Consider the following 123754-nt stretch of genomic DNA (forward strand, 5'->3'; position numbering starts at 1 on the left):
ACCAATTAATCTTTCCCACACGGGATCTCTGGTAAAACTAAATAGATGGCAACTTCTTGGTGAGTTCAATGTTAGAGAAAGTGAATATCTATCTGCAGTGTGACCTCTGTACTGCTGGTAAACACAGTTTCTAGTCAGCAGCCAATGGAAAGCCCCTGAGCGAGAGCGCTGTGTGTGGTTCAGCCCAGAGATCGGCCTTCCTCCCACTGAGAGAGCGTGCAAGAGAGAATAAGAAACCGAGAGTGAGGCCAAGAGTGCAAACACCACCCACGCCCCAAGGGTTCGTCTAAACAGGAGTTGGCCACTCAGCCCCTCGAACCTGTTCCGCAATCTATAAGCTGATTTGTAGCTAAACTCCAATTACCCGCCCTTACCTCAGAGCATCCCTTGATACCCTGACCTAACAAATATCTATCCACCTCAGTCTTGAAAAATTGAATGGATCAGCATCCACAGCCTTTTATTGGAGGAAGTTCCAGATTTCCACTACCCTTTGGGTGAAAAACTGCCTCCAGATTTCACTCCTAAATGGCCTGGCTCTAATTTTAAGATGATGCCCTTGTTCTAGATTCCCCACCAGAGGAAGTAGTTTCTCGGTATCCATACTATTATTATTTTTAAAAATCTCAATCAGATCACCCAACTATCTAAAGTCAAGGGAATAGAGACCAAGTTTATGGCATCGGTCCTCATAATTTAACTCCTTTAAGGCCCTTGTATAATTCTGGTCAATCTGTGCTGCACCCCCTCCAGAGCCAATATATCCTTCCTGAGGTGCAGTGCCCAAAACTGAACACAGTCCCCAGATGGGGAATGACCAAGGCTCTATGTAGTTGAAGCATCCTTTCCTCCTTTATATTTCAGCCCCTTTGGGATAAAGGCCAACATCCGATTAGCCTTTTTGATAATTTTTTGTACCTGTGAGCTTGTTTTTAGTGAAATGTGGACATGAACATTCAAATCCCTTTGCTTTTCCACAGTTTCTCATCCGTTTTGCTATTTTTGGATCTCAGTGGATGACCTCACACTTTCCTACATTGAATTCCAGCTGCCACAGTTTTGCCCACTCACTTAACCTATCTAAGTCCCTCAGTAACATTTTGAAATGGCACACACACTCACCGATACCGGCTGGGATGAATTGATAAAATACGTTAAGAATACAAGTTCTTTCTAAGTCTGGTGGGGATCGCCAGCCAGGCTATCAGGAGAGAGAAACTCCCTTCTCTTTTCGAATAGCCACAAAATCTTTAACATCCATATAGATGTTAAAGACAAGACCTCAGCGGAAGACTGAAGGCGAGACAGACAGATAGTCAGAAAGGAAGGGTGTTCACTAATACGGACAAAAGGTACGGAAAACAGGATTAAAAGATCTCCTGTGATCTAATTATACATGTGTGTCAGCCTGGCTCAAGGCAACCCACTATTGCCTCTGGGTCAGAAGGTTGTGGGGTCAGCCCCACGTCAGAACTTGGAATCACATAGTCTAAGCTGACGCTCCAATACAGTGCTGGTGGTGGTAGTGGGGAAGGCTGTTGCATTGTCGGAGGTGCCGTCCTTCAGGCGAGACATTAAACTGAGGTTCTGTCTGCCTGTCGGTGTTAAAGATCCTGTGGCTCTATTTAAAAAGAGAAGAGAGTTTCTCTCTCCCGGTGCCCTGGCCAACAATCCCCAAGTAAAATTGGTCACTCAATCCATGGCTGTTTGTGGGACATTGCTGTGCGCAAAACTGGCTGTTGCATTTCGTCCACAAAATACAGTCACTACACTTCACAGTATATCCTGTGAAGTGCTTTGAGACGTCTCAATGACATGATAAGGTGCTATGTTAAATGCAAGGGTTACTATAAAGTTTCAATTCTCTTATTTTGTGTTTAATATTTCACAAAACAGAATTATAACATTGTCTGCAAAACCAGGATCGAATTGAGAAACGAAGTGCGAGGAAGTGCATTCTCACTAAAGGATATATTAACCAGGGAAATGTGATGTAACATTGTTACAATTCATGATGAATTCTTACAATTAATGATTAATTTTGATCAAGTTATTATTAAAATACAGTACAATGATCATATTAAACAGGGAAACGACCCAAGGTGTAGGCAACAGGTAAAATAATCCCGAATTAATCTGATTTCCTTCCTGCCTCCAGTTCTCTCCCTTCCTCACATATCTCTTCCGTTTCGGGAGGTTGTGGGTGAGCCCTCCGCCTGAAGGACGGCACCTCCAACAAGGCACACACACACATACATCGGGGGTTTTGAGCTCACAGTGCTGTGGGGAGCACTGCCTTGTTGGAGGTGCCGTCCTTTGGGTGAGATGTTAAACCAAGGTCCTGCCTGCCTGATCAGGCGGACGTTAAAGATCCTATGGCTCTATTCGAAAAGAGTGTCCTTCCTGGCTGACAACCCCCACCTCAGATAAAATTGCTCACTTTACAGCTGATTGTGGGACATTGCTGCAACAGAAATATTTGCACAACTACCGAAGTTCTGTGTTTCCCAGAAAGCAGGAAGAGGCCTTTCAGCCCATCGAGCCTGTTCTATCAGTTTATTTGTTTGATTGTGAAGGCACCCCTTAGTAAAGGTCACTGAACTTGACCGAGCCTTCAGCTCCCCTCTCGACTCTCTTCCCCCTCCTCGCTCCCTCCCTTCCCTCCCCTTACCCTGACCATTTCCCCCTCCTCGCTCCCTCCCTTCCCTCCCTCACCCTGACCATTTCCCCCCTCCTCGCTCCCTCCCTTCCCTCCCCTTCACCCTGACCATTTCCCCCTCCTCGCTCCCTCCCTTCCCTCCCCTCACCCTGACCATTTCCCCCCTGCTCGGGTCATGACCCAACTGTGCAGCGCCTTGGGACGTCCTCCTGACGTGAAAGGCGCTTTATAAATGGAATCTTGTTGTTGTTGTTGTTGTTGACCCGACACCTTATCACGTCTCACGCTTCACTGGAAAGTGCAGGGACTGTATTTGTTGGCAAACACAGCAGTCAATTTGCACACAGCAACACCCCACAGTCACTCCACTTTACAGGATATCCGTGAAGTGCTTTGAGACGCCTCTACAAACTGTTGGAAGCGCTGCATCAATTGCGAAGGTTATTTGTAAAAGTAAATTCTGTCTTCCAAATACCATCATTAATAAAGATCTTTACAACACGGGGGGGGGGGAGGAGAGGGCAGTATTCATAACAGTCCTGTGCATTGCCATAGTCTGAGTGATGTGACTGACAGCAGTGGCCCTGTAGGGGTTAACATCCACAAAGAGTCCCTCCTATTTAAAGCGAGAAGATCCTGATCAGCCCCCGACCAAGGCTCTGCCTCTCTCCGCAGCCTCCAACACTGTACTGACATGGACTTTAACAAATCCCTGGGTATTATCCCTGTGTGTGGGGGATGTGTGTGTGTGGGGGGGGATGTGTGTGTGGGGTGGGGTGTGGGGTGTGGGGGGTGGGGTGGGGGGGTGGGTGGGGTTGGTTGTGTGGGTGGGGGGTGTGTGTGTGGGGTGGGGGTGTGTGTGGTGGGTGGGGGTAAGCTTGGATGTTTTAAGTCTTCTCCAATCCCCCCCCCCCCCCCTGCGAAGATCAGAAAGATGAGCTGACCACCTCCTCCTAAAGCCATTGGATCCAAGCAAGATGGTCACATCTCCCTCACTAATAATCCTGTGGGTGCAACAGGAGCAGAAACCTATTGGCACAGGAAGTTGGGGTCAATTTTGTAATGTTTACAACAACAAACAACAAAATTACATTTGTAAAGAGCCTTTCAAATCGGGAGGCGTCCCAAGGAGTTTAATGGATCTCTTTTTAAGAAATTCAAACGGGCAGGGGGAAATATTTCCAGTACCTAAAGAGCATCACAAGTTATTCCAACTCACAAACTCCCTCTTCTTGCTCCCCCCAACTCACTTTGAAAATAGGTGGGAGCAGTGGTCTGCGTTTCTTAATTAAGAGGAGAGTATATAAGCAATGCCAGGCAGGTTGTCAATTGTCCTCGTGTAAAACCATCTAAACAAGTGCTGATAGATATCTACATATAAAACACTGAAGAAACATTCACAATTTCAAGTAAATATATTCACAGCATACAGACTCATTTTCTTCCCAAAAGGCATATCGTGTGTATGTTGGGGGTGGGATATTTATTTGAAAGATTTTTGTTGAGTGATATAACAAAGCGAAAGCCTACAACACTATTGAGCTAGTGACATGGAAGGCTACACGTGTGTTAATTTGCTTGATAAAGTGCTCAAGGTTTCAGTAATATACTAAAGGTTTGTAACTAAAACGTCCAATACTTTTGCTAAATACATTCAGCGCGTCTGGGAGCAAATCTTTCTGCTCCCCCCCCCCACCCCCCCTCCCAAAACACTATAAAAGATGAACCCGGTCAGCAGCTAAACCCCATGGCAGATCTCCTGTACCCCCCCACCCCAGAACGTGCACTGGGATGGGGAGTGAGGTTAAAGTGCAGAGTGGTGGAGAGTTCCCGGTGCCAGATTCCAGCATTCCCTTTGTTCACATCCACTGTCAGCCCCCAAGCCCTACCCCACCACCTCATTCTTACCACTCACTCTCTTTCCCCATTCTCTTCATTTCCCTCTTTCTTTTTATTCATTCTCTTTCTTCCCCCATCATTCTTTTTCTCTCCCCCCACCCCCTTAATTCTGTCCCCCTTTCACTTTCTCCCTCTCTCTCCTTCCTCCACATGGTATAATATTAACAATGATAATGACAAAATTAATAAAAAAAATTGCAAAAGGAAAAAAACTTCCCTAACGAAAATATTTATTATATATATATATATATGAACAAAATTTGGAAATGAACCAGAGTTCAAAGCTGGCACTTGTTTTTTTTGTGTTTTTTGGTGTATTTTGGAATTGTTCTTCAGAGGGAGTGAAAATCACTCCGTCTTCACCAGGATGTCAGCTCATTCACTACACGCCAAGTCGTTTAACAAAATCTCCCCCCCGACCCACACACCCTTCTGCTTCCCCACCACCAAAATCGCCACCCCGTTGTCAACCTTGGCCATCGGCCAATTCCACCACCTGCAGAACATCACTGAGTCCAGCCGGTCAGTCAGAACTTCTCCGAAACCCACAGCGTTGGCAAAAAAAAGCACAAAAGCCCGAGAAGCCGGGCGAGCAGGTGAACGAGGGGTTAATCCCAACAAAACTACAAGAAACACAAACTAGCACAACAGGCAGCAGGGGCTGAATGCCAGGAAATAAGGTGCTTTTTCCATCGTCCTCTCCTCCCCAGTCCACTGCCCACTGGATTTACGTGCCGGAGCCCAGAGGCCAGCCCGCTCTCTCAGGGGGCTTTCCGGCCCCCACACTGGCCAGGACTTTTGCCACAAACTCTGACGTCTGCCCAGCGACCGAAGACCCTGCAAAAGAACGTGAAACAGGTTGGGTGAGCGAGGCTGAGCGAGTGGATGACACGCAGAACAGTGATTCACATTTATACAGCATTCTTGTCCACAGCATGAATGTGAGCATCAAAAGGGAGAGAAACCAAGAGAGAGTGCTAGAGAGAGAGAGGGGCTGTAAAAGAGAAAACGAGAGGGAGTGCTAGAGAACAGGAGAGAAAGAATGCTAGAGAGAAAACGAGAGAGTGCTAGAGAGAAGAGAGTGCTAGAGAAAGTGCTAAAGAGAGAAGAGAGTGAGTGCTAGAAAGAAAAGAGAGTGCTAAAGAGAGAAGAGTGCGAGAAAGAGAAGAGTGCTAGAAAGAGAAAAAACAAGAGAGCGAGTGAGTGGTAGAGAAAACAAGAATGAGACAGAGTGCTAGAGAGAGTGAAAAGAGAGAGAAAGTGCTACAGAGAACATGAGCAAGAGAGAGACAGTGTTAAAATTAAAGAGAAAGCAAGTGAGAGACTGAGTGCTCGAAAGAGAATATGAGACAGCTGGGACAAGAGACACCCCCGCACCCCCACAGTTTATGAATGAGCAGAGGCGGGGCTGGTGCTTACCCAGGGTGTCTACCAGCTGAGCCAGTCTCTGGGTGGAGCTCGGATGCTCCAGCTCCTCTCCCCCACTCTGCACTCGCCGCATGATCTGCTGCTTAATGGCCACGATAACTTGTAACAGATGATCTTGGGGAAAGAAACCAGGGGAAGAAAAAACAATTAAAATCAAATCAAAATAACCCACCTGTCAGAAGTGGTGTCCTTGGGACAAGACGTTATACCAAATCTGTGACTGTGTCCAGACAGACGTTAGAGATCTCACAAGGAATCTTTAAGAATCGGTTGCGAGGCCTTTCTCGCCCTCTGCCTGGAATTGAACTCAGGTCTCTCACTTGCAAAGCGAGTGCTCTAACCACTGAGCTACAGGACTCCACGGCTTCTATTGAAATCCTATTGAAAAATGGGCTTTCAATAGGATTAAGGATTCAGCACTCAGCAGTGTTGAGAAATTAAATAATCCTTGCATTTGATATCGTGCTTTTTCACGTCTTCTAGACGTCTCAAAGCGCTTCACAGAATAGACTAAAGTGAATTCACTATATTTGTGGGCAAAATGAGGCAGCCAATTTGCGCACAGCAGTGTCCCACAAACAGTCATGGATTGAAGTGACCAATTTTTTTTGGATTATTAACAGGCGTGTGGAGTAAGGAAACTTGCCCAAGGTTTCGCCCTGCTGGGAATCGAACCCAGGTCTCTCGCTTGTGAGACGAATGCTCTAACTACTGAGCTACAGGACTCCAAAACAAAACACATTATCCCCCAACCGCCCCCACTTTGGGTTCAAACTCTGGGCCGTCCATCGCTTTGGGACATCCCGGCATGAAGGCACTCTATATGTAATATTTGTTGCAATTGTTAGTGAAATGTCTAAACACCTTCGGAGGGAGCTACTGTCCTGTTAGATACTTTCACTCGTTACCTCCTAACTCCCTCCAGCTGCGAGTTGTGATAAGCTAAGCCTCCGAGCTGGGTCACCACATAGTGAGACGATTACCAACTGCCCCGCTTTGCAGGCAGGGAGGAGAACAGCTCTGCCCGACAGAACAGGTATAGTTGCTCTCGCTCACTCTCCCCCCATTTGCTGACTCTTCCCTCCACCCACCGCCCACTCACTTGCACTCCCACTCTTTTTGTACTCCCTTTCTACCATTCTGTTTTTCTTCTTTTTTTCTATTTTTTTCCCCTGATTCTCTCTCCCCCTCCCCAGCAAACAGGAGTCTGTGAATCAGCCTGAGTTGCAGTATCGGTGCTGGATGGCATAGCCAATTGATGTGGCAGTGTTAGTGCGGCTCAGCAAGAGATGTCGACAGCTAAGCAGCCAGTGACTCAGCGTTTCCTCTGCCTGAGGCAGGAACATCAGCATTGCCTGTCATGCACCCCCACACCAGCCCATAGTAACCCTGCTCCCCCCCAGCCGATAACAGTGACACCTCTACATGGTCTGATATTAACAGTGAGCACCTCTACGTGGTCTGATATTAACAGTGAGCACCTCTATATGGTCTGATATTAACAGTGAGCACCTCTATATGGTCTGATATTAACAGTGAGCACCTCTATATGGTCTGATATTAACAGTGAACACCTCTATATGGTCTGATATTAACACTGACACCTCTCTATAGTCTGATATTAACAGTGACACCTCTACATAGACAGATATTAGCAGTGCCAACATAGTCAGATGTTAGCGGGAGGCCAGAGGATTTAAAGGGCTTGCAAGCTCTCAATTCAGAAAGGTTGGGAGACTGCTGGATTCAAGTGGTTTGCAAGCTGCCAATTCAGGGGTAGATTGCATGAGCTGTGCTAAGGTGGAAGGTTTGAAAATGTCCAATTTATTTGTATTTGCTGCTTGTCCCCTCCCCTCCCCCTACAGCAACCACCACCAACCCCCGCCTCCCCCCCACCCTCCCAAAAGAGAGAGAGATGGGAATGAGTCCAGTGCATTTGAGCGAAAAACAATGTGAGGACGCAGGGAAAGTGCACTTTGTTCACCAGCGCAGGAAGAGCGTCACATTGGCATTGACACACAGAGGCAGGTCTTAAAGGGGAACTGTTATTTGGAAATCCCCAGGTGGACCCCAGAGTGTCAAGGATTGAAGAACAATAATCCTTTCATATGAAACAATGGCTTTCACGTCAGGAGGATGTCTCATAGCGCTTTGCAGGATTTTGTGTGTCAGTCTAGCACACTGGTAGCACTCTCTCTTGCCTCAGAGTCAGAAGGTTGTGGGTTCAAGACTCACTTCGGGACTTGGAATCACATAGAGCTGATGCTCCAATGTATTGCTGGGGGGCTGTTACATTGTCGGATGTATCCTCTCGGGTTGAGGCATTAAACCGAGGTCCCGTCTGCTGGTTCAGGTGGACGTTAAAGATCCAATGGGGCTATTTGAAAAGAGAAGGGTGTTTCTCCCCGTGTCAATGACTGTTTGTCGGATACTGCTATGCGCAACTGGCTGCCACATTTCGCCCCCAAAATACACAGTCAGTATATCCTGCAAAGACATCTCAACGAAGTGATAAGGCACTATATCAAATGCAAGGATTATTATTATATTTTTATGTATTGTATCACGATAAATTGCAAAAATGGGATTGAGAAAGTTAATCCCAAAACAATACTGTCAGACACACAGAGGTAGCAGTGAGAAGGGCAGAGGTCCAGGGATTTGTGAAGGAGATTTATCAGCTCACTCTGCACAAGACTCACCAATTCAGCTCCCCCCCCCCCCCCCCCCCGGCTCCAGTCATGGGAATTTCCAGAATTCCATCAGGGAAAACGAAATCAAAACACAGACATACTGACGGAGCGGGGGAGGTGATGTAACCAAAGGAGGGAATCAGCATTAGTCCATGGTCAGCCGGTCAACACAGGTTTAAAACTTCCTCTCTGCGCCCTTCGGTCATCTTTAGCCTCCCTCCCCCTCTCGACGCCCATCTCCCAGCTCGGCCTGTGGGACATCCTCCCAAGGTGAAAAGCATTGTGTAAAGTTTGTATTCTACTGTAGATTCAGGAACTCTGTTTCAAAAGCCAGTTTGACATCTTTGCCAAACCCACCTGCTGGGAGGAGAAGTAAACAAGGAGCGGAGTGCATGGGAGGATGGGTGTAACCGCCTGTCCTCGCTCGCTCACTATGTGTGTGCGTGTGAATAAGTGAGTGTGAGTGCATGTGCAAGTGAGTATGTGAATGTGCCTCAGCCTCGCCATAGAGACTCACTGTGATACTTTATAATATATTATTATAATAATCCTTACATTTGATATTATCCCTTATCACATTAGGAGGATGTTTCAAAGCGCTTCACAGTATTTACTGTAAAGTACAATGACTGTTTTTAGGCAAACTCAGCAGCCAGTTTGCGCGCAGCAATGTTCCCACAAACAGCCATGAAGTGAACGAGCCATTTCATTTGGGGGATTGTTGCCAGGACCGAGAGAAAGAAACTCCCTTCTCTTTTCAAATAGCGCCATACAATCTTTAATGTCCACCTGAACAAGCAGATGGGAACTCAGTTTAACATCTCATCCAACGGATGGCACTTCTGACATTGCAGTATTGGAGCATCAGCTTAGACTGAGAGAGTCCCATTCTCAAAGTCCCATTCGCAGGACTCCAACCAACCTCATGACTCTGAGAGGGCGAGTGACTGAGCCCCGGGTTGAGACGCTCTATAAACCAGGAGGAAAAGTACAGGAGAAAAAATACACCAATTAATCTTTCCCACACGGGATCTCTGGTAAAACTAAATAGATGGCAACTTCTTGGTGAGTTCAATGTTAGAGAAAGTGAATATCTATCTGCAGTGTGACCTCTGTACTGCTGGTAAACACAGTTTCTAGTCAGCAGCCAATGGAAAGCCCCTGAGCGAGAGCGCTGTGTGTGGTTCAGCCCAGAGATCGGCCTTCCTCCCACTGAGAGAGCGTGCAAGAGAGAATAAGAAACAGAGAGTGAGGCCAAGAGTGCAAACACCACCCACGCCCCAAGGGTTCGTCTAAACCAACAGGAGTTGGCCACTCAGCCCCTCGAACCTGTTCCGCCAATCTATAAGGCTGATTTGTAGCTAAACTCCAATTACCCGCCCTTACCTCAGAGCATCCCTTGATACCCTGACCTAACAAATATCTATCCACCTCAGTCTTGAAAAATTGAATGGATCAGCATCCACAGCCTTTTATTGGAGGAAGTTCCAGATTTCCACTACCCTTTGGGTGAAAAACTGCCTCCAGATTTCACTCCTAAATGGCCTGGCTCTAATTTTAAGATGATGCCCTTGTTCTAGATTCCCCACCAGAGGAAGTAGTTTCTCGGTATCCATACTATTATTATTTTTAAAAATCTCAATCAGATCACCCAACTATCTAAAGTCAAGGGAATAGAGACCAAGTTTATGGCATCGGTCCTCATAATTTAACTCCTTTAAGGCCCTTGTATAATTCTGGTCAATCTGTGCTGCACCCCCTCCAGAGCCAATATATCCTTCCTGAGGTGCAGTGCCCAAAACTGAACACAGTCCCCAGATGGGGAATGACCAAGGCTCTATGTAGTTGAAGCATCCTTTCCTCCTTTATATTTCAGCCCCTTTGGGATAAATGCCAACATCCGATTAGCCTTTTTGATAACTTTTTGTACCTGTGAGCTTGTTTTTAGTGAAATGTGGACATGAACACCCAAATCCCTTTGCTTTTCCACAGTTTCTCATCCGTTTTGCTATTTTTGGATCTCAGTGGATGACCTCACACTTTCCTACAATGAATTCCAGCTGCCACAGTTTTGCCCACTCACTTAACCTATCTAAGTCCCTCAGTAACATTTTGAAATGGCACACACACTCACCGATACCGGCTGGGATGAATTGATAAAATACGTTAAGAATACAAGTTCTTTCTAAGTCTGGTGGGGATCGCCAGCCAGGCTATCAGGAGAGAGAAACTCCCTTCTCTTTTCGAATAGCCACAAAATCTTTAACATCCATATAGATGTTAAAGACAGGACCTCAGCGGAAGACTGAAGGCGATACAGACAGATCGTCAGAAAGGAAGGGTGTTCACTAATATGGACAAAAGGTACGGAAAACAGGATTAAAAGATCTCCTGTGATCTAATTATACATGTGTGTCAGCCTGGCTCAAGGCAACCCACTATTGCCTCTGGGTCAGAAGGTTGTGGGGTCAGCCCCACGTCAGAACTTGGAATCACATAGTCTAAGCTGACGCTCCAATACAGTGCTGGTGGTGGTGGTGGTGGTGGGGAAGGCTGTTGCATTGTCGGAGGTGCCGTCCTTCAGGCGAGACATTAAACTGAGGTTCTGTCTGCCTGTCGGTGTTAAAGATCCTGTGGCTCTATTTAAAAAGAGAAGAGAGTTTCTCTCTCCCGGTGCCCTGGCCAACAATCCCCAAGTAAAATTGGTCACTCAATCCATGGCTGTTTGTGGGACATTGCTGTGCGCAAACTGGCTGTTGCATTTCGTCCACAAAATACAGTCACTACACTTCACAGTATATCCTGTGAAGTGCTTTGAGACGTCTCAATGACATGATAAGGTGCTATGTTAAATGCAAGGGTTACTATAAAGTTTCAATTCTCTTATTTTGTGTTTAATATTTCACAAAACAGAATTATAACATTGTCTTGCAAAACCAGGATCGAATTGAGAAACGAAGTGCGAGGAAGTGCATTCTCACTAAAGGATATATTAACCAGGGAAATGTGATGTAACATTGTTACAATTCATGATGAATTCTTACAATTAATGATTAATTTTGATCAAGTTATTATTAAAATACAGTACAATGATCATATTAAACAGGGAAACGACCCAAGGTGTAGGCAACAGGTAAAATAATCCCGAATTAATCTGATTTCCTTCCTGCCTCCAGTTCTCTCCCTTCCTCACATATCTCTTCCGTTTCGGGAGGTTGTGGGTGAGCCCTCCCGCCTGAAGGACGGCACCTCCAACAAGGCACACACACACATACATCGGGGGTTTTGAGCTCACAGTGCTGTGGGGAGCACTGCCTTGTTGGAGGTGCCGTCCTTTGGGTGAGATGTTAAACCAAGGTCCTGCCTGCCTGATCAGGCGGACGTTAAAGATCCTATGGCTCTATTCGAAAAGAGTGTCCTTCCTGGCTGACAACCCCCACCTCAGATAAAATTGCTCACTTTACAGCTGATTGTGGGACATTGCTGCAACAGAAATATTTGTCACAACTACAGAAGTTCTGTGTTTCCCAGAAAGCAGGAAGAGGCCTTTCAGCCCATCGAGCCTGTTCTATCAGTTTATTTGTTTGATTGTGAAGGCACCCCTTAGTAAAGGTCACTGAACTTGACCGAGCCTTCAGCTCCCCTCTCGACTCTCTTCCCCCTCCTCGCTCCCTCCCTTCCCTCCCCTTACCCTGACCATTTCCCCCTCCTCGCTCCCTCCCTTCCCTCCCTCACCCTGACCATTTCCCCTCCTCGCTCCTCCCTTCCTCCCCTCACCCTGACCATTTCCCCCCTCCTCGCTCCCTCCCTTCCCTCCCTCACCCTGACACATTTCCCCCTCCTCGCTCCCCCCTTCCTCCCCTTACCCTGACCATTTCCCCCCTCCTCGCTCCCTCCCTTCCCTCCCCTCACCCTGACCATTTCCCCCCTGCTCGGGTCATGACCCAACTGTGCAGCGCCTTGGGACGTCCTCCTGACGTGAAAGGCGCTTTATAAATGGAATCTTGTTGTTGTTGTTGTTGTTGACCCGACACCTTATCACGTCTCACGCTTCACTGGAAAGTGCAGGGACTGTATTTGTTGGCAAACACAGCAGTCAATTTGCACACAGCAACACCCCACAGTCACTCCACTTTACAGGATATCCCGTGAAGTGCTTTGAGACGCCTCTACAAACTGTTGGAAGCGCTGCATCAATTGCGAAGGTTATTTGTAAAAGTAAATTCTGTCTTCCAAATACCATCATTAATAAAGATCTTTACAACACGGGGGGGAGGGGGGAGGAGAGGGCAGTATTCATACACAGTCCTGTGCATTGCCATAGTCTGAGTGATGTGACTGACAGCAGTGGCCCTGTAGGGGTTAACATCCACAAAGAGTCCCTCCTATTTAAAGCGAGAAGATCCTGATCAGCCCCCGACCAAGGCTCTGCCTCTCTCCGCAGCCTCCAACACTGTACTGACATGGACTTTAACAAATCCCTGGGTATTATCCCTGTGTGTGGGGGATGTGTGTGTGTGGGGGGGGATGTGTGTGTGGGGGGGGGGGTGGGGGGGGGGGGGGGGGGGGGGGGGGGGGGGGGTGTGTGTGTGGGGGGGTGGGGTGGGGGGGATTCTGTACGCTTTCCCAATTTGATGCTAGTTTTGCAAAAGACACGACTGATTCTAGTTAAGAGGTCAAACTGGAGAGAGAGAGACTGACAACGACCGTGAGACACACACAGACAGAGACTGACACATACAGACAAACTGACACTCACACAGACTGATAGAGAGACAGACAAGAGTCACACACACACATAAATAGAGACAGACAGACAAACTAACAGACACACACACAGAACGACTAACAGAGAAACACACACACACAGCCTGACAGAGAGAGACACACACACAGACAGCCTGACAGAGACACACATACACACACACACACAGACAGCCTGACAGAGACACACATACACACACACACAGACAGCCTGACAGAGACACACATACACACACACACAGACAGCCTGACAGAGACACACATACACACACAGACAGCCTGACAGAGACACACACAGACAGCCTGACAGAGAGAGAGACACACACACACACACACAGACAGCCTGACAGAGACACACACACACACAGCCTGACAGAGACAGCCTGACAGAGAGAGAGACACACACACACACAGAGACAGCCTGACAGACACACACACACACACACACAGACAGCCTGACAGAGACACACACACACACACAGACAGCCTGACAGAGACACACATACACACACAGACAGCCTGACAGAGACACACATACACACACAGACAGCCTGACAGAGACACACACACACACACAGACAGCCTGACAGAGACACACACACACACACAGCCTGACAGAGACACACACACACACAGACAGCCTGACAGACACACATACACACACAGACAGCCTGACAGAGACACACATACACACACACACAGACAGCCTGACAGAGACACACATACACACACAGACAGCCTGACAGAGACACACATACACACACAGACAGCCTGACAGAGACACACATACACACACAGACAGCCTGACAGAGACACACACACACACACACACAGACAGCCTGACAGAGACACACATACACACACAGACAGCCTGACAGAGACACACACACACACACACAGACAGCCTGACAGAGACACACATACACACACAGACAGCCTGACAGAGACACACACACACACACACAGACAGCCTGACAGACACACATACACACACAGACAGCCTGACAGAGACACACATACACACACACACAGACAGCCTGACAGAGAGAGAGAGACTGACAGAGACAGACACACACAGACCAGAGAGAGAGACAGATATATATATAGAGAGAGAGAGAGCATTGGGACAGTTACACAACAAATCCGGATCTTTCCAAAAAACACGGGTTGTTGTTTTTCTGTCCCTATATATAAAAAAGCGACAACTCCTGAAATGAAAGTAAAACTGATGTTGTATCTTCTCTCTGTTTACCTCACACTGACAACCCCCACACCCCCTCCACATCCCCCCCCAACACACACACACACCCCCACACCCCCACACACCCCCTCCACACACACACCCCCACCCCACACACACCCCCACACACACACACAGCCCCCACACCCCCCACACACACACACCCCCACCACACACCCACACCCCCCTCCACATCCCCCCCCCACACACAGCCCCCACACCCCCTCCACATCCCCCCACACCCCCCCCCACACACACAGCCCCCACACCCCCCCACACACACACAGCCACACAGCCCCCACACCCCCCCCACACACAGCCCCCCCCCCACACACACCCCCACTACCCACACACACCCCCCACACACACACCCCCACCTCCCCCACACACACCCCCCCACACACACACACCCCACACCCCCCCTCCACATCCCCCCCCACCCCCACACACCCCCACACCCTCCCCCCACACACAGCCCCCACACCCCCCTCCACATCCCCCCCACACACCCACACCCCACACCCCCCACACACACAGCCCCCACACACACCCACACCCCCCCCCACACACACCCACACACCCCCACACACAGCCCCCACACACACACACACCTCCCACACACAGCCCCCACACACACCACACCGCCCCCCCACACACACCCACACCCCCCCCATACACACACCCCCCCACACACACACCCCCCACACAGACACACACACCCCCCACACAGACACACAGCGCTCTCGAGTTTGACTGAAATCGACATGAAATGGACACTGTATTGAGAACAGCTGAAGGTGTAACAAACTCACCTCTCCCCCCTCTCCCCCCGCACCGCCCTCTCCCCTCGGGCCGCCGCCTCCCGGTGCTGTGCTGTGCGGTGTTGCGGTGCTGTGTTTTGGTGCTGTGTTTGTTTGGGTTTGGGGGAGAGACTCAGTCATATGATCCGCTCTCATCACATCACATGTCTCTCTCTCGACAATCGCAGCCTTAAAGCAGTCAATACACACACACACACACAGGCAACACACACACACACACAGGGAATACACACACACACAGGCAACACACACACACACACACAGGCAACACACACACACACACAGGGAATACACACACACACAGGCAACACACACACACAGGGAATACACACACACACACAGGCAACACACACACACAGGGAATACACACACACACACACAGGCAACACACACACAGGGAATACACACACACACACAGGGAATACACACACACACACACAGGGAATACACACACACACACACAGGCAACACACACACACAGGGAATACACACACACACACACAGGGAATACACACACACACAGGCAACACACACACACAGGGAATACACACACACACACACAGGCAACACACACACACAGGGAATACACACACACACACACAGGGAATACACACACACACACAGGCAACACACACACACAGGGAATACACACACACACACACACAGGGAATACACACACACACACAGGCAACACACACACACAGGGAATACACACACACACAGGCAACACACACACACAGGGAATACACACACACAGGCAACACACACACACAGGGAATACACACACACACACAGGCAACACACACACACAGGGAATACACACACACACACACAGGGAATACACACACACACACAGGCAACACACACACACACAGGGAATACACACACACACAGGCGATACACACACACACACACAGGCAACACACACACACACACAGGGAATACACGCACACACACACAGGGAATACACACACACAGGGAATACACACACACAGGCAATACACACACACACACAGGGAATACACACACACACAGGCAATACACACACACACACAGGGAATACACACACACACAGGCAATACACACACACACACAGGGAATACACACACACACAGGCAATACACACACACACACAGGGAATACACACACACGGGGAATATACACACACACACACAGGGAATACACACACACACAGGGAATACACACACACACACAGGGAATACACACACACACACAGGCAATACACACACACACACAGGCAATACACACACACACACAGGGAATACACACACACACAGGGAATACACACACACACACAGGCAATACACACACACACACACAGGGAATACACACACACACAGGGAATATACACACACACACAAGGAATACACACACACACAGGGAATACACACACACACACAGGGAATACACACACACACAGGCGATACACACACACACACAGGGAATACACACACACAGGCAATACACACACACACACACACACACAGGGAATACACACACACAGGCGATACACACACACACACAGGCAATACACACACACACGGAATACACACACACACAGGCAATACACACACACACACAGGGAATACACACACACACACACAGGGAATACACACACACAGGCGATACACACACACACAGGGAATACACACACACACAGGCAATACACACACACACACACAGGGAATACACACACACAGGGAATACACACACACACACAGGCGATACACACGCAACACACACAGGGAATACACACACACACAGGCAACACACACACACAGGGAATACACACACACACACAGGCAATACACACACACACACAGGCAATCACACACACACACACAGGGAATACACACACACACACAGGGAATACACACACACACAGGCAACACACACACACAGGGAATACACACACACACACAGGCAATACACACACACACAGGGAATACACACACACACAGGCAATACACACACACACAGGCGATACACACACACACAGGGAATACACACACACAAGGAATACACACACAGGCAATACACACACACACACAGGCGATACACACACACACACAGGCGATACACACACAGGGAATACACACACACACACAGGCGATACACACACACAGGCAATACACACACACACACAGGCAATACACACACACACACAAGCAATACACATACACACAGGCAATACACACACAGTCTACACACACACACAGGCAATACACACACACACACAGGCGATACACACACACAGGCAATACACACACACACACACAGTCTACACACACACACAGGCAATACAGACACACACACAGGCAATACACACACACACAGGCAATACACACACACACAGGCAATACACACACACACAGGGAATACACACACACACAGGCAATACACACACACACACACACACAGGCAATACACACACACATACAGGGAATACACACACACAGGCAATACACACACACGGGCAATACACACACACAGGGAATACACACACACACACAGGCAATACACACACACAGGCAATACACACACACACACACAGGGAATACACACACACACACAGGCAATACATACACACAGGCAATACACACACACACACAGGCAATACACCCACACACACAGGCAATACACACACACACAGGCATACACACACACAGGCCATACATACACACACACAGGCAATACACACTACGCCCACACACGCACAGGCAATACACACTACACCATATACACACACACACAGGCAATGCACACACATACACAGGCAATACACACAGGCAATAAACAAACACACAGGCAATAACACACACACACACAGGCAAGAAGCAAACACAGGCAATACACACACAGGCAATACACACACACACAGGCAATATACACACACACAGGCAATACACACACAGGCAATACACACACAGGCAATAAACAATACACACACACAGGCAATACACACACACAGGCAATACACACACACACACAGGCAATACACACAGGCAAGACACACACACATAGGCAATGAACACACGCACACAGGCAATACACACACACAGGCAATAAGCAAATACACACACAGGCATTAAACACACACACACAAGCAATACACACACACACAGGCAATACACACTACACACACACACACACCACACACACAGGCAATGCACACTATGCCCCCCCCCACACACACACAGAGGCAATACACACTACACCATACACACACAGGCAATACAGACTACACCATACACACACACACATACACACACACAGGCAATACACACACACACACAGGCAATACACACAGGCAAGACACACACACACATAGGCAATAAACACACGCACACAGGCAATACACACACACAGGCAATAAGCAAATACACACACAGGCATTAAACACACACACACATGCAATACACTCACCCACACACACACAGGCAATATATACACACACAGGCAATACACACACACACACACAGGCAATAAACAATACACACACAGGCAATACACACACAGGCAATACACACAAACACAGGCAATACACACACAGGCAATACACACACACAGGCAATAAGCAAATACACACACAGGCATTAAACACACATACACAAGCAATACACACACACACAGGCAATACACACACACACAGGCAATACACACTACACACACACACACCACACACACAGGCAATACACACTACACCCACACACACAGGCATTACACATGTGTGCAATACGCACACAGACAAACACGCACACACACAGGCAATACACACTACGCCCACACACACACACACAGAGGCAATACACACTACACCATACACACACAGGCAATACAGACTACACCATACACACACACATACACATACACAGGCAATACACACACACACACACAGGCATTACACACTACACCATACACACACGCACACAGGCAACACACACTACACCATACACACACACACAGGCAATACACACACACAGGCCATATACACACACACACAAACAGACAATACACACTACACCCACACACACACACAGGCAATACACACTAACCCCCCCCCCCCCCCACACACACACACACATAGGCAATACACCCACATACACAGGGAATACATACACACAGGCAATACACACACACACAGGCAATACATACACACAGGCCATACACACACACACAGGCAATAAACACTACACCATACACACACACAGGCAATAAACAAACACACAGGCAATACACACACACACAGGCAATAAGCAAACACACAGGCAATACACACACACACACACACAGGCAATACACACACACACAGAGGCAATATACACACACACAGGCAATACACACACAGGCAATGCACCCACACACACAGGCAATAAACAATACACACACAGGCAATACACACACAGGCAATACACACACACAGACAATACACACACACACACAGGCAATACACACACACAGGCAATAAACACACGCACACAGGCAATACACGCACACAGGCAATAAGCAAATACACACACAGGCATTAAACACACACACACAAGCAATACACACACACACACAGGCAATACACTCACCCCCACACACACAGGCAATACACATACACACAAGCAATACACCCACACACAGGCAATAAACAACACACACACAAGCAACACACACAGGCAATACACACACAGGCAATACACACACACACACAGGCAATAAACACACACAGGCAATAAACACACACACAGGCAATAAACACACACAGGCAATAAACACACAGGCATTAAACACACACACACGGGCAATACACACACAGGCAATAAACAAACACACACAGGCAATAAACACACACATACACACAGGCAATAAACAACACACACATCGGCAATAAACAACACACACACAGGCAATAAACAACACACACGCAGGCAATAAACAACACAGGCAATAACCACACACAGGCAATAATCAACACACACACAGGCAATAAATACCACACACACACAGGCAATAAACAACATACACAGGCAATAAACAACACAGGCAATACACACACACAGGCAATACACACACACACACAGGCAATAAACAATACACAGGCAATAAACAACGCACACAGGCAATAAACAACACACACAGGCAATAAACAACACACACAGGCAATAAACAACGCACACAAGCAATAAACAACACACAGGCAATAAACAACACACACACACAGACAATAACACACAGGCAATAAACACACATACACAGGCAATAAACAACACACAGGCAATAAACAACATAGCACACTCTGAACAGGCAATAAGCAACAGGACAGACAATAAACAACACAGCACACACTGGACAGCAACAAACAACACACATAAGGACAAGGTGCACAATACAGCATACACACACAGGACAGGCAATAAACACACAGAAACACATAATAAGTAACACACACCCAGGACAGGCAATAAAGAACACAACACACATACAGTCCAGGCAACGTACAGCACACACACACACAGACAGGACAGGCAATTCAAAGAACACACACACCGGATAATTCAATCTTCCTCCTGATATCTTCCCCTTCCCCACTGTGTGTGCACAGTCATTACGTTTCACAGTAACCAGCTGTTTGCGGGACATCGCTGTGTGTACATTGGCTGCCATGTGCATTTGCCTACGAGGTACACAGTCACTACACTTGGTGGCACATCACATCAAATGCTTAGGTGTATGGACAACGTGATAAGGTGCTGTACCAAATGCAGGTATTATTATTCTGAATATTATTAAATCCTCGTGAAATGCTTTGAGACATTTCAAAATGACTTTAGAATGTGAGATTTCCATTCCCTTTGGGCTTCTGTGTTCCGGGGATCATGAGGGCAGAATGTCTCTGTGGAGAGAGAGCGCGTGCGCTCCGCCCCAGACACAGGGAAAATTCTGGGTGGACTTGAAACTCAAGTCTGGTTTGGGGACGGGTTTCCACGTGAGCCAGACACCCACTGACTAATAAAATATTGCACCGTTGCTCCCATAAGGAAGTAGAGTCTCATAGCATATTGGGTTACAGCACTCGCCTCGCAAGCGAGAGGACCCGGGTTCAACTCCTGGGCAGGACAAAACCTTAGGCAAGTTTCCATACTCCATTCGCCTCTGTTTACCCAGCACCAAGTAGGAACCCGGCTCTTAATTGATTGGCGGATCGCTTTCCGGGGGTAATAAACCACTCTAAAAAATTAATAATAGTAATTTGGTTGCTCAGTCCATGACCGTGGGACATTGCTATGCGCAATTTGCTGCTGCGTTTCACCCACAATTAATCCACTTTACAATATATTCTGTGAAGCGCTTTGCAAGGATTGTTATTATTATTCTGACATGAGTTTTCTAGAGTAGTTTTGCAGAGTCTCTGTACAGCGAGGCTTGACGGTAACTGTATTCCTGGAGGCTGACCGGTGAGTTGCAGTTAGACTAACTACACAATGATTTTAAGGATCACAGGCTTGACTGAACCTTGTAACACACAATCCCAGGCAAATGTACAGAGAGAGTCGCCGTTGTGTAATGGAATATATTTTGGCAGCTTTTAGTTTCCAGGTTACAGGACGTCACTGAACTTGAAATGTAAACACGGCTCTTGCCGCGTGTCCCTTGGCACCAGATCCTTAAAGATGCAGTCCAGGAAATAGATATGAATTTAAGATATAATTGCATTTGGTATAGTGCCCTATTACGTCTTTGAGACGTCTCAAAGCGCTTCACAAGATATACTGTAAAGTGAATTGACTGCTTATTTTGTGGGCGAACTGCCAAATGTGTACATTGGTGTCTTACAGTCATGGATTGAGTGACCAAATTATTATTTTTTTAAGGATTATTACGCATAAGGGATTATGATCCTCCAATCGACTAACAACCAGGTTCCTATTTAAAGCTGAACAGGCGTGAAGTAAGGAAGCCAGTGCTCTAACCTCCACTATAGGACACCATATATTTAATAGTTATTTCCTTTTAACAGAAATGTTAGTGGGGATTATGTGATACCAGAGAGTGTTTGATACATAAGCGATAAAATTTTAATTAATATATTAATTTATTTAAACACAAGATTAAAGATACAGCAGCGAGAGAGTCCGCATTTCATTCCAACAATCTATCTTTGGAATTTCCTTGTGTAGGTGGGAAATCTCAGCTTGGTTTGGTTAGTCTTAAGCATGGTGATGGGTTCTGTATGCGTCAAACACCCGGCTGACCGAAATAAAATTCCTCATACATCGCAGGGGAGGGGGGAACCGGGACCGAAACTAAAATAAAAGGCAAACTCACAGACCACAAATGAATAAGCACACAATAAATTTAAGCCTAACACATGTTCCGTTTTATTTCCACACCTAGGCAAACAGTGTCCTAAAAAAATCACAGGGAGAGAAACATGGCGACTGTACAACAAACACATGATTATGTTACAGGTAATAACACACATTTAGCAGAGGCCCGCGGCTGAGAGTGAGTCTTTTCTACGTTTCCTTATCGCCTTCCACAGAGAGACCAGAAAGTGAGGCAGCTGCTTCCTGATAATTTATTTGTCTTCAGAGATTAATGCTCACCTGAGCCTTAATCTCTGAGAGTTAGAGAGGTCCAAACAAGGTGGGGTCCCCCCCTCACCTCCTAAATAAATAATTTGGTCAGACACCTGAGAAATAATTCTTGCATTTGATATAGTGCCTTATCACGTCATTAAGACGTCTCAAAGTGAATATATTGTAGACTGCCTATTTTGTGGGTGAAACAGCAGCCAATTGTGCACAGCAGCGTCCCACAAACAGCGGTGGAATGAGTGACCAGATTATTGGGGTTTGGAGGTGTTGCAGAGGAGTTGGGGGAAGCACAGAGCAGACCTGTGTCTGCTGAGCAAAGCGGGTGGGCAGAGGGGGGTACAGTGAGGGCGTGGGTGACAGGTGTGAGGAGTTTGGAGAGGGTGAGAGTGTCGTGTGTAAGGAATTTGGTGAGCACAATAGGGTTGGGTGCAGCTGCCGATGAACCCAAAGATTTAGCTGAAGGCGTTCGGACTGTACTTCCCAGTCTCTGCCCTGCAACGGTTGCTCACCTACCCCAGAACCTGTCCCTCTCGTCTTGCCACCTCTGCCCGAGTAATATTCCCAAACCCACTTTTGCCCTATGTCACTGTGTAAAGTTCTCCTCTGAGACATCTCCAGATTATCTTGTTGCTCCTTGTGCATTTATTTGTGGGGTGCAGTGGGAGGGGGGAGGGGTTGGTACAGTTTCGGAGGAAACCGCAATGGATGGCTTCCGATGTTTGTGTTTAAAGACAGGAAAGAGGAAATGAAAAAAAGGTGATCTACTGCGAACGTTGATGTGTCTCACATTCTAACCTGTGTGGATTTGGCCATTGATCAAATAAAAACACATTCACCCAAGACTTAAGTAAGTGAGCGAGCTGACAGTCTCAGAGGTGAGCTGCAGTTAACCTCACTCCAATGTTAACAGAGTAACAGAGAAACTATTTCCTCTGGTGGACGGGGGAATCCAGAACAAGAGGGCACTGTCTCACAATGAGGGATTGGCCACTTTGGAGTGAAATCAGGAAGCACTTTTTCACACAAAAGATAGTGGGAAACTGGAACTCTCTCACTCCCCCAAAAGGCTGTGGATTATGGCTGATAGATATTTGTCAGGTCAGGGTATCGAGGGGATATGGGGAAAGTTGGTAAATGGAGTTGAGGTACTGACCAGCCATGATCTTATAGGATGGCAGAACAGGCTCGAGGGACTGAATGGCCAATTCCTATTCCTACGTTCCTATAACCTTGTGTGTTTGTGAGTGGCTAAAGCAACCGCTGCTGCCCCCCCCCATGACACTCTCTTGTGGATGTTCCAGTCACTCACTCACTGCTGTCTCCTGAACCAAAGAGCAACAACGGTAAGTGGGAAACCGACACCGAGCCAGAAACTTTGTCTGAAGTGATCAGTGGCCGTTAATATTTCCTGAAATATTGTCTCTGTTTATTGTGAGTGACTGTATATTTATAGCACGCGCGTGTGTGTGTGTGTGGGGGGGGGGGGGGGTGGGCGGGGGGATGGAGAGTGGGATAACACATTTGTGCGGAGTGGATCAGCTGGCCTGGGATACACAAACATCTCAGAAGATTTAGAAGGATGATACTATACAGAAGCTTGATTCCCAGGCAGGGCAATACCTTAGGCAAGTTTCCTCATTCCACATATTTCTGTTTACCTAGCAATAAGTAGGAACCCGGTTGTTACTCAATTTGTGAATCACTTTCAGGGCTAACAATCCCTGACTGTTTGTGGGACGCTGCTGGGTCTAATCGGCCGTCGCATTTCGCTAACAAAATATGCAGTCAATTCACTTTACAGTACATCCTATGAAGCGCTTTGAGACGTCTCGAAGACGTGATAAAGCGCTGTATCAAATGCGAGGATTTTTATTATGAGCAGACAGTCGGGCTTTGACTCAGGAGGGAAGAGATCAAATAGGTTCTTCATCTGAACCAGTCTCACTTGTGAGCTCTATGGTCAGTACCGCAGGTAGAGGACAGGGGGCGCTCTGATGGCACTACACAGCAGTGACATTTCATTAAAAAGCTCTGCATTGTCAAACCAAACCAAACCAATATCAGTCAGTCAGTGAGTGACGTGCTGCAAATTAACACCAAGAGCCCAGAGGCTGCTTTTAACCTTGATCTTACACTTCATAACATCCCATCAATCTCTTCTAGCCTGGAAAACACTCCCTGGAAGTGAATTACTTCCCCACCCATTCCCCCTGAAAAATAATAATAAATTGGTCACTCACTCCACGACTGTCCGTGCACAATTGACTGCTGTGTTTCACCCACAAAATACACAGTGAATTCATTTTACAGTATATTCTGTTAATCGCTTTGAAACGTCTCGACGTGAAAGGCGCTATACAAATGTAATCTTGTTGTATCAAATGCAAGGATTATTATTATTCTCTTGTATTAGATTCCAGCCTGAAACTCACTCCTGGGGGCTCTGTTATTCTATATATAACCCACCCCCCCCCAACCTTTGTAGTAATGATAATAATGCCAGCATTTGATGTAGAGCTTTATCGCATCGTTGAGAGGTCTCAAAGCACAGAATACACTGTGAAGTTGTGTATTTTATGGGCGAAATACATCCTGTATCAGATTCCAGCCTGTAACTCACTCTCAGTGGTGCATTACTCTATATACAACCCTCCTCTCCCCCTCCCCCCAACCCACCGGATTAGATTCCAGACATGGACTCTCAGGTGATGTCTATTCTAAATATAACTGTGAAAGTGCACTGTTCTAAACCAGACACTCATTGTTTGCAGACTGAAGGGAGTCTGATCGCTGGATAGCCACGACTTTCTCTTCTCTTCCACCTGCTGTAATCTCGGACTCGTGACCACACCCTGTCAGGTCTCTGGCTGCCGGGATGCTATGTAATCACCACCCAATGCCACTCCACTCTAAGGTCTCGTTCTCTGGCTGGGATGTGAAGCGTGTCCGAGGCGAAGCTAAAACAAGATTCTATCAAGTACTGTACAAGTGTTTGAGAGCGAAGGACCCAGAGACCTGCAGGAGAGAGACCCAGAAAGACAAGTAAAGCATGACTTGACTGCGGATTCTGCAGGCAATTTGCATACAGCGATGTCCCCTCACACGGGGTTGCGTCTCAGAGCGCTTGACAGTAGCAAAGCACGACTGTAAGTGGCTGTAAGCACCGTCGAAGAGGAAGGTCTTCAGGCACAACCTGAAGATGGGGAAAACGGGCAAAGCAGAGGGATTGAAGGACAGTGTTCCCGAGTTTCGGGACGTAGTGGCTGAAAGCGCAGCCACCGTTGGCGGACTGGAGAGCACGAGGGACAAGCAGGAGGCTGGAGCCAGTTGAGCAACTGGTCAATTGTATCCGTGGGGATTGTTGGCCAGGACATCAAGGGAGAAAGGACTTCAAGTGCCATCTGAAGATGGGTAAGGATAGGGCAAGGCGGAGGGATTGAGACCGGGAGTTTCGGGATTCAGTGGCTGAAAGCATAATAATACAAGTTCCAGAGGTTGTTTTGCGATTGTGCCAGGGGAGAGAGAGAGAGAGAGAGAGAGAGAGAGAGAGCGCTTTCCGATTCCAACCAATTCCAGTTCTTGCCTCGAGCCCCCAACCCCCCCCCCACGCCAGGCTAGTACCTCGTCCTGTTCCGCTCACTCTCTACTCCCAGTGGTAGCGGAGATACCAGATGGTCTCGTTCTTCAGCTGCGGCCCAAAGAGTGGGTTGACCTGAGCCAGTATTGCGATCAGCCAGCTGAGAGACACAGTGTTTACATTATTACAACAACAGCATTACATTTCACAGCGCTTTTTATGTTGGAAGGACGTCCCAAGGCGCTGGACAGTGAAGGGTTTGCACCTGAGCTGGGGGTTGGAATCAAGAGGGCTAACCCCACACTACGGGACTCCACTTACTGAAGATTATGGGATTTAAAGATAGATAGAGGCGGCTAGTGGGGTGGGGTGGGTGGGGGTGTGACGGATTGAGGCAGGGAATTCAAAAGGTTAGAGATGTATTGGCTGAAGCCATGGCCGCCAATGGTAGTGAGGAGGGGTTAGGGTTGGGGGACAAGAGCAGGTCTGCGTCTGCTAAGCAAAGGGGTTGCGCAGAGGAGTGGGGTACAAGCAGAATTAAAAAATCTTTTTATCTCTTAGCCACATGCAGGGCGGACAAATAATAATAATAATCCTTGCATTTAATATAGTGACTTTGAGACGTCTCCAAGCGCTTCACAGAATATACTGTAAAGTGTAGTGATTGTGCATTTTGTGGGCGAAATGCGGCAGCCGATTGCGCACAGCGGCGTCCCACAGACAGTCACGAATTCAAATGAACAATTTTATTTGGTGGATTGTTGGCCAGGAAATCAGGAGAGAAACTTAGAGAGGAATAGTGCTTTGGGATCTTTAACGTCCATCTGGGACCTCGGTTTAACGTCTCATACAAAGGACGGCACTGAATTTAGTTAGCAGCAGCCAATTGTGTATAGCAGTGTCTCACAAACAGTCGTGGATTGAGTTCCTCTCTCCACAAAATACTGTCTAAGGTCAGCACCGCCCTCTTGCCCCACACAGTTAAATACTGATCCCAGTGGCTTGGATTGGATATTAATACTTAATTCCCATCGAGCATCTAACTCGAGCAGAAAGATAATTTAACCCTTTGCTGATCACCCCAAACCAAGTAGATAGCACAGGTCTCCTCAAACTCAGCTTTTCTCAGGGTCACCGATAGTGAAACTCCTCCCTCCCTCCACTGCTCCCTCCCTCCACTGCTCCCTCCCTCCACTGCTCCCTCCCTCCACTGCTCCCTCCCTCAGCATCCGAAGCTCCAACCACTACTCCCTAATGCCTCCTGTTTCTCCGTACTTGGTTCAATGTTGTTGGTTTCCGAGGTTAACATAGGCCTCCGCGCCCCCACGCACCCCGAACCCCCGTCATCAGTGATCAAACTTTCAGCCAACTATAACTTGCATTTACATAGCGCACTTCACACAGGGTAACCTCTCGGACTGCTGGAATACAGCTCCAACCTCTGGGATTTCCTGACTCTACCCCTGCCCCCCAACCCCCATATCTTTAAATCATATCTTAATATATATCTCTTCACTTTTGGCCCCTTCTTACTTGCTCAGCGTCCAATCCAACACCCACACAACAGCAGCAGCAGCAAATGATATTTACACAGCGCCTTTCACAGCGGGAGGACGTCCCAAGGCCCTGGACAGTCAAGGATTTGTACCTGAGCTGGGGGTTGGAATCAGGAGAGATGGAGGGACCTAAGGCACGGTCGTAAAGGGTCTTGAGATGGGCCTTGAAAGATGCGAGGGAGAGGAGAAGGGATGTGTGATGTAATTCCAGAGGGTGGGGGCTGAAGGCCCGACCGTCGATGGTGGGGCGGGGGAACATGGAACAGGCCGGAGCCCGTTTAGCAGATAAAATGACAACACTTTGAGACGTCATCATATGAGAATGGCGCTTATATAAGTTTTTATTCGACTACGCCAACTCCCTGCTTGTCGGCCTTTCCAACTCTTCCCTCCTCAAGCTACAGGTCATCCAGAACTCTGCAGCTCGTGTTCTCTCCTGTACCAGGCTCTGACCCCAACACCACCGCCCGGCTCCACTGGCTCCTCATCCCCCATCCTCGTCTTCAAAGCCCTCCATGGTCTTGCTCCTTCTTACCTCTGCGTACTGCTGACCCCATATCAAACTTTCCGCTCCCTCCGCTCAGCAGGCTGTGGCCTGTTCCACGTCCTCTGCCCGGCCCACCCCACCATCGGTCAGGCCTTCAGCCTGTCTACCCCCACCCTTTGGAACTCCATCCCACATTCCCTTCACCTCACTCCCTCCCTCGCCTCCTTCAAGGCGCTCTCAAAAACCTTCTCTTTAACCGAGCCTTTGGCCATCCTCCCACCCTCCACGATCCCCGTTTTAAATAATCACAATCACGGCATTTGATACAGCGCCTTTCACAACTCGAGGACATCTCAGAGTGAGCGCTTCACGGGGTTTACAGTACATCGTACTGTTTTTTTTTGTCGGCAAACGAAAATTATTCGGGCAATGTGGGAGTTAAAGAACCCGCGATGCTGTTGGACACAGAGACCTCAGCTGGTGACCTAAAAAAGAGTCTAATAAGATGAAATGTGTCGGTACTTACAACAGGTAACAGCAGACAGCCGTTGTCACAATCATGGTGATGGCCACACTGCAAAGCAAAGATCAGGTCAGTCTATCTCAGCCGAAGATAACCAAAGGAAGTATTAACGGAGCGGCTACAAAACAAAATGTCTTCACAAGATCGGTTTGGTTGAAGTAGGCACTTCAGCCCTTCCAATCTCATTCTCCATCCCCCCTCTCCCGCCCCGGGCCTGTCGCAGCTTCAAGCTGCTTTTATAAACAAATCCACGGTCCAGAAAAATCAGCCACCCCGTCCCCCCCCCCTCCCCACGTCACATCTGGTCACATCATAAAAAGCATCGTCACTCTTGCATTCGACACAGCAGCGCCTTATCACGTCGTCGAGACGTTTCAAGGCCCTTCGCAGAATACGCTGTAAAGCATAGCGGCTGCGGGTCTGCCCACCGCAGCGCCCCACGAGCAGTGAGACACGCAATGCCATTTGGTCCCTTCGTGCAATCCATAAACCCGGCGAGTGCCAAACCACCGCCGCACCGCACTGCACCGCACTGCACTGCTCCGCACCGCTCCGCTCCGCACTGCACCGCTCTGCACCGCTCCGCTCCGCACTGCACCGCTCTGCACCGCACCGCTCTGCACCGCTCCGCACCGCCCGCCTCTCGCTCACGCTGAGCTCAGCAAAGAGGGCGGCGTGGCTCGTGCCTTTTGGACTCGTCCTTCGGGGCGGGGAGCGGGGAGCGGGGGGCGGGGGGGCAGGTCTCAGGAGGAGGGGGGGGGTGAGGTGGGGTGGGGGGAGGGGGGGGCAGGTCTCAGGAGGGGGGGGGTGGGGTGGGGGGGCGGGTCTCAGGAGGAGGGGGGGGGTGAGGTGGGGTGGGGGGTGGGGGGCAGGTCTCGGGGGAGGGGGGGTGAGGTGGGGTGGGGGGGTGGGGGGGCAGGTCTCAGGAGGAGGGGGGGGAGGTGGGGTGGGGGGCTGGGGGGCAGGTCTCAGGAGGGGGGGGGGGGTGAGGTGGGGTGGGGGGGCAGGTCTCAGGAGGAGGGGGGGGTGAGGTGGGGTGGGGGGGTGGGGGGGCAGGTCTCAGGAGGAGGGGGGGGGGGGTGAGGTGGGGTGGGGGGGGGTGGGGGGGCAGGTCTCAGGAGGAGGGGGGGGTGAGGTGGGGTGGGGGGTGGGGGGGCAGGTCTCAGGAGGGGGGGGGGGTGAGGTGAGGTGGGGTGGGGGGGCAGGTCTCAGGAGGGGGGGGGGTGAGGTGGGGTGGGGGGTGGGGGGCAGGTCTCAGGAGGAGGGGGGGGTGAGGTGGGGTGGGGGGGCAGGTCTCAGGAGGGGGGGGGATGGAACGGTTCCGCAGCTGGAGATGCCCTGAGCATTCAACAGTGCAGTCAATTCCTGCCATTGCTTTGGTGCTGCATCAAATGCAAAGATCATCATCATCATCATCATCATCATTATTATTATTATTTTGCATTATTATAAGGCAGGACACGGGGGAGGGGGGGAGGGGGGAGGGGAGGAGGGGAGGGGGGGGAGGGGAGGGGGGGGAGGGGAGGGGGGAGGGGGGGGGGGGAGGGGGGGGGGAGGGGAGGGGGGGAGGGGGGACATAAGCACATAACACACACACCCACCCTCTGTTTGGGCCCTTGGGCACAAACCAGGGCACGGCGATGCCCACCAGTCCCCAGAAGATGGTGAAGCAGACCAGGGGGATACTGAGCGAGTGGGCGGTCATCGCGGCTCCTCCGACACCAGCACCTACACCGCCACCAGCACCGGCACCGGCGGCTGACGTCACTCCCAGACCAGCCCCCGCCCACGCCACCGCCTCCCATTGGCCAACCGCCGCGGCCCCAGCTTCGCCATTGGTCCACCCCCAACGCCAATCATCGCCGCCCCGCCCCCGCCGGCCGTGTCACCTGCCCTGATTGGCTCCTTCACCACACGCCCCTTTCGCCGCTTCCAACTCCGGGATCCGTCCCTCAGTCACTTCAGCCGCCGCCGCCGCCGCCGCCCCCTGTTCCCGGGCCCCACCCCCTGTTCCCGGGGCCGCCCCCTGTTCCCGGGCCCCACCCCCTGTTCCCGGGGCCGCCCCCTGTTCCCGGGCCCCACCCCCTGTTCCCGGGGCCGCCCCCCGTTGTCGCTTAATGCTGTTAAATTACAACTGTTTGGTCATCCTCACCCCGGAGCGGGTGGGCCCTGTCCGTCTTGCAGCCTTCCATTGGCCGAGCCGCGCGTCCATCAGCAGAGCCCGCCTCCCCCTTCCCGAATGGCTGCGCCTGATTGGTCCATTCCCTCCCGCTGGTTCGCTATTGGCCTGTGCACCCGCCACTCAATCCAGGAAAGGTCCCGCCCCCTTCCCTGCTCAACAACAACGACAACAGCTGACATTTGTGCAGAGCCTTTCACGTCGGGGAGACGTGCCATTTGACAGGGCTTATCTTTTATGTATTATTAGTATATAATATGGAGCTCCGGTAGCTCAGTGGTTGGAACGCTCGCCTCGCAACAACAACAACAACAACAACAACGAGATTACATCTGTGTAGCGAGAGGTCCGGGGTTTGATTGCCCCCTCGGGCACGTTTCCTTACCCCACTCGCCTGATAATAATCCCTCCAGAAAAACACACAATAATAAATTGGTCGCTTCAATCCACGGCTGTTTGTGGGACGCTGCTATATACGCAATTGGCTGCTGCGTTTGGCCCACAAAATATACCGTCCATTCACTTTACGCTATATTCTGTGAAGCGCTTTGAGACGTCCAGAAAACGCCTATACCGAATGCAATTATATACTATTAGACCACTTGATGGCAATTTATAATAGTAATATTTGCATTTGGTATGGAGCCTTATTATTGCCGTTGAGACGGGTCAATAACACATGACGGAGAGGGGAACAGAACAACAACAACAATAAAATTATCTTTGTATCGCCCCTTTCACGGTGGGAGGATGTCACAAGGCACTGGACAGTCAGAATTTGGACCCGAACTGGGGGTTGGGGAGGGTGGAGGGCAGGGTGATCAAAAGCACAATCGAAGAGGAGGGTGTTGAGATGGGTCTTAAAGGAGGCAAATGAGGGGGCGAGGAAGAGGGACTCCGAGATGGAGTTCCAGACGGTGGGGGCAGAGAGGCACCCACCAATAGTAGGGCAAGCGAGGCGGGGGACGTGAAGCAGGCCAGAACCTGCTGAGCGGAGGGAGCAGGCGGGATGGCAGGGGTTTAGGAGGTCGCAGAGGTAGGGGGGAGCAAGATCATGGAGGGCTTTGAAGGTGAGGACCAGAATCTTGAACTGTATCCTCCGTGTGATGAGAAGCCAGTCGAGTCGGGCCAGGATGGGGATGAGCCTGGTGCAGGAAAGGACTTAGGCTGCAGAGTTGGTTCTGGATGATCTGCGGCCTATGGAGGGAGGAGTTGGGGAGGCCGACAAGCAGGGAGTTTGCATAGTCAAACCTTGATGTAATGAATGCACATATGAGGGTTTCAGCGGCCTGCGGTGTGAGATTGTGGCGGAGCCGGGCGATGTTGGGGAGGTGGGGGAAGGCAGAGTAGGTCATGGCACAGATGTGGGGCAGAGAGGATAGTTGAGGATCAAACATGACGCCAAAGTTCTGGACTGACTGAACAGAAAGGTGTGGGAGGGAGTAAAGGAATGGAGGGAGACTGGTGTGGAGTATAAAGATCGGCACGGGCTGGTTGGGCTGAGTGGTCTGTCTCTGCGGTGTACAGTTTTTGTAAACAACTTGCATTTATATAGTGCCCTTCGCACAGGGTAGCGCCTCAAAGCGCTTCACAGTGTTTTCCTGTAAAATGGAACGACTGTATTTTGTAGGCGAACGCTGCAGTCAATTTGCACACAGCAATGTCCTGCAAACAGCCATGAAGTGAGTGATCAATTTTTGGGGGGAGGGATTGACGGCCAAGATGGCAGGAGAAACTTCCTTCTATTTTCGAATATGGCCGCAGGATCTAAATGCAAAATAGGGCAAAAAGAGAGTGAGCGTGGGAAGCTGAGAGTTAAAAAAACATGATCCACACACCAAGGGGTGTTCCATGTATTAGCATTGGTTTGGGGAGGAGTCAAAACTGCCAAAACATTTTTCTCCCCTTGCTGTTGACGGGTAAAATCAGACTGTGTTTTCCTCACCGCGAGAAGGAAATTACCACCACAGGAATGATTCAATCCTCCGCAATCCGCAGGTCACATCTGACTTCTGTTACAAATGGTGTCAAGGTCTGGAGAAACCTGCCTTCAAATGCCTCGTTCCACAGATGCGGGAGGTCTAATGCAGCTGCTCTGGGATCTCAGTACGACGCTTTGATTATAGGAGGAGGTAACTGCCAAAGCGTAACTCAGGTTACCATAAATTAGCTCCAGAATACATGAAGCTCAACTAAGTTTCAAAAGTACCAACAAAAATGCAACTTGTGTATTTTAAGCTATGATTTTTTAAAAATATTTTGCTTTAGAATTCTTCCTGGAAAGAAATTGCAGGTTTCTCTGCCCTCCCAACTTCCTTCCCCCATGTCCTTGCTAACTGACTAAGAGTCCATCATGTAATATTGGGTGCAAATTCTTAACTGTCTAACGCCTTCGGATGTCCTCCTGACGTGAAAGCCGCTATCGTTGTGTTTGTGGGACATGGCTGTAAGCAAATTGATTTAAGGGCTCTGAGATGGTACCCTGCGTGAGTTCTGTTATATAAATGCACATTGTTGTTGTTGTTTGTACACTCATTTATGCCAGTAAAGTCCCACCAACAGGATTGAAGGATTTAATCTGGGGGGAATTGTCGTCTAAGACACTGGGAGAAACTCTCTTATATTTTTCTAACAGCGACAAATACATCGTTAAAAAAAAACACCCTAACAAACATAGCCAGGACCTCAGTTTAATGTTTGATCCACAGGTTAGTATCTCTGGCAATGCAGCACTTTCCTCCATTAATGGAAATGCAGCTTCAGTTTACACTGTGAGCTCAAAGTCCCAACATGGGGCTTGAACCTAACAATCTACTGACTAAGAGGTGAGAGGCTTCTGATTGAGACAGGTTAACACCCCCTTCCCCTCTTTGCAATTTGGTTCTCATGGTTTTGCTGCTATCAGTCATGGGTTACATGGGTCATAGGGACAGGAGTAGGCCAATCAGCCCCTTGAGCCTGTTCTGTCAATCTATCAGATTATGGCTGATCTGTACCTCAACTCCAAATACCTGCCTTTACCCCATATCCCCTGATAATCAGCCCAGCTCAAACAGCCCGGGGTGTCTCGAGTTTAGCCCCGAGTCTAATTATCGCAACCTCTCCCCCCACATTAATTACTGTCTATAACACTAAAATAGTACAATGCTTTGTCAGGGAATAATAATGCATGCACATGGTTGCGACCGGTCAGGCTGGGCTGTGACCCCCCCACCGCTGGCAACACTCAGACATGAATAATGGCCCCTTGGGTGATTTGTGTGTGTTTGTGTGTGTGGGGGTGGAGGGCCTGGAGTGGGGACAGGGGACAACAAGGGAGAGGAGACTGCTAGTGGAGAGAAGAGCAGAAAAAAGACTTAGATATCCTCAAACACACACACAGATCGGTTTCATGACTATTCTGTCTTGTGATCTGCTAGAAAATAATATGTAGGGATACAGCATATAATTTGGGTCACGACATGTCAAGCGCCTGCCAGGATGGTGGAAGATTGACCTTTGTCTTCTTCCGCCAGCAAATTCTTATGTTCTTATGATTACATTGAGGATTGGTTATTTTCCATTTAAGTGACAGTAAAGGTAATGTATTTTTCTTTCTTTCTTCCCCAGGACACAATGGACTTGTAGCAGTAAGTATTTACTTCCCTGGAGAGTTTAGAAGGTTGAGGGGTGATCTGATTGAGGTGCTTAACATAGTAAAGGGATTTGTTCGGGGAGCTATGGAGAAATTATTTTTTTCTTGTGGGAGAATCCAGGACAAGTGGGCATCACCTTAAAATTAGAGCTAACCCATTTAGGAGTGAAATCAGGAGACAGTTTTTCACACAAAGGCTGGTGTAAATCTGGGACCCTCTCACCCAAAAGGCTGTGGATCCATTCACATCATCAAGACTGAGATGGATAGATATTTGTTAGGTCAAGGTATCAAGGGATACGGAGCAAAAATTGGAGTTGAGGTTTAGGTCTGCCATGATTAATAGAATGCCATTAATAAAATGGCAGAACAGGCTCGAGGGGCTACTCCTGGTCCTATGTTCCCATGAAGCCGCTTCGTAAATCGTTTGTGGGGAGTTTTCGGGCATAATAATAAAATAATAATAATTAATAACCCTCGCATTTGATATAGTATTTTAGCACATCATTGAGACATCTCAAAGGCTTCTTTCTGCATAAAATAATTTTTATATAAATTATAAAAATAACAGAACTGATTACAATGTAAGAAATAAGGAACTAGAGATGATCAGGAAATATATTGATTTATAATTGCATAGGGATCTACATGGCAGTATAAATCAGAGCCTTTATAATCATCAGTGCAACTGGGACTGTTAATAAGGCTATTCTGAAACGGCTTGACAAAATATCCAGTGAACAAAATATCAACCTCCCGTAAAAAGTAGCTATTTTAGGAAGTTCAAATACATTAAGAAAAGTAACATCCATTCATATGTAACATGGCAGTGTTAATTGGTCTGGATGCCCATCACTAAAACCATTTAGAACGAGTAGAAACTACCTCTATAGTGATTTAAACTCCAATAACACAATAATACTCTTATGCTATTAATGGCAGCGCCTTATCACAGTATCGAAATGTCTCAGAGCCCTTCACAGGATTTACTGCTGAGCGCAGTGGTTTATCGAATGCAAGGATTTATATTACCTGAACAGGCACAGGCAGAGCTCGATTTAACTTCTCGGATGAAGGACGAGGCCAGTGGTATATAGTGGGGCTCCCCCCAGCGCTGTGCTGGAGGGTCAGGTTGGACTGTGTGAGTTGCACGTTGGGGCTCGAATCCACAATTCTCTGACTCAGAGGCTGGCCGGCCAGGGTAGCGTGTGTGAGGGATGAGCAGGAGCCGGGCATGATGCTCTCTCGCTCGTTACCCTCGCCAGGCCGCCTACCTACAGAGATCTGGTGTGAAGACAGCTGTGCTGGAGCGTCGGCACTTGATCGGTGGAGCCGCTGTCACTGAGGAGCTAATCCCAGGTAGGGACTCGGACAGAGAGCGAGAGAGCGAGAGAGTGTGTAAGAGAGAGAGAGAGAGTGAGCCAGTGTGTGAGAGGGAGTGGGAGAATGTGTGAGAGTGAGTGAGAGAGAGAGAGAGAGAGAGAGAATGCGTGAGAGAGTGTGTGTGTAAGAGAGCGTGTGTGAGAGAGAGAAGATGAGAGAGAGTGAGAGAGAGAGAGTGTGCGTGTGAGAGAGAACAAAAGAGAGAACGAGTGAGAGTGTGTGAGAGAGAGTGAGAAGGAGAGGGAGTGAGAAAGAGAGAGAGAGAGAGCGAGAGAGAGCATTCAATCCCATTGGCCTCAAGGAGTTAAATATTATCTGTTGTTGTTTACCCGCCGGGTGTCTGACACGTGTGGAACCCATCACCGTTGCTTAAGACTCTCCAAACCATACTGAAAATTCCATACATCCCACCAACACATGGAAATCCCAGAGAGAGATTGTTGGAATGGAATACACTCTCTCTCGCTCGCTCTCCCTCTCTCCCTGGAGATAAACACCCAGTTTCCCAAATTCCAGAGAGTATTAGGCACAGGTTGGCAAGAGCCAAGGCTTAGGGACCCCAAAGTGTGCATTGGGTCAACTGCTGGAGTGTAACCAGCTAAACCCACACAGCTTGCCATTGATATCACTGTCTGACCAGCTTTCCCACTGCTTGTCCAGCGAGGACCACCCTACCCTTTAGGGCTGCTGCAGGGTTCACAGGAGCTGAGGGGGAGGATTCCCTGTCCCCAGTGACTGGTCTGTCTTTCCAAGTTCTGACGCTGAGCCAGGCCGGGCTGTACAGTCATCAGCAGTGAGTGCCCTGGAATAATGCGGATCTGCCTGGCTCAGGAACGAGCCTAGAGACTGTCACAGAGGGCTCGATTCTGACATTCTGTTGTCAAATATGTCACCTTGGAGCCAGTTCAGCTCCAAAGAGACCACGCTTATTATCCCAAGGAGGATATCTCTCCATCGTTACCAGCTGAGGAGAAACACAAAGAAAACAACACCAACTTGCATGCATAGCACCAGCCATGGTAGGGTCTCGATGTGAAAGGCGCCATATTGGAGGCCCGGAGTCCTGTAGTGTAGTGGTTAGAGCTCTCGCCTCACAAGCGAGAGGATACGAGTTCAATTCCTGGACTGGGCGAAACCTTAGACAAGTTTCCTTACTGCACACACCTCTGTTTATCAAGCAGTAGCTATCCTTTCCTGGGGTAATAATCCCTCCCTCAAAATAATAATGTGGTCACTCAATCCATAACCGTTTGTGGGACACTGCTGTGTGTAATTGGCTGTCCTGTTTTGCCCACCAAAATATACAGTCAATCCAGTTTACAATACATTCTGTGAAGCGCTATCTTAACGATGTGATAAGGCGCTATATCAAATAGAATGATTATTATAATTTGTTGTTGTTGCTGCAGACAGGGTGTGAAGCCAAGAGCTGGGGGTGAGTCAGTGAGTGACTGACCGTGCGTTTATTCTACAGGTTTCAAATTCTCGAGAGCCTCCTACGTGCTCAGTTTGCTGAGGCCGCGGATTTACCAGGACCTGGAGCTGAAGGTGAGTGAGATGTGAGTGAGAGTCGCGCTTTCTCTCCTTTATTTTGAACTTCCACAGGGGGATGGCCCGTTGATGGTCCTTTGATGGGGTTTGAACCCAATGGCCATCATTGACATGTTACTGTAGACAGTGAGTGGCAATGGGTGGGGGCACTGAAGAGTGGTTGGGCTTTCAGTCTCTCTGCCCCACCCTCTGGAACTCCATCCGGGGCCCCTCCACCTCACCCCCTCACTCACCCTTTCAAGGCCAATCTCAAGATCTTCCTCTTTGACCGTGCCTTTGCCTTTCCTCCAATCCAACACCCAGTTCAAGTGCAAACCCTTAACTGTCCAGCACCTTGGGACATCCTTTCAGTGTGAACGGCACTGGATAAATGCAATTTGTTTTTGTTGGTATTGTTGTATAAAAAAACTCATACATAACTCATACTCTGCAATAAGTCTTGTTAAATGTATCATCCCATCTGCTACGACTTATACTGGTTTACTGTATATAAATCTAATTTGTTCTCGTTGTTGCTATAAATAATTGTTTCCTCCTTTGTACGAGCTCAGAAGCATGGGCTGAAGGTGCACCTGCGAGACCCCTCCTCCTTCACGCCGCTGCTAGAGGATGGGGTGGGGGGTAAGCCCCCTCGCTCGCTCCTCCTCGGCACCAACACCAGTGAGAACCAGCGGCAGATTAGCCAATTCTCAGCCAAAGACGCCCAGGTAATGAGGAGAGGAGACCTGCTGAGCAGGGAAATCCGCTGGCAAGGTCCAAAAGTAGCCTTCTCGAGTTTAGTCACTTACACAGTCACTACACCTCTTTATAAAGTGTGAGTCCCATTGAGTAGCAGATAGCACTCTCGCCTCGCAAGCTAGAGAACTCGAGTTCGATCCCGAACAGGGCAAAACCTTAGGCAAGTTTCCTTACTCCACACGCCTCTGTTTAGCGAGGCACTTTCCAGGGGTAATAATCCCTCATAAAAAAATTCAGTCGCTCAATCCACGACTGTTTGTGGGGACTCAGTCGATTCACTTTGCAGTATTCTTCTGTGAAGCGCTTTGATGTGCTCTCCGGTATCTTGTTATTATTGTTGTGTTACTGTCCGGACTCAGTCTTGTGAATGAGCCCCGTAATCGCAAAGGGGAAAGTGTGAACCAGGGAGCGTGTGAGTGTGAGTCAATGAGTCTGAGTCAATGAGTGTGCATCAGTGAGTATATAAGTATGAGTCAGTGAGTGTATGAGAGTGAGTAAGTGAGTATGTGTGAGTCAGCGAGTGTGAGTTAGTGAGTGTGAGAGTCAGTGAGTATGAGTCAGTAACTGTGTGTATGAGTCAGTGATTGTGTATGTGAGTGTGCGTGAGTGTGTGTATGAGTCAGTGAGCGTGAGAGTCAGTGAGTGTGAATCAGTGAGTGTGAGTCAGTGAGTTAATGAGTGTGAGTCAGTGAATCAGTGACCATGTGAGTCAGTGAGTGTATGACAGAGAATCAGAGCGTGAGTGCGAATCAGTGAGTGTGTGTAAGTGAGTGTGCATCAGTGAGTGCGAGTCAGTGAATGTGAGTCAGTGAGTGTGAGTAAATGAGTGTGTGAGTGTAAGTAGGTGAGTGGGAGTCAGTGCGTGTGTGAGTGTGAGTAAGTGAGTGGGAGTCAGTGTGAGTCAGTGAGTGTGTTGAGGTCTGGCTGACCTGTTTGTGTATCAGACGTATGACCAGTACGAGGCTGTGATGAGCCACTTTGCGAGGGCTGTGGAGCCCCTGTTAGACGCGGTGCCTGTGGACATCCCATCACTGACCAGCCGCTCACTCAGACGCCGCCTTCAGACTCTGCGCACACTCAGACCACTGGTGCAGACAGGTAGCCATTACCCTGATTTACTACTCAAACCTGGGACATGTTCGGGAATGGGGGGGGGGAGTTGATGATCAAAGCCAACATTTGTATGGTGGGAGGTGCCATCCTTCTGATGAGACGTTCAACCGAGGTCCCGTTTGCCTGTTCAGATGGATGTTAAAGATCTCGCGGTGCTGTTCAAAAAGGGAAGAGAATTTCTCTCTGCTGTGTCCTGATCAACAACCCCCCCCCATCCCACAGATGAAATCGGGGTGGTCACTTCAAAGTTGTTTGCGGGGACTCAACTGTGCACAAATTGGCTGTCGCGTTCGCCTACAGAACACACACGGTCACAATACTGTAAATCCTGAGAAGCGCTTTGAGGCATCCTCCCAGGGAGAATGGCACTGTGTCAAATGCAGGAATTAAAATTGTTATATATTATACACACAGTCACTACATGTGAAGCGCTTTGATATTATAAGCACTGGATCAAAGGCGAGGCTGATTAATACATTACGTTTGTCTTTCTGCAGGTCTGAGACTAGGGAAGCACATTCCACAGTTCTATGAGCTGTTGACAGCCCCAATGGCAAAAGTAAGTGAGGGATTTCGCTGCCTATTGCCCCGTTTTAACATTCAATGATTTCTGAAATTTGAGATTTTGTCAAAACGTAGTGTGTCAGCCTCGCGGAGTGGTAGCGCTCGCTCTCTCTCTTTCCCTCTCTCTCTCGCCTCTGAGTCAGAAGGTTGTGCGTTCAATCCCCACGTCGGGACATGGAATCACATAGTCTAAGCTGACGCTCCAATGCAGTGCTGGGGGGGAGTGTGGCATTGTCGGAGGTGCCGTCCTTCGGATGAACTGAGGCCACTGTTTCAGGTGGATGTTAAAAGATCCCGTGACGATATTCGGAAAGAGATGAGAGTTTCTCTCTCCATGTATCCTGGCCAACAATCCCCCAAATAAAATTGGTCATTCACTTCATAGCAGTGTTTCGCCCACAAAACGCAGTCACTCCACTTTACAGTATATCCTGGGAAGCACTTTGAGACGTCTTAACGACTTGGTAAGGCGCTAGCTATATCAAATACAAGGATTATTATTATTATTAGTCCCTTGGTTGTGAAACTAGAAACTAGTATGATATAAGACAGATGGAAACACATCTAACAGGGAGTTCAGGGGGAACTTTAGGAGGGTAGTGAGAATGTGGAGCTCACTGCCAGAGACTGTGAGCCAAGCAAAATAGTATCAATATATTTTAAGAGGAAACATGATGGATTCATGAGGGGACGGGGATAGGATGCTCAACGGAGTAATAACAAAGCGTGAGATGGTGGGGTTACACTGTGACAGGTGAGGGGACCCCCTGCACAGCGTTGCAGTGCGCAGCGCGCTCACCTCGCAGTAATAGTTGTCAGTCGATTGGCGGATCGCTTTCCGGGGGTAATAATCCCTTCAAAAAGAGATAAATAAATAATAATAATTCGGTCACTCGCTTAACTGTTTGTGGGACATTGTTGTGTGCAAGCTGGCTGTCGCACAAATTACATCATCACGCCACTTTACAATACATTCTGTGAAGCGCTTTGAGACAACAACAACAGGTTGCATATATATATTGCGCTCCTCACATAGGGCAGCATCCCAGAGATGACGCGATAAGGCGCAATACAAATTCAAGGATTATTATTATTATTATCTCGACAATATCACTATCAACTTGTGGTTGATTTATTCACAGATCCTGGACCGCTGGTTTGAGTCGGAGCCGCTGAAAGCCACATTAGCCACGGATGCGGTGGTGGGGGCAATGCTGAGCCCCCGGACTCCCGGCAGTGGGTAGGGCAGGGATGGGTATAGGGCCAAAGGATTGGAGGGGGTGGGTGGGGGGTTGTCAGGTCAGGATTTGGCCGACTTGGCTCTACCCCTCTGCCTCCTCTCCTCCTGAAATGGCTGTGATTGGCAGTCGGTAAGGTCGGTGGGTGGGTGGGCTGAGGGTGATATCCGGCCTTTTGGCAGTCAATCTTTGGTCAGGGTCAGAGAACGGAATGAGGACAATCCACAACTGTTTGTGGGACACCTGCAGTTCACAAACTGGCTGCCCCATTTTTCCCACGATATACATAGTCACTACACTTTACATTATATCCCGTGAAGCGCTTTTGAGACAGCTCAACCACATGAAAATGCACTATATCAAATGAAAGGCTTATTATTATTATCCCTGCATGGTTTGCTCGCTCGCGGCTCGTTTGCTCTCCCTCTCTCCTCCCCTTGTTTTCCTCTTTTCGAGGGCCATGTGTATATTTCCGCCACAAGATATACAGCCAATTCACTTTAGCGCTTTTGAAGACGTCTCAAAGACGTGATAAGGTGCTATATCAAATGCAAGAATTATTATTATTATTATTTATTATGTGACGGGCGCTGTGTAAACACACCTTGTGTCCTTGACAATGTTCTCTATCTCCCCTCCTCGCAGGTATGTGCTGCTTCACCATGTGATGGGGGAACTGGAGGGAGTGAAGGGGGTGTGGGGTTATGTAGAAGGAGGAATGGGGGCGCTGTCCAAATCCATCGCCAGTGCAGCCTCATCCCACGGAGCAGCCATCTTCACAGACAAGGTACCTGGGTTTTGGTGAGCAGCCAGCAGCTTGCCAATCGGGGGCCCATTGCCAGGGGTTCATTCTGAGTGGGGGAGCTGATCCGTGAGTCAACCACACCACTGCAGCATAGGGCCTGGGAGCAATCGGCATTGGGAACGAATGACATTAGGATCAAGGTTGGGATTTGGAAACAGGATGCAAATGGATAGGGATTGGATCACAATTAGGAAGATAGGAACATGGGAGCAAGAAAGAGTTGGCCATTCAGCCCTTTGAGCCTGTTCCACCATTCCACTATTGGATCATGGCTAATCTGTACCTCAAACTCATTTATATGCTTTAAGGGATTGGGATTGGATTTGGTGGTGGGTGGGAAGAGGAGTGACAGTGGGGAGGTGGGGGGAACAGGGTCAACACTGGTTGAAGCAGAATCCAGGAGAGATTCAAAAATAAAATTGGAGAAATGTTTGAATAATAAAAAATTACATTCACACAGCACTTTTCATGTCAGGAGGACATCTCAAGGCGTTGGACAGTCAAGGAATTGGAGAGGAGTGAGATGGAACAGAGAGCTCTGTCAGAGACGATAGGCCACATGTCCCTCTATGTGCTGTAACTCTCTATGATTCTAAGCCAATGTCTCTCTTTATCTCTCTTTGTCAGCCGGTCAGCCAGATTGTGGTAGACAGCACTGGGGCAGCTAATGGAGTGGTGCTGAAGGATGGCACCGAGATTAGGAGCAAAGTAGTCTTGTCCAATGCCACCCCTCACGTGACTTTCCTCCAGCTGACTCCACAGGTGAGGCTGTGTAGCCAGGTCTATTTACACCAATTGTGCAGAATAAATGTCAGCTCAGTGTTAACACATGGCTTACACTGCGCATAATAGATCCCACTGGCTAGGGAAATCCTTGGTTGGTTGGGTTGGTGGGGTTGGTTGGTTATTTGGTTGGTTGGGTATTTGGTTGATTGGTTTTGGTTGGTTAATTGGATTTGTTGGTTAGATTGGTTGGGTTGGTTGATGGGGTTGAGTTGGTTGGTTTGTTAGGTTGGAATATTTGGGGTGGGTTGGTTGTTTGATTGGTTGGCGTGTTGGTTTGGGTTATTTGGGATGGGTTTGGTTGGATTAGTTGGTTGGTTGAGTTGGTTGGGTTGGTTGGTTGGTTGATAGGTTGGTTGATTGGTTGAAGTTGGGTTGAGTTAGTTGATTGGTTAAATTAGTTGGATTAGTTGGGGTGGTCAGCTGATGCTGCCTCACTAATGGCTTGCTCCCTGTCTCTGCGTGTGTGTTTTAGCTGCCGCCCTGACCTGAGCTGCTCCCTCTGAAAATTTTCCTGCTCCCACCCCCACAATCCGCTACTCCCACTCTGTCCTTCTATCCCACCGCCCTCCTCGCCTTCTCTCTCCTGGACCCCACGATTACATCCCTCTGCTCCAGCTTAGGCATCCTCCATTGTGGCTCCCGGTGTTGGTTGTTCCAGAACAGCCACCCCAACTGTCCCATCACTCACTCTCTCTTAGCCTCTGAAAGGCAAACACCCCTTCCCCTCCCTCATCCATACCCTCTCCAAATCTCCCTAGCTCCTCAAACTCCATATAATTTTTTCCGCATGACCCCAAAACCTCTCTATACCACTCATTTCCTCCCTCCCTGTCAAACAAACCTATCCGCATTTTCCTCCAAAATGTTCGCTCCCTCTCCAATAAAGCCTTGACTATCCATGAACTTATCCTGGATGGGCTTACAGAAACCTGGCTCCCCCCGGTGACCCTGTCTCCTTCGTTGAAGCCTCCCCTCCTGGCTACATTTTTCACCACACACCCTGCGTGTGTTGTGGGGTGGCCTACATCACAGAGACAGCACTTGTCAAAGTCTCAAACAACATTCTCTCTATGTGACCTGGGCTCCCTTTGTCTCCTCGTCCTTCTGGATCTCTCTGCGCATTCAACATAGTCAAACACAACGTCCTCCTCCACTACCTCTCCTCCCTCAACTACCTTAATACCTTAACCAAGTTTCCATTTCATCTCTGCAAATGATTTCTCCTCCGACCTCCGCCCCGGTCATCTATTGGGTACCCCAGGGTTCCATCCTTGGCACCCTCCTTTTCCTTGTCTATATGCTCCGTCTGGGCGATGTCATCCGCAGACATGGGGTAAACATTCATATGTATGAGAATGACACACAAATCTACTTTTCCTCCTCCAGTACCAACTCCAGGACCACCGATGTTCTATCAGCTTGACTGGCAGACATCAGGGCTTGAATGAGTGTAAACTTCCTGCAACTGAACATGGACCATACGGAAGCCATACTCCTTGGCTCCTGTCAACGTCTTCAATCCTCCGGATCTAAACTCCTCAACCTTCGTGGGCTCTCCTTCAGACTCACCAAACCAGCGCGCAACTTAGGCGTCTGGTTCGACCCCCAGCTGTCCTTCCTCCCCCACATCTGGTCTCTGGTCAGGACCACCTTCTTCCACCTCCACCACATTGCCTCCGGACCAAACTCTGTACCCACATCTCACCCGTTCTGGCCAGGCTCCACTGGTTCCCCATCACAATGGATTGACTTCAAGATCCTCACACTCATGTTCAAATCCACTCACTCCATGGCACCTCCCTACCTCTCTGACCTCCTCACTCCCCATTCCACCACCCGGCACCTCAACCCGACTGACACCAGCCTGTTCCTCGTACCCTCCGCCCCACCATCCGAGGTCGCGCTTTCAGACACTACGCTCTAAAACTCTGGAAAACTCTCTCTCAATCCCCTCAATCCCTCCACATTTCACTCTCTCTATCTCTTTTCAAGTCCCACCTGAAAATCTTCCTCTTTGACCATGCTTAAGACCAGCTCCCCCCACCAGTATCAAGCTCTCCCACTGAGACATTACCATGCGTGGAGGGTGCTATATAAGTGCAAGTTGGTAGTTGGTTGAGTTGGTTGGTGGGTTGCGTGGATTTGGTTGGGTTAGTTGGGTTGGATTGGTTGGTTGGGTTGGATGGGTTGGGTCAGTTGGATTGAGTTGGTTGGTTGGGTTGGTCGGGTTGGTTTAGTTGTGTGGGTTGTGCTATTATTAAATAATGTTGTTAATTCATGCTCAAAACAGCACTGTTTGCCAGAAGACTTCATTAAGGACATTTCATCGATTGACTACACTTCTCCGGTCACCAAAATTAATGGTAGGTGATTGCTTCCAGCAGAATATCTTGTTATGTCTCAGTTACCGAGTTCTGTGTATGATATTAATCAGTGCACTGATCTCTGACAATCCTTTAACCCCTATCCCCTCTCGTCTCTCCATTGAGCTCTCTATAGATTGTCTCGTAGACTTCAAAGTCCTGTAGTGTAGTGGTTATAGCGCTCACTTTGCAAGTCAGAGGGCCCAGGTTCGATTCAAGGGCGGGGTAAAGCCGTAGGCAAGTTTCCTTTATTCCACATGCCTTTTTTTACCTCGCAATAAGTAATAATCCAGTTGTCAGTCGATTGGCGCTTTCCAGGGATAATAATTCCAGTTTTTTAAAAAGATTGGTCACTCAATCCAGACTGTTTGTGGGACACTACTTTGTGCATTTGGCTGCCATGTTTCATACAAAAAATATACAGTCAATTCACTTTACAGTATATCCTGTGAAAAGCTTTGAGATATTTCAATAGCGGGATAAGGCATGATATCAAATGCAACGATTATTATTGCTAACGCAAACAAAGGGTTTGCCACTACTGTACTTGAACCAGCCATTAGGTGGTACAAGCAAGCTCGTCTCAGTCTCTCGCACTCTCACCTCTGCGTCAGAGTGGTTCAAGCCCACCCTATGTTAGCACTTTGAGCTCAGAGTCCAGCAGAGGGACGAGGGTGGGGGGAGGCACTGCACTTTTCATATCATCTCCTACAGCAATGTGCAACGTATCAGGAGCAGAGGCCGGAGAGCGAGGGGCGCAGCTGAGACACAGCGAGGGGAGCAGTCAGCCATCAGGAGCAGAGGCCGGAGAGCGAGGAGAGCAGTCAGCCATTCAGGAGCAGAGACAGGAGAGCGAGTGCGAGGGGAGCAGTCAGTCATCAGGAGCCGAGGTCGGAGAGTGAGAGTGAGGGGAGCAGTCAGCCATCAGGAGCAGATACGCGAGAGCGAGGGGAGCAGTCAGTCAGTCAGGAGCAGAGGCCGGAGAGCAAGAGCGAGGAGAGCAGTCATCAGGAGCAGAGGCCGGAGAGCGAGAGCAGGGAGAGCAGTCAGCTATCAGGAGCCAAGGCCGGAGAGCGAAAATGGATGAGGGCAAGCTCGCTAGGAACATTAAGACAGATTGTAAGAGTTTTTATAAATACATTAAGAGGAATAGGTTATCAAAAGTAAATGTGGGTCCATTACAGGCAGAAACAGGAGGCATAATAAGGATAAGGATATAGCCGAGTCCCTAAATAAATACTTTGCTTCTGTCTTCACGTTAGAAGACACAAGAAGTTTACCAGAAATAGAGATGACCCAAGGGCTAATGATAGGCAGCAACTCAGGGAAATTTACATTAGCAAAGATTTGGTGCGAGGGAAATTGTTGGCATTAAAAAGTGACAAGTCCCCTGGACCTGATGGTCTGCATCCGAGGGTTTTAAAAGAGGTAACTCATGAGATAGCGGAGGCCTTGTGTTTGATCTTCCAAAATTCTTTGGATTCTGGAACGGTTCCCATTGATTGGAAGATCGCAAACGTCACACCACTATTTAAGAGGGTGGGAGAGAAAAGATGGGGCGCTATAGACTAGTCAGTGTGACATCGGTGGTAGAGAAAATTGTAGAATATTTAATTAAGGATGTGGTAGTGGGATACATAGAGGATCACAATATGATTAGACAGAGTCAACGTGGCTTTACCAAAGAAGTCATGCTTAACAAATCTTTTAGATTTTTTGGGGGGACATATCAAGTAGATTGATAGGGGGAAATCAGTGGATGTAGCGTATTTAGATTTCCAAAAGGCATTCGATAAGGTGCTGTATAAAAGGTTGATCCACAAGATTAGGGCCCATGGAATTATAATAATATAATAATAATCCTTGTATTTGATATAGCGCTTTTCATGTCTTCTAGGCGTCTCAAAGCACTTCACAGAATATGCTGTAAAGTGATTTGACTGTATATTTGTGGGCGAACACGGCAGCCAATTGCGCACAGCAATGTCCCACAAACAGTCCTGGATTGAAAATGACCAATTTATTATTGTTTTGGAGGGATTATTATTAGGGGTGTGGAGTAAGGAAACTTGCCCAAGGTTTCGCCCTCTGCCTGGAATTGAACCCAGGTGTCTCGCTTGCAATTAAGGTGAATATATTAGCATGGATTGAAGAATTGCTAACAGGAAGAAAAGAAAGAGCAGGGCTTAGCGGGTCCTTCTCAGATTGGCGGGATGTGACTAGTGGAGTGCCACAAGGATCAGTGCTTGGGCCTCAACTATTTACAATCTACATCAACGATCTAGATGAAGACATCAAACTTAATATATCCAAATTCGCGGATGACACTAAACTAGGAGGGAGAGTAAACACCGAGGATGACATTAAAAAAATGCAACGAGATATAGATAGGCTCAGTGAGTGGGCAAATAGGTGGCAGATGAAGTATAATGTAGGGAAGTGTAAGGTCATCCACCTCGGTGGCAAAAACAGTAGAGCAGGTTATTTTTTAGAGGGGAGAGACTAGATAGTGTTGGCGTTCAGAGGGACTTGGGTGTCCTTGTACACCAGTCACAAAAAGTTAGTTTGCAGGTACAGCAAACAGTTAGGAAGGTTAACTGTATGTTGGCATTTGTTACAAAAGGGTTAGAATATAAGAGTAGGGAAGTGTTGCTGCAATTGTATAGGGTGAGACCGCACCGAGAGTATTGTGTGCAGTTTTGGTCTCCTTATTTAAGAAAGGATGTACTCGCCTTGGAGGGGGTACAACGTAGATTCACGAGGTTGGTACCAGGAATGAGGGGGATGAGTTATGAGGATAGGTTTAGCAATTTAGGCCTATATTCTCTAGAATATAGAAGAATGAGAGGTGATCTTATAGAAACCTATAAGATTATTAAGAGGCACGGAAGAATAGATAGTGGGAGACTTTTTCTCCTTCTTGGAGAAACAATAACCAGGGGTCACAGTCTTAAAATTCGGAGTAGACCCTTTCGCACTGAGTTGAGGAAAAACTTCTTCACTCAGAGGGCAGTGAATTTATGGAATTCTCTACCCCAAAGGGCTGTAGATGCTCAGTCCTTGAACATATTCCAGACTGAGATTGATAGATTTCTTGTGGATAAAGGGATATGGGGATAACGCGGGCAGGTGGAGTTAGAATAGATCAGCCATCTTATTGAATGGCGGGGCAGGCTAGAGGGGTCGAATGGCCTAATTTTTATGTTCTTATGTGCTATTCCTCTGTCTCCCACCAGTTGCCGTGGATCGTTTGCCAAACTTCACGGCGTTGGCTGACAAGGGAGCCAACATGGCATGTTGCCTGTCAGGCACCATCCATCTGAACACCGAGGACATGGCCTCTATCCACCAGGCATACCAGGATGCCAGCGCAGGCCGGACTTCCCACAGGTACAGAGCGAGCGGGCACGGAGCACACAGCGAGCGGGCACAGAGCACACAGCGAGTAGGCACGGAGCACACAGCGAGCGGGCACGGAGCACACAGCTCATATACACAGTATACATCAGCACTGCAGTGTCAGTCTCAGTGATAGTTGTTGGTTTGACAGAAAGTCCCCTTTGTCGCTGACAGACCGCTGATTGAGATGTGTATCCCCTCGGTGCTGGACACCACCCTCGCCCCAACTGGCTGCCACATCATCTCCATGTTCACACAGTACACCCCGTACTGGCTGCCGGGAGGAAAAGAGTGGGACGATGAGGAGAGACAGGCTTATGCTGACAGAGGTATATGACTAAAGAGACTCCTTACCTCATTTTCTCTCTATCTCTCTCGCTTTTGTTCTTTTCCTACCTCTCTTAACCTCCCTGAGCCAGAGGTAAACAGGGGTTCCTTGGAGCTGAACTGGCTCCAAAGTGACACGTTTGCCAACAGAAATCGGAATCGAGCCAGTCCTCAGTGACGGTCTCTAGTCCGGTTCCTGAGCCAGGCGGGTCTGCAGTCTTCCAGGGCACTCACTGCTGATGACAAAACAGCCCGGCCTGGCTCATCGGTAGGACTTGGAAGGATAGACCAGCAGGGAATCCTTCCCCTCAGCTTCCGTTAACCCTGCAGCCAAAGCCCGAATGGGTAGGGAGGTCCTAGCTGGACAAGCAGCGGGAAAGTTTGTCAGACAGCGATATCAATGGCAAGCTGTGTGATTTTAGCTGGTTAGACTCCAGCAGTTACTCAAATGCACACTCTGGGGTCCCCAAACCTTGACTTTTGCCAACCTGCGCTTAACACTTTCCAAAATTAGGTAAACAGGATGTGTCCCTCTGGGGAGGGGGGGTGGGGGGGGGGGTTGGGGGTGAGAGAGAGAGGGAGAGCGCATTCTATTCCAGCAATCTATCTCTGGGATTTCCAAGTGTAGGTGGGATGAATGGAAATCTCAGCTTGGGTTGGATACTCTTAAACATGGTGATGGGTTTCCGCATGTGTCACACACCCGACTGGGCAACAAAGATGTCAGATCCCTTTACTAGAGGGAAAATTCATCCATCAGTAAACCATCAATAACGTCCTTCACAGCAGCGAGCTACATTTGCCTATGGAAAGGACTAATTTGCATTTTTATAAGCACTCTTCTATCAGAGCACTTCTCAGTAATTACTGTGGTCAGGTGGAGGCAAATGTCATTGTACACATAACAATGCATAAACAGCTGTGAGGTGAATGGCTGTTTTATCTGTTGAAGTGCTAGCCAGGACATCAAGAGACAGAAACGCCCTTCTCTTTCCAATGGTAGACGCAAGATCTTCAACTTTTGCCTGAACAGGGCACAGATGGGACCTTGGGTTAATTTCCCCGCCCCCGCACTGCTCTGGAGCATCAGTCTGGACTGTGAGTTTAAAGTACCGCAAACTGGGAAGGGGGTGGGGTCTCGAACCCATGACTATCTGACCACAAGCATAAAGCATGATGGAATGCTCTCAGCCACTATGCCCCAAAGCTTTGAAATTAAATCTCTCTGCTTTGCCCCCTCCTTCTCTTGTAGATCATGACTGAAGACCTTCCTCTTCGACCATGCTTACAATCACTCACTCACTCACACACTCTCACTCTCACTCACTCTCTCACTCACTCACTCACTCACTCACTCTCAACGGTTCATCGTCAAGCTCCGTCACTGTCAGGCGTTCTGAGACAGTAACCTGCATGAAGGTTGCTATATAAATGCAAGACATTGTGGTTGACGTTCCACCACTGGCTGATACTTTCCTGCTCTGACTGATGTCTATCTCCTTTGATCTCCCAGTGTTTGACTGCATAGAGCAGTACGCTCCAGGCTTCAAGGCCTCTGTGGTTGGGCGAGACATCTTGACACCCCCAGACCTGGAGAAGGTGTTTGGATTGACTGGTGGGGTCAGTATCATCACTGTCTTCCTCCTTCATCATCAAATACTCAAATCTTCAACTGCCTCACTTAAAATCATAATTACAGAAGGAGGCCATTTGACTCATTGTGCCTCTTTGAAAGAGCTACCCAACTAGTCCCACTCCCCTGCTCTTACCACATACTCTGCAATTTTTTTCCTTTTCAAGTACCTATCCAATTTCTCTTTTGAAAGCTACTATCGAATCTGCTTCTGTCACTCTTTTCGGCAGTGCATTCCAGACTGTAACAACTCGCCGAGTAGAAATATTTCTCCTCGTCTGGTCTCTCCTCTGGTTCTTTTGCCACTTGGTAGCACTCTCATGCCAGGTCAGAAGGGTGTAAGAAGGTCCAGTATCTACTGATTCTGTTTGCTTTGAACTTTCTCACCAATTTCTCCCAAGAAAATTTTCTCCACTAATGTAATATTCCTGTCACAATGTAACCTAACGAATTACACTGTGATTCTAACATCCGCCTCAGTGCAGCGCTGAGGTATTGCCACTGTAGGCACAGGGACATTGGAGATCAGTGAGAGAGGAAATGATAAGAGGGGTTAAGACTCTAAAAGGATTCGATAAGATGGATGTTGATTGGCTGTTTCCACTTGTTAGTGAGATGAGAGAGTATAAATGTAAGATAGCCAGTTTACGTGGGGGGAATAGACTGAGGAATAGAGGGGTGTAGGAGAGGGGAATAGAGGGGTGTAGGAGAGGGGAATAGAGGGGTGTAGGAGAGGGGAATAGAGGGGTGTAGGAGAAGGGAATAGAGGGGTGTGGGAGAAGGGAATAGAGGGGTGTAGGAGAGAGGAAATGGAGTGTGGAGTATAAACACTGGGATTGAATAGTTGGATTGAATGGCCTGTTTCCATGCTGTATCACTCTATACAGTATAGCTCTACGTATATCTATGTAGCTCTATGTAACTATGATTCTGCGTCCCTTTGCGACTTTATGTAACATAGTACTCTTATCAAAAACCCTTAAGTCTGGTCTGTTTGCGCTCACTCCCACACCGCGCCAGGCTGTGCCCAGTGAGGGGACAATGGCAGCGAATGACTGTTTACTATTTCTGATAGAACATCTTCCACGGAGCAATGTCACTGGATCAGCTGTACTTTACTCGCCCGTCGCCCTCTCATGCTGACTACCGCTCCCCCGTCAGAGGGCTCTACTTGTGTGGCAGTGGGGCTCATCCAGGTAAGGGCACAGGAGGAGGCCATTCAGCCCATCAAGCCTGTTTCTCCAATCGATAAGCCTTACACTTGGTACAGCACATTTCACATTGGGAAGACGTCAAAGCGCTTCACAAGATTCACTGTAAAGTGACTGTCCTTTGTAGGTAAATAGTTTGCTTACAGCAGTGTCCCACAAACAGCCATGGAGCGAGTGACCAATTTTATTTGGGGGATTGTCGACCAGGACCTTCTGACTCAGAGGCCAGAGATGCAGAATCCCTCCCCCCGCCCCCCACCCTTCAGCTATTCCAAGGTAACATTGAGTTTTCTTCCTGATGTGTATTCTCCCAATTCCAAATTATCCTGTAAATCCACGACTGTTTGTGGGGACACTTCTGTGCTCAATTGGCTGTCCCGTTTCACCCACCAAATATACAGTCACGCACTTTACAGTATATTCTTTGAAGCGTTTTGAGACATCTAGAACATGTGATAAGGCTCTATATCAAATGCAAGGATTATTATTAATGTAATTTGTAGTTATTACTGAAGATGTTATAAGGCACTATATAAAATGCAAGGATTATTATTGTTGTTCCGTAACATCTCCCAACTCCATCATTACCTCACCCCTCAGGCCGCTGAAACTCTTGTTCATGCCTTCATCACCTCCAGGCTCGACAATGCAGACTCCCTGCTTGTCGGCCTTCCCAACTCCTCCCTCCACAGCTGCAGATAATCCAGAACTCTGCAGCCCGTGTCCTCTCCCGCACCAAACTCCGTGACCCCGTCTCCACCACTCTCACCCGACTCCATTGGCTCCCTATCCTTCAAAGGATCCAGTTCAAGAAACTGGTCCTAACCTACAAAGCCCTCAATGGCCTCGCCCCACCCTACCTCTGCGACCTCCTACCCCTACCAACTCACCCATTCCCCCCACTCAACCTCCTCTTCCACCACGTCATTGGACACCCCCCTTCCCCTCCCTTCCCCCTCGCTGACCCCAGCTCGGGTCTGAAATGCTGTCACTGTCCAGCGCCTTGGGACGTCCTGCCGACGTGAAAGCCGCTATACAAATGTAATCTTGTTGTTATGTATGTATTTTCCGCACAGATTGATTTGTGTTGTGTCTGATCTCTCGCCAGGTGGAGGTGTGATGGGGTCAGCGGGATATAACTCAGCTCTTGTCGTCTTGTCAGACCTGAAGAGGTCTTAATCCCCTCCCCATCCATGCAGACGAGGATAGCTCAGGCCACGCCGACAGCACAGAATATCCCAACCAATGATTCCAGATAAGAACAATTGCCCAGCGATCAACCTTGGTGCTTTTCTCTCCTTGGAGCACAGCCATTTAGCTGCCTCCAACGCATGCCATACAGAACTCTGTCAGTGTCCCCTTGGGTAGTGGTTAGTGCACTCACCTCGCAAGTGAGAGGATCCGGGTTCAATTCCCGGGCGGGGCAAAACGTTATGCAAGTTTCTTTTCTGTTTCCTCTCCACACTTCTCTGTTTACCTAGCAGTAAGTAGGAACCCGCTTGCTAGTGGACTGGAGGATCGCTTGCCAGGATAACAATCCATTAAAATAAAAACTGGGTCACTCAAACCACGACTGTTTGGAGGACACTGTGGGCAATTGGATCCCTGTTTCACCCAAAAATATACAGTCAATTCACTTTACAGTATATCCTGTGAAGTGCTTTGAGCCATCTCAGCGACATGATGAGATGCTCTATCAAATATGAGAATTATTATTATTAAACCATATTTCTGGGCCTACGTTCTCAATCATTTAGTATCTTATAATAATACCTCAATAAAATCCCCTGTGAAATATGTTTCCAAGGCAACCATTAGAATCTAACCCACTTCCCCCCACCGCAGCCTTTATTGATATGAGTCACAAGATCCCAACAGCAGTTTGGGAAACAAGATTAACAGCAAATAAATCCATGATTTATTTATTTTTCTGATCAACACAATAAAGTTCTATTGATCTCCAGCAGGCAGCGTAAGAAAGACAACCTTCGGATGAGGCATTAAACCAATTCTCTATCACAGTTGTGTGTCTATCTGGTGAAATGATAGCACTCTCGCCTCTCAGTCAGGAGGTTGTAGGTTCAAGCCCCACGTAGGGACTAGGAATCATATAGTCTAAGATTGCAATGCTGGGAAGATATTTCTTGAATCTTATTTTAAAATAAAATGTTGAAACCAGCTTTTGTTTGTTTTTTTCCCTCCTGTTAACCCTGCAGCGAAACCCCTAATGGGTAGGGTGGTCCTAGCTGGACAGCAGCGGGAAGCTTGCCAGGCTTGAATACCTTGAATGTAGTGCACATTATTCCCACAAACCCATCAGGATGAGAGACAGCAAAGAATGTGCCTTTTGCTGCTGTCCCAACGAGAAGTTCACAAAGGTGGAATCCTGTAGCACAGTGGTTAGAGACCTCACAAGCAAGAGGACCCCGATTCATTTCTTGAGCAGGGCAAAACCGTAGGCAACTTTCATTACACCACACGCTTCTGTAAGTAGAAACTCCTTTAATAGTCGATTGGCAGCTCGCTTTCCGGGGGTAATAATCCCTTCAAAAAAAAAAACATATAATTATTTGGTCACTCAATCCACCACTGTTTGTGGGACACTACTGTACCCAATTAGTTGCCGCGTTTCGCCCACAAAATATGCACACTGGTATTCTGTGAAGCTCTTTGAGACATGATAAGGCGCGATACATAGGATTATTATTAAAGAAGCACATATTTAGGTACAAATATTTCCTTGATGTCATTTGACCAGAAATGAATGAATGAATGAATGAATGAGCGCCCTGTGAACCAAACTGAGACTTATGCCAGGACTTTGCGATTCCTCGTTTATCTTGTTGTGGTCAAGAGGGAGGGAGCGGGCAGCTTGGAGAAGTTTTAAAAGGTCACAGAGGCAGGGAGGAGCAAAACTCTGGAGGCTTTAACGTGAGGACAAGTATTTTGAAATTGAGATAAAATAAGCCATGCACTTTATGGGCACTTTAGCTGCTACGATCTCCCACGAAACACACAGTCACTACACTTTACAGAACTTACCTGTGGTGTTGTTTTGATGTTGATGACGCGTCATATTGTGAAGAGAGAAAGGCAAAGGATTGAGTATCCGTCACACTTTGTGGTGTGTAAAAAGGTGATATGAAAAATAATTTGGAAAAAAATATTTGTGGATAATTCTTGCGTTTCATCAGCTGCTGAATGGCTATGAATATTGTTAGTTTTGTAATAATGGTGCATTTTGGGGAGGCTGTGAAAATTAATACTGACTGTTATTATTGGCTTGCTTTGTGTGGATTAATATAAATATATATATTAATTTGATATTAGTATATTTTATAGTATATCCTGTGAAGCACTTTGAGACACGATAAGGCGCTATAACAGTGCAAGGATTATTATTATAATATTGATAGTATTGTAAGAAGGGTTGCATTTTATGGAGGCTGTGAATATTAATACTCTATATCGTTATTGTTTTGCTTTGTGTGGATTGATGATAATATTGTTAGCATTGTTGGCTGTGAATATTGTTAATATTGGGTTTCATTGTTGTAAATATTGTTAAGATGTTATTATGATTGTTGCATAGTGTGATATTCTTGATACTGATGTTACTTCAGTGTTGGTAAATGTTAATGACTTGTTACATATGTTGATATGTTAACATGATTTGTATACAAATGTTAATGTGATGGTGTTATGTTGTGTGGGAATGATTCATATAATAATATTAGTCACTTAATGTGTGTGTAATGTGCATATTAGTACTAATGAATATTAATGTGTTGGGTGGTGTATACAGTAATATGTGCGTCAGTTGCGAGCTCTCTGGCCTCTGAGTCAGAAAATTGTGGGTTCAAGCCCCACGTCGGGACTTGGAATCACACGGTCTAAGATGACACTTCAATGCAATGCTGGAGGTGTGTTGCATTGTCGGAGGTGCCGTCCTTCGGATGAGACGTTAAGCCAAGACAATCTGCAACACTGCCCGGCTCCGCCACTGCCTCTCACCGCAGGCCGCTGAGACCCTCGTATCCTCAGTCAGCAAATCCAGGCTCGACCTCGCAAACTCCCTGCTTGTCAGCCTCCCCAACTCCTCCCTCTACCAGATCACCCAGAACTCTGCATCCCGTGTCCTCTCCCGCACCAGGCTCTGAGACCCTATCGCCCCCATCCTCGCTCGTCTCCACCGGCTTCCCATCACACAGAGGATACAAATCAAGATCCTGGTCCTCACCTTCAAAGGCCTCCATGGCCTCGCTCTCCCCTACCTCTGTAGCCTCCTAACCCCCTATCAACCTGCACAGCGGGCTCCGGCCTGCTTCACGTCCCTCGTTTCGCCCTCCCCACCATTGGTGGGGCTTTAGCGTCTCTGCCCACCCTCTGGAACTCCATCCAGCAGTCCCTCCGCCTCACCCCCTCCCTCGCCTCCTTCAAGACACGTCTTAAGACCCTGCTCTTCGACCATGCCTTCAGTCACCCCCCTCCCCCACCTGCCTTGCACCCCTCCTGATCCCAACCCCCAGCTCGGGTGCAGATCCCTGACTGTCCATCGCCTCGGGTTGTCCTCCTGATGTGAAAAGCACTTTACAAACATAATTTGTTGTTGCTGTTGAGGTCCCGTCTGCCGGTTCAGGTTAGCGATCCCATGGTACTATTGGAAAAGAGAAGGGAGTTTCTCTCTCTCTCTCTCTCTCCCGGTGTCCCAACAATCCCCCAAATAAAATTGGTCACTCACTCACTGGCTGTTTGTGTGACGCTGCTGTGTGCAATCGGCTGCCACGTTTCGCCCACAAAATACACAGTCACTGCACTTTACAATATATTCTGTGACACGTTTCAATAACGTGATCAGGTGTTATATCAAAGATTATTATATTAATGTGGATACTGTAAATGATTGATTATTAATATGTATACAGTAGTACAAATGATTGAGGGAGACTAATATTAATGATAATTAATGAGGAGAAGGTAATATTAATGGTTATTGATGTGTTCACAGAAATCTTAATAATAAAAGCAGATTGATTTTTCGGGGGTAATAATCTGTTGAAAAAAATATCCACAGCTGTTTGTGGGGACACTGCTGCGTGCAACGGGCTGTCACGTTCACAACAAAATATAATTCACTTTGCAGTATATGCTGTGAAGCCCTTTGAGACGTCTCGAAGACGGGATAGGGCACTGTAACAAATGCGGAATTATTATTATACATATTATTAATGGTCATTGATGTATATACAATGATATTAATGATTATCAATGTAGAAACACAGTGATACCGATGGTTATTGTATAGACAGTGATATCGATGGTTATTGTATAGACAGTGATATCGATGGTATTGATGTATAGACAGTGATATCGATGGTTATTGTATAGACAGTGATATCGATGGTTATTGTATAGACAGTGATATCGATGGTTATTGTATAGACAGTGATATCGATGGTTATTGTATAGACAGTGATATCGATGGTTATTGTATAGACAGTGATATCGATGGTTATTGTATAGACAGTGATGTCAATGGTTATTGTATAGACAGTGATATCGATGGTTATTGTATAGACAGTGATGTCGATGGTTATTGTATAGACAGTGATATCGATGGTATTGATGTACAGACAGTGATATCGATGGTTATTGTATAGACAGTGATGTCAATGGTTATTGTATAGACAGTGATATCGATGGTTATTGTATAGACAGTGATGTCGATGGTTATTGTATAGACAGTGATATCGATGGTTATTGTATAGACAGTGATATCGATGGTTATTGTATAGACAGTGATATCGATGGTTATTGTATAGACAGTGATATCGATGGTTATTGTATAGACAGTGATATCGATGGTTATTGTATAGACAGTGATATCGATGGTTATTGTATAGACAGTGATGTCGATGGTTATTGTATAGACAGTGATGTCGATGGTTATTGTATAGACAGTGATATCGATGGTTATTGTATAGACAGTGATATCGATGGTTATTGTATAGACAGTGATATCGATGGTTATTGTATAGACAGTGATGTCAATGGTTATTGTATAGACAGTGATATCGATGGTTATTGTATAGACAGTGATATCGATGGTTATTGTATAGACAGTGATATCGATGGTATTGATGTATAGACAGTGATATCGATGGTTATTGTATAGACAGTGATATCGATGGTTATTGTATAGACAGTGATATCGATGGTTATTGTATAGACAGTGATATCGATGGTTATTGTATAGACAGTGATATCGATGGTTATTGTATAGACAGTGATATCGATGGTTATTGTATAGACAGTGATATCGATGGTTATTGTATAGACAGTGATATCGATGGTTATTGTATATGTTATTGTATAGACAGTGATATCGATGGTTATTGTATAGACAGTGATATCGATGGTTATTGTATAGACAGTGATATCGATGGTTATTGTATAGACAGTGATATCGATGGTTATTGTATAGACAGTGATATCGATGGTTATTGTATAGACAGTGATATCGATGGTTATTGTATAGACAGTGATATCGATGGTTATTGTATAGACAGTGATATCGATGGTATTGATGTATAGACAGTGATATCGATGGTATTGATGTATAGACAGTGATATCGATGGTATTGATGTATAGACAGTGATATCGATGGTTATTGTATAGACAGTGATATCGATGGTTATTGTATAGACAGTGATATCGATGGTTATTGTATAGACAGTGATATCGATGGTTATTGTATAGACAGTGATATCGATGGTTATTGTATAGACAGTGATATCGATGGTTATTGTATAGACAGTGATGTCAATGGTTATTGTATAGACAGTGATATCGATGGTTAATGTATAGACAGTGATATCGATGGTTATTGTATAGACAGTGATATCGATGGTTATTGTATAGACAGTGATATCGATGGTTATTGTATAGACAGTGATATCGATGGTTATTGTATAGACAGTGATATCGATGGTTATTGTATAGACAGTGATATCGATGGTTATTGTATAGACAGTGATATCGATGGTTATTGTATAGACAGTGATATCGATGGTTATTGTATAGACAGTGATATCGATGGTTATTGTATAGACAGTGATATCGATGGTTATTGTATAGACAGTGATGTCGATGGTATCGATGTATATACAGTGATATCGATGGTATCGATGGCATTGATGTATATACAGTGGTATCGGTGGTGTCGGTGTACAGACGGCGGTGTCGGTGTACAGACGGCGGTGTCGGTGGTGTCGGTATACAGTGGTGTCGGTGGTGTCGGTGTACAGACGGCGGTGTCGGTGGTGTCGGTGTACAGACGGCGGTGTCGGTGGTGTCGGTGTACAGACGGCGGTGTCGGCGGTGTCGGTGTACAGACGGCGCTGTGGCTGTGGCTGTGGCTGTGCTCCCGCCCTCTGTGCAGTGACCATTCCCTCCGCTGGTGGCGGCGGCGCTCGGGCGGGAGAGGGGCCGAGAGCCTGGAGCCGGGACCGGGGACCGGGGACCGGGGCTGAGCCGCTCGGGGCCGGGGGTGGGGTGGGGAGGGGCTGAGCCCCGGGGGGAGGCGGAGATGCCCGGAGAGCAGCGCCGAGCCACCGGGGGGGGTCCCCGCAGGTCAGCACCGACACCGACACCACCGACACTCACACCACCGATACACTGTGTCCACCGACACCGACACCACTAATACACTGTGTCCACCGACACCACCGATACACTGTGTCCACCCGACACACCGACACCGGGCACAGCCCCCACACACACCGGGCACAGCCCCACACACACACACCGGGCACAGCCCCCACACACACACACCGGGCACAGCCCCCACACACACACACCGGGCACAGCCCCCACACACACACCGGGCACAGCCCCCACACACACACCGGGCACAGCCCCCACACACACACACCGGGCACAGCCCCCACACACACCGGGCACAGCCCCCACACACACCGGGCACAGCCCCCACACACACACCGGGCACAGCCCCCACACACACACCGGGCACAGCCCCCACACACACACACACACCGGGCACAGCCCCCACACACACACACCGGGCACAGCCCCCACACACACACACCGGGCACAGCCCCCACACACACCGGGCACAGCCCCACACACACCCGGGCACAGCCCCCACACCACACACCCGGGCACAGCCCCCACACACACACCGGGCACAGCCCCCACACACACCGGGCACAGCCCCCACACACACACCGGGCACAGCCCCCACACACACACACCGGGCACAGCCCCCACACACACACACCGGGCACAGCCCCCACACACACACACCGGGCACAGCCCCCACACACACCGGGCACAGCCCCCACACACCGGGCACAGCCCCCACACACACACCGGGCACAGCCCCCACACACACACCGGGCACAGCCCCCACACACACACACCGGGCACAGCCCCCACACACACCGGGCACAGCCCCCACACACACACCGGGCACAGCCCCCCACACCACACCGGGCACAGCCCCCACACACACCGGCACACCCCCACACACACCGGGCACAGCCCCCACACACACACCGGGCACAGCCCCCACACACACCGGGCACAGCCCCCACACACACACCGGGCACAGCCCCCACACACACCGGGCACAGCCCCCACACACACACCGGGCACAGCCCCCACACACACCGGGCACAGCCCCCACACACCACCGGGCACAGCCCCCACACACACCCGGGCACAGCCCCCACACACACACCGGGCACAGCCCCCACACACACCGGGCACAGCCCCACACACACACCGGGCACAGCCCCCACACACACACCGGGCACAGCCCCCACACACACACCGGGCACAGCCCCCACACACACACCGGGCACAGCCCCCACACACACACCGCACAGCCCCCACACACACACCGGGCACAGCCCCCACACACACACACCGGGCACAGCCCCCACACACACACCGGGCACAGCCCCACACACACACCGGGCACAGCCCCCACACACACACCGGGCACAGCCCCCACACACACCGGGCACAGCCCCCACACACACACCGGGCACAGCCCCCACACACACACACACCGGGCACAGCCCCCACACACACCGGGCACAGCCCCCACACACACCGGGCACAGCCCCACACACACACCGGGCACAGCCCCCACACACACACCGGGCACAGCCCCCACACACACACCGGGCACAGCCCCCACACACACACCGGGCACAGCCCCCACACACACACACCGGGCACAGCCCCCACACACACACCGGGCACAGCCCCACACACACCGGGCACAGCCCCTACACACACCGGGCACAGCCCCCACACACACACCGGGCACAGCCCCCACACACACACCGGGCACAGCCCCCACACACACACCGGGCACAGCCCCCACACACACACCGGGCACAGCCCCCACACACACACCGGGCACAGCCCCCACACACACACCGGGCACAGCCCCCACACACACCGGGCACAGCCCCCACACACACACACCGGGCACAGCCCCCACACACACACACACCCGGGCACAGCCCCCACACACACACACCGGGCACAGCCCCCACACACACACACCGGGCACAGCCCCCACACACCGGGCACAGCCCCCACACACCGGGCACAGCCCCCACACACACCGGGCACAGCCCCCACACACCGGGCACAGCCCCCACACACACACCGGGCACAGCCCCCACACACACACACACACACACACACCGGGCACAGCCCCACACACACACACCGGGCACAGCCCCCACACACCGGGCACAGCCCCCACACACCGGGCACAGCCCCCACACACACACACCGGGCACAGCCCCCACACACACACACCGGGCACAGCCCCCACACACACACACCGGGCACAGCCCCCCCACACACACCGGGCACAGCCCCCACACACACCGGGCACAGCCCCCCCACACACACCGGGCACAGCCCCCCCACACACACCGGGCACAGCCCCCACACACACCGGGCACAGCCCCCACACACACCGGGCACAGCCCCCACACACCGGGCACAGCCCCCACACACACCGGGCACAGCCCCCACACACACCGGGCACAGCCCCCACACACACCGGGCACAGCCCCCACACACACCGGGCACAACCCCCACACACACCGGGCACAACCCCCACACACACCGGGCACGGCCCAGACACCGGGTACGGCCCCCACACACCGGGTACGGCCCCCACACACCGGGCACGGCCCCCAGACACCGGGCACAGCCCAGACACTGGGCACAGCCCAGAGAGAGAGAGACACAGGGCACAGCCCAGAGAGAGCGAGAGACAGGGCACAGCCCAGAGCGAGAGACAGGGCACAGCCCAGAGAGAGAGAGAGACAGGGCACAGCCCAGAGCGAGAGACAGGGCACAGCCCAGAGCGAGAGACAGGGCACAGCCCAGACAGAGAGAGACAACAGGGCACAGCCCAGAGAGAGAGAGACAGGGCACAGCCCAGAGAGAGAGACACACAGGGCACAACCCAGAGAGAGACACACAGGGCACAGCCCAGAGAGAGAGACACACAGGGCACAGCCCAGAGCGAGAGACAGGGCACAGCCCAGAGCGAGAGACAGGGCACAGCCCAGAGCGAGAGAGAGACAGGGCACAGCCCAGAGCGAGAGACACACAGGGCACAGCCCAGAGAGAGAGAGAGACAGGGCACAGCCCAGAGCGAGAGACAGGGCACAGCCCAGAGCGAGAGACAGGGCACAGCCCAGAGAGAGAGACACACAGGGCACAGCCCAGAGAGAGAGAGAGACAGGGCACAGCCCAGAGCGAGAGACAGGGCACAGCCCAGAGCGAGAGACAGGGCACAGTCCAGAGCGAGAGACAGGGCACAGTCCAGACAGAGAGAGAGGGCACAGCCCAGAGAGAGAGACAGGGCACAACCCAGAGAGAGAGAGAGACAGGGCACAGCCCAGAGAGAGAGAGACAGACAGGGCACAGCCCAGAGAGAGAGAGAGACAGGGCACAGTCCAGAGCGAGAGACAGGGCACAGTCCAGAGCGAGAGACAGGGCACAGTCCAGACAGAGAGAGAGGGCATAGCCCAGAGAGAGAGACAGGGCACAACCCAGAGAGAGAGACAGACAGGGCACAGCCCAGAGAGAGAGACACACAGGGCACAGTCCAGAGAGAGAGAGAGACAGGGCACAGTCCAGAGCGAGAGACAGGGCACAACCCAGAGAGAGAGAGAGACAGGACACAGCCCAGAGAGAGAGAGAGACAGGGCACAGCCCAGAGAGAGAGAGAGACAGACAGGGCACAGCCCAGAGCGAGAGACAGGGCACAATCCAGAGAGAGAGAGAGACAGGCACAGCTCAGAGAGAGAGAGAGACACAGCCCAGAGAGAGAGAGAGAGACAGGGCACAGCCCAGAGAGAGAGAGAGACAGGGCACAGCCCAGAGAGAGAGAGAGACAGACAGGGCACAGTCCAGAGAGAGACAGGGCACAGTCCAGAGTGAGAGACAGGGCACAGCCCAGAGTGAGAGACAGGGCACAGCCCAGAGTGAGAGACAGGGCACAGCCCAGAGAGAGAGAGACAGACAGGGCACAACCCAGAGAGAGAGAGAGACAGGGCACAGCCCAGAGAGAGAGAGACAGGGCACAGCCCAGAGTGAGAGACAGGGCACAGTCCAGAGAGAGAGACAGGGCACAGCCCAGAGAGAGAGACAGGGCACAGCCCAGAGTGAGAGACAGGGCACAGTCCAGAGAGAGAGACAGGGCACAGCCCAGAGAGAGAGACAGGGCACAGCCCAGAGTGAGAGACAGGGCACAGCCCAGAGCGAGAGACAGGGCACAGCCCAGAGAGAGAGACAGGGCACAGTCCAGAGAGAGAGACAGGGCACAGCCCAGAGAGAGAGACAGGGCACAGTCCAGAGAGAGAGAGACAGGGCACAGCCCAGAGAGAGAGAGACAGGGCACAGCCCAGAGTGAGAGACAGGGCACAGCCCAGAGTGAGAGACAGGGCACAGCCCAGAGCGAGAGACAGGGCACAGCCCAGAGAGAGAGACAGGGCACAGCCCAGAGAGAGAGACAGGGCACAGCCCAGAGTGAGAGACAGGGCACAGCCCAGAGTGAGAGACAGGGCACAGCCCAGAGCGAGAGACAGGGCACAGCCCAGAGAGAGAGACAGGGCACAGTCCAGAGAGAGAGAGACAGGGCACAGCCCAGAGAGAGAGACAGGGCACAGCCCAGAGAGAGAGAGACAGGGCACAGCCCAGAGTGAGAGACAGGGCACAGCCCAGAGAGAGAGAGACAGGGCACAGTCCAGAGAGAGAGAGACAGGGCACAGCCCAGAGAGAGAGACAGGGCACAGCCCAGAGAGAGAGAGACAGGGCACAGCCCAGAGTGAGAGACAGGGCACAGTCCAGAGAGAGAGACAGGGCACAGCCCAAAGAGAGAGAGCGAGACAGAGAGACACACACACGGGATATAGTACAGAGAGAGAACAGGCCAAGCGAATTCCAGCTCAGCGCACAGAGACACAGGGTATAGGCCATCACAGGGGGAGAGGGAGGGCGGGCAGACCGGACACAGAGATCACCGAGGTGGCTCTCTCTCTCCCTGGGGTGAGGGAAGGGGGTGGCAGTGGGTTGGGTGGGGGTGAGAGCACAGAGGGAGGGTGCGAGGGGCTGAGGTGCGAGGGGGTAGGGGGACGGTGAGGGGGGGTGTCATTGCTGTGGGTGAGGTGAGGCTTTGTATCCTGACATCACTGATCCACTTCTGAGTTACACTCCTTAGTTGGACGTTGATGTGTGTTGTGAGTGACCATCAGCCGGTTTTGACATATCCTCCATAATTTCACCGTGTGTGTCTGCGTGTGTGCGCCTGTGTGTGTTTTTGAGTGTGTGTGTGTTTGTATGTGGGTGTACCTGTGTGTGTCTGTGTTTGTGTGTGGGTGTACCTGTGTGAGTCTGTGTTTGTGTGTGTGGACCTGTGTGTCTGAGTTTGTGTGTGCGTGCACCTGTGTGTGTCTGTGTTTGTATTTGTATGCACCTGTGCGTGTCTGCGTGTGTGTGTGCGTCTGTGTTTGTATGTGTGTCTGTGTTTGTGTGTGTGGGTCTGTGTTTGTATGTGTGTCTGTGTTTGTGCGTGTGGGTCTGTGTTTGTATGTGTGTTTGTGTGTGGGTCTGTGTTTGTATGTGTGTCTGTGTTTGTGTATGCGTGTCTGTTTGTGTGTGGGTCTGTGTTTGTGTGTGTGTCTGTGTTTGTGTGTGTCTGTGTTTGTATGTGTGTCTGTGTTTGTGTGTGTCTGTGTTTGTGTGTGTCTGTGTTTGTATGTGTGTCTGTGTTTGTGTGTGGGTCTGTGATTGTGTGTGTGGGTCTGTGTTTATGTGTGTGTCTGTGTGTGTGGGTCTGTGTTTGTGTGTGGGTCTGTGTTTGTGTGTGTGGGTCTGTGTTTGTGTGTGGGTCTGTGTTTGTATGTGTGTCTGTGTTTGTGTGTCTGTGTTTGTGTGTGGGTCTGTGTTTATATGTGTGTGTGTTTGTGTGTGGGTCTGTGTTTATATGTGTGTCTGTGTTTGTATGTGTGTGTGTTTGTGTGTGGGTCTGTGTGCGAGCTTTTACATAATGTAATTTTTGTTTGCTTTGAATATACAGTAAACCTCACATAAGTTGTATCAGTTGGAACATGTTGTGTCAAGTGTAGTGACTGTGTATTTTATGGGCAAACCTCAGCCGCCAACGTTGTAACACAGCAATGCCCCACAAAACAGCCAAGAGATGAATGACCAACTCAACTATCACTGGGGGCCGGGAATCCTCCCGCTCAGCTCCTGTGAACCCTGTAAGCCAAAGCCCTAAAGGGTAGGGTGGTCCTGGCAGAACAAGCAGCGGGAAAGCTTGCCAGACGGTATCGATATCGATGCCAAGCTCTGTGGGTTTAGCAGGTTAGACTAGTTACCATCTGATCCCGAAGCCCTGACACACTTTCTTTCAGTCTGTGTCAGTCTGGCTCAGTGGTAGCTATTGCCTCTGAGTCAGAAGGTTGTGGGTTTGGGTCCCACATCAGGACTTGGAATCACACACACAGTCTAAGCTCACACTGCAATGCAGTGCTGGGGGTGTGTTGCGTTGTCGGAGGGCACCTGTGCCCCCCCCGCCCACCCCCCGCCCCTCCCGATGAGACGCTAAATCGGCATCTCCACTGAGGGTTGTGGTTGCACATTGTCAGGTGGATGTGTGATGCTATTTCAAAACAGAAGGGAGTTTCTTTCTCCTGGTCAATAAATCCCCCAAATAAAATTGGCCACTGACTCCATGACTGTTAGTGGGATACGGCTGTGAGCAATTGGCTGCCATGTTTAGCCCCCAAAGTACACAGTCACTACACTTTACAGTAAATTCCGTGAAGAGTTTTGAGACGTCTCAACAACATGATAAGGGGTTATATCAAATGCAAGAATTATTATTATTGATTCTAATTCCCCCCTTCCTCCAGACCACCCCCCCCCACCCCACAAACACACACACACATACTCTATAGTTCATTCATGTTATTACTGCCACAAATTAGCTGAGACATTTTCCTCTGCGATGTTTTGACACGATGAATAATGTTAATAATAATCCTTGCAATTTTTATGGCGATTGTTATCACATCGTTAAGACGTCTCAAAGCGCTTCACCGAAGATACTGTAAAGTGGAGTGACTGCGTATTTTGTTCTGACAGTATTTCCATTTTGATTAATTTAGAGTTTGTTACGTTTTAATGAATTTTCCTGTTGCCTTTTGATGAATTTAGCGTTATCGTTTTGATCAATTCAGCCTTGCGCTTCGATTGATGTTACATGTTAACTAACGGCCGACAATTTGACACAGAAACGTGTCGCCAATTCCAGCAGAGAAGGGTGACGGCTCCTCACCTCGACCCGGTTTGGTATGGTTCCCAAACGCGTTCACACATTTGCTGGTGGAAGGTGGGTTTGAACCAGGTATTTAAATGTCTTTTAATGTACTTTACCCTTCCTCCTTTTCTTCCCCCTCCTTAACGTGTTATTTAAGGTGAGTTTTACAACTCGACAGCGCCAACGGTGAGGAGAGGAGAATACAAGTTCTTGGTGGATGGGAATGGTGAAGGATAGGAATCTTGTAGGGATAATAATAATACTCCCTGCATTTGATACAGCGCCTTATCATGTCGCTGTGACGTCTCCAAGCGCTTCATAGGATAAAGTGGAGTGACTGTGCATTTTTGGGGGTGAAGCACAGCAGCCAGTTGCATGCACAGCAATGTCCCACAAACAGCCATGGAGAGAGCGATCGATTTATTTGGGAGGAATTGTGGCCACAGAGAGAGAGAAACTCGCTTCTCTTTCCGAATAGTGCCAGGCTGCCACACAACTGCGATACAGATCACTTTTTGCTGAAAGAAACACCCGTCAGATAACTAACCCCCAAGCGATGACCTGAGTTTCAGTTGAGAAGTTTATTTAGTTACTATCGCTGAGACAGTAAGTTAGTTTTAGTCGAAACGCTTGTAATTGCTGCAGTATCAACACGTCCTTGTGATCATTACAGTGTGTGAAATGGCAGAACAATTTGACTAGTGTCTGTGGTGCTTTTGTCTGTCAGTGGGAACAGATTAAAGCTGTAGTTACCTTGAAATGTAGACTGTGAGCAGTCTGGCCAGATTCATGAGTTCAGTTGTATGTGTGGTGGGGGGGGGGGGTGCAGAGAGAGAAGTGGGGGGAAGGGAATTTCCTGTAGTTATTATAATAATAATCGTTACATTTGATATATCGTCTTATGTTGAGACATCTCAAAGGCTTCACAGAATATATTGTAAAGTAGATTGACTGTGTATTTTGTGGGGGAAATTGCGCACAGCAGCGTCCCCCAAACAGTCGTGGGTTGAGTCACCAATTTTTTTTGGAGGGATTATTATTATTCCCATAAAAGCGGTCTGTCAATCGACTAATATCCAGGTCCCTACCGACTGCTAGGTAAACAGGCGTGAGGAGTAAGGAAACTTGCTAATGTTTCTCCCCGCCCGCAATTAGCCGTGCAGCGTTTTGGAAAATGTTTTGCTGAATACAGGCGCCAGTGTCAAGCATAGTGAGGGCTGGAATGTGGATATCCGATCACCTGCTGTATACAGTAATAGTGCATTCTCACCGTGAACCACTGGCTCAGTCACAAGACTCTGCATACCTCCAGGACTGACTGACGTCACCTTTAACTGTTTGACCCCATATCAATTTGCAAACTCTGCTCCCTTTGAAGTAACTCAGGCAGCGAATGAACCAAACAAGCACTGGAAAGGCGGGCGGGAGGGTGGGTATTGATCAGTAGTTAGTAGGCGCTTTCAGTCACTACGCCCTGGTACTCTTGAACACTCTCCAGGGAGAGAGAGAGAGAGAGAGAGAGCGCATCCCCACAATCTCTCTCTGGGATTTCCATGTGGTGGAGGGATGTGTGGCATTCTCAGTTTGGTTTGGAGACTCTTGAGCAACGGTGATGGGTTTCCGTGTGTGTCAGACACCCGGCGGGGAAAAACAAACTGGAGTTTGCTGCTCGGATATTTGGAGATTGATGTCTGGATGAGAACAAGAATGTGGAATGAACCCAAGTATGCAGAGAGGGTTTTGCTCTGCCAACAAGCCAGTTGTCTGCTACTGTACACTTATCAGCAAAATAAACAAGGCACTGGGTTCACAAAGCCCTGGTCCATTGACAGAGGCACAAACCTGGCCTGGTCTGTTTCAGTCCCATAGTGAGGGGTAATTCAGTGAATAACACGCTGGTCCAGGCTTTTGGATTTTGGACAATCAGTGTGTTTACCTCTAAGGCAGAAAGTTGTGGGTTCAAACCCCACGTCGGGAGCTTTAATAGTAATAATCCTTGCATTTGATACAGTGCCTTATCACACTGTTGAGACAACTCAAAGCACTTCACAGAATTTACTGTAGAGTGAATTGACTGTATATTTTGTGGGTGAAACACAGCCAATAACCACAGCAGCGTCCCACAAACAGTCGTGATTCGGTGACCAATTTATTATCTGTTTTGGAGGGATTATTACCCCGGAAAGTGATTCACCAGTTGACTTAACAACTGGGTTCCAACTTACTGCTAGGTAAGCAGAGGCAAGGAAACTTGCCTAAGATTTCGCCCCACCCGGGAATCGAGCCCAGATCCTCTGACTTGCGAGGCGAGTGTGCTAACTATACGCCACAGGACTCCTCTGCAGTCTAGGCTGCCGTCGAGTGGGGAGCACTGTGACGTCGGAGGTGCCGTCTTTCCGATGAGACTTTAAACTGGAATCCTGACACCTGTCTGTTCAGGTGGATGTTATTGAAAAAGAGAAGGGAGTTTCTCTCTCTCTCGGATGTCCTGGCCAATAATCCCCCGGATACCTCTAAGGGAGCGGACAGGCTGATATGCGGTTAGGAGGTCGGAGAGCTGGGGTGGGGGGAAGCTGAAGATACCTCTTTGACAGCACTTTCAGTCAACTTTCCACAACTCTCCCCCAGGTCATTCACTATATCATCTACCTGCAAATTGGCTGCACACAGTCACTCTTGACAGGAATTTTCCATGAAACTGTTATTACAGGGATTATTATCACAGGGCTTTAACAATTGGATCAAGATTGCACCATTTCTTAATAATGTGCGTGGCTGGCAAGTGTGTCACCACTCCCGGCTGCGCTGTGTGTCCTGGGTTGCGCTGCTTCTGTATCTCTCGCTTGACGCTGTAAGTGAACTCTGTTTGAATAGAGAAGCGTAGACATATATTGTAGACTCCTGGTAAGAGCGTTTGTGGCTGCATTCATTAGCTCAGTCAGGAATGAGTGCGGGAGTCATAGCATAGGTAGAGTTAAACTACCTCTTCCGTCCTCCCCTCTGTTACCCCCCCCCCCGCTGTCACACCCTCTGTCACCCCCTTCACCCCTCTGTCATCCTCTCTGTCACCCTAGTCACTCAATCCACGACTGTTTGTGGAACGCTGCTGTGCACAATTGGCTGCCGTGTTTCACCCACAAAATATACAGTCAATCCACTTTACAATATATTCTGTGAAGCGCTTTGAAGAAGTGATTAGCGGCTGTATCAATGCATTATTATTATAGGGTTCCAGCGGAGGGAAAGGGAGACCCAGAAGCAGCTTGTATTTTTATTGCATTTACATTTTTATGTTGAAGCATCTCAAAGTGCTTCAAGTTATTAGAGTAAAGTGTAGTGACCGGCAAATGCATTGCTATCCCTGCTCCTCCTTGTCCCATCCGCTTCACCATCGGTGGTCGCACTTACAGCCCCAAAACTTTGGAACTGTCTCCCTCAATCCCTCTGCCCTGCCCCCTCCTTTCCTCTCTTTTAGATCACCTTCTTGAAGACCTTCTTCTTTAACCGAGTGCTTTCGGTCACTTGGCTCAGGCTCCCTCTCCCCGACTTGGTATCAGCTTCCGCCACTGTTGAGGCTCTGACATGCTGCCCTCCTGAAGGGCGCTGTGTAAATGCAAGTTGTTGTTGTTGTGTCATTTATGTTTTGATGTTCTGCTGACAAACAGTGAAAGACTTATCAAGAATAGAATCTGTCTCTGTTTGGACACTTCGGGAGAGTGTCCCAAGGTGCTGGACAATGAGGGGTTTGCACCCGGTGTGGGTTGGGATAAGAGAGGGGTGGAGGGCGAGTGGGGTGGAGGAGGGAAGATGACCAAAGGCATGATCGAAAAGGAAGGTCTTGAGACGGGCCTCATAGGAAGCAAGTGAGTGGGCGAGGCGGAGGGGCTCCTGGATGGAGTTCCAGAGGGTGGGGGTAGAGATGCTGAATGGCTGACCGCCAATGGTGGGGTGGGAAGTGTGGGAGACCTGGAGCAGACCAGTGTCCGCTGAGTGGAGGGAGCGGACAGGCTGATATGGGGTTAGGAGGTCGGAGAGCTGGGGTGGGGGGAAGCTGAAGATACCTCTTTGACAGCACTTTCAGTCAACTTTCCACAACTCTCCCCCACACCCCCCAGAGCTCAGGTGCTGTGAATGCACTTAGAGACGATCTCCCGGTGTGAAAGATGCTGTGACAATGCGAACTGTAATAGCAATTGACACTTGACTCATTTCTGACCTCTTCACGGTCCAGATACGTTTGAGAAGAGAGCGGCCCAGGAGATGGATTGCGATGGAGCGCCTCAGATGAACGGCGTCACGGATCAAATCAAACTCTCCTCTTTAAAGGTTAGTGTAGATACGGCCGGAGTGACGTACCTGCCCATAACTGATGCTCGTGTGGATCCCTCACTGACTGTGTGTGAGCTGCTCGCCACGGGGGAGTTGATACTGGGTTGTACTCTGGCAAGTAACCACTTGCCAACCTGGCTCAATTACTAGCGCTCTCATCCCTTGACTCATCCTTCAAAGGACCAGATCCCTTGGAGACCCGTAGCATAGTATGTTTGTGTATGTGTTTATGTAGGTTTATGTGTGTTTGGTGGTTAGAGCACTCGCCTCGCAAGCGAGAGACCGAGGTTTGATTTCCGGCAGGGTGAAATGTTGGGCAAGTTTCCTTACTCTACACACGCACCTCTGTTTACCAGCAGTAAGTAGGAACCTGGTTGTTACTCGATTGGCGGATCGCTTTTCCGGGGGGGTAATAATTCCATCAAAAAAAAATTATAAATAAATTGGTCACTTCAATCCGCGGCTGTTTATGGGACACTCCTGTGTGCAATTGGCTGCCGCGTTTCACCCACAAAATATACAGTCAATTCACTTTACTGTGAAGCGCTTTGAGATGTACTGAAGACGTGATGAGGTGTTATATCAAATGCAAGGATTATTATTGTTATGTATGCATGTTTGTGTGTGTGTTTATGTATGTGTATGTTTATGCAGTATGTAAGTATCTGTGTATGTGCACGTGTATTTGTTTTTGTGTATAACCTAATGCGGGGTATATTTTACTGCAGGATGCTGTAATAGGGCTGACGGAGAGTGTAACAGATAACGAGCGGGCGAAGAGGAAAGCCGACAGACGCCGGGCGAAGAAAAAGGTTTTTTCACTTTTGTCTTTTAAACAGTTGAAGTAAACAACCATTTTATTTGGGGATTTATCAGCCAGGACACGACATGAGGAGAGAGAAACTCCCTTTCCTTTTGGAATAGCACAGTGGGATCTTTAACGTCCACCTGAACAGGCAGACGGGACCTCGGTTTAACGTCTCATCCAAAGGACGGCACCTCCGACAATTTGCCCGACCCCCTCACCCTTTGTTGTACTGGAGCATCAGCCTGGATTATGAGCTCAACACCCCAATGTGGGGTGTGAACCCACAACCGTCTGCCTCTGAGGAGAGTGCTACCGACTGAGCCAGGCTGACACCTTGTGCTGTTTTGTGCTGTTTATTACTTGACCCGTTTCTGCCACTGGAAGAAATGAACGTGTGAATTATCCTTTTTCAGCGACAGAGAGAAAGAAGAAAGTTAGAGAAAGGGAAAGGGAATGAAGAGAACGAGCAGGTGAGTGAAGTCTGTCCGTACTAGTGTTGATCCTTCACCATGTGCATATTTACTGGAAAGCGTTTGAATCGCGGGAAATAAAGTCCTTCTGTGCCTTGACGGATCAGGACGTCATTTCCCACTATTCAATGCAGCTGGTCAGTGCGAGAGTAAGGGAAGGGAGGGTAGTGGCGTTAGGAGTTAGGAGGTGATTAATACGAGTTGTGCAAAGAAATCTCAAGTGTTTTTTGATAGGATGAATGGGACTCGGGTGAATGTTCGACGTAGGCGATGATCTCATTGATGAAAATAATAATAATAATCCTTGCATTTGATATAGCGTCTTATTACGTCTTCTAGACGTCGCAAAGCACTTCAAAGAATATACTGTAAAGTGACTTGACTGTGTATTTGTGGGCGAAATGCGGCAGCCAATTGCGCACAGCAGCATCGCACAAACAGTCGTGGATTGAAGTGATCAATTTTACTGCTTTTTTTTTCTTGAGGGATTATTATCAGGCGTGTGGCGTAAGGAAGCTTGCCCAGGGTTTCACCCTGACCTGCCGGGAATCGAACCCAGGTCTCTTGCTTGCAAGGCGAGCGCTCTAACCAGTGAGCTACAGGACTCCTGCACAGCACAGAATATCAGTGCTCTGGGACGCTCTCCCGTGCGAAGGGCGCTATACAAATGTAACTTGTTGGTGGACTTGTGCCAGTTTTACTGTGATTTATGTATTCGCTGCAGGACGATGAGGAAAGCGAGAGCGAGGAGGAGATGGAATTGAGTTCGAAGCCCCTGGACACCACAGAGGACACAAACGGGCAGAGCGACACCGTTGCACAGCCCTTCGGCTCCTCGGCCAACCCGCACCTGGGCCGCTCTTCCTCAAGCGACGAGGTAACCACCCGGGGGCCCAGTGGGGGCCAGACCCCACTTCACCTCTGATGAAGGTGTCATTTTCAAAGGGGGGGCAAAAAAAATCGATGAACCCGACAGACGTAGTGACCTTTACACACTCAGAACACGAGCACGCACACGCACATACTCTATACGTTTTCTTGAAGCGTGCTCTTTTTGCACGTGCTCGTGCTTCCTTTTGCACTAGCACGTGCACACCTACTGTCGACCCCACCCTCTCCTCTCGCACTCTTACCCAGTCCCACATACACTCCACTCAGTCTTCTCTCCCACACTTCTACTTGGTACCCACGAACAAACACACACGCGCACACACGAGCACATACTAACACTTTCTCGGAGCCTCACACACAAAAACTCTCTTTACCTGTGTGAGGTATGTCGTGCTGTGAATATTGAGAAGTGAGTGGTGACAGAGACGCCTCCATGGACTTGTTCCTCCCTACCTCTGTGACCTCCTAAAACCCTGCCAATCTGTCCGCTCCCTCCGCTCAGCAGCCAGTGGCCTGCTCCTCGTTCCGTGCCTTGCTGCTCCACCATTGGCGATCGGGCCTTCTCTGCCTCTCTGCCCACTCCCTCTGGGAGTCCACCCCGCAGCTTCTCTGCATCGCTCTCTCCTTTGCCTCGTTCAAGGACCGTCTCACAACTCTCCTCTTCGACCGCGCCTTAGGTCACCTTTCCGCCCGTTGCCTTCCATCCCTCATCCCAACACCCAGATCGGGTGCAAACTCTTGAATGTCCAGAACCTTGGGACGTTCTCCCAATGTGAAAGGCGCTGTGTAAATACAATTTGTTGTTGTTGTTCAAAGGGAAGAGACTTGAAGGGGTGTAGAGAGAGATCGAGGGAGACAAACATGGGGCAAGAGAGAGAGAGCATGCTTTCATAGTAACCTGTGAACGGTTCTGACTCTGTTACAGGAGCCTGAATGGGATGTAACCAGTGCTTTTGTCACCAATGCTGCCAGTCACATCAAAGCCAAGGTTAAACTCAGGCCAGGCCGCAGGTCAAAGGAGAACAAGGAGAACGAGGGCAAAAGCCAGGAGGTGAGAGTCGTGGCTGAACGTCTCAAGGCCCTTCCCTCTCAGTCGCTATAGGAAGTCACCACAGGAGGTCATTTAGCCCCTCGAGCCAGTTTCACCATTTTTATAACTTCATGGCTGATCTGTACCTCAACTCCAATCACCTGCCTTTACCCCATATCGGTTCACACCCTGACCTAACAAACATCTAACCACCTCAGGCTTGAAAATGTGAATGGATCTAGTATAGTCTCTTATAGTCTCTGGAGCTCTCTCCATAAACCTCCGCCTCACGCTCCCCACCTCCCTCACCTCTGTCAAAACCTCCCTCCCCTACCACACCTCCCACTCACTTACTTCCAAGGTGACATGTTTGCCAACAGAATATCGGAATTGAGCCCCCCGCCCCCCCTCCTACCCATGATAGTCTCTAGTTTGGTTCCTGAGCCAGGTGTCTGCAGAATCCCAGGGCACTCACTGCTGATGACAGCACAGTCCAGCCTCGCTCATCGGCAGGACCCGGAATCCTCCCACTCAGCTCCTGTTAACGCCGCAGCCAAAGCCCTAACATCCGAAGCCAAAGCTGACCTGCTACCTCAGAACTGACCTGTCCGCTCCCTCCGCTCAGCGGGCTCCGGCCTGTTCCATGTCTCCCGGCCCAACCCACCATCAGCAGTCAGGCCTTCAGCCTCTCTCCATCCCACATTCGCTTTGTCTCGTCCCCTCCCTCGTTTCTTTCAAGGCACATCAACGTATCAAGACCCTCATCTTCAGCCACATCTTCAGTCACCCTCCTATCCCTACCATCCCCACCCTCTACCTCTCCTGATCCCAACGCCCAGCTTGGGGCAAATCCCTGAATGTCCAGGGCCTTGGGATGGCCTCCCGAAGTGCAACGCACTGTGCAAATATAATGTGTTGTTGTTGTCTCTCTGAGCCATGTCTCTCTGATGTTTTTGCCAGGAGGGGCTGGACCCTTCGGTGCTGAGGAGCAGGGAATTGGCTGGTAGGTGATCACTCGGTTAAATTGCGGTTCTCTCTGACTATCATATCCTCTCTTGTTATTATTATTTGCCATTTAAATCTTTGACCTAAAGAAGACCTAATTTGGACAACTATCCCTCAAATCATTATTGGTCATAATGGTAATCGTTGCATTTGATATAGCGTCTTATCACATCATCGAGACGCCTCAAAGCGCTTCACAGAATATACTGTAAAGTAAATATGTATTTTGTGGGTGAAGCTGTCCCACGAACAGCCATGGAGTGAGTGACCCATTTTATTTGGGGGATTGTTGGGAGAGAGAAACTCCCTTCTCTTTTCGAATAGTCCAAGGATCTTTAACGTCCACCTGAACAGGGAGACGGGACCTCGGTTTAACATCTCATCTGAAAGACGGCATCTCCGACAATGCAACAACAACAACAACAAAATCACATCGGGAGGACATCCCAAGGCACTGGAGTTACGGACCTGAGCTGAGGGTCAGGATGGAGGAAGGGGGAGGGCAGGTGGGGAAGCAGGGAGATCGAAAGCACGGTCAAAGAGGAGGTTTCTTGAGGTGGGTCTTGAAGGTGGCGAGGGAGGGGTGAGACGGAGGAACTGCGGGATGGAGTTCCAGAGGGCGGGGGCAGAATGGCGGAAGGCCCGTCTGCTGATAGTGAGGCGAGCAAGGCGGGGGGACGTGAAGCAGGCCGATCCCGCTGAGCGGAGGGAGCGAACAGGTTGGTATGGGGTTAGGAGGTTGGAGAGGTAGGGGGAGCAAGACCATGGAGGGCTTTGAAGATGAGGACCAGGACTTGAACTGTACCTCTGTGAATCCAGCACTGAATTGGATCGTGAGCTTAGACCTTATGATTCCAAATCCTGACATGGGGGCTTGAACCCACAACCTTCTGACTCAGAGCCAATAATGTTACCACTGAGCCAGGTTGACACTTACTCTATGGCTGTGTGTGTGTGTGGGGGATATTGCTGTGGGCAAATTGACAGCCACATAAAACACACAGTTCCAATGAAACACCATTTTACTATATAAATCTTATGAAGCGCTTTGGGACAGTCTTTCCTGACATGAAAGGTACAATACCAAATGCGAAGATTATGATATTATTATTATTATTATTATTACAAGGCGCAGCAGGATTCTTCCCGACAGAGAATGCGTGTGTGAATATTTCCTGTGACTTCCCTTTGCAGAGCAAGGCATTGACCTGGCTAAACAAGGATACTACTCAAAAGCCGTGGAGTTATTCACAGCAGCTGTACAGTTTGATCCCAACGATCACAGGTAAGTGGGGTCCTGTAGCTCAGTGGTTAGAGCCCTTGCCTCACAAACGAGAGGACCGAGGTTCGATTCCCGGGCAGTGCGAAACCCCAGGCAATTTTCCTTACTCCACACGCTTTAGTTTACCCAACAGTAAGTAGGAACCCGGTTGTTAGTCGATGGTGGATCCCTTTCCGGGGGGTAATAATCCCTCCAAAAAAAATTGGTCACTCAATCCATGACTGTTTGTGGGACGCTGCTGTGCGCAATTGGCTGCCGTGTTCCACCCACAAAATGTACAGTCAATTCGCTTTACAATATATCCCGTGAAGCGCTCTGAAACGTCTCAACGCCGTGATAACGGGCTGTATCAGAGGCACGGATGATTATTGCGATTGCAGGCTGCAGCCCGCCAAGCTTACACAACCAACACGAGTAAAACAACCATCGACAATCACAGCAAAACGATTGCATTCCGTTTAAAGAGCTCGCTCTCGGTCTCCTGTTGTGCTTCCGCCGCCAGGGGGCAGGGTTTCCCATCCGTTCTGTTTATCCCGAGTCCTGCAGCTCAGTGGTTGGAGCACTCGCCTCGCAAGCGCGGGACCTGGGTTCGATTCCCAGCAGAGCGAAATGTTGGGCAAGTTTCCTTACTCCACGCTCCTCTCTTTGCCTAGCAGTAAATACGAACCCAGTTGTTAGTCAATTGGAGGATCGCTTTTCCGGGGATAATAATCCTTATATACAAAAAAATTTGGTCACTCAATCCACAGCTGTTTGTGGGAGACGCTGCTGTGCACGATTGGCTTCCACGTTTCACTCCTAAATATACAGTCAATTCACTTTACAGTTTATTCTGTGAAGCACTTTGAGACATCTAGAAGACGTGATAAGGCCCGATATCAAATGCTAGGATTATTATCCTGTGATAAACTGAACCAATTTTAGAGCTGAGTCATGGTTTCATTTCATATTCAGGCTGAGCTGTTGCTGGACTTTGTACCCCACTTGGCTCAGTGAATTGAGCTCTCGCTCCTGGATTAGAAGGTTGTTGAATGTGTCAGCGTGACTCACTGGTAGCACTCTCACCTCTGAGTCAGAAGCTTGTGGGTTCAACAACAACAAATTACATTTAAGTCCCACGTCAGGACTTGGAATCACTTAGCCTTTGGCTGCCCTCCCAGCTCCAGTCCCCTGCCCTCCATCCCTCCTGACCCCCATCTCCCAGCTCGGGTCCAAAATACCCTGGGACATTTTTCCGGTGTGGACACACTATACAAGTGTATTTTGTTATTGTTAGTCTAAGGTGACGCTCCAATACAGTTCTGGGGTGTTGCATTGTCGGAGGTGCTGTCCTTCGGATGAGATGTTAAACAGGTCCCGTCTGCCTGTTCAAGATCCCATGGCACTTTTAGAAAAGAGCAGGGAGTTTCTCTCTCCCGGTGTCCTGGCCAACAATCCCCATGATAAAATTGGTCACTCACTCCATGGCTGTGTGCAAATTGTGCTCCCGCTTTTGTCTACAAATACATAGTCACTGCACCTCACAATATATTCTGTAAAGCACTTTGAGGTCGTCTTAACGACCCGATAAGGCGCTGTATCAAATGTAAGGATTATTAATATTATTTTTTAGTAGTGGTAGCAGTAAGCGCCTGACTTGAGCTGACAGTCCAGGCGACCACACCAATGCGCCTACCAGAGGTTGCGCTGTATTGTTGGAGGTGCCGGCTTTCAGATGAGATGTTAAACTGAGTTTGTCGTGTTTGATACAGTGCCTTCTGTGTCCGAAAGACCCTGTCAATACACTTCATAGGATATACAAGACAGCCAAATTGCCCACAGCATTTCCCTGCAAACAGCCATGAAGTGTGGATGACCAGTTTTATCTGGGTGGTGGGAGGGGGGGGGGTTTGGTCAGGACACTGGGAGAGAGAAACTCCTTTCTCTCTTCTTGTGCCATGAGATATTTATCACCCGCCCATGAGATATTTAACACCCGCATGAACAGGCAGACAGGGACTCGGTTTAATGTCTCATTCTACCTCTGGTGCTGGTGAATTAACCTCCGAGCCGGACTGAAATCGCTTTTGTTCCTCTCCTTCCTGGCAGGTATTTTGGGAACAGGTCTTACTGCTACGATCGGCTGGGAAAATACAGTCTTGCACTAGAAGATGCTGAAACCTCCATCAGGCTGGACTCCAAGTGGCCGAAGGGCTACTTCAGGAAGGGACGTGCTCTGCTGGGAATCAAGGTGAGAGGTTCACAATACACACAGTCACTACACTTTACAGTAGATCCTGGGAAGCGCTTTGAGACATCTCAACGACGTGATTACAAGAACAACTTGCATTTATATTGAGGCCCTCACGCCGGGCAGGTTCCAGAGCGCTTGACAGTGTCGGAGATGATGGCGAGCCAGGGGGAGGGAGGGAGGAGGAGATTTCTTGAGAGGCAAGGACACGTAAGTGGGACTGAAAGGATCACTCTTTAAATGAACCAGCACAGACACCGTGGGCCAAATGGGCTCCTCCTGTGCTGCAAATTTCAATAGTTCCATGGTTCTACTGTCTTGAGACAGATCTGGGAGAGAGGGGGGGAGGCAGGGAGGTGGGGAGAGAGGGAGGGAGCCAGAGAGACTCTAGATATTTTGACTTTAGGTGCTTTGTTAAACACAATAAATATTTTTATTAGAATAACTCTTCTTAGATCTAAAAGTCCAGTCTCTGGGTATGTGACAATTCCAAGGTTCAACAGAAAGTACAGATTTCCAGGAACTGAGGCACCAAGTTTGGGGGAAGGGAGGGTGGGTGGGTGGGTATCTTTCCACAGAGCAGTGAGGTCTTAGGTGTGTTGGGGTGTTGGTGTGCATGTCTTCGCTGCTGCTCCCCTCCTCCCACCCCGCAGTTGGTTGATATTAACACATTGAGTTGTGCACATAAATAACGAGCCACAAAGATGAAGTGCAAGAGGAGAAATTTGGAGTTTCCTGGAGGGAGCGGGGGAGACATTTGCCTGGCGGGCACGCGGGGCAGGGAAGATGTTTGCCTGGCGTGCACTGGGGGTGGGGAGGGTTGGAGGTTGGTGCTTGGGTTGGTGGCGCAGGGGGAAGGAGCTGAAACACAGCAGAAGATAAACGTGGAATCCTTTCCCCGCAGAGGTACCTGGAGGCAGAGATGGCTTTTGAGGTTGTGTTACAGCTGGACAAAGGCTGCCAGGACGCCATTAATGAGCTGTTCAACGTTCGCATTCTCAGGCTGATGGTGAGCGGTTTCCCACACACTCGTCCTGGCTTAGTGGCTGGTGCTCACACACCGCGCTGGGCACTCGGAGCTCAAAGTTTAGGCTGACCAGAACCCAACCCTGGTTTGGGGTTTTGGGGTTGGTGCTGGGAATGGGGGAGGTGGGGTGGGGGTTTGGGAGTTGATGGTGGGGTGCAGGGAGGTGGGGTGGGGGATTTTGGGGTTGATGGTGGGGTGCTTAGGGCGGAGGAGGTGCAGAAGGAGCGTTGCATTGTCAGAGCAGATGCCGTCCTCCAGATGAGACATTAGACCCGAGGGTCCCGTCTGCCCGCCCTTCAGGTGGGTGTATATTGGCGCAGTGGGGAGTGGCTGTCAAGCTGACATCACTTCCTGCACAGTGTGCAGCTGTGAGATCCCGCGGCGCTATTGGAAAGAGAGGGTGTTTCCCCAGTGTTTTGGTTGATGTCCAGTAATTGGTTTGTCGTGACTGTCAGCGCCATTGACAGGTGCTGATAAAAATACAAGTGTCAGGATGGGGTGTAGTGATGGGGTGCACAGCGAGGGGGGGGGAGGGGGGGGTCTAGACCCCAGGGTAGCGTCTGGTGACACCTGTTCTTTCCTGGTTGTTTCAGAACGAGGGCTTTACCCAGCAACAAAGTGTAACCTTATTACAGGAGCACAAGAGTGTGAAAGCTGCACTGGAGTCACCGTTAGCGTCAACAAGTGAGTCCCCCGACCAGCGAACTCAGGGAAAAAAATATTTGGGTGCAGTGTGAGGTGGCTGTGAAGCTGACATCACTTCCTGCGCGCTGGCCACGCGCAGGAAGCGTTGCTGATGTCACTTCCTGCGCGCTGGCTACGCGCAGGAAGCGTTGCTGATGTCACTTCCTGCGCGCTGGCTAGGCGCACGGTGCGTTTGCTGATGTCACTTCCTGCGCGCTGGCTGCGCGCGGGAAGCATTGCTGATGATGAGGACAGTGATGTCAACAGTGGACTGACGGGCGGACGTCGGCCTTTTTCAGGCTCCTTTTTGAGGCCGAGATGTTGGTCTGAGGTATTGAGCCCAGATGACTGCTCTGTGTCGGGGGTTACCCCCAGTGTTCCCTGACGCTCGCCCTCGCCCGATGAGGACATACTGAGGGATACTCAGTATTTGCTGCGGAGTCCTGTAGCTCAGTGGTTAGAGCCCTCGCCTCGCACGCGAGAGGACCTGAGTTTGATTCCCGGGCCGGGGCGAAACTCCACGCGCCTCTGTTTACCAGCAGTAGGAAGGAACCCGGTTGTTAGTCGATTGGCGGATTGCTTTTCTGGGAGTAATAATCTCTCAAGAAAATTAATAATAATTTGGTCACTTCAATCCACGGCTGTTTTGGGGGACGCTGCTGTGCGCAATTGGCTGCCGTGTTTCGCCCCCAATATATACAGTCGATTCACTTTCCAATATGTTCTGTGAAGCGCTTTGAGACGTCTCGAGGATGTGATAAGCGCTATATCAAATGTAAATATTAAATAATAAATAATAATAATCCTTATTATTATTTTTATTCCTGCAGTGAAGTCACTCAGAAGTGGTTTCACCAGACGAAGCTGTTAATTTCTAATCTGTGTGGTTTCTCCTGTCGCCTCAGCTCTGGAGATGAACCCTGGGACGTCCTCTGAAATTGCTGACGGAGAGGACAGTTTGTTTTTAATTGATTTTCCTATAATCGAGTGTCAAACAGAGTAGGTACCATATTTACTGCTTTGTGTTGTGGTTTGGGAATGTGTTGATTGATCCTGTATTGAGTGTTTTTCACACTCGTCTTCAAATCCCTTCATGCCCTGCCACCTCCCTAACTCCCCGACCTGCTCACTCCCCACCCCACTACCCTCTGTCTCCGCTCGACTGGCTCTGGCCTCCTGCTTGTCCCTCGTGCCCTCCATTCCACCATTCAGCCACTACGCCCCCAAACGCTCTCCCTCTATCCCTCCACCTTGCCCCTTCCTGCCCCACCTTCGAGCCTGAAGACCTTCCTCTTCGACCGTGTGTACAGTCACCTCCCACCTCCCCCCGGCTCGGTGTCGTGCTCCGCCACTGTCAAGCGCTCTGGGACGCTGCCCTGCTTGAGGGGCGCTGTTTAAATGGAAGTTATTGTCGTTGTTGTGATGTTTATCAGGTCTAACTAAGAAATGAGAATTTCTGAATTGTGTGTGTGCGTGTGTGTGCGCGTGTGTGTGTGCATGCATGTACGTCTGTGTGTGTAGGGGGTGCAAACATGTGTTGGGAAATGTGGGAGGAAAATGATATTTAATTACAGATCTGCCGTGATGTAATATAGCAGTGTGGCTTTTGAAGGAAGGAATGGTTTCCTCATGTTCCTGATTCCTTATGTTCTTGTATGAGAATTCCAGGCAACCACACGGATCCGCTCCCCGCTCCAGGCCTGTGGGAATGCTGGACTTTTCCCTGACGTGTCAATGCCAGGAAATTGGGATATTCCATTTCCACTTGAGCTGTGATCTCCCTCGTCTGCTTTGTGTTATTGTAACCTGTTGCAGATCCCACTCTCTCTCTTTCTCTCTCTAAAAAAACTTTGCTATCACGTCAGGAGGATGTCTCAAAGTGCTTCACAGGATTTAGTGCAAAGTGCAGTGAAGTGGGTGTTTTGTAGGCGAACATGGCAGTCTGTTTGTGTCCAGCAATGTACCAACAAACAGCCGCGAAGTGAATGACGAGTTTTTATCTGAGGGATTGCGCTGGAAGTTCAGGTGAGAAGTTAAACCGAGATCCCATCTGTTCCCGTTTAGGTGGATGGTAAAGATCCTATTCCACTGCTCAAAAAGAGGAGAGATTTTTTTCTTTGTGTCCTGGCCGACAGTTCCACCCCCACCCCCCGAATAAAACACTTCATGGATGTTTGTGGGACCTGGTTTTGCCCAATTTGGCTGCCGGGTTAAAATGTCCGAAATGTTCATACACAGACAATGCATTTGATAGTAAAGTGGAGTCCTGTAGTATATTGGTTAGCAAGGATAACCGGGTTCGATTCCTGGATGGGATGAAATCTTTCGCTTCAAAAATAATAATAATAATTTGGTCACTGAATCCACGACTGTTTGTGGGACGCTGCTGTGCGCAATTGATTGCCGCGTTTCGCCCCCAAAATATATACAATCAATTCACTTCATAGTATATTCTGTGAAGCACTTTGAGACGACATTAAGGCACTATATCAAATTCAAGGATTATTATTGTTAATAAACCCTGCAAAGCACTTTGAGACATCCTCCCGATGCAGGAGCTGTAGCGAGTCACGTATCTGGGTTGGGAACTGCGTCGGATGCGAATGGAACAGCGTTGGTTTTCACTGTATTCCGTTTCAGTATTTTCTAAAGTAGAAAAAGTGCAAAGGAAAAGAAGTCAGTTTTAGAGAGTGAGAGAGCGAGTGCACATTCCATTCCAGGTACGGGGATATTTCTCTCTCTGGTTTGGAGACACTTTAAACACGGCGATGGTTTTTGTTTCCCGGCTGATAAAAAAAAATAGTCAATGCTTTAGGGTTGGACTTAGTCTGGGAGGAAGTTAGATTACCATAAACAGGAGTTAAAGTCATGACGGGTGGATTATTAATTAAATCTGTTCAGACAGCGGTGCAAAATGAGAGGGCGAGACTCCCCCGAGGTTGGAAATTCGACAAGTCAGATTGTCTTTCCAAAGAGGAGGAGAAATTCTTTTGGAAAGTAATATTTTCCTCTCTTTCTCACTCCCTCTCTCTCTCTCCACCCCCCCTCGAGACTGCCTTGCAGGTCGCTATGGGTTGGCAACATAACCGTTCACGTGAAAGAGAAACAATTGAAAGACTTGTTTAAAAAGTGAGTATGAATGAAAGTATCGCAGGTCAGTAAAGAGCCAGTTGTGTCTGGACGCTTGTCATTTTTTTATAATTTATCTATAAATTTTTTAAAAAATGATAATAATAATTTGATCACTTCAATCCACGACTTTTTGTGGGACGCTGCTGTGCGCGATTGGCTGCCACGTTTCGGCCACAAAATATACAGTCAATTCACTATTATTTATTTTGGATTTGGACACAAAACGTGGTCTAGTTGGAGAGAGGCGCTCTCTTCCCTCCCCTCTCCCCACCCACACCACCCAACCACCCCCCCACCCTCCCCCTCCGAAGAATTTGCTCACCAATTTCCAGAGAGTGTTAAGCACACACTGAGTTTTGGACTGTCTCCCCCCACACCCTCGAGCCTTGTAGATTGGGTGTTGTGAGCGTGAAGCCCACCCAATGGTTGGATGAAGGATTGATGAAGGTCACTCATTCTCTGCAATAAATGTCCCGGAACCCACAGGCTCCCCAGTTGAAAAAAAACTCCAGCTGAGCGCACGCTGCTCTTGAAACCCTGCGGGTGCTGTATAGAATAATTGTATTGTGATATATTAGCCGCTGTGGAAGTTCCCAGTAATTGACTGCACACAATTCCGCTGAGGATCAGCACTCTTGTGACTGCCTCATTCCATGAGCCAGACCTGTCTCCATCACAGGAGGGACTGACGGCACAGATCCCCCGAATGGGAAGCTTCCCATAGCCATAGCCAACATGTACCACAGACACCCCCCCCACAAACCCAGCCCCCCACCCCACACCCCCCACCCCACGCCCCACACCCCCCACCCCCTCCCCCCCAAAAAACATCTATCAACCGGGTGTCCACAAAGGCACTGTTACCCTATTTCAGAGAACTGAACTGAAACCTGGAAGAACGATGATAATAATTATAATAATTTGGTCACTTCAATCCATGATTGTTTGTGGGACGTCTCTGTGCGCAATTGGCTGCCGCGTTTCGCCTGCAAAATACTCAGTCACTACACTTCCAGTAAATCCTGTGAAGCGCTTTGAGACGTCGCAACAACATGATAAGGCGCTGTATCAAATTGGAGGATTGTTGTTGTTGTTGTTGTTGTCCTCCGCCCTGTGCTGTCTGGTCTCACTGCCTGAGTGTGTCCGGGAATAGTGAGGGGAAAGGTAGTTGGTGCCCGTCATCCTCTTTTTGCCCTGTTTTAGCTACGGGGAGATCGACAGTATTCGGATCCTGCACGAGCGATTCTGCGCGTTTGTCAATTTTAAGTGCCATGAGGCTGCCGCTAAAGCAATGGAGGCTTTGCAGGTGAGTGATGGGGTGGTGGGGGGGTTTGGGGGGGAGGTGGGGGAGGTCTGGGCAGAGGGTGGTGAGAGCGAGAGGGGGCTCAGGAACCCCTAATCTATCCACCAGCTCACCAACATTCCTCCAGTTTGGGGCGAGTGGGATTTCCAGACAGCGCTGCTCTCCCTGTGTGCGATGTGTGATGGGGTGTGAAGTACAGTCAGTGCAGCTCAAGTCAGTTGAGTGAGTGGGAGTCGGATGCTGGCTGGTGGGAAAAACACACACACACACACTGACACACCCTCACACTCGCACACACTCACTCACACACACACACTCACACTCGCACACACTCACCTCTCACACACACACACACACCACCTCTCTCACACACATATACACTCGCACACTCACACACTCACCTCTCTCACACACATACACACTCGCGCACACACACACTCACCTCTCGTACACACTCACCTCTCTCACACACACACTCACATACACACTCACACACACTCATCTCTCACACACTCGCACGCACACACTTACACATTTACTCACACACACACTCACACAGACAAACTCACACTCACACACTCACACACACATTCACATGCACACACACTTACACTCACACACTCAAACTCACATACATAAACACATACACTCACACTAACACTCACATACACTCACGCACCCAATCATACACACACACTTATACACACTCACACACTCACACATACACACACACTCACACATACACTCAAACTCACACTCACACATACTCATATTCACACATACTCACACACACTCTCACCTCACACACTCACACACACACTCACAGACATACGCACTCACACACATCCTCTTACACACACACTCTCACACAAAAACAGGCACATACGCACACACTTTCACGCACATAAACAGACACATATGCACTCACACACATAAACAGAGACAGATGCAGATACACACACACACATAAACAGACACACACACACATAAACAGACACACACAGACGCGCGCACACACACACACACACTCATTCACATACAAACACACACACAGAGACACATACACTCACACACATTCTAACATACAAACACACGCTCTCACACACATAAACAAAGACACATACGCACGCACACATACTCAGACAAACACTCTCACACACATACTCATATACCCACACTCCTCCCGACGTGAAAGGCGCTGTGTAAATGCAAACTGTCGTTGTCGTCTGTTGGACAGTGTTACTGTGCCAGCCAAGAACGTGGATCACATTCGATTGTTTCCCACGAAGGGTTTATTCCTAATCCTTCTCTCCTCTGTGTTGACATTTGTTCCTCGCCTCCCTCTCTCTCTCTCTCTCTCTCTCACTCTCTCTCTCTGGCTCAGGGTAAAGAGATCGAAAACACTAAGCTGCTAATCAGGTATCCAGACCGACACCTGAGCAAGAGTATTCCCCAGCCACCGAAGCCACCTGCTCCATTGCCGATAACAGTACAGCCCAAATCCCTGTCTCCAGCTAATGGGTAAGTTTATTAATAATAACAATCCTTGTGTTAATCATATTTGGGGGACGCTGCTGTGCGCAATCGGCTGCTGCGTTTTGCCCACAAAGTAGTCACTTTATAATATATTCTGTGCTGTGAAGGGCTTTGAGATGTCTCAACGTCATGATAAGGCATTACATCAAATGCAAGGATTATTATATTAGTAAGGCACTGTATCAAATGTAATTCTGATTATTATTTATTATCATTATTAATAAGTTCTTTCCTTCCCCACACTATATCTCTCCCTCCCTTCCTCCCCCACTCTCTTTCTCCCTCCCTTCTCTTCTCCCCCACTGTTTTCCCCCCCCCCCCGTCCCCCCGTCCCCGCTGGCGTTGGCTCTTCAGGGTGAAGCGGAGAGGCCCTGTACACGGAGGAGAGTGTTATTTCTGGAGGACCACAGGCTGCCATTTTGGAGACAAGTGTCGGTACAAGCACATTCCCAGACACAAAGAAGTGGACAAGAAACCTTGGCAGCATTGAAGCGTGAGAGGAGAGAGTGAGGAAGAGCGAGAGAGAGAGAGAGAGTGAGTGTGGCTGCTGCACGGAGGGGAAGAAAGGGAAGGAGAGAGGGGGAGCAGCCTTGTCGCGACCCAAAGACCAAATACCCGAACCAAAGCGACAAGATAATGCACTAATTCCAACATGGCTGCCAAGCTTCAAGTGCCTTGTGTGACTGTGCCTTAAGTGTGCTCATCAAATCCCTCGTGCTATGTCTGTCTGTCTGTCTGTCTGTCACAGAGCGGCTCTGGTTTGCACTCCGATAAACTTTCACCGCTTGGTGTGATGCGAAAGTGCTGTGGGATCCCACGACCATTCGGAGTCCTGTAGTGTAGTGGTTAGAGCACTCGCAAGAGGACCCGGGTTCAAGGTTCGATTCCCAGAGGGGCGAAACCTGAGGCAAGTTTCCTTACTCCACACACACGCCTCTGGTTACCTGGCAGTAAGTAGGAACCCGGTTGTTAGTCGTTAGGCAGATCGCTTTTCCGGGGATAATAATCCCTTAAAAAAAAATGTGGTCACTCAATCCACGGCTGTTTGTGGGACGCTGCTGTGAGCAATTGGCTGCCGCGTTTCGCCCACAAATATACAGTCAGTTCAGTTTACAATATATTCTGTGAATTGCTTTGAGGTGTCTCGAAGACGTGAATAAGGCGCTATATCATATGCAAGGATTATTATTATATATTCTCTCTCTCTCTCTCCACCCCCCCACCCCCCTCTCTCTGGATTCACTGTTCGAACCCACCCTATCTGCATTTGCTGATGTTCGTGTAGACGTTGTGTCTGTGTGTGAGGGTTCCCATCTCCCCTCCCCCCATTCAGATGCCCCAGCCCCCACCTTCCTCGCCAAATTCACGGCCTGTATTTATACCAGTAACTACACCGTCGCGAAAAGAAATACTCCGAGACTTTTAGACGTGCTGCATCAAATGCAAGGATTATTTTTATTATTGTAATTGTATATAACATACACATATATAATTATATATAATTTATTATAATAATATGACACTACAGCAACAACAAAATGACATTTGAATAGTGTCTTTCACGTCGGAAGGAAATCTCAAGGCGCTGACTAAGCTGCGAGGTCCTGGTTAGCAGGAGAGCAGCAGTGGTTAGCAATCTTCCCGCTGATTAACTGAAGCCATTTCACAGTGACGAGGGAGACCGGTTGGGCAAAGGCCAATGACTAATAACAACGCTAATAGCCTTTACTGAGTAACCAAGTAATCCGTGCCTTGAGCCCCACCCCGAACCTTCCCCCTTCTCCCCCTTGCCTGTCGGTCCCTGTTTATTTAGTTGCTAAAATACAGAAGGGTTCCCCAGGCAGGCGGCGCAACATTACTCCTCATCCATTCCTGTGGTCAGAGCTTTTGAGTCAGAGCCGGGGAGGTGGGGGTGGGGGAATGAAGCAATGAATTGGATCAGCCAGCCAGGCCAGCAGGAATCAGAGAATCCTACAGCACAGAAGGAGGTCATTCGTCCCATCGTACCTGTGCTGGCTCTTTGGAACTGTCCCAGAGCAGTTAGTGCACTCGGGGGCAGATTCTTCTGCTGAGGGTGAGGGGAGGGTGGAGTGAACAGCCACAAGTTGCGGTCCATGTTGGAACCAATGATGTAAGAAAGGAAAGGATTGAGGTCCTACAGACAAGAGTTTCAGAAAAACTGTGTAATCTCCAGCGGGTCAAAACGAGACATTTGCTCAGTATTATTGTGGAGGGGAGAGAGCGAGAGAGACTGACATCAAGATGATGTGAGTCAGATGAGCTAATTATTCAAAGGAAATTGTGGAGAATGGCGAAGAGAGAGAGAGAAAAAGAGAAAGAGGTAGAGAGTAAGTGAAAGCGAAGGAATGTGAGAAAGGGAACAGCGGGGAGAGACAGAAAATGAGAAGAGAGAGAGAGAGAGGAGAAAAGGGAGAGGAGAGGGAGAAAAAGGAGGGAGTGGGTGAGGAAAGCTTGATTTGCAAATTAATTTGTAAATAGCTGATCCTTCAAGAGCCTGGGCCGGTTTCTCCAGAACTCCCAACTGCACGGAATTCCAGTCTCCTTCCCCACGATCCGGCTTTGTGGCCGTTTGGCCGAGCGGTGGTTAAGTCCGGAACGAAGTCCGGGAAATTCCAAACCTCGGCCAGGCTCCTGCTGCCGCGCTGCCCTGTTCGTGCAATATTAGTAATAGACTTCCCCGCTCTGATCTTCTTCAAAGCTCATCTCAAGACTCCTTTTCGACTGCACCTTCGGTCACCCACCAACCCCCACCCTCCCTGCCCGCCACCCCTCACGATCCCAAACCCCAGCTTGGCTCTAAATTCCTGATTGTCCAGCGCCTTGGGACATCCTCCTGACATGAAACACGCTATGTAAAGATCATCTGGTGTTGTCCCGTCTCGCACTACTTGCCAACTGAGCTACAGATATTCTTGCGATGCCTTAATCAGAGCTGTTGTCATTGTAAAAGGAGGTGCAGTTTTGGGAACCTTTGATGTCTTCTCTCCAGCCCCATCCCATTCCCCCCCCACCCCTCCATTATCTCTGGGATTTCCATGTGTAGGTGGGATGCATGGAATTCTCAGTTTTGTTTGGATACTCTTAAGCACGGTGATGGGTTTCCGCATGTGTCAGACACCTGGCTGACCAAAAAGAATCTCATCTCTCCATCACCCCCTACCCACACCTCCACCGCCCTCTCCGCCAAAAAGAAAAGTGGGAAACTTGTTTCTAACTTAAGATTGAATTTCAGAATTTTCTAAAGTTTCTGTGTGATCTTAGACTTTGTTTGGGTCATGGGAGTTCTCACAAGAGGTTTACCATCCTCCTGGGACAAACCGACCCTGAAAATTACTCCAAATATTATTCTCTCCTCTTCTCATTCCCTCCTTTCTCTTTCACATGTTCTCGCCTTTTCTCGCTTTCTCTTTCTTTTTCACTTTGTCTCTATCTTTTTCTCTCTTTGTTTTATTTCTCTCTTTCCCTTTCTCTCTCTCTCTCCCTCTCTTCTCTCTTTTTCTTCATTTCCATTTCTATCCCTGTCCTCCCTTTCACACATTTTCTTTTCTGCTTTGTTTCTCCCCACCTTTGTCCATCTATTTCTTTTTTCACTCTATTTCTCCCTTTCGCATTTCTCAGCCTCTTCTCTCACTATTTCTCATTCTTTCCATTTCCCTCCCTGTCTCTCTCTCTCTCTCTATCTCTTTATCTCTCTCAGATCCTATTTGAGTTGCTGTGAATTTCCATCAGTTTCAGGGTGTGTGTGAGTGTGAGAAACATTTGCCATTATTAATGAGTTGTTCTTTTTCCCAATACTTTCTGGATTTGTCTACCATCCTCTACCCCTCACCGATCCTCGGAAGTATTGTATACCTAGAAACACAGACACACGCACGCACAGACAATATCTCCTTGGGGTGTGCGGGGAGGTAAGCGGGGTCTGCTTGGAGCTGAACTGGTGACACTATTGGCAGCGGAATGATAGAATCGAGCCAGGTGTGTGCGGTGGTGTCTAGTCTGGTTCCTGAGCCAGGTGGGTCCGCAGTTTTCCAGGGATGACAGCACAGCCCGGCCTGGCTCATCGGCAGGACCTGGAAAAGCCGACCAGTCACTGGGGGCAGGGAATCCTCCTACTCAGCTCCTGTTAACCCTGTAAGCCAAAGCCCTAACTAACGAGTAGGGTGGTCCGAGCTGGACAAGCAGCAGGAAAGCAGTAAAATCTCAAATGTGACAATTCTCCACCAAAGTGTCTCCATTGACCTTAGTGAAGCCGGGGTGAGAGTAACAGATACACTGGCGAAGGCTACACAATGTGCCAATTTGATTTTAGAAAACTGAAATGTGTGTTTTTTAAAAAAATATATATTATATATATATATATCTATACACAGACGCAAACAAATCAAGATTATAAGAGGCTGATTTGAGCTTTTATCAAAAGAGGACAAGTAAAATAAGAATGGTGAAGTGCGTTCTAGACACGGAGAAAAAATGCCAAATATTTATTAATATAATTTGTACTGGTTTCACCGTCGTTTTTATAGTCTACTATGCAGTAAACCAATTGCAATTTGTACATTACATTAAACTCCCTTCCTCCCTCCCTCCCCCAACCCTCCCCAAAGAAATTACTGTTAATCTTTAAACCGATTTAAGTACAGTATATTAAAAAAAAGGAAATCAGTACAAACTTAACTTTCATACCAGCTGTATCCTGGTTGCGTGTGTCTGTCGCACGCTACCTACCAGCTCTGACACGGGAAGGTTATTGGCGTCTGCCGTGTAGATTTTATCGATTGTTTTTTTTTCCCCCCACTCTGCGGTATTAAACCTATAGTTTTTATGTCACTTTACATTCTTCTGATTCTTGTGTCGTTCAGTGGTTTTCAGGGTGGATCGAGAGGGAGAGAATGGTTGGTACCAAGCAATTGCTAGTCTTAACGCCTGTTAATAGCAGACAGACAGGTGTCAGCCCGGCTCAGTCGCTCGCACATCTCTCTCTTGCCTCTTACAAGTTACCCTCTTGCTGGTTTAACCCCCACCAGCCCCCAGGCACTGCCAGCTCACACAGTCTGGGCTGACGCTCCCCCAATACAATGCTGAGGGGAAGGGGGCGCTGCATTGTCGGAGATGCCATCCTTCGTATGAGATGTTAAACCGAGGTCCCATCTGCCTGTTCAGGTGGACATTGAAGATCCCGTGGAGCTATTGGAAAAGAGAAGCGAGTTTTCCTCTCTCTCTCTCTCTCTCTCTCTCAGTGTCCTGGCCGACAATCATAGAATCATAGAATTATCCAGAAGGAGGCCATTCAGCCCATCGTGTCTGTGCCGCTCTTTGAAAGAGCTTCCAAATCAATCCTGCTCTCTCCCCATAGTCCTGATCAACCTCACTCCCCCGCTCTCTCCCCATAGTCCTGATCAACCTCACTCCCCCGCTCTCTCCCCATAGCCCTGATCAACCCCACTCCCCCGCGCTCTCCCCATAGCCCTGATCAACCCCACTCCCCCGCTCTCTCCCCATAGCCCTGATCAACCCCACTCCCCCGCGCTCTCCCCATAGCCCTGATCAACCCCACTCCCCCGCTCTCTCCCCATAGCCCTGATCAACCCCACTCCCCCGCGCTCTCCCCATAGCCCTGATCAACCCCACTCCCCCACTCTCTCCCCATAGCCCTGATCAACTCCACTCCCCCGCTCTCTCCCCATAGCTCTACAAACTTGTCCTCCCAAAATAATTATCTACTTCTCTCTTAAAAGTTGTTATGGAATCGGCTTCCCACAGCCTTTCAGGCAATGCATTCCAGATCCCAACAACTCACTGTGTGAAAACATTTCTCCTCCCCTCCCCTCTGTTTCTTTTAACAAGTGTTTTAACTCGGTGTCCTCGGGTTACCGACCCTCCCACCAGTGGGAATAGTTTCTCCTGTTCACCCTATCGAATCCCCTCATCATTTTGAAAACTTCTATCAAGTCTCCTCTTAACCTTCTCTGCTCCAAGGTGAATAATCCGATCTTCTCGAGCCTCTCCTGATAACTGAAGCCCCTCATTCCTGGTACCATTCTGGTCAATCTCCTTTGCACCCAATCCAATGCCTTGACATCCTGGACATGTGGAGTCCTGTAGCTCAGCGGTTAGAGCACTCGCTTTGCAAGTGAGAGACCTGGGATCAATTCCAGGCAGAGGGCGAAACCTTGGGCAAGTTTCCTTACTCCACACAGAGCCTAATAATAATCCCTCCAAAACCAAAAACAATAATAAATTGGTGAATTTCAATCTACGACTGTTTGTGGGACATTGCTGTGGGCAATTGGCTGCCGCGTTCGCCCTCAAATATACAGTCAATTCACTTTACAGTATATTTTCTGAAGCTCTTTGGGACGTCCTCCCGACGTGAAAAGCGCTATATCAAATGCAAGGATTATTATTATTATTATTATTATCCTTCCTAAAGTGTGGGGTCCAGAACTGAACACAGTCTCTCGCTGAGGCCTAACCAGTGTTTATATAAAGGTTCATCATAACTTCCTGACTGTTGTACTCTATGCCCCTATTTATAAAGCCTGGTATCCCGTAGGCTTTTTTAACAGCTTTATCTGCCTGTCCGGCCACCTTCCAAGATCTACTATATGACCCCCAGGTCTCTCTGTTCCTTCACCCCCTTTAAGATTGTCCCATCAGCTTATATTGCCCAAATAATCCTCCAGATAAAGTCGCTCATTCACGTTTGGTTGTTTGTGGGATGTTGGGATGTTGCTGTGAGCAACCTACAAATACACAAGTCACTACACTTCACAGTGAGGTTTTCAGAGGGGCTTAACCTGTATTAACCACCGACACCCACACCCACTGCAGTAAAACAGTGACTTGGTTTCATCAGAGACTTGGATGATGCACACGAGGCCCTGGTATCCAGGACTTGTTCAGGGACACGTTCCTCCTGAAGGCCGTGTGTGTAATTGGTGCCATTTACACAAAGTGTGTGTGTAATAACAGCTTTGCCCTCAGCTGGTTTATTGATAGTCCCCTCCCCCCCCACCCACCGCAACCCACCCCTCCCCCCACCCACCGCAACCCACCCCTCCCCACCCACCCCTCCCCCACCCACCGCAACCCATCCCTCCCCCCACCGCAACCCACCCCTCCCCCCACCCACCGCAACCCATCCCTCCACCCACCGCAACCCACCCCTCCCCCCACCCACCGCAACCCACCCCCCCCCACCCACCGCAACCCACCCCTCCCCCCACCCACCGCAACCCACCCCTCCCCCCCACCCTGCCCACCGCAACCCACCCCCCCCCACCCAACGCAACCCACCCCTCCCCCACCCAACACAACCCACCCCCCCCCCCACCGCAACCCACCCCCCCCCCCCACCGCAACCCCCCCCCCCCCCACCCACCGCAACCCACCCCCCCCCCCCCCCCCCCCCCCAGTCCCCCACCCCCCCCCCCCCCCACCCACCGCAACCCACCCCTCCCCCCACCCACCGCAACCACCCCTCCCCCACCCACCACAACCCAGCCCTCCCCCCACCCACCGCAACCCAACCCTCCCCCCCCCACCGTAACGCACCCCTCCCCCACCCAACCCAACCCACTCCTCCCCCACCCACCGCAACCCACCCCTCCCCTCACCCACCGCAACCCACCCTCCCCCCCACCCTGCCCCCCACCCCCCCTCCCCCCCCCAGCGCACCCCCCTCCCCTCACCCAACGCAACCCACCCCCCCCCACCCCCGCAACCCACCCTCCCCCCCCACCCACCCCCCCCCCCACCCACCACAACCCACCCCCCCCCCCTGCCCACCCCTCCCCCTCCCCACCCCACCACAACCCACCCCTCCCCCCACCCACCCCCCCCCACCCACCGCAACCCAGCCCTCCCCACCCACCGCAACCCAGCCTCCCCCACCCACCGCAACCCAGCCCTCCCCCCACCCAACACACCCCACCCTCCCCCACCCACCACAACCCACCCCTCCCCCCACCCCCCCCCACCCACCGCAACCACCCCTCCCCCTCCCACGCCCACCGCAACCCACCCCCCCCCCACCCACCGCAACCCCCTCCCCCTCCCACCGCCCACCGCAACCCACCCTCCCCCACCCACCGCCCACCGCAACCCACCCCTCCCCCCCCACCACAACCCACCCCTCCCCCCCTGCCCACCCTCCCCCCCCCACCCCCACCACAACCCACCCCTCCCCCACCCACCCCTCCCCCACCCACCGCAACCCAGCCCTCCCCCACCCACCGCAACCCAGCCCTCCCCCACCCACCGCAACCCAGCCCTCCCCCACCCAACACACCCCACCCCTCCCCCACCCACCACAACCCACCCCTCCCCCCACCCCCCCTCCCCCACCCACCGCAACCCACCCCTCCCCCTCCCCACGCCCACCGCAACCCACCCCTCCCCCACCCACCGCAACCCCCCTCCCCCTCCCACCGCCCACCGCAACCCACCCCTCCCCCCACCCCCACCGCAACCCACCCCTCCCCACCCACCACAACCCACCCCCCCCACCCACCACAACCCACCCCTCCCCTGCCCACCCCTCCCCCTCCCACCCCACCACAACCCACCCCTCCCCCCACCCACCCCCCCCACCCACCGCAACCCAGCCCTCCCCCACCCACCGCAACCCAGCCCTCCCCCCACCCAACACAACCCACCCCTCCCCCACCCACCACAACCCACCCCTCCCCACCCCCACCACAACCCACCCCTCCCCCCACCCACCCCTCCCCCACCCACCGCAACCCAGCCCTCCCCCACCCACCGCAACCCAGCCCTCCCCCCACCCAACACAACCCACCCTCCCCCACCCACCACAACCCACCCCTCCCCCCCACCCCCCCCCCCACCCACCCAACACAACCCACCCTCCCCCCACCCAACACAACCCACCCCTCCCCCCACCCAACACAACCCACCCCTCCCCCACCCACCGCAACCCACCCCTCCCCCCCCCCACCCACCGCAACCCACCCCTCCCCCCACCCAACACAACCCACCCCTCCCCCACCCAACACAACCCACCCCGTCCCCTCTGTTGTCTCAGTATTAATAATGTGTCTCACGCACCGCGCCAGTGGATTGTGATTTATCTCTGGTCGGCCCAGTGACAGCCGTGGGTCATTTTAGTGAGCGGAGACGAAAGCTCATCATTTATGTTTTGTTGATGAAAGTGTACTTGTGCTGACGTGGTTTGTGAAAGTTGTCGCTGACCTTAATTGATGTTTTTTTTCAAATCAACAAACTCAGAGACACATCCACTTCGTTGGCCGCGGTTCAACAACAACAACAAAATAACATGTGTAAAGCGCCTTTTGTGTCGGGAGGTCGTCCCAAGGCTCTGGACAGTCAAGGTTTCGGACCTGAGCTGGGGGTCAGGATCAGGGAGTGTGGAGGGCAGGGGTGGTGCAGGGTGATTGAAAGCATGGTCAACGAAGAGGGTCTCGAGATGGGTTTTGAGGGAGGCAAGGGAGGTGGGGAGGCGAAGGGACTGCGGGATGGGAGTTCGAACCAGAGGTTAGGGGGGGGGGCAGAGTGGCAGAAGGCCCTCCCGCCAATATTGGGGAGCCATGGGATGCCGGGAGTTTGCGAGGTCGAGCCTGGATGTTGTGAATGCGTGTATGAGGGCTTTGGTGGCCTGCGGTGTGAGACGGTGTCGGAGCCGGGCAACTCTGCAGAGGCAACAACTCTGTGAAGGCAAGTTGTTGTTATAAACGTTCTCGCGATGGCCTGATGGCGTAAGAGAAAGTTTTGTGGCTCCTGCGTTTAGTGACCTTGCTTTATTTTTGTGGGATTGTGAACTCTGCCCTTCCCCACCCACCCCCTCCCCTCACCCCTGGCTTCTTGTCAGACATCTGCCATCTCTCAGGATAATAAACAAGTTGGGATCTGCAGCTATCTTTCATCTGAAAATTACATGCAACCAGTGTTTCTGGTGGAGGTACAGTATAATTAAACATATAGCAAAAATATATATGTTTAACCCAGAGGTGGCGAGACGTGTAAAAACCGTGACTGGCACTGGCTGAGGAATGGTGCTCAGTGTGTGCATTACATAATATTTAACAGGCGGAACCTTTAAGGGAAAAAAAGGTGTTTATGGCATCATAGTGTAGTGGTTAGCACGCTCACCTCGCAAGAGCGAGCACCTGGGATCGATTCCCAGGCAGGGCAAAACCTTAGGCAAGTTTCCTTACTCCGCACGCCTCTGTTTACCAGCAGTTAGTAGGAAGCCGCTTGTTAGTCGAGTGGCAGATTGCTTTCCGGGAATAATAATCTCTCCAAAAAAAAATGTGGTCGCTCAATCCATGACTGTCTGTGGCAAGGATTATTATTCATAATATTGTTTACAAATTGGCTGCCGCGTTCGTTTGCAAAATACAGTCACTACGCTTTGCAACAGTGCTCTGTTTAAGCGCTTGGAGACGCATTGACAGCCAAGGGTACATGGTTACAGTTATACAATACAATGATATACGGGCATTATTATTGAGCATTGATATGTATTTCACTGTATTTTTTCGAGGTGCGTGTTGCGGAAGTCAAGGCCAGGGACTCACTGAGGGAGCAGAGTGTCGCTGGGAGTGGTCGGGCAGAGGGCAGGGGAGCCAGGGAGAAGGAAATCAAATGAGCTTCACATCACTCCTAATAATAATAATGATTCTAGGTGTCGTAGCTTTTTTGAACCATGTGACTCTTGTTGAGATGTAAATTGAAAATCTGTTTGCAGGAGGTTTGAGTTAATCAGTCACTGGGTTTGAATAGAGAAAGAGAGAGAGAGAGAGAGAGATGCCAATCCTCTCATCCCAAAAGTGAGGAATCTTAGGAATTCAGGACAGCGAACAAGGCTGGGTAAGAGAGAGAGAGAGAGCGAGAGAGCAATGAAATGCCAGGCGAGAGACAGGGGGCAGGAACAGTCAACATAATAATAATAATAATAATCCTTGCATTTGATACAGTGTCTTATCACATCTTCAAGTCGTCTCAACGCGCTTCACAGGATACACTGTAAAGTGCAGTGACTGTACTTTGTGGGAGGAAACGTGGCAGCCAGTGTGCGCACAGCAGCGTCCCACAAACAACAACAACAAAATTACATTTGTAAAGCAGCTTTCACCTCGGGAGAACGTCCCAAGGCGCTGGCTAGACAGAGTTACGGTCCCGAGCTGGGGGTCGGGGTTGGGGAGGGTAGAGGGCAGGCGGGGAAGCGGGGAGATCGAAAGCACTGTCGAAGAGGAGGGTCAAACAGCCATGGAATGGAGTGATTGACTAATTTTATTTGGAGAGATTGTTGGCCAAGACACCAGGAGAGAGAGAAACTCCCTTCTCTTTTCAAATAGCACCGCGGGATCTTTAAAGTCCACCTGAACAGGCAGACGGGACCTCGGGTTAACGTTTAACATCTCATCTGAAGGACGGCACTACCGACAGAATCCCAGTATTGGATTGGAGGGTCATCTTAGACTATGTGATTCCGAGGCCGTAACAACAGCAAATTGCATTCAGATAGAGAGTGTGTAACACAGATTACAGAGAGGGATGTGCACAGGGTGTAGACAGACAGGTCAGTCAGCAGATGGAGTTAATGAGCTGTGGAGGTGTGTTTGCCTTGTGTTGCTATGAATGAGGAGGTTTCACATTACTCTGTTTGTACACAGTTAATAACGGGGTCTAACATGTGGGTTGGGTTAATAGGTTGGGATAAGTACAAAAAGCAATCAGCGCATTAGAGAGCAATTACCTGTAAAACGCGTTGTGACAGTTCAACATAATACTGTACTGAATAGAACACATTTTTTTCTTTATTTAATAATGTTCAATTACACGTGTGACTTTGTATGTTGTTAACCCGTTCACAGCCATGCAGTGAGTGACCAATTTTATTTGGGGGATTGTTGGCCTGGACTCCGAGAGAGAGAGAGACACTCCCTTCTCTTTTTAGACAGTGACGTGGGATCTTCAAAGTCCACCTATACAGGCAAATAATAATAATGATAGTTAGATGTGGATTGAGTGACCAAATTCTTCTTCTTTTTTTTGAGGGGATTATTACCGCCAGAAAAGCAATCTACAAATTGACTAACAACCGGGTTCCTACTTACTGCGAGGTAAACGGAGGCGTGTGGAGTAAGGAAACTTGCCTAACATTTCGCCGTGCCGGGAATCGAACCTGGGTCCTCTCGCTTGGGAGGCGAGTGCTCTAACCACTGAGCTACAGGACAGTCATGTTCACAGCTGGGACCTTCGTTTAACGTCTAATCCGAAGGACGGCATCTCCGATAATAATAATAATAATAATCCTTACATTTGGTATAGCGCTTTTCACGTCGGGAGGACGTCCCAAAGCGCTTCACAGAACACACTGTAAAGTGAATTGACTGTATATTTGTGGGCGAACGCGGCAGCCAATTGCGCACAGCAATGTCCCACAAACAGTCGTAGATTGAAAATGACCAATTTATTATTGTTTTTGGTTTTGGAGGGAGTACTATTAGGCTCTGTGTGGAGTAAGGAAACTTGCCCAAGGTTTCGCCCTCTGCCTGGGATTGAACTCAGGTCTCTCGCTTACAAAGTGAGTGCTCTAACCACTGAGCTACAGGACTCCACGAATGGGGCGATCTCTCCCCCAGCACAGCTCTGGGGCATCAGCCTGGTCTGTGAGCTCAAAGTCCAGGCCCAGGGCTTGAGCGAGAGTGACTGAGCCCGGCTGACACCTTGTAGTGATGACCGCTCATCGAGTCTTGCCGGAGAGCACTGCAGAGTTCAGTCAGTGAAGATATTGAAGGCGATTATCACTGGGAATCAGCTGAGTGTTCCCAGGATGTAATTTTACTTCTCGTAGCGTAGTCTCGCAAGCGAGAGGACCCGGGTTCAATTCCCAGCGGGTGAGAAATATCAGGCAAGTTTCCTTACTCCACACGTCTCTGTTTACCTCTCAGTAAAAAGGAACCCCGTTGTTAGTCGATTAGCGGATCGTTGTTAGTCGATTTCCGATGGTAATAATCCCTCAAAAAAACATTTGGTCACTCAATCCATGACTGTTTGTGGGACGCTGCTGTGCGCGATTGGCTGCCACGTTTCACCCACAGAATACATAGTTAATCCACTTTGCAGTATATCCTGTGAAGCGCTTTGAGACGTCTCAACGATGTGATAAGGCGCTGTATGAAATCCAAGGATTATTATTGTAATTATATTATTATGCTGCTGGTCTGAGAAACGTCGAGGGATTGGTTACCGGGAGAACTATTCCAGTTTTAATGCTTTCCACGATTTCCATTTAAAAGCTGGGCTTGTGTGTGTGTGTGTGTGTGTGAAAGGGGTTCATCTTAAAGCAAACACGAGGTACAAAGGACAAAGCCGTCAGGAAGTAGAGAGCACTGAATGGGAACAGTCACATGCGCACTCAGATACAGACACACACACCCATAGTATTCAGGCACTCAGGGCTCACCGCAGGTTTGGAAGCACAAATGAGTCATTTTATAACACGCGGCTATAGGGTCAGACATCCAACTCACTCAGTCGGGCTGGAGAAAGTTTTGGTAACTAGAAGTGACAGCCAACAAAAGAGAATAATAATAATAATCCTTGCATTTGATACAGCGCCTTACCACGTCCAAGACGTCTCAAAGCACTTCACAGAATATACTGTAAAGTGAATTGACTGTATATTTTTGTAGGCAGAACGATGGAATCCATTGGTGTCAGCCCAGGGCTCGGTTGCTTGCACTCTCACTCTCGCTGGGTCCCAAAGATGAGGGTTCCAGCCTCACTTTAAGGCGGCTTTAAGAAAAACAATAAGAGTAATAATCCTTGCATTTGATCCTTGCGCCTTATCATGTTGTCGATACGTCACAATGGGATTTGGGATGGCCTTCCGACATGAAAGGCGCTATTTAAATTAACTTTGTTATTGTTGTTTTATTGCGAAGTGTCACGATTGAGGATTTTGTGAGAGACCGCACTCAGCAATGTCCCACATTGGGGTTTGGGGAAGGCTGACAAGCTGGTCCAGGTTGTTGGTGAGGGATAGGGTCACAGCCCCTGTACTGTTTCCCCAGCCGGTCAACAGGACACGGGGAGCTTGGGCGGGCGAGTGCGGTGGCCACACCAGCCTCCCCTGACGGTAATTTTAGACCCGGTTAAAAATAAATGTGTAAATAACTGGCCTCAGCAACGAGAAGCCGTTTCCCCCCTTTAAACCAACTTCAACCTCACTGGCCTCATCGGCGATCTGTGACACAATACACAGCAATATCCTCCCACCTCCCCTCCCACCTCGCTCTCACCATGTGGAACACATTCCTCACTCACTCACTCACTCACGCTGTGTGTAACTGGAAAATGACTGATTCTGGAATGAAGGGAACTTTACAACACAAGAGTGTCTGTGCTGGGGCTCGCTCCCCCACTGGAGCTCTCTAACACCATTCCCTGCTCACTCTCTCTCTCTCTCTCCCCATCATGTCTGTGCTGGGGCTCGCTCCCCCACTGGAGCTCTCTAACCCCATTCCCTGCTCTCTCTCTCTCTCTCTCTCCCCATCATGTCTGTGCTGGGGTTCGCTCCCCCACTGGAGCTCTCTACTCTAACCCCATTCCCTGCTCACTCTCTCTCTCTCCCCATGGTGTCTGTGCTGGGGGTCGCTCCCCCACTGGAACTCTCTACTCTAACCCCATTCCCTGCTCACTCTCTCTCTCTCCCCATGGTGTCTGTGCTGGGGGTCGCTCCCCCACTGGAGCTCTCTAACCCCATTCCCTGCTCTCTCTCTCTCCCCCCATCGTGTCTGTGCTGGGGCTCACTCCCCCACTGGAGCTCTCTGCTCTAATCCCATTACCCGCCCTGAATCGCCTCTCAAGCGAATGGACCCAGGTTGGATTCCTGGGCGGGGCGAAACCATAGGCAAGTTGCTTTACCCCACACCCGTATGTTTCCCGAGCAGTAAGTAGAAACCGAGTTGCTAGTCGATTGGCAGATGGCTTTCCTGGGGTAATAAATCCCCCCCAAAAAATAATAATAATTCGGTCACTTAATCCACGACTGTTTGTGAGACGCTGCTGTGCGCAATTGGCTGCTCCGTTTCGTCCGCAAATACACAGTCAATTCATTTTACAGTGTATTCTCTGAAGCGCTTTAAGACGTCTCAACGATGTCTCAAATGCAAGGATTATTATTATTATTATTATTGTGTATAAATCGGCTGCTGCGTTCGTTTGCAAAATACAGTCACTACACTTTGCAACAAGGATGATTATTTTTATTGTCATCATCGTCCCTTGAGAGCGTGTTGTGTGTGTGAGGCTGACACTGGGGTCTCTCCCAGGGTGTGAAAGGCTCCATGTTTGCAGCTCCTAACTTTATAAACTTTATTGGGAATCTCTTTCAGAGGGAAAAAAAAGCTATTAGTGTATGAAGTCCCGGCCCTCTCCACACCACCAATCATCATCCTCTCACAGACCGTACTTATAGAGGCGGCTGCACTGGGAGGTTACCCTTAAACAGACTGGGACAGCGGGGGAGAGGGACACAGAGAGAGACAGAGAGAGACAGAGAGACACACACACAGACACACAGAGACACACACACAGACACACAGAGACACACACACACAGAGACACACACAGAGACAGACACACAGAGACACACACACAGAGAGACACACACACAGACACAGAGACACACACAGAGACACACACACACAGAGATACACACACAGACACAGACACACACACACACACAGAGGGGAGACAGACAGAGAAGTAAACCTATATACAGAGGGACACACATACACATAGAGAGAAACGTACAGAGAGAGAGAGACATATAGAGAGGCACAGACATACAGAGAGAGACAGATCATATAGAGAGACAGAGACCGCTACACACACAGACACAGACCCCCACACACACAGACACAGACCCTCACACACAGACCCACACACACACACAGACACAGACCCCCCACACACAGACACAGACCCCCACACACAGACACAGACCCACACACACAGACCCACACACACACACAGACACAGACCCCCCACACACAGACACAGACCCCCACATACAGAGACACAGACCCCCACACACACACAAACACAGACCCCCACACAGAGAGACACAGACCCCCACACACAGACACAGACCCCCACACAGAGAGACACAGACCCCCACAGAGACCCCCACACAGACAAAGTGGATTAATCGAATCGAAACAACTACTTTTTTTTTCATCCATATTTTCTGGTGACAATTTACTTTTCTGTCCCTATACCTTTCTGCGGAGAAAGAGAGAGAGAGAGAGAGAGATAGAAACAGAGATAAAGAGAGTGTGGGAGAGGCAGAGAGGAGGAGTGTGGAAGGGATAGAGAGAGAGGGAGAGAGGGAGAGGGAGAGAGGGAGAGGCTGATGTGCTCTCAGGGACACTGATCTCAGGTCAGTCTGAAGGAGGGAGTGAGAGAGGAACTCTATCGTATCTCTGGACCATTTCAGTCGCTGTTGTTGCTGCTGTAAGTCTGTTTCGTTCACTTTGTGTCACTAACTTTCTCTGCACTGTTGTTGTTGTTGTTGTTGTGTGGGTGGAAAACTTTTAGACCAACTTCCCAATTGCCTTTTGGTTGCATTGTTAGCAAATTGTCCTAAAACGTTGACAGATTTCTCTGGTCAAGTCTTGCGATGTGGTAATAATAATAATAATAATAATAATAATCCTTGCATTTGATATAGCGCCCGATCACCTCTTCGGATATACTGTAAAGGGAATTGACTGTATGTTTTGTGGGCGAAACGTATATAAATTCTATTTTTTTAAAAGATTGCTGAGCGCGATTGGCTGCCGGGTTTCGCCCGCAAAATAGTCAATTCACTTTACAGTGTATCCTGTGAAGTGCTTTGAGACGTCTCAACGACGTGATAAGGCTCTGTATCAAATGCCAGGGATTATGATACAGTTTATTGTGTGTGTGTGTCTCTCTCTCTCTCTGGGATGAGACACACTGCTGTTTTCTACACCTTCCTGTTCACTTCATTCCTACTATTCATAAAAAGCTTTGCTTTATTATTGTTGTTGTTCTCGGGTTATCTCCTCCTGATAATCGATTGTGCGGTACTGCTAAGACTGGTTGATTCCTTTATGGTTTTTCAATTTTTTACATTCATTGTTACATTCATTGTAATGGAAGGTTACATTCATTTTTTTCTCTCGATCTGTGCACTTAATTATTATATAAGTAAACCTCTAACACCATTAGTTACAACAATCATGCAACTTGCGTTTGATATAGCGCATTGTCATACCGTCGAGACGCCTCAAAGCACTTCAGAAAAATATACTGTAAAGTGTAGTGGCTGTGTATTTTGTGGGCGAAATGCGGACGCCAATTGCGCATAGCAGCGTCCCACAACCAGCCGTGGGTTGAGTGAAGAGATTAGTTATGGTTTCAGGTCCTTTAGGTTTTCTTATAATTCAGATTAAGGTTTGATTTTGAATTCTTTCTACTTTTTTCTCTCTCTTTCTCTCTCTCTCTCTCTGCCTCTCACTTTCCCCCTGATCTGTCTGTGTTACTCTGGGAGTTTCCCTCATTATCCTTCATCACTGTGTAGGCTTCCCCCGAGGCTGTCTGCTGACTCCCTTCCCCTCCTTTCTCTCCTCCTCCGCCTTTCCTTTTCTTGCTTCCCCTCTCTCTATCTCTCCGTCTATCTCTCTTTTGCCCTCTCTCTCCCCGTCCCCCCACCCAGTGCCCCAGGCATTGTTGCCCTGATGGCTGCTGTTTCGACAGACAGACAGACAGACTGATGTCATTGCCTCCCCCAGACCCTCTCCACATATGGTCTCCTGTTTCCCTGGTTGGAGCTGGAATATGGAGCCTGGAAGCCATCCCTCCGCCAGCGTCTGTGGCTTGTACCCACTCTGTGAGCCACTCTCTCTCCCCTCCCACTCTCTCTTCCTCCTCTCTCTCCCTCTCTCTCCCACCCCCCCCGCCCCCCACTCTTTGTTGCTCCCTAGTTTCTCTCTGTCACTCTCACAGTGTGAGAAACTTTGTCTTCCGTTCTGTGTGTTGTTTATCTCTGTCTGTCTCTGTCTCTCTGTCACACTCTCACCATCTCTCTCTCTCTCTCTCGCTCTCTGTCTCACACACACTCTCTCTGGAAAAGATGAGACGAGAGAAAAATGTGAGTGAGGCGAGCGAGGGACGGGAGGAGCTTTTGGGAACGATGTCCGTCTGGAAAGTTCTTGAGATTGGGGCGCGGGGGGGGGGGGGGGTCAAGCGCTCTGAGATGCTACCCTGCGTGAGGGCGCAACATAAACACAAGCTGTTGTGTGTGAGCGAGCGAGCGTGTGAGTGAGCGAGTACATCTGGGGGTGGGGGGTGAGCTCACAGAGTGGGGGAGTGAGTCGCAGCCACCGATGGGTTAACACTGCAGGAGCTCACGGCTCATGGCTGTTGTCAGATTAAACAGGAGCGGTTGCTCGGGCTCCCCAGACGCTGCTGATGACAGGCGGAGGGGGCTGGGCTGGAGCCAGCGTTCCCCAACCCTGTCTCCGCACTCCAGGAAAAATCCCTCGAATTCCCGTCTTTGCGCCAGATACAACCTTAAAGGGGCCACGCGTCCGTGGGAGGGTTTGACGCACGGAACAGGAGTCACGATTGACAAACCGGTCCCCGAGCGCTCCCAGCCGCTGCTCCGGAGGTGACCGAGGGTTTGTCCCCCGCCCCTCCCCAGGCGTAGCCCAGGCTGACCCTCCAGCGCAGCGCTGGGGGTTAGGGGGAACGCGCACTGTCAGAGATGCCATCCTTTGGATGAGATGTTAAACCTCACTCCCTGTCCGGGCCCTGTTCAGGTGAACGTTAAAGGTCCCCTCAGCACTGTTGGAAAGCAGAAGGGAGTTTGTCTCTCTCCTGGTGTCCTGGCTGACAATTCCCCTAATAAAATGGGTCACTCGCTCCACGGTTGTTTGGGTGACACGGCTGTGCGCAATTGGCTGCCGCGTTTTGTCCACAAAATATACAGTCACTAATATTTTCTGTGAAGCGCTTTGAGACGTCTCAATGATGTGATCGGGAGCTGTATCAAATGTATCAAGCATTCTTAGTATTATATCTGTGTGTGTGTATCTGTGTATGTCTGTGTATTTGTGAGTATGTGTGTGTATATCTGTGTGTGTGGATATATCTCTGTGTGGATATATCTGGGTATGTGTGTGCATGTGTGTGTGTATATCTGTGCGTGTACGTGCGTGTATGTATGATGTGTGTGAGTGTGAGTGACTGCACGTACTGAGACCTGCCCTTGAATAGCTAAGAGGTGAAGCAAACACTGACCCGTTAAGTGGTGAGTTGCTGACTCTGTGCAGTGTGGGTGGGAATGGCTATGTGTGTCCGTGTGAGGCGTTATCTGGTTACATTGACCATCTGGTCAGTAAATACCCCACCGCCCCCTCCTCGTTCTCCACCCCCGCCCACCCCCTCCCCCTCCCAGCAGACATCAGTGCAGCTATGACTTTACTTGCCTTGGGGCTAATTTGCGACGTTTCGTAACTGATTCCATGTGGTATTTGTGGAATGTCGCAAATTTCCATTTTAGTCCAAAGTTCAACAAACCCTCGATCGTCAAAAGATTTTTAATTTTGTTATAAAAATTCTAGCGGTTTAAGTCATCCCCACTGGAGCTCTCTACTCTAACCCCATACCCTCCCCATGGTGTCTATGCCGGGGCTCTCTCCCCCACTGGAGCTCTCTACTCTAACCCCATACCCTCCCCATCGTGTCTGTGCCGGGGCTCTCTCCCCCACTGGAGCTCTCTACTCTAACCCCATACCCTCCCCATCGTGTCTGTGCCGGGGCTCTCTCCCCCACTGGAGCTCTCTACTCTAACCCCATACCCTCCCCATCGTGTCTGTGCGGGGCTCTCTCCCCCACTGGAGCTCTCTACTCTAACCCCATACCCTCCCCATCGTGTCTGTGCCGGGGCTCTCTCTCCCACTGGAGCTCTCTACTCTAACCCCATTCCCTATTCTCCCTCTCTCCCCATCGTGTCTGTGCTGGGCTTCGCTTCCCCACTGGAGCTCTCTATTCTAACCCCATTCCCTGTTCTCTCTCTCTCCCTATCGTGTCTGTACTGGGGCTCGCTCCCCCACTGGAGGACCCGGGTTCGATTCCCGATGGGGTTGAGCCGCGAAACCTTAGGCGAGTTTCCCTGCTCCCCGAGCCTCTGTTTACTCAGCAGTAAGTAAGAACTCAGTTGCTAGTCGATTGGCGGATTGCTTTACGGGGGTAATAATCCCTCCAGAAAAAATAATAATAATTGGGTCACTCAATCCACCACTGTTGGTGCGCCCACAAAATTCACAGTCACTGCACTTTACAGTATGTCCTGTGAAGCGCTTTAAGACGTCTCGACGATGTGATCAGGCGCCGCGTCAAATGCCAGGATTATTATTGTTATATTTATGTTGGTTTGTCTGTGTTTTTGTGGCTTCAGGTTAGGAGGCTGTGAGGTGGAGAGCGAGAGAGAGAGAGCAAGAGAGAGCGAGTGATGGAGTGGACGAGCCGGTTCCCGCTCTGCCTGGCGCTGCTTCTGTGTGGCAGCGTGTTTAACCCCTGCAGTGCCAGGAGGGCCTCGGGGCAGCAGCCTGGGGCTGGGGCTGGGGCGGGGGCTGGGGCGGGGGCCGTGGTGGGGGTGCGGCTGGCGGGGGAGAAGAGGAGTCACCACGAGGGCCGTCTGGAGGTGTTCTACAGTGGCCAGTGGGGCACTGTGTGTGACGACGACTTCAGCGTCCAGGCCGCTGCCGTGGTCTGCCGGCAACTGGGCTACGAGGGCGCTCTGACCTGGGCTCACAGCGCCAAATACGGCCAAGGAGAAGGTGAGGCTGGGAGAGGGGGAGAGGGCACGTGTTGCGGAGGGGGAGGTGTCACGTGTTTGGGAGGGGGAGGTGTCACATGTTTGGGAGGGGGAGGTGACGCGTATTGGGGAGGGGGAGGTAACGCGTATTGGGGAGGGTGAGGTGACGCGTGTTGGGGAGGGGGAGGTGTCACGTGTTGGGGAGACGGTTGGAGATGGGCAGTTGTGGCTATCCTGACCTCTGACCCTAGCGACACTGACCACATGCGTGTGCCCCATTCCCCCCCCCCCAACATAGGGCCTATCTGGCTGGACAACGTCAAGTGCAGTGGAGAGGAGACATCGATTGAAGCGTGTGGGTCTAACGGGTGGGGCGTGAGCGACTGCAAACACTCAGAGGACGTGGGCGTTGTTTGCTCGGAGAAGAAACTGACCGGGTTTGAGCGTGTGGGAGATTTCAAGCCCGCGGACCTGGAGGTGAGAGACAGCCCACAGCCACGCACAGTCACTACACTTCACCCCTGTGAGACGTCTTCTGATATGAAAGGCACTGTATCAAATGCAAGGATTATTAGTATTAAATTATACTATAACTTCATGTACTTATTATATAATATACAACTTATTATATCTAAGTATGTAAGTACCGTGTATAATTAAAATATAGTATAGAAATATTATTATCTAATAATATAATTAATTGGCTAATTATTATCGTAATATTAATAATACAATAATAATCCTATCCGTGATAGCGCTCACAAAATACACAGTCACTCCCCTTTATATTCTGTGAAGCGCTTTGAGACATCTCAAAGATAGGATATAAGGCGCTATATCAAATGCACGGATTATTATTATATCATCATTAACAATAAAAATAATAATAACATACATTTGCTTGTATATTCTTAATAATATAAATACTATCAATTGTATTGTTGTTATTCGTGATAATTATTCATAATATTGGTAAAACACGCTTATTTTGAAAGATTTGTCATCCAGTCGGGGATGAGGAATTCTGGGGAAAGCACAAAATTGGCAACGCGTTAAAGTGGGCATTCTGGTCCCTTTAGTAACCGCTGATTACTGCGGAGACCGGGTGGTGGGGTGGGGGTGTGTGTACTATCTCAGATGTCTCTTCGTTTCACCCCCTCCCTCGCCTCCTTCAAGACTCATCTCAAGACCTTCCTCTTCGACCGCACCTTTGGTCACCCTCGTACCCCCACAGTCCCTGTCCTCCACCTCCTCCTGATCCCGACCCCCCGCTCGGGTCCAAATCCCTGACTGTCCAGTGCCTTGGGACGTCCTCCTGACATGAAAGGCTCCGTGTAAACGTCCTGCGTTGTTGTCAGTGGGAACGGGGTAATGACGTGTTTAAGTGATGGTTGTCAGGGAATTTCACCGGCAATTTTAAGTCGGAGTTAAATGTTTGCTAAGTTAGTGATGTTCCCGCGGGGGTTGAGGGTTGATGCGGGGGGTGGGGGGAGTGGGAATGGAGAGACGGGAAAGGATGTATTTCCCAATTGAATGAGAGAGAGAGAGAGAAAAAAAGAGGGAGACATGGGAATGTCTTGAAGTCGGATCGGAAATAGTTTGCAGCATAGAAGCTGCCTTCATTCCTGGTGACCAGGGAGAGAGGAATGCTCGTCTGTGAGCTGGGAAAGGCATGAGAACTGTCTAGACACTGGGAGCAGAGAGCGGAAAGATCAGCTCAGACTGAAGCCCTCGCTCACATTCCTCAGCAACCTTCAGCAAAGGTCAAACAGACAGGATGCTTGATCCAGCGGAAATTCACATTCATTCTCTTTCCCTCTTTGACTCAGTTTTTTTTGGGTGGGGGGAGTGGGGTGCGGAGGAGACAGACGGACGGACAACACCAGAGCTCTCAGATTGCTCCCCGTCTCAGGCTCAGTGTCGGCTCGGAGTCTGGCTCAGGGATTTGTGTCCCCTACACGCTGGAGGATGTCATTTTTTTTCCTGTCGTTTCTAAAACGCAAACGGCTTCCAAACTATTATTAATAATAATAATCATAATAGGAATTGTGCTGCTTATACAATACAATAGTACAGCGCCTTTCACATCGGGAGGCACATGTTTCACATCATGAGGCCGTCTCAAAGCGTGTTGCGGTAAGTACTGGGAAGTGTAGTGACTGTGTTTTGTATAGGAACGAACCAGTGGCTCAGTATGGAGCAGTTTACATTGACACAATAATATAACAAATAGAATTATTATTATATCATGATTATTATTGATAATAATTATCAATAATAATTCCATTGATTATAGCACCATTATTAATAATGATAATTATTATTTGTGCATCGGCCTGGCTTAGTGGGCAGGCGCTATATTAATAATAATCCTTGCATTTGATGTAGCACCTTATGTCATTGAGATATAGTGTAAAGTGTAGTAACTGTGTATTTTGTGGGTGAAACGCAGCAGCCAATTGCGCACAGCAGAGTCCCACAAACAGTCGTGGATTGAGTGACCAAATTTTTTCGAGGGGGGAGGGATCTCCGACAGGATGCTTATCTCTCTCTCTCTCTTTCCCCAGGGTAGGAACCCGGTGGATGGGGTGCGTATCCGCGCGGTCCTGGCCTCCGCCCGCAGACGCACCCCCCTGACCGAGGGCATCGTGGAGGTGAGGCTGCGCGGACGCTGGCGGCAGGTCTGTGATGTCGGCTGGAACCTGAATAACAGCCGTGTAGTGTGTGGCATGTTGGGCTTCCCTGCAGAGCTCCCTGTCAACACCAAGGTATACAAGTAAGTGAGAGAGGATGAGAGGGCTAGAGTGAGAATGAGAGGGAGAGAGAATGAGAGGGAGAGAGAATGAGAGGGAGAGAGAGTGAGAGTGAGAGAGAGTGAGAATGAGAGTGTGAGAGAGAACGAGAGAAAGAACGAGAGAGAGAGAGAGAGAACGAGAGAGAGAGAGAGAATGGGAGTGAGAGAGAGAGAGAGAGAATGAGAGAGACTAAGTCAGAGAAAGAGAACGAATGAGAGAGAGGTTGGGGAGGATGGTGGTGAGGATGGGCGGGGGGAGGAGACGAAGCGGGGCAGGGCGTTGGTGGGGGTCGGGGTACAGCCCGGGAATGAGCTGTCAGCTTCCTAAACCATCGATGGGCCGAATGGCCTCCTTCTGTGCCGTAACATTCTATGAAAATCTATGAATCTCGAGATGTTTATTTGGTTGGTCTGTGGTGGAGCCGCAGTGTGAGTCGAGTTTAGTTTTGTTTCCAGTTTTCAGTCAGTCTGAGCAAATATTTGGACTGAACATTTGCATCAAAGTGCCTGAGACCAGAACATACAGCCCCCACGCCATCCGCAGACTTGTTAAATCCAGCAACCACAAGGGCATCAATGTTTGATGAAAATAACAGAGGAAAAAGAGAACAGGGTTAGAGTAGAGAGCTCCAGTGGGGGAGCGAACCCCAGCACAGACATGATGGGGAGAGAGAGAGAGCAGGGAATGGGGTTAAGAGTTTAGTAAAAGGTTGCTCTGTGGTCACTTTGATCGTGAAGGAATCCCATTACCTCACGGCTCAAACATCGTAAACAAGAATTAAAATATTTAAACTCTGTTCTGCACGTTCCTGAGCCCTCACACACCGAAAATCCCACAACTCGGGTCCTTCAGGATCCAAACTGAACATTATAGCCTATCCTTCAGATGAGACGTTAAACCAAGAACGTCTGCCCGTTCAGGTGGATGTTAAAGATCCTGAGGCGCTATTTGAAAAGAGAAGAGTTTCTCTCTCTCCCGGAGTCCTGGTAAACAATACCTCAAATAAAATTGGTCACTCACTGCATGGCGGTGTGCGACTAACTGGCTGCTGAGTTTCACCCACAAAATGCACAGTCACTTCACTTTGTGGTATAATCTGTGGAAGCACTTTGAGACGTCTCAACGATGTGATAAGGCACTATCTGAAATTCATTGATTATTATGAATATTAATGTATTCTTCGGTTCTTAAAAAAAGACGGTGTCTCCTCAACCAGGAGCGGGTGTGTAACCTGGGGGATGTTTGGCCAGGAACCCAACAGAGAGACACTCCCTGCTCTCTCTCTCTCGCTCTCGACCCACTGGGAGCCTGGCGAGGGAACAGCCCACACATGGCAATGATTTGATGAGGACATTCTTTTGAAAATCCACTTCAAGAGTTGAGCACCGATCTGGATTCCACATAAGACCTGGATATCTTTACCATCTCCCCCTCCCCCCTCTCTACATCTGTGGCCGTTCAACATTTCTCTCTGGATTCTTGGGGATCTTGTTTTCAATCAGTCACTTACGTTCTCAGTAATAATTCTAAATCACAACAAGAACCTTTGCATTTAATACACCCCGGAGGATGTCATAAAAGTGCTTCACAGGATATATTGTAAAGTGTAGTGACTTGGGTTTCGTGGGGGTAACGTACCGCAAAATGTACCACAACAGCCAAGGAGTGAGCAATTTTATTTGATTTGATCCACACACACACCCACCGACTGTTGGCCCATTTGTTTCTCTGAACAACAAATCCAGTCCAGGAACGTTGACGGATTCCTAGAAAATGCTCTCCAGCTGTGATGTGACTGATGGGGAGAACAGAGAGAGGACAATACAATACAATATGACATTGGTAAAGTGCGTTTCACATTGGAAGGACGTCCCAAGACGCTGAACGGTCAGGGGTTATGACCCGAGCGGGGAGGGGAGGGGAGGATCAGGGAGGGGGGGTGGGCAGAGCAGGTAGGAGGCACGGCTGAAGAGAAGGGTTTTGAGTCATGCCTTGACGGAGGCGAAGGGAATGTGGGATTGGGTTCCAGAGGGTGTGGGCAGAGAGGCTGAAGGCCTGACCGCCGTTAGTGAGGTGGGTCGGGCTGGGGGCACGGAGCGGGCCGGAGCCCGCTGAATGGAGGGAGCGGACAGGTTGATAAGGTGTCAGAGGTGTAGGAGGGGGCAAGGAGATTGCGTTAAACTGAGGTCCTGTCTGCCTGTTCAGGTGGATGTTAAACAACCCGTGGAGCTATTCAGAAAGAGAAGTTAGTTTCTCTCTCCCGGTGTCCAGGCCAACAATCCCCCAAATAAAATTGGTCACTCACTGCACGGCTGTGTGTTGACCGCTGTTGTGCGCAGTTGGCTGACGCATTTTGCAATATAAAAATATCCTTTCACTTCACAGTATATACAGAAAATAATTTGTGGGGATACAATATATAGTTTGGGACACAACATGTCAAGCGACTGCAAGGATGGTGGAAGGCGAACTAGATGGACCTTGGTCATAGAATCATAGAATTATACAGCACAGAAGGAGGCCATTCAGCCCATCGTGTCTGTGCCGCACTTTGAAAAGAGCTTCCAAATCAACCCCACTCCCCCGCTCTCCCCATAGCCCTGATCAACCCCACTCCCCCGCTCTCTCTCTCCCCGTAGCCCTGATCAATCCCACTCCCCCGCGCTCTCCCCATAGCCCTGATCAACTCCACTCCCGCTCTCTCCCCATAGCCCCAATCAACCCCACTCCCCCGCTCTCTCCCCATAGCCCTGATCAACCCCACTCCCCCGCTCTCTCCCCATAGCCCTGATCAACCCCACTCCCCCGCTCTCCCCCCATAGCCCTGATCAACCCCACTCCCCCGCTCTCCCCCCATAGCCCTGATCAACCCCACTCCCCCGCTCTCCCCCATAGCCCTGATCAACCCCACTCCCCCGCTCTCTCCCCGTAGCCCTGATCAACCCCACTCCCCCGCTCTCTCCCCATAGCCCTGATCAACCCCACTTCCCCCGCCCTAAAAGTTATTATGGAATCGGCTTCCACCGGCCTTTCAGGCAATGCATTCCAGATCCCAACAACTCGCTGTGTGAAAACATTTCTCCTCACCTCCCCTCTGTTTTATTTAACAACTGTTTTAACTCGGTGTCCTCGGGTTACCGACCCTCCCGCCAGTGGGAATAGTTTCTCCTGTTCACCCTATCGAACCCCCTCATCATTTTGAAATCGTCTATCAAGTCTCCTCTTAACCTTCTCTGCTCCAAGGAGAATAATCCCGGCTTCTCTACCTCTCCTGATAACTGAAGTCCCTTCGCCAGCAAATTCTTATGATCTTATATTCTTAAGCGCTTTGGGCCGTCCTCCCAAAGTGACAGGTGCTGCTACACCAAATGCATGTATTATTATTATTAATTATTGTTAATAATCTTTTACCATTTATTTATTGCAGGAAACACTGGGACCAGAAGACTCAGGACCCCAAGACCAGGTAGCTGCCCCCTCTCTTTCCAGTGTCTTAAGTATTCCAATTGCGGTCTGCTCACTGAATTCCAGAGAGGGTGAGGCACAGGTCTTAGAAATAAAAAAAGGCTACAAAATATGACTAATTGAGAAATTTTGCACTGTGTGAGCTTCAGTCTTAAGGAGTCCTATGGCATATTGGTTAGCGAGTTCGCCTCGTAAGAGAGAGGACCTGGGTTCAGTTCATCTTACAGTATATTCAAATGCAAGGATTATTGTTATCCCCCAGAGGATGGAAGATAAAATCCTCTTCCTCACCTTTAAGGTTCTCCAAGGCCTTGGTCCTCCTACCTCTGTGACCTGCTGACCCCATATCAACCTGTCCGCTCCTTCCGCTCAACAGCCTCCACGCCCCTCGCTATGTCCCTATCGGCGGTTGGGCCTTTAGCATCTCTACTCCCACCTTGTGGAACTCCATCCCACATTCCCTTCGCCTCGCTCCCTCCCTCACCTCCTTCAAGGCATGTCTCAAGACCATCCTCTTCGACCACCCTTCTCCCCCCACCCTCCCTGCCCTCTTCCCTCCCTTATCCTAAACTCACAGCTTGGGTCCAAATCCCTGACTGTCCAGCGCCTTGGGACGTCCTGCTGATGTGAAAGGAGAGATACAGATGTCATTTTGTATTGGATTATTAAGGCAAAGTGGTCTTGCAGGCTAACACTAGGTGGAATTTCGGGTGGGTGGTGGCTATCTCAGTGACCTCCTCACAGCGAGTCTGTTCAATACATTGAAGAGTTTGGACAACAGAAAGCCTTTCTTAGCCTGGGGTGGGGGGGATGGCGACGTGTAATAACACAAGGTTTCCATCATCAGAGCCTCAAATACTAAACATCTGGAGCGGGAGAGAGGGGGATGTTTATTGCCTGACTATCGTTTACAGTCAGACTCTGCTTAACAGAGCAATTACTTTAACTGAAAAAATGATTTGTGAACTGATTAAGTCTGAATGCACTGTTCCCCACTGCGCCTCCAATATTCACCCTAAATCTTTGGCCCAAAGGCAAAGAAATGGAAAAGGCAGACATTGTTGTGAATTTTTGTACAGCGTTCTGTATGAGGGACATTATACCTATATATGCAAGATGTTGTTGTTGTTGTCGTTGGTGAAATTCCACCCGGATCTAGATTTAATCATCATTTCAAAGTGTCAGCAGTTTGGCAAATTGTTTACACTGCCGGAAACATAGGATCAGGAGGAGGTCATTCAGCCCCTCGAGCCTGTTCCGCCATTCTACAAGATCATGGCTGATCTGTACCTCAACTCCAATTACCCCCCACTTGTCCCATACCCTTGATAATCTGATTTAACAATCTATCTACCTGCGTCTAGACAACGTGAACGGATCAAACATCCACAGCCTTTTGGGGGAGGGAGAGAGTTCCAGATTAACACCTCTTAAAGCTGTGGGAAACAGCTCCTGACTTTTTACAAGGAAGAGCGGTGGAGTTCAGGCTGGTTTGAGAGCTCACCAAATCCTTGCACATCCTGAATCACAGCTTAAACTGAGTAAATCCAGGGCCGCCTGGAGCAGACCAGCGTTTAACCCACTGTGGAGCAGGTTGTGGAGTCCTGTAGCGTTTTGGTGTGAAGTCCGTGTGTGTAATGGTTAGAGCGCTCGCCTCGCAAGTGAGAGGACTCGGGTTTGATTGCCGGGCAGAGCGAAACCTTAGGAAAATTTCTGTTTACCCAGCAATAGGAAGGAACTTGGCTGTTGGTCGAATGGCAGATCTCGTTCTTGTGGTAAAATAAAATAATATTGTGGTCATTTCACTCCACGACTGTTTGTGGGACGCCGCTGTGCGCAATTGGCTGCTGAGTTCCGCCCACAAAGTACACAGTCAATTCACTTTACAGTGTATTCTATGAAGCTTTGAGGCGTCTCGACATCGTGGTAATGCGTTATATCCTTATCGGCTCAGGGTCAGACTCTGCCACTGTGAAGCGCTTTGGGTCGCTACTGAACTTGAAGGGTGCTATATTTAAGCAGAGTGTTGTTGTATATTAAATGTAAGGATTATTATCAATATTATTATAATTATAACCCTGTGTGGAGCAGCTCCGTGTTTAACCCTGAGGACCCTCTCTCTTGCTGTTTGTCTGTGACCAGGCTGTACTCCGCGAGCAGGAAGAAGAGTTTCTGGGTGCACAAGGTGCAGTGTCAGGGAAATGAGCCACATCTCTCACACTGTAAACTCCAGCTCTCCGCGGGGAAAAAGACCCATCCTTGCCAACACAGCATGCACGCCATCGTCAGCTGTGTGCCCGGCCCCGAGTTCACCCAGCCCAGCAACACCCGCTTCAAGAAAGCTTACCGTGCTGAGGTAAGCCACGACTGATCCCCCCACCACACTCCCTCTCTCTCCCCCCATCGTGTCTGTGCTGGGGCTCGCTCCCCCACTCGAGCTCTCTACTCTAACCCCATTCCCTGCTCTCTCTCTCGCTCTCCCCATCGTGTCTGTGCTGGGGCTCGCTCGCCCACTGAAGCTCTCTACTCTTAACGCCTTTTCATTCCTCGCTCTGTCCCCTTTTCTGTGGATTATTACTTTAAACCTCACCTAAATCACATCAGTTATGACCCTACATTTAATATGATTGATGCAAAGAATGGGTTATATCAAACGTGCGTAGAATATAAACTCCAAAGCGGGACCCGGGCAGATGTACGATTTAATCGACTGTACGATTTATACAGATCAGGTTAATGCCGGCTTTACAGTGCTGGCTACTGAGAGTGTGAGCTGTTGTTGTTGGTGGTGGTGCCGTGTGCGGCAGGTCGAGCCCCCGTGACTCAGTCTCTCCCCTGTTACAGCAAGCTCTGGTGCGGTTGAAGAGTGGGGCGCAGGTGGGAGAGGGACGTGTGGAGGTGCTGAAAAACGGCAAGTGGGGCACGGTGTGTGACGACCAGTGGAACCTGGTGTCGGCCAGTGTGGTGTGCCGGGAGCTAGGGTACGGCACAGCCAGAGAGGCTCTAACCGGAGCTCGGCTCGGGCAAGGTCAGTGACACTCGCTCTCACATACACTGCGGCAGCTAGGCGGAGGGCAAAGGGCAGAGAGCAGAAGGCACAGGGTAGAGGGCACAGGGTAGAGGGCACAGGGTAGAGGGCACAGGGTAGAGGGCACAGGGTAGAGGGCACAGGGTAGAGGGCACAGGGTAGAGGGCACAGGGCATGGGGGTGATGAAGGGCAGTCTTGGGACATTCACCAGGATCTATATTTTATTTATAAATTTGGTTTTATCTTTTCTAATTTCTCCCCCCCCTCCCCCCCCGCTGGTCTCTGGGGTGCGGTTCCTCAGGTGCTATTTGCCCCCTCCCCACTGCCTCACTGCCTTACCGTGTAAGATGCAGTCACTGTGTAATTGGGTGAATGTGGAGGCAAATTTGGGGAGCGAGCACCGGCACAGACACGATGGGGAGAGAGCGGGGAATGGGGTTAGAGAGTTCATGTATGTGGAGGTGGGGGAGGTGGGGAAGAGGAGAGAGCGCCCATGTGGGCCTAATCACATCCACCTACACTGTACAGGTTTAATGGTTGAGTAGAGTTTGTGTGAATGTTTATTAAATGTCTGGGGAAAACTGATGATCAATCGCTACCGACCGTGAAGCTGCAGGTCAGAGATGAGCAGGGCCTGTGGGATGGGACATGTCCCGAGCGGTGTTTGAGCAAACATCAGTCACACAGCTGGCCTCGTGCTCACTAAACTGTTCAGCTGTTCCCACAAACCACAGACCTCTCCTTTCATCCGTAAAGCCTTTCATTCACAGGAATGTGCCTGTTTTCTCTTCCATTCTCTGGTAAATGGGCCGGTCGGGGAAACGCGCACCGAGGCACAGGCCAACCGACGAGAAATAGTAGTGTAATCCTTGCATTTGATACAGCGCCTTATCACGTCTTCGAGACGTCTCAAAGTGCTCCACAGAATATACTGTAAAGTGTCGTGACTGTATTTTTGGGCGAAACGAGGCAGCCAATTGTGCACAGCAGCGTCCCACAAACAGTCATGGTTGAGTGACCAAATTATTATTATTTATTAATACATCTTTGGGAGGAATTACTGTCAATCGACTAACAACCAGGTTCCTACTTACTGCTAGATAAACAAGGTGAGCGGAGTAAGGAGACTTGCCTAAGGTTTGGCCCTGACTGGGAATCAAACCCGGGTCCTCTCACACCAACAACAGCAGAGAGGGATTTATTAGAGAAATGGATTTTAGTAAATTATTCCTTGACAACAAAACAATGTGAAATAATTATGTAGATGGCTATGCAAAATTCAGAGTTACAGCAAAGCATGGTGTAAAATATACAGTGTTATATTACTGTTAGCTGATTAACTGATATAAATAATTAACTTATATAAATCCTATATAGCAACTCTGCTGTAAAAGTAAATTGAGTTCAGGCGTCTCTTATTACCCAATGTGTGTAGCATTTAAATAAAATACAGTCAATTAACTTTACAGTATATTATGTGAGGCTCTTTTGAGATGGATGTCTCAACGATGTGATTAGGTGCCTTATCCGGCAAGGATTATTATTATATCGTCATTATTATTATGATTGACAACAAACCAGAAGGGAGATGGAAGAGAAGTTATTTTATCCAGAGAGCGGTTGCGGTCTGGAATGCACTGCCTGAAAGGGGTCGGTGGAAGCAGATTCGATCGTAGCTTTCAACAGGGAATTGGACATTTTCTTGAGAGGAAGAGAATGTGACGGCTGTGGGTGAGACGCGGGGAGCGGAGAGTGTGAGATCCAATGCAGCACAACACGACACGTCGGAAGGACGTGACTCTGGTGACTGTGTTATGTGGTTCCAGGTGTGGGTCCCATCCACATGAACGAGGTGAGCTGCAGTGGGTTTGAGAGGTCGGTCACGGACTGCAGCTTCCAGGAGAGCGGCCCGGCCTGCCGTCACCGCGAGGACGCTGCCGTGCGCTGCAACACCCCCCACATGGGCTTCCAGAGCAAGGTCAGTGTGGGGGGGGGGGGGGGGCAAGAGGGAGATCAACAACACCAACAACACAGCCTCCTCCACACAGGGCAGCGTCTCGGGAGGGCTTAACAGATCAGCGTCAAGATCCTCTCGCTCGTCTACAAACCCCTTGGCGCCCTGGCACCCCCCTACTTTACTGACCTGCTTTCGTCCCCCCCACCCCACTCCGCTCTGCTGCCCGCTGCCTCCCCCCTTGCTCGCCCCTCGCGCTCCCCACCAGCACTGCCCGCGCTTTCAGCCACTTACGTCCCAATGCTTTGGAACTCTCTCCCTCAATCCCCCCCCCACCCCCCCACTCCCCCCTCTTTCGTTCACGACACGAGGCCTTCCTCTTCGCTTCTGGTCTACCCCCCCCCACCCCCGGCTCAGGGTCAGGCTCCCCCCGCCGCCCCCCACACTCCCCCCTCCCATCCCCAAGGATTCCTCCTGCAGTCCCGTCCCGTCTCCCGGAATCCCGGATCAGCATCGCTCCCCGGGGGGGGTTTACGGTTCTGATCGTCTCTTCGCATTCCCCCCCCCACCCACTCACTAACACCCCAACCACCCCCCCACCCCCCGTCTCTCCCCCATTGCCCCTCTCCCCTTCCCTCCCAACCCCTTGCCCCTGGCCTCCGCCCCCCCCAGCTGTGTGACGTCTCCCCTGTGTTGACCCCCTGGGGCAGGTGCGGCTGTCTGGGGGCAGGAACCCGTTTGAGGGTCAGGTGGAGGTGTTGGTGGAGGTGAACGGCACCGGCCGCTGGGGGAAGGTGTGCGGTGAGGGCTGGGGTCTGACCGAGGCCATGGTCGTCTGCCGCCAACTGGGGCTGGGCTTCGCCAACCACGCCGTCCAGGTGATGGGGGCCGCGGGGCGGGGGGGGGGGGGGGGGCGTGTGTGTCTGAGCTGTGTGTGGGTGAGTGTGTCAGTGAGCTGTGTGTGTGTCAGTGTGTATGAGTGTGTGTGTCAGTGTGTGTGTGTGTCAGTGTGTGAGTGTGTGTGTGAGTGTGTGAGTGTGAGTGTGTGTGTGAGTGTGTGTGTGAGTGTGTGTCAGTGTGTGTGTGTCAGTGTGAGTGTGTCAGTGTGAGTGTGAGTGAGTGTGTCAGTGTGAGTGAGTGTGTGTGTGTCAGTGTGAGTGTGTGTGTGTGTCAGTGTGTGTGAGTGTCAATGTGAGTGTGTGTGTGAGTGTGTCAGTGTGTGTGACTGTGTGTCAGTGTGAGTGTGTGAGTGTGTGTGAGTGTGTGTGAGTGAGTGTGTGTGTGAGTGTGTGTGTGAGTGTGTGTGTGTGTGTGTGTGTCAGTGTGAGTATGTGTGAGTGTGTGTGTGTGTGTGTGTCAGTGTGAGTGTGTGTAAGTGAGTGTGTGTGTGTGAGTGTGTGAGTGTGTCAGTGTGAGTATGTGTGAGTGTGTGTGTGAGTGTGAGTGAGTGTGTGTGTGTCAGTGTGAGTGTGTGTGAGTGAGTGTGTGTGAGTGTGAGTGAGTGTGTCAGTGTGAGTGTGTGTGTGTGAGTGTGTGTGGAGTGTGTGTGTGAGTGTGTGTGTGTGAGTGTGTGTGTGTCAGTGTGAGTATGTGTGAGTGTGTGTGTGAGTGTGAGTGTGAGTGTGTCAGTGTGAGTGTGTGTGAGTGAGTGTGTGTGTGTGAGTGTGTGAGTGTGTCAGTGTGAGTGTGTGTGTGTGTGTGTGTCAATGTGAGTGTGTGTGTGAGTGTGTCAGTGTGAGTGTGTGTGTGTGAGTGTGTGTGAGTGTGTCAGTGTGTGTGTGTGTGTCTGTGTCAGTGTGTGAGTGTGTGTCAGTGTGTGAGTGTGTGTGTCAGTGTGTGTGAGTGTGTGTGTGTCTGTGTGAGTGTGTGTGTGAGTGTGTCAGTGTGTGTGTGTGTGAGTGTGTGTGTGTGTCAGTGTGAGTGTGTGTGAGTGTGTCAGTGTGTGTGTGAGTGTGTGTCAGTGTGAGTGTGTGTGTGTGCCTGAGTGAGTGTGTGTCAGTGTGTGTGTGAGTGTGTCAGTGTGAGTGTGTGTGTGTGAGTGTGTGTGTGTGAGTGTGTGTGTGTGTGAGTGTGTGTGTGAGTGTGTGAGTGTGTGCGAGTGTGAGTGTGTCAGTGTTGAGTATGTGTGAGTGTGTGTGTGAGTGTGTGTCAGTGTGTGTGTGAGTGTGTCAGTGTGAGTGAGTGTGTGTGTCAGTGTGAGTGTGTGTGTGTGTGTGTCAGTGTGTGTGTCAGTGTGTCAGTGTGAGTGTGTGAGTGTGAGTGTGTGTGTGTGAGTGTGTCAGTGTGTGTGTGTGAGTGTGTGTCAGTGTGTCAGTGTGTGTGTGTGAGTGTGTCAGTGTGTGTGTGTGAGTGTGTGTCAGTGTGTCAGTGTGTGTGTGTGAGTGTGTGTCAGTGTGTGTGTGTGAGTGTGTGTGTGAGTGTGTGTCAGTGTGTGTGTGTGAGTGTGTGTGTGAGTGTGAGCTGTGGTCACTAACGCTGCTGCTGGTGTAGGAGACGTGGTACTGGGAGGCTGACGGGAGTGCACAGGAGGTGCTGCTCAGTGCGGTTCAGTGCTCGGGGACGGAGCTCTCCATCAGCCGCTGCCCACAGCACAGCGACAGCACCGACTGCCCCCGAGGAGCGGCCGGAGTGGTGTGTACCGAAGGTAAGCCCCGCCCCCTCATAGCCCCGCCCCCTCATAGCCACACCCCTCATAGCCCCGCCCCCTCATAGCCACACCCCCTCATAGCCACACCCCCTCATAGCCACACCACTCATAGCCACACCCCCTCATAGCCACACCCCCATAGCCACACCCCCCCATAGCCACACCCCCCCATAGCCACACACCCTCAGGGCCACACACCCCCATAGCCACACCCCCTCATAGCCACACACCCCATAGCCACACCCCCCCATAGCCACACCCCCATAGCCACACACCCCCATAGCCACAACCCATAGCCACACCCCCTCATAGCCACATCCCCTCATAGCCACACACCCCCATAGCCACACACCCCCATAGCCACACCCCCTCATAGCCACACAGCCTCATAGCCACACCCCATCATAGCCACACACCCCATAGCCACACCCCCCTCATAGCCACACCCCCTCATAGCCACATCCCCTCATAGCCACACCCCCTCATAGCCACACACACCCCATAGCCACACCCCCTCATAGCCACACAGCCTCATAGCCACACCCCCCTCATAGCCACACACCCCCATAGCCACACCCCCTCATAGCCACACCCCCTCATAGCCACACACCCTCATAGCCACACCCCCTCATAGCCACACAGCCTCATAGCCACACCCCATCATAGCCACACACCCCATAGCCACACCCCCCTCATAGCCACACCCCCTCATAGCCACACACCCCATAGCCACACCCCATCATAGCCACACCCCTCGTAGCCCCGCCCTCATAGCCACACACCCTCATAGCCACACCCCATCATAGCCACACCCCTCGTAGCCACACCCACTCATAGCCACACCCCTCACAGCCACAGCGCCTCATAGCCACACACCCCATAGCCACACACCCTCATAGCCACACACCCCATAGCCACACACCCTCATAGCCACACACCCCATAGCCACACCCCCTCATAGCCACAAACCCTCATAGCCACACACCCTCATAGCCACACACCCCATAGCCACACACCCCATAGCCACACACCCTCATAGCCACACACCCCCATAGCCACACACACCCCATAGCCACACCCCCTCATAGCCACACACCCTCATAGCCACACACCCCCATAGCCACACACCCTCATAGCCACACACCCCCATAGCCACACCCCCCCATAGCCACACCCCCTCATAGCCACAAACCCTCATAGCCACACCCCCAATAGCCACACACCCCCATAGCCACACCCCCAATAGCCACACCCCTCGTAGCCACACCAACTCATAGCCACACCCCCTCACAGCCACACCCCCTCACAGCCACACACCCCACAGCCACACACCCTCACACAGCCACACCCCCACAGCCCCACCCCCATAGCCACACCCTCACAGCCACACACCCCCATAGCCACACCCCCACAGCCACACCCCTTCACAGCCACACACCCCACAGCCACACCCCCACAGCCACACCCACTCACAGCCACACCCACTCATAGCCACACCCCCACAGCCACAGCCCCACAGCCACACCCCCTCACAGCCACACACCCCCCACAGCCACACACCCCCACAGCCACAGCCCCACAGCCACACCCCCTCACAGCCACACACCCCCCACAGCCACACACCCCCACAGCCACAGCCCCACAGCCACACCCCCTCACAGCCACACACCCCCCACAGCCACACACCCCCACAGCCACACACCCACAGCCACACCCCCACAGCTACACCCTCACTGCTACACCCCTCACAGCCACACACCCCTCACAGCCACACCCCCCCACAGCCACCCCCCCCCACAGCCACCACCCCCCACAGCCACACCCCCACAGCCACACTCACACAGCCACACCCCCCACAGCCACACCCCCTCACACAGCCACACCCCCACAGTCACACCCCTCACAGCCACACCCCCACATAGCCACACCCCCTCACACAGCCACACCCACTCACAGCCACACAACCTCACAGCCACACCCCTCACAGCCACACCCCCACAGCCACACCCCTCACAGCCACGCCCCCCCCACAGCCACACACCCCTCACAGCCACACCCCCACAGCCACACACCCCCATAGCCACACCCCCTCACACAGCCACACCCCTTCACAGCCACACCCCTCACAGCCACACCCCCCCACAGCCACACCCTCACAGCCACACCCCCACAGCCACACCCCCACAGCCACACCCCTCACAGCCA

At 50.0% G+C, this 123754-nt stretch overlaps 4 protein-coding genes and 1 non-coding gene across 6 annotated transcripts; 3 read left to right on the forward strand and 2 right to left on the reverse strand.

Moving 5' to 3' along the window:
• Positions 1-25648: 25648 nt before the first annotated feature.
• On the reverse strand, positions 25649-31036 carry atpv0e2 (ATPase H+ transporting V0 subunit e2). The gene is made up of 4 exons (XM_042336824.1): positions 30856-31036; positions 29258-29305; positions 26733-26848; positions 25649-26126 (listed from the first exon to the last, which is right to left on the reverse strand). The coding sequence occupies exons 1-3, from the start codon at positions 30957-30959 to the stop codon at positions 26755-26757; spliced, it is 246 nt and encodes an 81-aa protein (XP_042192758.1). The 5' UTR covers positions 30960-31036; the 3' UTR covers positions 25649-26126; positions 26733-26754.
• Positions 31037-33325: 2289 nt separating this feature from the next.
• pyroxd2 (pyridine nucleotide-disulphide oxidoreductase domain 2) lies at positions 33326-53588 on the forward strand. 2 transcript variants are annotated; one of them, XM_007911013.2, is made up of 16 exons: positions 33326-33565; positions 35043-35062; positions 36333-36426; positions 37925-37998; positions 38553-38708; positions 39684-39837; positions 40350-40411; positions 41559-41656; positions 42300-42441; positions 43087-43221; positions 45536-45608; positions 48845-48998; positions 49182-49336; positions 50848-50954; positions 52043-52163; positions 53287-53588. In XM_007911013.2, exons 1-16 carry the CDS (start codon positions 33406-33408, stop codon positions 53355-53357), a joined length of 1776 nt encoding a protein of 591 aa, XP_007909204.2. In that variant the 5' UTR covers positions 33326-33405; the 3' UTR covers positions 53358-53588. The 2 variants fall into 2 exon arrangements, with proteins under 2 accessions (XP_007909204.2, XP_007909205.2); XM_007911014.2 differs by lacking the exons at positions 50848-50954; positions 52043-52163; positions 53287-53588 and adding an exon at positions 50287-50560.
• Positions 53589-59732: 6144 nt separating this feature from the next.
• On the forward strand, positions 59733-87338 carry zgc:123010 (RRM_SF domain-containing protein). The gene is made up of 17 exons (XM_042336813.1): positions 59733-59811; positions 67044-67156; positions 71301-71395; positions 72127-72210; positions 72620-72676; positions 73401-73553; positions 74493-74618; positions 75558-75600; positions 76797-76887; positions 78973-79114; positions 80019-80123; positions 80735-80825; positions 81731-81824; positions 83889-83954; positions 85161-85263; positions 86645-86781; positions 87151-87338. Exons 1-17 carry the CDS (start codon positions 59768-59770, stop codon positions 87284-87286), a joined length of 1680 nt encoding a protein of 559 aa, XP_042192747.1. The 5' UTR covers positions 59733-59767; the 3' UTR covers positions 87287-87338.
• An 11627-nt stretch (positions 87339-98965) lies between these two features.
• Positions 98966-99038, reverse strand: trnag-ccc. The gene has a single exon. It is a non-coding gene; the product is annotated as a tRNA-Gly (tRNA).
• Positions 99039-107464: 8426 nt separating this feature from the next.
• On the forward strand, positions 107465-121614 carry loxl4 (lysyl oxidase-like 4; the record flags this gene model as incomplete). The annotated part of the gene is made up of 9 exons (XM_042336789.1): positions 107465-107681; positions 107958-108136; positions 110227-110435; positions 113882-113920; positions 116062-116275; positions 116764-116947; positions 118775-118926; positions 119613-119780; positions 121393-121614. Coding segments are annotated over 9 exons (1584 nt in total), but the record flags the coding sequence as incomplete, so codon positions are not given.
• Between the last annotated feature and the right edge of the window lie 2140 nt (positions 121615-123754).

The sequence above is a fragment of the Callorhinchus milii genome, unplaced genomic scaffold (genome assembly GCF_018977255.1).
Source record: "Callorhinchus milii isolate IMCB2004 unplaced genomic scaffold, IMCB_Cmil_1.0 Scaffold7, whole genome shotgun sequence".
Taxonomy (NCBI): domain Eukaryota; kingdom Metazoa; phylum Chordata; class Chondrichthyes; order Chimaeriformes; family Callorhinchidae; genus Callorhinchus; species Callorhinchus milii.

Coding starts and splice junctions, on each gene's coding strand:
- atpv0e2 (XM_042336824.1), bottom strand. CDS start 30,959: ATGACCGCCCACTCGCTCAGTATCCCCCTGGTCTGCTTCACCATCTTC. Junction 29,306..30,855: donor CCCAAGGGCCCAAACAGAGG/GTGGGTGTGTGT, acceptor TTTGCTTTGCAG/TGTGGCCATCACCATGATTG. Junction 26,849..29,257: donor GCTGTCTGCTGTTACCTGTT/GTAAGTACCGAC, acceptor TGTGTCTCTCAG/CTGGCTGATCGCAATACTGG.
- pyroxd2 (XM_007911013.2), top strand. CDS start 33,406: ATGATTCAATCCTCCGCAATCCGCAGGTCACATCTGACTTCTGTTACA. Junction 41,657..42,299: donor CCCCGGACTCCCGGCAGTGG/GTAGGGCAGGGA, acceptor CCCTCCTCGCAG/GTATGTGCTGCTTCACCATG. Junction 42,442..43,086: donor CAGCCATCTTCACAGACAAG/GTACCTGGGTTT, acceptor TCTCTTTGTCAG/CCGGTCAGCCAGATTGTGGT.
- zgc:123010 (XM_042336813.1), top strand. CDS start 59,768: ATGCCCGGAGAGCAGCGCCGAGCCACCGGGGGGGGTCCCCGCAG. Junction 73,554..74,492: donor GCTCTTCCTCAAGCGACGAG/GTAACCACCCGG, acceptor ACTCTGTTACAG/GAGCCTGAATGGGATGTAAC. Junction 81,825..83,888: donor ATAATCGAGTGTCAAACAGA/GTAGGTACCATA, acceptor ACTGCCTTGCAG/GTCGCTATGGGTTGGCAACA.